Raw genomic sequence first — 144,179 nt, 5'->3', positions numbered from 1 at the left:
TATTGTGTAATAGTCAACGTCCAATTATGAGTTAGGAGAACAAAATTCATAAATAATTTTATAGAAGAAACAAAATCCAAAATTAAACATAAAATAAAAAATCAAATTTACAATTTTACCAAAGATTATTTTTGAAGTTTTATATTTTGAGAGACTATATACACTTTCGGATACTAAAATAGCCTTTTACCCTTATCTAGGGGATTTGTGTTTAATGGCATGGTATGGTCGTGGATTTTGGAGTTTTAATTGTGGGGGAGGGAGATTCGCATCTCGAGAAACACGTGGTGGCATATGATGGGTCTGCTGCAAAGGGACAAAATAGGAGGGTAGATTTGTGCAACGTGAGGCAGTTGTTGTTGGGTTTCGGGATATTCATTTCAGCCTTGACTTCAATAAAAAAGACACCCGTGAATTCAATTTCAAGCTATTGTTATTGTTATGTATGGAATAGGCCTTTGACATGATTTTTCGGTTTTAAACCTTCTGCTCATCAAGAAAAAAAGAAAAACAAATTCTAATTAATCTAGATCGGGAGGTGCATAAAAAAATAATTAAAGTTTGATTAATAAATATTTTTATCAAAGATTAAATTTAAATATTATTTAAATTATTTAATCTTAACTTTAAGATATTAATAATTTGTATTTAATCATTTGATTGGACATTGAAGATGATGAAAATAAAAATTTAATATTTACTTAAAAATAATAAATTATTCTTTCATGTCTCTCTTTACTTACTCATGGGTCATAATTACTTAATGAAAAAAATTGTTTATAGATTACTTTTGTATTATTTTGTATGCAATAAAAAAGGGATATAGATAAAAAAGAAAAATGTATATTAAAGATATTAATAATTTATAAAAAAATATTATATAGGTAATACAACTCATTTGATGATGACCGTAGACATTTATGTCGGTCTACTTCCCTTTGCGTATTATTTCATATTAATTACAATCACAATGCTTTTGATTAAAGTCAATGGGTTCTTGCCTATACAACTTTGTACTAGTTCGGATCGTTTGACAAAAATACAGCAAAGGTGGATCTTATCCAATTACTCTCTTCACGGAAATATTTTAAAAGCACAAGTAATTAGCTAGGTTATTGTCTTAGTTAATTCAAATTTGTTAGTTTGATTGTTGGAAATGTTTATTTTTTTTTACTGCTAACTACCTTTCAAATAAGTTGTATAAATAAAGTTTGTAGATATACTCTCATTTACGTCTTTTATTCATTCAATCAACATAATGATATACTTTTATGGAAATTTCTATTTTGATTGACCTTACCAAATTGAGATTAAATGCACGTTAAGCTTTTTGCCTACTGTCCACATTAACAACTTTGTTTCTTTCAGCTTGTGAGATCAAAATCAACATCTCCTTCTCAAGTTGAATATGAGTTTGGCCATTTTTAAAATGCAAAAACAAATCTACAAACCAACTTTAATTTCCCGTTTTATGCAATTCCTTATTTGGTGACTTAATTAACATGTGTAGAATGAATTGGATTAATATCTTCAATTCTTTATAATATCTTCATAAATTTCTAAAACTCAACTCACTTAAACTTTATTATAGAAAAAGTTCGTTGTCTATTTTGGTCCAAATTGCCATTTTCTTCATACATTTATTTGCACATGAACTTACGTATGAGGTTAGTGTCGGTCAGTGTATTGCTTTCTCCCATGCTTACAACGCGCTGTTAGTTGTCACAAAATTAGAATGCAAGTATAATACTAGCTACCTTTCTTGATGTTACTTTGCTTACCTTGTTATCGTAACATACATCCTAGTCAAACATGAAACATGGCCTTGCTATATTTAGTTTTGGCATATGCTAGATAGTATTTTTAGGATATTTATTAAGAAATTAAAAAGAGAAATATTTTTTTATTAGAATGTGTAAAATTGTACTTTATTGTTCTCTTATATTTTATACAATAAATAATTTTTTTTAGTTTTTTATCTAATATCCTAAGGGCATTGGTCTGCAAAACCCTTAATTAAGGATATTGGTTAAAAAATTTGAAGTAAAAATATTTTTATTGAAAAGCAAAAAATTATGTTACATATGATTTTTTTTTACATTCTTTTATGATTTATTTAATAAATATTTTTTCTTATAATTTTTTTAACTAATGTTCTTAGGACACTGGTTATTATCATGACCCTAATTATAATACTAGAACTTGGCTGGAGGAAGCAATGTAGGAATACCATGCAGGTATAAGTATTTATCTTCCACTTTGAAGGAAAACAAAATGAGTTGTTGGTATTTTAGGGATTGAGTGTGAAGGAAAAAAAAAAAACAGAATATATTTTAGTGATCATACTAAATACTTATGTGTTACAAAAGCCTAATCTAATACTTTCTATTTATACTAATATTATAGTTTAAGTATTGCTAAAGCAAAATCCACTAGGATATTTTACATCCTTTAAATTTTTGTGATCATTATAATATCCAGACTTGCATGAATAGAAGTTTTATGAGTAGCTATGCTAATGTCATTTAGTCCTTATTATTCTTTTTATATTTCTCCATTAGTAAATGAGGTTGTGATTTTTTTCATTTTCCTTTTTTTTTTTTTAACTTATTGTAAGTGTGACAGGGTGGCAAAGGTAATTGTTAGTCACACCTCCCTTTTTTATCAATGCACCTCTCTTATGCATTTTTTACAATTTTTTTTAAAAAATATACTCAATTTATAAATTACTTTCTATAAGTGTTAAAATTTTAATACATTTAAAAATATACTTGGAAATGATTTCGGAATGTGACAAAATTTTAATACTTCCAGAAGATATGTTTTGGAAGTGAATCTCAACGGACTCGAAAACCAATTGCCTCTACAATGCATAAAAACTATTAAAGATTCATACAAGATAAAGTTAAGATTTAGAAAATAGCAGAAAAACTGTCTGGCAATCCTAGTTCTAAGTGGAAGAAAATATGGGACTGGAAAGGGCCACATAGGGTAAAAACGCTTATGTGGATGATCCTTAAGAATTTCTAATGCAAGTTTTTCAAGTGGATTTCTTAACACATGAAATTATTTTTTTGGTTCCAATAATGACTTATCATTCATAATATATATATATATATATATATATATATATATATAATTTTACTCTAATAATAAAAAAGTTTCAAAAAAACTCATTTTCATATTTTCCCCCACCTAATTATGATTCAAATAAAATAATTAATTCAAACGTAACAATGGCGGACATGACCATTGTTAGACAACGCTTAAAAAAAAAGTCATAACCAATTTCTCTCTTCAATTGAGCTTTTGAGAGATTCAATTATTTTTAATAAAAAAAAAATTCCCTAAGAAACATATCTTATAGAAGAAACATATCTTGAGGTGAAGGAACGGAGTGTGTCACGTAGATTCTCTACCGTGATAAAAGTTTTCAAGAAACAGTTTCTTCATCTTAAGCAACTAGAAAGAAATCTCCATTGGAGATAGCTTTAACAATGGCTTAAAAACCAATGTCATGAGACAACAGTGCTGAGTATTGACTTCTTCTACAACGTGTACAATGGCCCTCTGCACAAGGTTTGGACAACTCCTACCTTGAATGAAAATTATTTTTTCTACAGATCTATGATTGCTTTGCCAAATGTTTTTTTTTTTAAAACGCTCCACACACTGATCTTTATGTGATCTAAGATTCAACATTCACGTAATTAACATACAATTGTTTTCATATATTGCATCATCACACTATTGTTATAATTGTGTTGTTGGTTTGAAATCTATAAGCCCTGAAATTCCATCAAGTGGAAAGGTATGTTGAAATTGACTTCAAGAAAGTTGTTTATGAAAACAAGGTAGTTTTGAAAAAAAAAATTACAAAAACTAAAAAGGACATGCATTAGTATAAAAATAATAGGTGCAAAAATAGCATTTGTTAATGACCAAAAGGGTTAACTCAACCTATTTTGCCTCATCTCACCTGCCAAAAATAGGCTAGGGCAAGCCCCGGTTAGTGGGTTGAAACTTGAAAGTTTTAGTCCACCATGTTTGTGAGTGATTGGTTGGCTTGCCAGTAATAATAAAAAAAGCTCAAGCCAAATCACTCGACCACAAGTAGGGTGTTTTTTTTTTTTTTTTGTACTTTTGGAATTGCTTCCTACATTTTGCATTTCTTATGTTACTTCCGAAATGATAATTTCGGAAGCAATTTAGGAAGTGAAGCAATTGCCCCACAAGTAAAGGCACAACACAAATGAGCCAAAGATTCAACAACCTTGAACCATGGATCCATTACAGGAACAACGACTCAAGACTAAAGTCACAGAGTTAAGAGATCCAATATTTGAGATGCTTTTATCGCTTTAATTTGTACTCCCCTACACTGTGCGCTTGCTAATGCTATACTTGCAAGGAATTGTGCGAACAATATAAAATCGCTTCTTTCTCTATGTTGTGCCTCTAATTCGCCCTTTTCTGTCCTCAACCACCTGATCATTACCCTTCCAAAAAAAAGGCACCCCTCTTATAATCATAGCAATACTAGAACTAAAAGTAATAACACATTTAAAAAACAATAATAGCTTAGTGGGCTAACCAGTCCCAAACGTCTGTGGCTCGCTAGGTTAGGTAGGGTGGCCTAGTAGGTTAAGCCACCATGCCACCCAAATATATGACAAGCATTTAGTTTTTTATATCCATAGATAATTTTTCATGTATTTTTATATATACTCATAAACTCATTTATTTTCTTATCTTATCCTTTGTGTATTATCTAGGTACTTATTATTTAAAAAGCCTCGGTGAAAAAAATAATTAAATTGTAGAGAAAGCTAATAATAATAAATAAAAAATTTATCGATAATGTTTATGATATTGTTTCTTTTTTATTTCCATTTGTAACAACAATAAAGAGCTTTTAGATGACTATTATTATTCGCTAAAAAAGATTATTTGGTACAGGCCTAAAGCCAGTGTAAATGAAAATTTGGCATTGACTTGGCGTCAACACTATTTTGGTCGAATCAAACTTAATAAATCTAATGTGTATCACCAATTAGACAAACATTGTAACTGCCGTTATTGTCTTGTTTGATAAGGCTGGCGTTACTTTAGGTTGGATGTAGTGTTGGTTTAGAGTTGTCATGACTTACGTTGCCTACTTTTTTTTTTTAAACAAAATTCAAGCATTTATTTTAAATTGATAAATAAAAATAGCAAATCTCTCTCTATATATATATAGAGGAGGAATCCACTTATTCTAGAAGAACTCTTTTAGAATTATTTCTAATTCTTATCATTTATTATCATAAGATATATTTAATGATTATAATAAGTAACTAATCTTAATCATTATAGCTTAAGAAAATAAATGATGACAATGAGAAATAACTCTAAAAGAGTCACACACATAGGCGGATTAACTTGAAGAAGGGGTTTGTTTCCTCAATTGGGTTCCTAGTCTATTCTAAAGAGTTTTCTAACACTCAATGAATTGAAGTTTTCATGCTAAGCTACTTGTAAAGGCAAATATCACAAGAAATAGGGTTAAATTGTGTTTTTTTTATTAAATTTAAAACTTTTTTTTCTCTAAAATAACAAAGTTATCGTATGATGAAGTAACACTTAAGAAAAACAAATAACAATTTTTCTCAAGATAGATTAGACGACAGTTTTAGATCTTTTGTAAAATTAATAGAGTTTTTCAAAAGTAAAGATCAAATTCAAAACCTAAGTTAGTTCAAATAACATAAAAAGAATAAATAGAATAAGACACAAAAGATTTATATTGGTTCCTCTCAACTACGAGACTATGTTTAGTTCTTGGCAAACCACCAAATTCATTAATTTCAACAAGTATTTATCACTGTCACTTCTAACTCCTTAACTCAAGCTTTACATTAAGCTTGTTACAACCGGTATTGCTTAATTTACCAAGCCATTGTTGGCTCTAACACAAATCAAAAGATTTGTTGGTTTGATTACACAATGACTAACAATCTATTGTCTTCCAGACAGATAAATAATTTCAACACTTAGTCTTTTCTCTCAAGATGAACAAAGTATTTTGAGTTTTTCTAAACTTTACAAGAATTAACTTAAAGAGCTTTTTACACAAAGAATGAAATAATGAGTGCTTCAAAGTCATGCTTCATGTCTTCAAAGCTTCTAGTATATATAGGCCTCATTCAATCAGGTATATGCTGTCTCTAAACAGACATATCTCCTCTTTTAAGATTGTATCTGAAGATTATGGTCGTTGGGATATTAAATGCATGCATTAAATACACGTACTTCTTCATGCTGAGAAATCACTCTTCGTCGCTAGCGTGTAGAATACTACAACAGGAAATCACTTCCTTTTATATCAAAGCAAGTATGTGTAGCAAAGCTCTTTTTTTTTATGGCAATTGAGGAATTTTAGAGCTTGAATTCATTTATTCTTCATAAGATTTGATAGATCCTAGGAGAATGTCTCTATAAAATAGATCTCTGACAAAGTATTAAATAAATTCTTAAATGTCATCTTTAATGTTGTATCAAATCATGATTCTATCTTGCTATCATTTGGAACATTAGACGCATACTTCGCAATGTTGGTGAGGTTGAGCTTTTCTAGCTCTAATTGTTGCATCTCTGGATGAAGAATGTAAGTCCCAATATCAACATTTTCCTTCTAAACTGTATTGCAAGTCTGCCACTTGAGAACTTTGTATCCTTTTAAACCATGATACACTCTGGTGTGAAGGTAGGGATGCACTTGAACATTTGGTTGTGTCTGATCATGTGGTCTTGAAGGTAAGATCCATGATGTGGCTTCTTGTTTTGTTGGCTTCATCAATTTGTAGTTGAGCCTGTGGAAGATTTTCAAAACCCGTAAGGGTTCTTCAAACATCATCATTTGTTTCCTTGCTTCTAGATGCTCCTTCATTATCGCTAAAGAAACAAATTCTAAACCTCCATAGATCTCTTTCTGTCATCTTATCTTGTCTTTATCAATTGTATTAGATTGATCAGCAAAAAGCTATTCATCAACATCAAATATCGACTTAAGAGGAACGAGAGCGGCACACAAATCTATCTCAATGATATCATCATTTACTTCCACAAGAGATGCTTCAATGACTGACTGAAGCATGACCGCCTCAAGAGCTTCCCTTTCAAGAGGGTCCATATCTTTAGGAATAGTGGCAGTGTCTATTTCAACTTGTAGTTGAGCAATAACTAGAGAGAGAATTTATGTTGCGAGTTCTACTGCAGATTAAACTCTCTCCAAGTCTTCCATCTGAGCATTCTTCATCTTTATTTCAAATTGTGCCTATATTGATTCAACAATGAAAACTTCTGGACATCTACTTCCATTATGGTAGCCTTCTCAGCACCATGCCTCACTCTTTCTCAACATACAATGTCTTCAAAGATTCTAGAATGACTTCGTCTAGAATTTCTTAAGATAGCTTGCCTGCTAAGGCAACAAGTTTGACATTTTCCTCTATCTTTTTCTTGTGTTCCTCTTCAAAGACTGTTTTAACTTACACAAACACTCCCTCTTCCGGCTTAAAAGACTTCTTTCTTCTCAAGTTGTTCATCTATCTTGGCCTTCTTACATGCTTCAACCAAGGATTGCTTCCTTGTCATGGCAAAGGTTGCAGTTGCCTTTTTGTTGACAAAGGATAAAGCAGGTTTGGGTTGAGATATAAGGTGAGGTTGTTATTGAGGTGGAAGGGCTTAGGAGAGGATTGAGGAGTAAAGGTTTTAAGAATTGCATCATCAAATTCTTGGTCTTTTGGAGGTGAGGCTAGTAAAGGTTTTAGAGGAGAAAAAAGTGTTGGCTAAGGATGTTTAATTTTGATGATTGGTCGTTTGTTGGATGTTTTAGATTCAGGTTCAGACATAGAGTCTAGAGCCTCCCTCTTTAGGGTGGCTCTAAGGTTTGAAGGTTTAATATCTAAGGGTGGTTGTCTTTTAGGCTTTTTGGTTAAGACAAAAGGGTTAGGTTTAGATGAAGGTGGATTGTCTTTTCTTTTGGTGAGAAGTTTGGGTCTAGGTTGGTTGGTTTGAAGGCTAGGCTTACTCCCCTCGTGTCTATAGAAATGCAACTTTAGATTTAAGGTCAACAAGTTTATCTTGTGTTCTTATTGTCTAACCTACCACAGATTGTGGTTCCTCATTGGGTTCCTTCTTGACTTTCTTCTTTATGTGTTTCTAGGTATATTCTGGGAATTTTTCAACAATGCTCATATTCACAAAGGTCACTCATTTTAACTAGGAAGCTCCAACAAACGCTTCCATGTCAAACACGTTCATTTTAGCGTTTCTCATAATCTGAGTAAACATCATTCCAAAAGGAACATGGTTCTTCTTCACTTTTGGGTTAAGGGCTTGCATCCAATAGAAGAAGATGATCTCAGGCATATTCATCTTTTATTCTACCATGACTTTATACATGCAAAATTTGACTCTGTCACTTACATAGTCTCGTGACCCCAGTCTAGGCATCACCAAGTTAAAAAGGAAACTATGGATCAATCTACATATATAGGTCAAATATGCAATTCTAAGAAAGTTTATCATCGCCTTCTTGTCATTTGTAACGAATCATGGGGTACCATAAAGCATGATATTCATAGTCTTCTAGGTTATTTCCTTCTCCCAGTCTTCATCAAAGACTCTTCTTTAGCGCAACCAGACACAACACCAATAGTTGATGAGGAGATCACCACTTCCTTCCCTCTAATAGTTCCTCTTATGCTTGCATGATTTTGTCTTGCAGTTCCCCATAACAAGGCATATGGACCATAATGCATTAAACTGAAGTTCTTAAGGATGTTGGTCCATACAACACGATCAAAAAGACCTTTGATGGGGAAACCTTCTTCTTCTAGGGTTTGGAAGTTCACCCGTCGTGTAGGGATGAAAGAGCCCAAGGGAAAGACATTCTTGGCCTCTTCTTCAAAGTTAATTCCTAGAATCACAACAACTTCACTTCTCTTTGGTGCCATTGTTTCACAAAGATGAAAATTTTGTAAGAGAAGGTTGAATTTTTTAAAGTTTGAGTTGTTGAATGCAAGAAAAACACGCATAAATAGTTTTGAGAATTGAAGATTTCAAAAGAACCTCTTGAATACTTGCCCTAGCCTTTTATATGTTTAAAAAGAGCAAAATAACGGTTCAAATCACATTTAATATTTTTCGAAAACAATTTTTCAATCATGGCAAAAAGGGTGATGCACATTTTTTAAGAGAATACACAATGTTTTGATCTTTATGAACACACTTCCTTTTTTGTATGTACGCTTGAACACATGTTAGAGCCAACAAGTTAAAGATTGAAACAATGTGATAAACTAACCATATTTAAATATTCTCTTATGCAGACAAAGAGATCTTCAGACAAAGACTTAGTACAAATATTTGCTTATTGATGATCTATATCGATAAACTTTATGTCAAAAATACCTTTTTGTGCATAATCACAAATGACATGATATATTATCTCTATATGTTTAATTTAGGTTTTAGATTTATAAATTTATAATATTATATTTATTTAATGTATTAAATTACTATTAATTATTATCTTTATATTTATTATTTTATTAATATCAATTTGATCATAGTTCAATTACAACTAAAATATTAAATCTTAAATCAATATCTTAACTGGTCCAATTTTAAAAACATTGAATTAGTTTGATTTTTTAGACAAGTGTTGGAGACATATATCTCGGGTGTTAGACTTTTATGGATTCGGGTCAAACTAATAAAGACCAAAAATCTATTCCAAAATGATTTAAAAGAAAGGCTTAATGCATTTTTAATCCTTAATTTTTTTCATGAATTTTACTTCTAAAAAATTAATTTGACGTATTTTATCCAAACTTTTAAAAAATTTATGAATTTTATCCTTCATCATTTATCTATTAATCAATACAAAAATTGGGAGTAAAATTTGTCAAAAATAAAAGTTAGTAGTAAAATTTGCCAAAAAGTTGGGTGCAAAATGTGACATAGAAATAAATAAAAAAAATTGAGGATAAAAAGTACAATTATGTTATGAGTAAAATGATAGAGGATATAATTTGCATGTTTCTAAAAGATTGGAGATAAAATACGCTAAATTAATTTATTAGAGATAAAACTCACCAAAAATTAAAAGGTTGAGGGTAAAAAGTGCAAAGAAGGAAAAAAAGGCAAATATTTTATTTTCGTCCTTGAATTTGTTAAGTGCTAATAGTTAGGTCATTGAAAGATAAAAAAAATTAAATTTTATCCCTGAATTGCAAAAAGTATAACAAATTAGTTATACCGTTAATTTTTTCCGTTAACTCAAATAGATGTATCTACTTGGCTCTTTTCATAATGACATGATGACTGACGGTTGTCACGTGTCATACACATTGTTACCACGTGTCTAAAAGTTGAATTGTGAATTTGATTTATGAACTTAAAAATTTGTTTTTCATTTTAGTCCCTAAACTTAATCATTTCCTAACACTTTGGTTCATGAACTTAACTATGTAATGCCATTTTGATTCCTGAAAATACTTTTAAATTTTTAATTAAGTGTCATACTACATATAAATTGTTAGTACAATGATAATAAATGACATTTGTTTATAGTGATAATAATTATTTACGAAGATGAAAATTGAATGAAAATAATTCTCAAGTATAGAAATCAGAAATATTATATTTTATATTTCAAATCACTATTAATTCATTTATCATATTTTATTGAGTGAAAATTCTAACAAATAATACTATAACGATGAAAAACAATAATATAACTAAATTGAAAATAATTAAACATCTGAAAATTAAATTATTTTTTCATAAGAATCAAATTAAAAATGTGTATTATGTAAATACCTAGATACCAACCAATGATTTATTTTTAAAAGTTATTATATTTATTTAATTAAGGAGACAATTAAAAAGCAAAGAGATACAAAATGGATCATTTTATTTTACCAAAATTTAGGATGAAATTAGATATTTTTATTTTATCTTTTATTGTATTTTCTTTTATTTTATATACTTCAACATGACTATGATAATGAATGAACTATATTTTATACTCAATTTTTTAGGTCACATATATTATATATTCTAATATGACAGGCTACAACTATTTTTTCCATTCAAAATATAAAAGGTGAACTATCAAATTGTGTTTCTGTCATCCATAGATATACTTTAAACCATGTTAGTGTTGGTTATAGATTCCATACGTTTATGTTCAATGAATCTATAACATAGTGTAAGGATCTTAGAATCTATGATTCCCTCATACAGTTTGAAAATAAGTAGAACTTACCTTGATCCATAAAAGACATAAGTTCTTCAATCTATCTTTTTTCTTTCTGTTATTTTCCTTTCACGTTCTTGATGGTAATTAGAGGAAAAATGCTTATGGCAGAGATAAAACCCTTTGCCTTTTATTAACCAACTTCCATCAAGTTAGTTATCGAAAGTTTACTAACTTCCCATAAGTTTAACAAACCTCCACAAGTTAGTTATCAGAAGTTTACTAACTTCCCATATTTGCCAATAGGTCCCTTTATTTTATTAAATCAAGTTTAGGCCCTTAATTCACATGAGTCACATTATTCTAACATTCTCTCACTTGACTCTTGTGATGCCATAACACTTCATGATTTAATAATTACATAAATCATAATGCGCATTAAAAGACTTTAGATTAATTGGCTCCATCATTAATCATAATTAAAGATAAGAACAATAAGAGTCATGGCGATTACATGTCATTTAATCAACATATTCCCTTCCATGTACTACTATATTATCATTCTCTTTAATATGATTGTAAAATGAGAAGTTCATAATGGGTTCAAACAAAAGTCATTCTTTAAAAAACATAATATGTTTTCCACATCATAATTTGCATGCATATACACATAAAGTGGAAAACACAAATTTCAGAAACTTACACAATAATGAGCTCAAAGTGTCAAATAGACATCACTAATAATAATAACATTCAACATTCACTAGCAGACATAATGCCCGTATTCACTACATGGCCAGTAAATACTTTGGGCAGTAACCCTTTTGTTAAATGGTCAACAATCATTACATTAGTGCTAATATGTTCTATTGACACTCTATGTTTTTCAACTTCTTCTTTAACGACAAAGTATTTCAATTTCATATGCTTAACACCTTTAGAATACTTATCGTTTTTAGAAAAGAAGACAATTGCGGTATTATCACAATAAATTTTCAGCGGCTTGGCAATACTGTTAACTACTCCAAGTCATGAAATAAAATTCCGCAACCAATTAGTCTAAATTGTGGCCTCAAAGCATGCCACAAATTCAGTCTCCATGTCTGAATCTGTATATCCAATCACCTCAAGATGACCAGATCTCCTATAAGTAAGCATGTGATCCTTTTTCCCTTGCAAGTATCTTAAAACTTTCTTTGTAGCTTTCCAACAATCAAATCATGGATTACTTTGGTATCTACCAAGTATACCAACTACAAAGCTAATATCTGGCCTTGTGCATGTTTGAGCATACATCAGACTCCCAACAATAGATGCATAAAGGATATTTTCCATCTGTTTCCGTTTCAGATCATTCTTTGGACATTGCATGAGACTAAATTTGTTTCCTTTCTGTATTGGAATTGGTGATGCTGAACATTTATGCATTCTGAATCTCTCTAAAACTTTATTAATATATGATTTCTAAGACAAGTCTAATAGTTCTTGTGATCTATCACAGAATATTTCTATTCCTATCACATAGCCTACCTCACCTGTATCTTTCATTTCAAAGTTGTTAGAGAGAAACTTCTTAGTCTCACTTAATAGACCAAGATCATTAGTTGCAAGCAAGATGTCATCAACATACATAACAAGAAATATAAATTTGATCCCACTGACCTTCAAATATATATCCCGATCAACAGTGTTTTCCTTAAATCCAATGGACGTAATAGTATCATTGAACTTAATATACCATTTTTGGGAAGTTGTTCAAGTCCATATATTGATTTCTTAAGTTTTGCTGTAATATTTGTCAACTCAATGGCATATTCATGCATAGTACGAGAACCATCAAACTTCATGGTGGTTAAAGTATTCATTAATGTCCTAGCAAGAGACTTATCAGCAGTTTGGGAGCACTCTTCCACAGATTTCATAAATTCTTTTGCACTTTTAGTTTTGGGAAGAGCAGACTTAATGTTATTTGCTATGCTCATGTGCATAAGCATCAAACAAATTATGTTTGACTTTTCTCAGGCCTTATAATGAGTTTTTCTCTTCATTGCTACTAGCATCAGTAATAGCAGCAGGTTTTTCAACTTGAAGAGTCAAATCAAGATCCAGCACACATAAGTGAAATTGGACTTATTCGCTCCAATCAGAGAAATTTAATCCATTAAAAACCGGAACAAACATACCAAGAGAATGCAAAGATACAAAAAGGGATACTGCAATTAACACATGCTTAACATTGATACTTTGAGTCATAAATTAAACATACAATACAGATTCAAACAACAAACAAACATTCTATGTATACTATTGTTCTCCTTTGGGTGATACATTAATACACAAAGAAACATACCGATGCTAATAACTTTAACATCATTTGGTAAGACACATGCATTAATAAGAAATACTTATTATATTTGGATATATAAATAAAACTAATAATGCATACATACTACCAACAGTCATATCCATAAATTATAAGAACAACTAATCAACCTTTGGGTGATCCATAAATGTCTTATAATAATGAACTTCAATTAACCCATAAACCAATAATCTATAATTTAGCATCTATTCTATGGGTAATTGAAATACAATCTTCACTAATTTGGAATTAAACAAAACATAAAGATTTGACCACTTTGGTGATTACAAATCTATCATACATTTAATCCAAATTACTTGATCCAATTTTGAATTGAAATTGACGTAAGAGAGAGATATTAAATTTCAATTCAAGACATTCAAAAATTGGATTCAGGGCATTCCATACTCGAAAACAATTATAATATGCACAACGGAAAATAAAATGGATTGAATAATTTTCCAATTAGAATCAGATTCATACAATGTATGGAAGAAACATCATTCATGGAGAATCATAAATTCAATAACCAAAGGCTCTGATACCACATGTTGGTTATAGATTCCATACGTTTATGTTCAATGAATCTATAACATACTGTAAGGATATGATTCCTTCATACAGTTTGAAAATAAGTAGAACTTACCTTGATTCATGAAAGACATAAGTTCTTCAATCTTCTTTGTCCCAATCTATCTCTTTCCTTTCTGTTATTTTCCTCTCACGTTCTTGATGGTAATTAGAGAAAAAATGCTTATAGTAGAGATAGAACCCTTTGCTTTTTATTAACCAACTCCCATCAAATTAGTTATCGGAAGTTTACTAACTTCCCATAAGTTTAACAAACCTCCACAAGTTAGTTATCAAAAGTTTACTAACTTTCCATATTTTCCAATAGGTTCCTTTATTTTATTAAATCAAGTTTAAACTCTTAATTCACATGAGTCATATTATTCTAATAGTTAGTAGTTGTTATCCTTTACCGAATCTTTTGGTTGTTGACAGAGACAATTTCAGTCATTACAAATGATGGACGGAATATATTGGTAAGCTTTTGTATGTGAACATAATTAGCTATTGACAATTTGTAGTGTGTTAGTTAGTGTCATTGCTCTAAGTTCTAATTACAATGTTTTTTTATTGAGTGAGTCTTGAAAGGTTTTGACCAGGCAACAAATATAATTCTTGATGAGTCCCATGAACGAGTTTATTCTACAAAGGTATGCTGAAATGGTGCAATTACATAAACATTCCTTCAAATATGAATGAGTCATGACTTAAATGAACTTAATATTTATATTTAGCTCTCAGACATGGCTCCTCTAAAATGGGCATTCTCACTTTTGAGGGTAAAGTCAGCACATCTTTACCACATAAAGCTTCAATTATTAAATACAAAACACATAAAACTTATTCCTCTTGCCCACTTGTTCTCTCTATAAGATGACAAGCAAGCTACCATGTAACATTAGATTCTGCATAAGGTGATGGGCAAAATCCATGTCGACTACGCTAGATGTTAGATATATTTGAGACTGAGAAGCATCTGTCCATGGTTAAGAAAGACCAGTTGTTGCAAAACTGGTTTTGTAATCCCAACAACAATAACCTTATGTTACTAGGAAAGGTCTATTACATGGATTACACTACAGTGAGTACACCATTAGGTTTGGTTAAAAACCCAATTCTCAAGGATATACTCATCATGAGACTCCTTTTAGTAGTTTCCTCCAATGTCCTTCTAGGTGTCCCTTTACCACTTTTCACATGGCTGTATATCATGCGGTACACTCTCTTCATCAGTGTCTCTAGTAGCCTTATTTTCACATGTCCAAACCACATTAGTCCTTAACTAATGTTTTGTCCTCTTTTCGTTAATAGGTGTCATACGAAACTTCTTTGTATATAATCATTTTGTGTCTTGTTCTTTTTTGTGTGACCACACATCCATTTTAGTATTTTCATTTTTGTTACAGTGTTATTCACTTTTTTCTCTTATTGTTCCTTTAAAGCCCCAATATTCTTTACCAGAGTATAGCTGGTTGTAAATTTCCATCCGTTTGATTCAAGGAAATTTATTGTCTTTGCATTAGATCAATGTTTGCAGTGATATTTTTGTTCATTTGATAGATAGATCGTTTTCTGTTATTATTGCTACTTCTATCTTGAAAATTATCTTTGCAATATTTGTCTCTACCTCAGTAGTGGTTGTAGCTATACTTCTCTATTTTGTATTATACATAGCTTCGATCTTATTCTTCATAAATGGATCCTTGAGTACAAGCGACTTTGTGTGTAAGGGAATTAAAGTGCAAGAAATGTGAAGAAAAATGAAATGGAAGAGGGATTGTTGGATTAACAATGAGAGTAAAATGAACAAAAGCCTTTTGGTTTTGGGGTCACAAAGTCTGTTGCTTGGTTGTCTCCTGACGCCCTAATCCTCATTGGGGATTTGCTAATCATGTAACAGGTGGAATATGGAATGGTTAGGGACTGGGGAGAGGGATAATCTTTATATATATGTTTTTTGAAAGAAAAAAAATTACAATGGCAAGTGTTAATCTTTGCCATTAAAACATCAGACTGTAAAGAGATGTTTACTTCCTCTAAAGTGAGAGTGCTCACTTTAGAAAAGTCAAATCCCTGGCTTCGAATTATAGATTGCTGTACCAGGAATGAATCAATTCTTTGTTAATTTTGCTATACCATCTCTCCCCACCATAATTGTGACTTTGAATCTTTGCTTCACTTGAATTTTGTTTTAACTACAGATTTTTTCTTGAAAATTCCTTTTAGCCTTTCACAATTTTTATGTCTTCCTAATGTCATCATCATTCTTGTTTATAACTACAGGAAGGTGTACAACTTGTTTTTGGTCTGTACATCAATAGGGGTGACAACATGTAAGTCCCTTACTCCATCCTTTTTCATTTTGTGTATCATTAAGATTTCATATCGTTGCACTATTTACATACCCTAAAATTTGTATGGTTTTCCTTTGGTCATTGCAGAAGTGTTGTTGGTGAACTAGATGAAGATCTGGATTCTAGTATGGATTTGTCAAAACTTAGAGCTCATCCCTTGAAACCTATAATCCATTGAGGTGAAATATTATGTATTGATTTTTAATGAATGCATGCCTGCCGGGTGGAAACAATTTGAGTTTTGCGGCATTATATACTAGAGTGCACTGTGGAACTCTCCAAGAATATGCAGACAACTTGATATGTCTAATATTCTGATTTTGATTCTGATTCTTTTAGCATGTAAGTATTGTCAAACAAATGAAGCAAGTACGCAACAAATTGTGCGACTATCTAAAACACATTTATTATTATACATGTAAATAATGATCTTCTATATATAAAAAAAACACATTTATTATTATACATGTAAATAATGATCTTTGCCCAAAGGGGTGGTTGGTTTTAATTGCAACGTTGTATGTATATACTCTTAATTGTCATATTTCCTCTATACGAGCCTCAATCTTGTGATACGATTTGAAAAGGTGATCTGCAAGCATGTTGTTCATTTCAACTTACCTTCCTGGTTAGGGCCCAATTCGATCATAACTTGATCACTCATGTCCGTTTGAAACTTAATAGGGACAATTGGATTTTAATATAAGATTGAGGTGATATTTGACTAATGGCTTGATCTGCACGAGAGCATCAATCTCCCAAGGACTTTATACAAGTTTGGATTTTTGTATTTTCATGTCAGTTTAAAATTTTTATCTTGATCAAATTTTTTTTAGTCCAATATAACCTATTCTACCCAATAAAATTAATCAGAACCAAGTTGAATACGTCAATTTTTATCCTAGCATACATATACAAAATATGTTTCTTTTTAAGAAGATCAAGATGTTTTTTATTTTTTAAAGGAAAGATCAAGATCTTAACTTAAAGAGAAAGGTTTCCTTTTAAAAAAATCATGTTAACTTAAAGTTTCACAAGACAAAAAATATCATACTATATATAAAAAAGATTGTTCTTCAAAACCTTGTTGAGTAAACAAATAATAGAAAACTTCTCAATTGTAATAGTAAAATATTGTTGAGTAAACAAATAATAGAAAACTTCTCAATTGTAATAGTAAAATATTCTTTAAGAGAATCATTTAAGTTACACCCACTATCATGTTTACTTAAAAAAATTAATTTTTAAAATAATATAAAAAACAATTTAAACATCTAAGAGGAAAGTATTTTTTTTATTCTAGCAATAACTCTTTTAAAAAAGTTTTAAAAAATGAAAAGTTGTTCTAGGTTAACGACTCATCTAACTAGCAAAATTAGAAAATATTTTTCAGAAAAAATGTTTTTCTTTTCAATTTTTTACTATTTTTTATATTTAAAATTTTCAGTTTTTCTGAAAATAAAAATTCTTAATCTTTGAAACAGTTCACAGTGTTTGTTCTTTAACTAAGGACTTGCAAGTTACTAGTAGGGGTTGTCATGAATTGGATTTTTAAGAATTCTATCCATAATCAATCCATATCTACTTAAATGAATTGGATCTTAAATTTATATCCACATATTTATTTTAAAATAATTTGGATTCAAGATCCAGTCCATTTAAGAGGATATGAATTTGGTTATATCTAATCTATATCCACTTAAATTTTATAAGGATTGTTTTTATAAATTTTAAAAATTAAATGCTAAAAGGGAAAACTTGGCACCTGCCTACTTGAACTTGATAAGAATTACTTCAAATACCAAATGCATTAATTTAAAGATCATTAAAAGGAATTAACCATATACTTCAAATACCAATTTGTATGGTTCTATCATAATCATACTCAAGTTACTAAAATAAAATGTAATATAAACACTCAAAACAATAAACAATTTAAAAGTTTGAAGGTTGAAGCACAATAACAACTACATATCCTTAAAGTAGTAAATCAAACCAAATGTGATTTAGAACAATTCATCCATCTAATCCTCGTTGTTTAGAGAATTATTCTATAAAAAATAACGAAACTATATTTTTTAAATTTTAAAAGCAACATCAAAATCCAAGAGTCCATCCATCCATCAAATGAGCCATTAGCTTCACTCGGATATATCCTATGCAACCAACAACATAATGCATACCTTTCACCAGCCTTAATGCTACCTATGCCCAAAACCAAAATCAACAATTTATACACAAAAATTCAAAACAAAACCAAAAGGAATTCACATGCAAAGTGTAACATTAAAGTACCTTGCTAGTTTCATTTTTCGGTCGACACCGATCAAGGATGTTTTTGATCAATCTCAGTTAGGGTTATTTATTGGTTGAGGTCGACTATGATTTTTAGTCAATGTTAGTTGGTGATACTTTTTTGCTGACATTGACTAGGGTTTTTGGTCAGCGTTGAATGTGACTATTTTTTAGTCGATGTTGGTTAGAGTTTTTGTGGATGACATCGATTAGGTTCTTTTTTATCGACGTCGGTCGTTGATATTTTTTGGCCAACATTAGCTGGGACTAGTTTTTGATCGACGTTGGCCAAGTTTTTTTGCTGACATTGGTTGAAACTATTTTTTTGTTGGTGCCGGCTAGGGTTTATTGACCAACATCAGCATGACTATTTCTTTTGGCCGGTGTCGACTTGGGATATTTTTTGTTGACATCAACTAAGATTTTTTTTATCAACATCAATTGGGAGAATATTTTGGCCGACATCATCTAGGTTTTGTTTGTCGATGTTGTTTGATGATGTTTCTTGGCCGATGTCGGACAAAAAAATCCTAATCAACATCGGCAAAAAAATAGTCTCGTCTGACATTGACAAAAAAAAACATAGTCGATGTCGGCCAAAAAACCTACTCGATATCGATCAAAAAATAATTTCGACAAACATTAGCAAAAAAAGCCCTTGCTAACATTGACCCAAAAATAGCCTAAACATATGTCGGCCGAAAAAACTTTTGACGACATCGACCAAAAAATAGTCTCGACCAACGTCAGCAAAAAAAAAAACCATTATCGACATTTAATCGAAAAACTGTCTCAACTAATGACACCTTAAAAACATCATCAGTTGACATCGACGAAAATAACTCTAGACGACATTGACCAAAAAATAGCTCCTACCGAAGTTGGCCAAAAAACCTAGCCTGAAAAATTGAATTGGATTTAAAATTCTAAAGAAATATCCAATCCATATCCAATTAATTGGATTGGATTTAAAATCTGAAAAATTGGATTGGGATATGAAACCAAACCATTTAAATGGATTTAAAGTGAATTACATTGGATTGGATATGGATTGGTTTTATACATTTAGAGTTTTTGCACTGCCCTAGTTACGAGTTGATTTTGGGATGATGATGTTAGCAGTTTCGGGTCAAACAAAAAACTCCAAAAATTTGATCCAAAACGATTTATTATTATTTTTATTATTATTATTATTATTATTATTATTATTATTATTATTATTATTATTATTATTATTTGTAGCCATGTTTATTTTTCAATTTGAGTTAAATAAAAACTGGGGAAGAAATAGACCCATTCGAGTTAGACATTGCTAGGCCTGAGTTTGATGTGGGTTCAAAGCTTGAGCTTGACCTATTTACATGTCAAAGACTTTATTAACAGTTTTAGTTTGACTTGATCTATAAGTCTATTTTAAAGAACGATTTTATGATAATTTAACACTAAAATAAAGATAAAAATATGTATGTAAAACTTTATAGGAATCAAATTTAACTTATTTATATGAGATAAATATATTTTTAAGGTTTAATATAACATTAACAATGTAATTTAAAAATATATCTTGCAATAAGATATTTAAATATGACATAAATTTATTTTTCAATAAACTTTAATTATAACTTTAACTTGACTTTTTACATAAATGAAAAAAACAAGTTAACTTTTTATTTAGATCAAATGATTAATATTTAAAAAGATAAATAAATGTAAGATTTTAATAAATTATAACAAATTTAATTTAATAATAATTATAATTTTTTAAATAGATAAGTCATATTAGGCTTAAAAGATTTTTTTAATAATATATAATCTGGCTTATTTAACTAAATAGATTTTATTAAAAGTCTTGGTCTAACTTATTTTCTCAAAAAGTCTTATCTAATTTGCACCTTATATAGGATAGACCATATGTTATTCTCAAACTTATTTCCCTCCCTACTTATTATTACTAGCGGAATTACTGGCATTATCGTGTCTGTCAGCTCGCATGCAATTGCATAAAAAAATAATATACTACAATAATTTTTAATTATAATTTTTTAATTTTGTTCAATAAATGACACACTCTAAATGAAAAAATTAAAAACAATCTGGATAACAAAACTAAATATAAAAATAATTAACTGTCATAGAAAAATCATAATAATTTTGACTTTGAAAAAATATTTTGTCTCCTTCTTTTTTCATAAACTGTCTCCTCATTGACAATGATAGTTTCCAATATTTCATGAAAAACCTATTAAATTAATTAAAACAATAATTAGTAACAAACTAAGAAAATAAATTATAAAAAGATGTGTAAGAATGAGTTGGAATAAAAAAATGAGAATAAATACATAAAGTGATGAGAAGGACCAAAGGAGAAGGATGCGAAAGAAAAAAAATGTCTTGCGTACAAAAATTCTTGTAATTGAGGAAAACGTCTTTAATCAAAATTATAAAAAAATGAAGAATGCAACAACATTGAAATAAAAAAAAAACACCAATATGACTCGGGGAGAGAAGAAAATTAGAAGCAATAATAATTGAATGAGAACTTTGAAGAGCAATTACAATTACAGTCGATTAACGTAAGATAAAGTGAAAAAAGAACTAAAAACTATTAACAAATCTATAACAATAGATAAAGTGATATAGACGGTTATCACCACTATTTGGTCTCCACTTTTATTTGTCCATTTTACCCTCAAATATCTTAGCATTTTTAAAACAAAAATAATAAGAAGCATGATAGGGAATGAAAAAAATGAAAAATCTTTGATCTCCTTTCATCTAATCAATTTGATCCCCTTTTTTCACTTCTACTCACCCAATTACCAACACAGGTTACCTAATCGTAACTGTTCACCACTTCCAACATACAAAACTACACACTCTTTTTTATGCACACTATCTATAAAAATAATTTCTAGGGCTTTTTAATTTCTGCTATTACTCGCACCGCTACTCTTTTTCTTCGTTCTAGGATTCCAATTTGCCATTCAATTCAGTTTTCCAGTGCGGACCATGTCTAAATTCTCGATCTGTTCCTTTCTGTTTTTCTTTCTCCTTAAAATTTGTTTTATGAGCGTCAGTTTATTTAATGCTATTTTTTTGAGAATTTTTTTCTTAAAATATCTTTTTTTCGAATAGTTGTGCGTTGAGATCATGGGGGGCTCGGAAGGGGTGGGAGCATCGTCGAAGCAAAATTCGGTGTCACAAAGCCCATATTAATGGCTGGCCCAACAGTTACTGATTTGTAGAGGACTCGTGAGTTAGAGAAGGTTAGTTTCCTTTATATAATAATAACACATTTTTTTAAGGGTTTGTTTATTTATTTCTCTGGAAAATTCTTTGCTTTGCGTGCAATTTTCTAGATGTTTTTGGACTTTACGAGAGCAAGGAGGAAGTTGCCAAAAGGGAAGAGGTTTTTCATCGACTTGGAGAGGTAAATGGAGAGATAGAGAGAGTTTTGTTTTGATGATTCTTCGTTGTAATGATTGTTTGCGATGTTGTTTTGTTGTAATTGATTGTTTGATAACAAGAACTTATGTGATGACTCCAACTTAGGAGTTGTAGGGATAAAATATGGAACTATGTGTTTGAATTGATTAGGGTGAGGTTAATACACACTTTTTATCATTTATCATTTGTTAATAGTTTTTTTTTTTTTACTTTGTCTTGCTGTCAATTGCTGTCAATATTAATCAATTGTAGTTTTAATTGTTCCTCAAAGTTCCCATTCAATCATGGTTGTTTCTAGTTTTCTTCTCTCTTGAGTCGTATTTATATTCTTTTTTCTTTTTAATATTGTTGCATTCTTCATTCTTTCTATAATTTTTTCTTTGAATGACAATTTTTTTTGATACATAACACATTTTTTCTTTCACAATTCGTCTTTCTTATCACTTTATATATTTATTTTTAATTTTTTTTATTTCAACTTACACATTTTTCTATATTTTATTTTTCTTTATTTATGACTAATTACTGTTTTAATTAATTTAACATATTTTTCATGAGATATGCAATTGAAAACAACCCTTATCAATGAGAAGATAATTTATGAAAAAAGGAAGAAAGAACATATTTTTTCAAAGTGTAGATTATTGTGATTTTTTTATGACAATTAATTATTTTGATTTTTAGTTGTGTTATTCAATTTGTTTTTAATTTTTTCATTTGGAATGTCATTCATTGAACAAAATTTAGAAATTGTAATTAACAATTATTATAGTATATTAATTTTTGACGCATTAGTATAATAAAAATGTAGACAAACAAATGTGACAACATTGTATTTCCGCTAATGATAAATAATAAGTGTGTATTAACCACTAAATTAGACTAATCTCCTCACAGGAGAAATAAACAACAACACGATCAATTCAAACACATAGTTCCATATTTTATCCCTATAACTCCTAGGTCGGCGTTATCACACAAGTTCTTTGTCATCAAACAATCAATTACAACAACTCAACATTGCAAGCAATCATTGCAACAAAGAACCATCAACACAAAACTGTATCTCTCCCTTTACCTCTCTAAGTCGGTGAAGAACCCCTAAACAGTGAGAAACATGCACACAAAGCAATTTTCCAGACAAATAAATAAACAGACCCTTAGAAAAACAAAAAAAAAGTGTGTTATTTTTATATAAACAAAACAATGAAAGTAACTTTTCTAACTCTGCAAATCAGTAACCGTTGGGCTAGCCATTGATATGGGCTTTGTGACACCGAATTGCTTCAATGATGCTCCCACCCCTTTCGAGCCCCCCAGATCTCAACTCAAAAATATCCGAAAAAAAGATATTTTAAAAAAAAATTCTCAAAAAAATAGCCTCAAACAAATCGATACCCAGAAAACAAATTTTAAGGAGAAAAGGAACGGAACAAGAATTCGGACAACAGAAAACCAAATGGAACGGCAGATCGGAACCCTAGAACGAAGAAAAGAGAAGCGGTGAGTGATTGCAGAAATTAAAAAGCCCTAAAAATTATTTTATATTATATGTGCATAAAAAAGAGAGTGAGTAGTTTTCCACGTTTGAAGGGATAGAAAATTACAATTTGGCTAATTGGGTAACCTCTATTGGTGAGAGAGTGGGTAAAAGTGAGAGAAAAAAATAAAATTAACTAGACAAAAATAGAAAGTGGATAAAAGTGAGAGAGAAAAATAAAATTAACTAGACAAAAATAGAAAACCCGTAAAAAAATTTCATTTTCTTATCTTCATTTCTACATGCATGTTGTTATTTTTGTTTTAAATATATAAAAATATTTCAGGATAGAGGGACAAATAAAACTGGTAATCAAGAAACAATTATAACAATGAAAAACTTTGGAATCATTTAAAGTGTGAGAACTCTAATTGATTTTATTTGAGACTATCACCAACGGTCTCAAATTAAGAAATACGGACATTTCAATCTTTTATTGTGTTTGTTACACGATCATCAATGTTCATGTCCAGATTAAGTTTAATGTGTTTTACAGGTGTTCAGGTATCCGTGTCGTGTTCGATGTCAGTGTTTCATATTCAAACAATGGAAATTGAAGCAAGTGCAAGCCCAGGTCGTGTTATTGACGTTGAGAAAAGGCATGGCCAAGAGCAAAGTCACGATTGACTTCAACTTGCGGCCACAAAGGCAATAACCAGCACCATCATCGTCAAATGCAAACACCATAGATTGAGAAATTAGGGAGCGTGGTCAACTGATGCTGTGCAAAGGGGTCATTTCGGAAAGAAAAATAAAAATTTAAAACGTTGACAGATGTCAATTTTTAATTGAGTCGCAGGTTTTTCCAGTCTCTTGCATATCGGAGGATATATAACAAAGCTCTTAATAAAAACACAAACCCTAAGAGCCAAACACGACGCTGTGCCTTGTGTAGTTGCCCAACCGCGTCACCACAGGTTTTCCATCTAAAGCTTTTTCTTCTTAGAATGTTTGCTTTTATACTTTCTGTGGTATGATATGTATCAATGTCGTTGTATGCTTTTTCAGTCTGTTTTTGTTTTGTCTTTCGATAGGATACGATATGATGTTTCTTCAACTGATTCCGCTCTAAGATTCACTGTCAATAACTTTCTTTCAATTAGGATCCAATTCATGCCCCTCTAGGCACATAAACAGTTTTTTTTTATTTTTTATTTTTAGGATTTTTTTCAATGAGATAAACCTAAGCATATGCAGAGCAGTAGTTCACCTGTGCATCTCCACAAAATATGCAAAGAATTTGATAATCATCCTTCTAGTGTTAATTGAAAACAAAGAATTATCAATTAACTAAAAACAAAGAATTTAAAATTTCTTGTTATTTAAAGTTCAGAAAAATTTAGTGAGAATTATCAATTAACTAAAAACAAAGAATTTAAAATTCTAAATAAAAAAAGGAGAGTTTGGACATTTTTCTCTGCTGGAGCTCTCAGGCATCTCACTCTTGTTCGTCTATTGTCTTCTCTAGTTCCTCTCTTGTTCAGCTCCCATTACTTATTCTCAAATCTCAGGTTCATCTCCCTCTCTGATGCTCTAATATTAATATTCTCTCATCCCCTTGTTAGATTTAGGATTTCTTCTCTTGATCTATTGCTAATAATTTGTTCTCTTGTTTGAATTTGTGGTTTCATAAGATTTTGTCGGTCTAATTTGTAGTTGGTTTCAATGTTTGTTTCTATCATTCTTGTGTTCAAAGAATTTTGAATGCTTTTGCCTATGCAATTGTTGTTTCACATGGATTTTATTTAAAAAAACAAATCAATTTTAGATTTGAACCGGGCTGGCATTCTCTTTGTTTTTTTTTTTTTTTTCTTTTTCTTCAGTCAAGTTTGCTTTCCATCACAGCAATATGAACCTTGCTGTGGTGTTTGAATTTTTTTAACTAATTGGTCTTGTTCACTTGTCCTACTATTGAAGTGATGTTCACAATATGTTTAGTGCAAAGACTAAACATGCAGTCCCCGTTTGAGTAGTCTTGATAATATTTATTTGTGACTTGTGCTTCTCACTTATTATTATTTTACTGGTCTGAAAAATGAGACTTGATAATATTAGTTTGTATTGATGGTCGAGTCTCCCTACAATACATCATGTTGAATGATTGTGGATGCCTTGTGTTGGGCTGGTTGTGAGGACTTTGGGGATTAAGTGTTTAACCAACTTGCATACTTGCCTATGACCTATTCGATGAAATGCCTGAGCTAACATGAAGTATAAATCGTTGATTATCATCTTATTTTTTATCTGTTCTGGTTTCTATGGCAAGGAGGTTCCTAATTGGCTGCTAATCTTTCCTTCACTATTTTATTTCCATTTGTTTTTGTAACTATTTAACTGGTCTCTTCAATGTGATTTATAGAAGGTAGTATCTTACCCAATTGTGTTTCTAAAGCATCAAGTAATTTCAAACGTGCAATTATCAATGCTGTTGTCCCTCAGATTTGTGTCCCCCAGATCCTTCTTTACCTCCCACAAACAGCTGTTGCATTTAAAGCCAGCACCAAAGCTTATCATCTGTAACTTGCCACCCTTCTTGAGCCTTTCTTGGCCTCCATGTATCATAGCACATACCACAGGCTGGTAGCTGATGTGTTATATCCAAAAAAAAAAAAGAATTTAAAGCACTAGGAATTTAAATTGCTTTACCTAAACTAAGTGTTTTAAAAATTCAAGGAATTTAATTGATGCATTTAAATTTCTATGCATTTGAGTTCTTTAGAATTTTAAAATTCTCTATCCAAATTCCAAACACAACCTTAGTTACTTTGTCCGAACAAGAAATTTTGTAAATGAGAGAAATCTAATTACTTTTTCTGAATGAATCAATGAATTTTTTTACAAAGGTAGGGTATTCAATTGTTAACAATTGAGTTCCATAGTATTTTAAATTCCTCAGATTTTTCATAAACATCACCTACAGAAATATCACATTTTTTTTATACAATCAACTTATAACCCATCCTTTTACTGTTCTGGGGATTCTTAACCTAATCCATCTGAATTGCCAGAACAGGGCAAAAATGTCCTAAACTTGATTACAATGCCAACTTAAATCAGAGCTAGTTTTATTGTTTAATACACTGGTTTGACAAACTCATTTTGTTTGAGTTTGACCTGTCCTTTGATTCTGTGACCTTACTCTTTGCTTGTCATTGCAAGTTTGTTGTTTGCCAAGAAACCCTTACACCGCCCATCAGTGTTGTCAATAGTGTGGATCATGGAAAATTGCGAAAAGCTGAAAATCTGCTATAGAATATAGTGGATAGCATTGCAGGCAAATAGCGGAAGCCGCATAGCGGTTGAAATAGAATATATATAACAATTGAAAATGTATAAAGAAGCATGCTATCAAATAAGAATAAGCTGGACAAAGATTAGCATAATATTATCTCAAAAGTTAAATTGGTCAAGACAAATATGTTCATTCTCCTCTGTCCCTTCCTCAATATAATTAAAAAAAAGCTAAAAACAGCTAAAAAGCTAATTACTAAACAAGTCCTATTGAGGCACATGATCAAAATAAGCTAAAAGTTAATTAGCTAAACAAGTCTCAGTAAGCCATATAATAATAAAAAGTTACATGAAGTAGAAGTGAAAATGCCAAGAGATTCTAAAATGATCCTGAAAACTGAAAATTTGCATGAAGTAGAAGTGAAAATTTTACTGTCGGGCCTATTAGAAGAGAGCCCAAGTCCATAAGTAAAAAGTAAAAAGAATAGAATAAAAACATAAAATTTGACTCTGATGTTTTAAAAACCAATAGAGTAAAATTTTAAAACCCCACAGGACTACTGCACATGAGTCTTAACAAAGCAAAAAAAAACATTGTACTCAAGCCCAAAACTACTATAAAGTGTCGTGAAGACGCGATCCAAATCCGCAGTCCGCACTTGACCTGGTTTCATTTCTTTCAGAATAATGAACCAAAGAACCGTAAATGCCGTCGACACAATTTCTCTTTAGATTCAAGCTTGTCGTAAACCAACGACGCAACATCCGCGACACAATATGATTCCGTGACGCGTAAGGCACCGCGATTGCGATTTTTGCAGAGTCCGCAATGCAACGCCATTGCAATTGCATTTTCACTAAAACCCGCTATGCTATTTGACAGCACTGCCGCCTTTGCCCATCTTTATTTGTGACACGTTCTTTCTTCAGATAGTTACACTTTTTTCTTCAACACAACAGAGGAGCTTCCATGGAGAATGCAGACATCCCTGAGAATGCCAACGAGCGTATGTATTCACTTTTGTTTTGTTTCTGGAATTTCACTTTGCTTCTATGGTTTTATATATACCAATGAATATGATTGTTTTGCTTTGCTGTGGCATTTACAGATTGCCCAGGTCCTCAGTCTGAATCTGCTGGAAAATCCGATGCATGTGAAGGGTGCCCGAATCAGCAAATTTGTGCCACTGCCCCCAAAGGCCCTGACCCTGGTACTCTTCATCTTTATCTTATTATTTTATGCTTCTTCCCAGAAACCATCAACTTCTTCAAAATGGCATTATTTATCTATGTGAAATATATGATTTGATATGTTTTAATTACAACAGTTTAGTATGGAATTATTTTCCTTATTACTCATTATTTAGTTTCCTTATTTTGTAAACCTCCTTCATTATAAATAAGAGTATTTCATGTGGTCTGATATGACAACACACAACAGTAAATAATCCTTACGATCTATATAAGCATGCTGTGATGCCACAGCTAATGATTCTAGAATTTGGGACTGTTTCTCAGTATGTTGTGACCCTAGCGTGCCTATTTAGTAGACAATGCTAGTAGTATGATTTCTCCCCAGCTTTGTTTATGTGGTTTGATTAGCCAGGGAAGTGAGCAAATCATTTCCTCCACAGTCAAGATGTTTGCAGCACTGCATTGAAGAGCATTCTGCAACTGCTCTGCATCCAAGTGTTTTCTGCCATAGCTCTTTATATGTTTTTCTGATTTCTGTTTGAATCAAACCTAGGTGTGGCTCAGTATGTTCCATTATTTCTTGAGTGTCTCAACAGTACTGGTTTATTCTTCATAGCCAAAACTAAGAAATAGGGAGTCATACAACAGCACAAAATTTATTTAATATACTAGATGAGATCAAGATATTCTTTTTGTTTTCCGAGTATTAATCAATACACATCATATGGTAATTAATCAAATCTGATCCCTTGGAGTTCACAAAATATTTTTTTTAGATATATATCGTATGGCACTGACAAGTAACAAGTATCAGTTGAATCGTATTTCACTGTTTGGTGTTCTTCTCATGCTCTCATTGACATAAGGCTTGTGCAATTAGCTAGCTTATGATGTAATTTCCGTACTGCCTTCTTTCTAGCTCCCCTTATTTTCCCTTTATTGGTTAACAATGATAAAAGATTTTTTGTTAATGGCAAAAACATTTGCTTTCTTGCTCTTTTATTTTTTTGTTTCCTGTAGTATTCTTGGGTTGGTAGGGCATGTTAAAGCATTTTAGAATTTAAAATGTTTTTCTAATTTGAATTGCCTTCATATATAAAATTTTTGGTGACCTTGTCTTCTACATTTTTTTCTGCAGATCTGGTTGCCATTGCAGAAAGAATGGCTACTGTGAAACATAAGATATTGGTCTTATCAGGAAAAGGGGGAGTTGGCAAGAGCACGTTCTCTGCCCAGCTGGCATTTGCTTTAGCAGCAAGGGATTTTCAGGTAGGTCTTCTTGACGTTGATATCTGTGGTCCAAGCATTCCAAAGATGCTTGGCCTAGAAGGTCAAGAGATACATCAGAGCAACCTTGGTTGGTCCCCTGTCTATGTGGAGTCCAACCTTGGGGTCATGTCAGTTGGGTTCATGCTTCCCAATCCAGATGAAGCTGTTATATGGAGAGGTCCTCGCAAAAATGGACTTATCAAGCAGTTTCTAAAAGATGTCTACTGGGGTGAACTTGATTTTCTAATTGTGGATGCTCCACCGGGAACCTCAGATGAACACATTTCCCTTGTTCAATGCCTTGATGCCACTGGAATAGATGGTGCAATCATAGTCACTACTCCTCAACAAATCTCTCTTATTGATGTGAGAAAAGAAGTGAATTTTTGCAAGAAAGTTGGCGTGAAAGTTCTTGGGGTTGTAGAGAATATGAGTGGCCTGTGCCTGCCCATCACAGATTTCAAGTTTATGAAGTTGACTGATAATGGTGAGCAGAAAGATGTTACACAGTGGGTTTGGGAATACATGAGAGAAAAAGCGCCAGAAATGCTGAATTTGCTTGCTTGCACTGAAGTATTTGATAGTAGTGGTGGTGGAGCAGTGAAAATGTGCAATGATATGGGGGTAACCTTTCTTGGTAAAGTTCCTTTAGATCCACAGCTTTGTAAGGCAGCTGAAGAGGGTTCATCCTGCTTTGCTAAAAAAGATTGCGTTGTTAGTGCTCCAGCGTTAAAGAAGATTATAGAGCAGCTGATTGAAACTAATGGGTGGTCAATGTTATTAAGCAATGGAGTGTAGCAGATATTGCTTTATGACGATTTTTGAAAATCAAAATCTAATTTTATCTATGAACGGTTTGCACAGAAATTTTCTTTAATACTTTAAGCCATGTAGGGTTGAGACATTTTGGGACCTCAGGTATTGGTTTTCTGGGCCTCTATGTTATACGTATTTGACGACGTAGTTACTAATAATGCTTATTTCTCTATGTTTTTGAGATTATATTTCTTCAATACATTGGAGTTTGTAGCCATATGAACATTTGCCGTTCGTTGAGTTGCATTCGAATCATGCTCTAAATTTTGATTTGGTCAAAGGACATTGAATCCTTTGCTTGGTAAAATATTCATGTTTCTGTGTAAAGAGTTACAAAGAAAAAAAAGTTTTCTATCAAACAAGTATAATTTCAGAGATTATTTTTTATTTATTGTTTTTCTATTAATCAATTTAAATATAAAATTAATTACAAAAAATAACTTCCATTTCCTTTTTATGATTTTACTATAAAGATTGTTGTTTTTACAATAAGTCAAATGAATTATCTTGAATCAAATAATTATAGCTAAGTTACGCATTAGCTCGAAGCTATCATTTGCAACTTTTTCATAAACACTTTAAGAGGAAAAAATAAAATAAAATAAAATTCTCTGTAAATTAAAATTAATTTATACATAAATTAATTACTTTTTTTAGAGAAACTAATATGAGATAATTTCTAGAAACTATTTTACGTATTAACTAATTTTTGTTTACAGATTTTTTTTTTCTCCCAGAAATACTTAGGGATAAGTTTATCCAAAAATAAATTGTATATTGTGTATAACATTGTGATGAGGCTAGCACATGCAAATAAAGTTGATTGTCTTAACTCAAAATAACTGGGTTTTGTGTGCGTTTGGATGAGTAGTTCTAAAATTATTTGGGTTTATTTCTACCATGAGACCGTCAAGTTTGACTGTAGACAAAATCAATTCTCATTATCAAGTTAAAAGTATTCTATAATGCAAAAGGCAAAGGAAATGATTTATAAATAAAACAAAGGAAAGTGTGTTGATGTTCTTTCATGTTATGAGATAACTATATGATAAGATGAAATAAGTGTAAATAAGTTAACAATATGCTGAATTTATGAAAGAAGACGTGAATTTGATTTTTTGTGAAATATCTTTAAAAAAGAATAATAAATTTTAAATATAACTAATACTAAACTACTCGACTCAAAACAAAAACTTCTAAAGATTATTCCAAGATCTCAACAAATTGCCAAAAATGCAAATTATGGTGTCTACAGAAAATTGAGATGTGCCATGAAACATTATTTTATTTGAGAAAAAGGGTCAGATATGAGATATCCCTATGTATAAATGCACAAATTTCTGGTCCATTGCTTTTATTGTATCAACCAAGATTGCCGAAAACGGTGGATTAGAGGCACATTCTGTGCGCCTGACATATTATAAAAAAAATTATCTTGATTTAATGCATCAGTTGATGGATTAGACCTTATTAAAGAAAATTAAAATCATACATAACCAATTCAATCTCCCTCTTTCAGACAAGTTATTTTTAATAATAATATTTTTCCGTCAAGTAAAAATTATACATATTAATTAAATATATAATTGAATGATTAAAAAAATAAATTATAGTATATTATTGTTAGTTGAATTTAAAATATTATTTTATTTATTTATAAAAAATTATTAAATATTATAACATATCACATCATATCAACACCTTTTTTTACCTTGTAACAAGTTGTAACCATTGAAGTGCACTTTGTGGGTAAAATGACCTCAGAGGGGTGGTTTTAGAAACTTTTTTTCTTAGAGGGTCTCTTTGCAAAAAATTTTCGGAGGGAGTCTTTTTTTTTTTAAGGGATCCCGCCAGTACCAATAGCGGGTTCAAGTATTCCGCCAACACCAAAAACGGCTTCTTCATGCATGGGGTTCCGCCACTCCCATTGGCGAGATATCCTATGCCCACATGCTTTTTTACCCATGCATCCATCAGTGCATCCATCATCATGTAGTTTCCGTCAGTCAAAGTGGTGGAATTGTTGCTGCTGATCCACGTGGATCCGCCAGTTGGTCTGGCGAGATTTGTGAAGGAAAAGAAAAAAAAACTGGTTCCGCCATTGAAACTGGCGGTATTGGTGCAAGCTACTCCAGTGTGCCATGAAGGTAGGTTTCAGTTCATGCATGGTCGTGTCTTTTTGTTAGGGTTCATAGGCTTTTCAGAAATAATGAAGAAAAAATTAAATAGGGTTTCAGAAATAACAGGCTTTAATTTATTTTTTTACGTTGTAAGGCTTTAAATACTACGAGTCTTTGCACCTATAATACCGCATTCTTCTCTTCTCTTCTGATTGTGTTTTGAGCTTTTGGAGTTAAAGTTTGTGATGTTTGAAACAAAATTTGACTGGTGGTCTGGTGGTGGTGTTATTCAAAGTTTCAATTAGGTATGACGTAAATTTTTATATTATTATTATTATTCAATTTTAGTTAGTAATTGCTTTAGTTAGTAATGAATTGAGTTAGTAATTATATTACTTAAATTTTCAATCAGGTAATATAATTATTATTGATATTTAATTATTTGTAATTATTTTAGTAAGTAATTATATTTAAAATAAAATATAAGTGAATTCAAGAAAATATTAGATAGTATTAGATAGATGTATTTAATTTTTCGAAGTATTTTATAGTGTAAAAATAATCTAATGTTATATTAGATAGTATTAGATAGATGTTAGATAGATGTTATTTGATACAGTCAAGAGTAGGTAGATGTGTTTAAAAAAAAGTAGATAATATTACATATGTGTGTTTAATTTGTCGTAGTTATGACTAGTGTAAAAATAAATTAATTTTATTTGTTATTAAAAAATTATAGATAGTATTAGATAAGTGCGTTTATAAAATAGTGTGTTTAAATTTTTATACATATATCTAGTGTTAAAAAAATAGTTGTAGTTTAAATTTTGGTAATGTTATTTGTTATAAAATAAATGATAGATAGTATTAGATAGGTGCATTAAAAAAATATTTGTGTTTAAACTTTGTTAATTATTTCTAGTGTAAAAATAAATTAATGTAATTTATTACAAAACAATTATAGATAATATTAGGTTATGTCCGTTTAAAAAATACAATCCGTTTTTAATTTTTTTTACTTATTTGTAGTGTAAAAAAAATTAATGTCATTTGTTATAAAAATAATTTTAGATAATATTAGGTTACGTTCATGTAAAAAATACTATTTGTTTTTAATTTTTTGTACTTTGTAAAAATAAATTAATGTCATTTGTTTTAAAAAAATAAATTATAGATAGTATTAGGTAGGTGCATTTAAAAAATATATGTGTATAATTTTTTTAGTTATTTCTAATATAAAAATAATTCAATGTCATTTGTTTTAATCTGTAGTATTTATTAGATATAGATAAATGATTTTAATTGAAGATTTGTTATTTTTTGGTATGTTTACCATTTTAATTGAAGATTATTTGATCTGTAGTATTTATTAGATTTATATATATTTTTTTAGAATTAACTTATAATCCGTAGTGTGTTATTTTTTAGATTTAGAGTATTTAATTTTGGAGTTAATAAAATTGATTCGGAGTTGAATTTTTGTTAGTATGATTAATTATTTGATTAATTATTTATAATTTTTTTTTGTAGGTATATTTTGGTATAAGATGAATTCTGTTATAGCAGTCTTGTATTTCAGGGTATATAAAGAGAATACCGGTATAACATTTGAAGGCAGTAAAAAAGACAATTCAAACTAATCGTGGAATGAGTTATAATGCGTTGAAAAAAAAATAGGAGAAAAGGTAAGGTTAACAAATAATGAAATTATTTCTTGTATAAGCAGCAGATTTTTAGTTTCAGGAAAATATATTGCATTACAAATTTGTGATGACGAAGATGTTGAAACTATGATCGAATGTTTTCGACAACAAGAACAAATGTCAGTTTTAGAATTATACATAGAAAATGATGTTGCTGGTGGTTCTGCGTTTCATTATGCAAATTCTGTTAGATATGTGGACATAATTTATCTAATAATGAGACGGAACCGCCAAGAAATGTAAGCAATTTACATGAGGATGAAGATGAAGATGATGATGATGATTATCTTGTGTCTAATTCATATGTTGAAGACTCTTTAGATGAAGATGATAGTGTTGATGACATATCTCATACAGACGATGAAGTCACAGACATGGTTCAACCTGTTACCATTGTTCAACCAAGACAAGATATATTTATTTCAATTTTAAAAAGAGTTAAATACATGAATCATTTTATAACATTTGTATTTAATGATAAATAAAATTTTTACTGAAATTGACATGAATTTTATTTTGTTACATATTTGGTGTAGATGGAATTCAAAATCCATTTTAGAATGATGTTTTCCATTATAACAATATCAATTGGAGTCATCCCGATGAGGAGGATATTTGCGATTTGGAGATGCCATCTACTTTTAATGTTGGGCAAGAATTATATGTTGGTATGGATTTTGATAGTAAAGATGCTTTCAAAATGAACTCAAACAATATGTTATGAAGGTGCATCAAAGTTTTAAAGTTCTTGAAACCAAATCACACAAATATATCGTTTGTTACCCAAATAAAAGCGTAGAGTGTCCATAGCCATTTTATATAAGGGCAATTTTATCTAAAAAAACCGATTCATGGAAAGTGACACAATGTCTGAATATGACTGTAACACAAGATCATGAGAAGTTTGATTCAGATTTCATTGTCACTTGTGTAGTAGGTACGTGTTTTATGTTCATATTATCCTACTTTTGCATTTTTTGGTTATTTAAATTTTGTTATTTTATTAATAGACATGATTAGAGAAGATCCATCAATAAAAGTTTCTTTGATTCAAGAAAGGATAAACAATGCATTTTCCTATAAGGTTTCATACAAAAAAGCATGGATGGTAAAACAAAAAGCGATTGCAATTGAATATGGCGATTGGGAAGAGTCATATGCGAAACTTTCGTCGTGACTAAAACACATGCAAAATCACTCTCCTGGATCCTATTTTCAAATATTGCATGACGATTTTATTGTTGGCAACACGGTGAGTTGTGAACACCATCAGTTTGATAGAGTATTTTGGACTTTCGGTCAATGTAAAAAGACTTTTAATTATTGTAAGCCAATCATACAAGTTGACAACACACATTTATACAGGAAATACCGTGGGACCCTGTTGATGGCCACATCACAAGATGGAAATGGTGGTGTTCTTCCTCTAGCATTCGCCATAGTCGAAGGTGAAACGTTAACAGCGTGATCATGGTTTTTGGCACACTTGCGTGAACACGTGACAAATAAAAATGGTATTTGTCTCATATCTGATTGTCACGCGAGTATAAAGTCTGTTGTTGCTAACGAACATCTTGGTTGGCAACCTCCCCACAGTTATCATGTTTACTGCATCCGACACATAGCAAGCAATTTCAATCGAAAATTCAATAATGCCAAATAAAAAGAAATGTTGAAGAAATTGGGTAAGATTTAATTTATAATATGATGTTAATTATGTTTGACATATACTTCAAATTGTTGTTGCTAACAAAACCTTTTGATGCAGCCTACACTCCTTGCAAACATACCTTTGACCATAATTTAGAAAAGTTTAGTCAATTGAGTCCAGCCATATGTACATGGATTGATCGCATTTCAAAGGAAAAATGGAGCATGACTTATGATAAAGAAGGATGTAGATATGGTCACATGACGACCAACCTCTCAGAATGTGTTGATAAGGTATTGAAGGATTGTCGCAACCTACCGATAACAGCTTTGGGAAAATCCACATATAGTAGGTGTCGAAAATACTTTGTTGATCGTGGTCGCCAAGCCCAAAGACAATTAAATGAAGGACAAGTATATTGTTCTAAGGTTTTTAAAGAACTTCAAAAAAATCAAGAACAAGCTTGTTCGCACATCGTCCGCGTTTATGATATTCACTCGACAAGGTTTGAAGTAGAGGAAACCTTCAATCCTAGAACGCAATGTGGCGGACAAAAGTGGCCAATTAACTTGAATGACCATTATTGTCAATGCAGAAAGTATTCTGCTTTTCACTATCCATGTTCACACATTATTGCTGTTCATGGTTACGTGAGCATGAATTATTTTCAATATGTAGACGTTGTTTACACAAATGAGCATATCCTAAAAGCTTATTCCGTGCAATGGCGGCCTCTTGGGAATGAAGCGGCTATTCCTCCTTCTGATGAGCCATGGACACTTATCCCATATCCAAGTACAATTCGTGCGAAAGGTGAGCCAAAATCAACAAGGATAAGGAATGAGATGGATTGGCTGGAAGCATCTGAGCACCGACAAAAAATGTAGTAGATATGGAAGAGAAGGACACAACAGACGTCGATGTCTAATGCAATCTGAATGTGGAAGTTCTTAAATTAATTGAATTATGTATTTTATTTGTCTACTTGAATGAAATGGAACCTATCGATGATAAGTTTGTTTTTTAAATTAGTTATTATTATAGTTCTGTGTGCGCCATAAACTTGATCAATTGGTTAACATTCATAAAACAAATGATAATACAAGTCTAAAATTTAAAATAAAAACACAAAAAAATTTAAATACTAAAATAGAAAATCAATCGTCTTGATGGCGGTGATGTCGTGAGGATGTGCCGCATGGACGATCTCATCTTCGTGCCTGTCTATCAGGATTTCTTCTGCCATGTTTGCATTTTTCGGGTCAACAAACATCTTTCTTTTACGCTTAAACCACACCATATAGTCAGAGTTAAAACTCAGACATTCTTGTCGTGGATAAACGTCGACCCTAAAATCAGCCCGATTGTTCCATTGATTGGTCATTGGGCCTAACAGTTGTCCCCAATTTTCCTCATATTTTCCTCTCAAAGATATGCCATGAATATTAAATGGTTGTGAAGGAGAACTTGGAATTGGTTGTTGCATGCCAAATTGTCTCAAAACTCTATCGGGTTGGTGCCACTCAATAACTTTGGAAACAAATTAGTGGCACCACCGCGCACCATGCAACACTTCCAACTAAACAAATTGGAGGCAACACTGACATAACATTTGCTGAGTATGGCTCCCAGAAAAACTGCACATAGTTCCAATTTTGATTAATTTCAATGAAATATGAAATGCCAAATTATTATTTAACCAATAAATTTAAATGTTTTTACCTCAAGTCGTTTCATAATATCTAGTTTGCGACGAAAAAGTATCAAATCATCATTAGCTCAAGTGGTTTGTTTTCTATTATGGGAGGAGTCCTTCTTGGAGTCAGAGTTGTACATCGTTCTCATGCCCACATTTGTAGTAAGATGCACATACCTCCAATTGATTTAGTTGTATAATTGGTGGCGCTACACATCTCTCTATATAAATAACCAAGTACGGCAGATCCCCAAGAATACGTGCTGCACTCTCTAAAGTCCCGTAAAAATTGGAGGTATCTTACCGAAACTTTGTTATTGCTTTTGTCAACAAATAAGACACCTCCAATGAATTGAAGGATCCATGCACGGGTAAACCTTTCTACCTGTTCTAAATTACCGCCATCGTTATTTAAATCTGGAAAATGGTGAGCCAACCAACTTAATTTAATCATACTCCTTGAATTTCACCTTCTTCTGGTCTGACTCCTAACAATTCTTCACATAAATCAGCCTAACTAAGGTTTGTTGGACCAATTAATGGCAACACATCAGCACAGAGACCTAATAAAACAGAGACATCTTGAAGAGTAATAGTACACTCTCCGCATCTCATGTGAAGGTTATATGTTTCCGGCTTCCATCTTTCTATCAAGGCATTGATTAATGCCGCATTTATTTTTAAATATCTCATCTTTATAATCCAGTAAAAACCAGATTAACGAAATAGAGGAATAATCTCTTATGGTATTTCTTCTTGACCTTGATATGTGGGGACAACTCTTCTAATATGCAGTTTTTTATCTTCTTCCTCATTCCAAATATGTTGTGAAACATGCTTATCTTGCATCCACAACAGGTCACCATCAACGCAGCCAGAATTAATTGACATATTTGACGAACATGACGAAGAAGAAACCATTAATACTGCACCACAAAAATTATGTGTTTAGTTTAAAAAATTAATATTGTCTTCTAAAGAAAAAAGTCTTCCTACTTATTCATTTTCAAATATATTTAAATAAAGATTATATTAATACCAAATTCTGGTCCTAAGGCTTGTCAAAATACACTCAGGATTGTAATTTCAACATCTCAATTAAAAAATCTAAAAAATTATATCATGACAAAAAATAATTACGAAAGATTAAACATAGATAATATTTTTTAAACGCACCTACATAATACTATCGATAATTTTTTTATAACAAATGACATTAATTTATTTTTACACTAGAAATAAATACAAAAAATTAAAAACATATACTATTTTTTAAATGCACATAACTTAGTACTATCTATAAATTTTTTATGACAAATAAGATTGAATTAATTTTATATTATAAATAACTAAAAAAAATTATACACATAATTTTTTTTTATAACAAATGACATTAATTTATTTTTACACTACAAATAACTACAAAAAATTAAAAACAAATACTCTTTTTTAAATGGATGTAACCTAATATTATCTATAATTTTTTTTAAAACAAATGACATTAATTTATTTTTACATTACAAATAATTATGAAAATTTTAACACAAATATTTTTTTAACGCACCTACGTTATACTATGTATAATTTCTTTTATAACAGATAACATTATGAAAATTTAAACTCAAATATTATTTTAACACTACAATGTATCAAAAATTAAATACCTATAATATTTTATAAACGCACTTATCTAATATTATCTACACTTTTTTATAACAAATAAAATTAATTTATTAAAACACTAGTCATACACAAATTAAACACGCCTCCCTAATATTATCTACTTTTTTTAAACACATCTACCTACTACTATCTATAACAAATAACATTACATCATTTTTACACTATAAAATACTTCGAAAAATTAAATGCATCTATCTAATAGTAACTAAAATAATTACTAAGTAAAACAATTACTATCTACAATTCAATAATAATAATATGAAAATTTACAATTCAATAATAATAATATGAAAATTTAAATTCAATGATAATAATATGAAAATTTAAGTGATACCTGATTGAAGCTCTCAATAACCTCAAGCAATGGTATGGTAGATAATGTAGGTGTAACCACTCCTATTTAAAGGCAAACTGCCTTCCCCTAAAAAAAAAAGCTTTTGAACCCCTCCAATTTTTTCTTCTACAGTAAAATAAATAAAAAGCATTCTGAGACCCTTGAACCATCTTCAATTTTTTTCTTCTACAACCATAACCCTATACCTGAAACCCTACAAAAACTACAAAGCATACAGCATGCATGAACCCCTGCTACACTGCGCTGAATCCCTATTTCCTCTACAATTTGGAACACGCCAGTCCTACTGGTGGTATCAATGAGCAAAAACGCCAGGCCCATTGGCAGAATCAGTGCAACCTGGATGCATGCTGCATGGGTCATTGGCTGGATGGATGACATGGATGGATGACATGAATGGATGACATGTGTATCCCGCCAGTGTCAGCAGCGGAATCTTTTGATTGGTAACCGCTTTTCCCAATGACAGAATTAGTACATGTATGTTCTACCAGTACCAATAGTGGAACACCTTTAAAAAAAGAACCCCCTTTAGAATAAATTTGCAAAGAGATCCTTGGAGGGAAAAAGTTTCTAAAACCGCCCCTTTTACGTCATTTTGCCCACTTTCTGATCTCTCTGCTTCCGTTCGTTCTTTCCTAACGACGACATTCTCATTTCTCATTTTATTCTTCTTCATTTCAGTGCCCACACAGTCTACATCTTCGTAATTCCCTTTTCCCGAAACTAAATTATAACTCAAAAAATAGAAAATAAGACAACAGATTTAATATTTCTATTTTGGTTCACCGTGTTCTCCATGTTTCTAATTGAGGTTTCTTCTCGCTCTATTTTTTTCCCGTTTTCCACTGCTTTCAACAATTATTTACATCTTCAATTGCAATTCTTATATTCTTCTTCAATTCTCAGGATCTCTGCTCCCTCCCGCGCGTCTTCTCGGGTTCGTTTGTCGTTAATCTTAGAGAATTGAAGTTCTAATTCAACTTTTACAATTCCAAAGCGATTTATATTTATCGGCAAACATGGTCTTAAAACGGAGTTGTATTATGGTGAGTGAAAAAACATGATTTTATATTACTTACAATTACAACAAAAAATGTGACTAATACGGTCACAATTGTAATTATGATACGGAAAGTTAAAATATTTTGTTTTGATGTTACAGACACAGTTATGATTGTAGACTGTTATTCAAAATCATGTAGATGCAAATATTGATTTGTTAATTTTTATTAGAAATATTAGTTGAAAAATTAGGAACTCTTTCTTCTCTCTTCATTTTTTTTTTCTGATACTAAATCAATCTTATATATCCACTTGAAAGGGATTCTAAAGTCTAAACAAATTAAATTCAGATCAGATCATTTCCCTGCATGAAGTTAACAACTCTAATTTTACTTTATTTTATTGAAACAGAATCGCTTAATTTGAAGTCTGTACGCGAATCCTTTACGAGCTCGAGCTGTGATAGAACGGAGTTGGAGCAATGCCGCGGTTCAGGGGAATCGCGATCCCACTGGTTGGAAAATCGCGGCGGTTTCTGCTGTCGGACGCCGACGTTTTCGCGGCGGCGAAGGCGTTCGCGGCGGGGGTGATTTTGGCGACGGGGTTCGTGCACATGCTGAGGGACTCGTGGGATGCGCTTAAGGATCCGTGCTTGGGGACAGACTCGCGCGCGTGGGCGAAGTTTCCCTTCACCGGTTTCTTCGCCATGGTGTCGACGTTGTTCACTCTTTTCGTTGACTTTGTGGCGACGGAATATTACGAGTACAGAGAGGCGCGTGGACGCGTGGAGCATGGGAAGGTTGTTGATTATGAGGGTAGTGACGAGGCGACGTTGTTGGAAACGTGAATCGTGGATGTTGGGCAAGAGGGAAGAGACTCCCACTCTCACCACCGCGATGATGTGGAAAATACTGTTGTTCGTCACGTCGTCGTTTCACAGGTAATATGATATCCCTTGTTTTGCTTATGTCATGTCATGGAGTGTTTGATTTGATATTAAAAAATTAATTTTTGAGTGTAAAATTAATTTTCGATATATTTTTATATATTTAATTATAGAAGAAAATTTCAAAAATGATTTTAGATTGAATCAATAACTTTGAATAGTTTTTCATATTAATCTAAAATTTTATACTAAATTTTATTTATAATCTAATTTTTTTAATAAAATATCTAAACATTAATCATATTATTTTAAAATTAATTTCAACTAAGATTAATTTTATTAATATCTACTCAAACAAACTTAATTTCTTACCATTAGTTTTTGGTTTTGATGAAATTGATGAAAAATATTTTTTTTTTACTATTTAATGTGAGTTTCATACTCTTTATAGTAAGATATTTAAGTCAATTTCTAATTTGATTGTTTGGTGATCAATTTTTTATAGTAATTTTAGTGTTTTTAATCATTCTAAAACATTAACTTTTTTATATTTAATCTTTTCTTAAATATTTATTAGATTTCTTTTATAATCTTTTTTATTTTTGGTGAATTTTATTATTTTATTATTTATTTAATTTTATATTTTTTAGCTACTTTAACATATAATATTATTAAATACTTATATACTTATGATTCAATTGACTAATTTTTAATTTTTCAACTAACTTTCTTAACTTTCAGTTAATTTTATCAAACATAATTTTTAATTCAAATAAATTTCTCAATTGTTCTTCTTTCATACCATACTGCGTAACCAAATCATACATTAATTTTAATAATTTTTGTGATTTTATGAAAACTGTTCAATAATGATTGGACTCGTTATAGTTTCTCTGAATATTTGTTGAAGTTGAGTGTGATTGGGTGATGAAGAGAGACTGTATGTTACGTCAGATTTTCTTATTGATATTTGGAAATTTATTTGCATATGTTTTTTTAGAATTATAAATAACCTACTTTCCATCACCAATTTACAATATCAACCAATATCTTGTTTCTACAAAATTGGTTTTTCAACCAAAATTTTAATGTGCAAACATATATTTAAGAATAATTAAGTTAATATGTTACAAAATTGAGTTTACTATTTAAATTAAGTTTGGAACACCCCAAACAGAAAAACCAAACATATTCATTGTCACCAATTATTCATTGGTCATTACGTGCAAGCATCGCTTGGTCTTTAAGGGGATCGAGTGCTAAAGTACGTCCACCCGTTTTTGTTTACTTTTTGAAAACAATGGAAAATGGATGGACAAAGCCGTGTCAAACAGAATCAATTATCGTTGGGCTGAACTAATTTTGTTTGAGGCTTCGAAAATGGACTCATTATTGTCGTTTTTAAATTTAAACCAAATAAAGATATATTCTTAGCACTTCTCATTTAGTATCTATTGCCCGTAAGACTTTTGAAATAAAAAGGAAGCGTGAAGATTGCTTAAAGTATTGTTGATTAATAATAGCACACAAATAAAAAATTATGCAAATTTCTGATATCCAACTTGTATGTAGGTATTGGAACTTGGGATTGTATCACATTCGATGATAATTGGGTTATCTCTAGGAGTTTCACAAAGCCCTTGTACCATGAAAGCCCTGATTGTGGCATTATCCTTCCATCAGTTCTTTGAGGGATTTGTACTAGGTGGTTGCATCTCCCAAACTCAATTCAAAACCTTATCAGCAACAATAATGTCATGTTTTTTTGCACTAACAACGCCACTTGGTGTTGCTTCAGTTTTTAACCCTTACAGTCCAGGAGCACTCATCACTGAAGGCATCTTGGACTCCTTATCAGCTGGGATTTTAGTGTATATGGCTTTAGTGGACTTAATAGCTGCAGATTTTCTTAGCAAGAAAATGCCTTGTAACTTTAGGCTTCAGATAATATGTTACTGTCTGCTTTTCCTTGGGGCTGGATTGATGTCTTCCCTCGCAATTTGGGCATGATCCTTTCCAATGTTCTTGTACATTAATTTCCAATGTTAGTATTAATTAGTATTACCTCCATTTGTTTTTATAAGATTAAACTATAACTTTTTTTTTTTTTTTATATACAAATAAGAATGGAGATAGTATATAACTTGATTGTTTTTAGCGTTGTCATATTCATTTCTGTAACTACTAGTAATTAACTCAAGAAAAATATAGAGGCTACTCGATCAAGATAGATTGCTACGAAGGGTGTGCTGTCAATTAAAGCATAATATCATATGTAGTTCCAATGGTACCCCTACTCAAAATGTCAATGCTCTCATTGTATAATTTTAAGCTTACAACTGCACAATTAATATGATACGAGGCCTCCCTCTAAATGAAACAGACTTAAATTTGCTTTTAGTTTCTTAAATTTGAGATATTTTTATTTCAGTTCTCCAAATAAAAATTTATTCTTTTTAATATGTCAAATTCAGAAAATATTACTTTTAGTCCCTAGAATGAATTTAAAAGACTAAAAAAAAAATTTAGTCTTTCGTAATTAAATTGATGGACTAAAAACAATATTTTTATAAATTTAGGATTAAAAGGAACCTATTTTTAATTGAGAAACCAAAATTTAAAATATTATAAATTTAAGGAATTAAAACATATTTAACTTAATAAAATATTATGATATTAAGCCCACTTACCTCAATAGTTAGTTAATAGAATGGTGTTCTCTCCTAGGTTAGCATCATCTTCATATCACCACATAGGTTGCAAAATAAATGTCAATGTAGCAACAGACATTCAGAAATGCAACTGGTAATTGGGGTGGTTGTTCATCATTGGAATGAACTGCATATATGTTATTAATGTTATTGCATAGATTTGCAATCGGTGTGGTTACTTTGGAACTGGCTCATGCATCAGCATATTTGATTTGATTAGCTAGTTTTTGCAGAGCAATTGCACATTACCATATTTTTCTAATTTATCGGTGGGTCGGCATGTTTTAAATTCATGTGTCTAATTTGGAATGATTTGAATTATTTTCTGAAGACACGTGTTATTTGCATTTCACTTGTTAAGTGAGTTCCATAAAATTCGTGTATTTTTCTCTCTCCCACCGCTGCGGCAGAAGGTCTATGTTCCGTTTTTCTTCAATCTGGGTTTTCTCTTATAGTTGTACGGTTCAACAGAAGAAAGAAAGACACGTGAGTTTTGAGTTTTGTGGATCCTACGAAATTCAAGCCTTAAATATTTTAATTAGTGGATAAATAAACAAAAAAAAATCGTTCTTAAAAACAAATTAAAAAAAGGAGATAGTTCTTAGCTGAAGCAAGTATTGTAAAAAAAATTGTATTTAAGATTGAAAAATTTACATGGTAGTTTATGTTTTAATTTTTGTTCAATTTGATTATTTATGCTTTAGAAACTTTATTTTAGTCTTTTATGATTTTAAAGTGAGTCAAAATAATTATTTTAAAATAATGATACTTTTCTATTTATGGGACATGATTTTTAATCTTTTTGACTAATTGGAGAGTAAAAATTATTTTATTATATTCACTTATAGAATTCAATTGAATTCTGAATGAAAAAAGTGATGAACATTATAAAAATCACATACAAAGTGAATCCAACGCGAAATTAAAAAATTAAAAAATTAAAAAATTTAATATTAATTTTTTTCAATTATTTATGAAATTTGTTTTTATGTTATTATCGTCATGTATTCCCTACTTGCCTCGGTGGCTTGTTGGTTTGAAATTTGAATTACCCTATTAGTCTATTCAGCCACAAGCACCCAGTGTCAAAACTGCACCACAAGTGAAGAGAGAATAATGAGGTATTCTAAAATACCTTTTCTAACACACTTTTTAATAATATAATATAATTAATAAATAATTTTTTTTTTTTTACAAAAGCATAGTCAAACTTCCATTTTTAAGTTTGTGTATTTATCACTTAGCATTTTGAAAAAGTTAATTCCTTAAATAAATTTTAATATTCGAAAGAATTAGTCTTTTAACACATACAATTTTGTTGACATTAATACTCAAGGTTTTTGTTTCATGGATTATTTTTTATTCTTGGGAATGTGAGATTGAGAAAATTTATTTTTAAGTTTGTTATGAGATAATAGAATAATCATTGTTAAATATACAATACATTTTTTAAAGTATTCGTGAATAACATTTTCATTACATTTTTGGGAAAAAATATTCTCAGAATTGAAAAAAATAAACCGTGAAGCAAATGGGGCCTTAGCATTCTACTTTCAGGTTTGTCGAGTACAAGTATATGTTTGAGGTATGTCAATTACTACAGTTGTTGGGTCTATAAGCCATGCCGTTTCATATTTGTAACATACTTATTTTTTTAGTTTACTATCTAATTTTTCATATAATTTTACTATATGATATTTTTAAATGTTTACTTTTTTTTACCTATTATTAATTTAAATCTCTTAAAAGAAGATATCATACACTATCATATCATTATTTAAGTGTGATGATTATTTAAGTGTGATGATGTAACATTTTATTTATTTATTATGTAATTATTTAATAGTCTAAAACTAATGATAAATATCAAAAGTAAAAATATCATATAATAAAATTAAATAAATATTTTCTAGATAATAAAGTGAAAAAAATACATTACACTAATAAAAAAACATACATAAGACTATTAATTATTTCACTTTTTTTATATAAAAAAAATCACTTCAGGAGTAAAAGAAACTGTTATCAAATGTGTGTATCTTACTTCAAGACTTCTAGTGACTAATTAATTACAAGCACGTGCATTATCATGAATCAAACAAAATCAAATTGCCTATATTCTCATTTTTGAATCAAATTAAAAGAACCAGTTTTTAAGGTCTCTTCCAACCCATTCACAATCCAAACGATCCTCGTCATTAAACCCATACAATGTATGTTTTGCTACTACCCTCTTTCTCAGCCATCACCGGAACTAACAATCTCAATCCCCGCCATCTTAAGTTGATTTTGAGCTCGAAAGCTCCCATTCTTTGCATCATCGATGAGGTGCTACATATATGGCAAGTAGAGAAGGTTTTCTCTTTGTACAAGTCTTGCATCATCTCTTCTACCTTTTCTTCTTGGCAATTAAAATTCTCAGTTTCTTCATTGTCTGATTCAGATAAAAGCTCCTGAAGCTTTTTGGTTAGAGCTTCTTCTTCTGTAGTTTCTGGACTCTTCTCCATTAAAAGCTTGGTGCCAAGGGAGAGAAAGAAGTTAATAATAATAAGTTAAAAACAAAGGAATAATAAACGAAGAAGAAATACTCCATAAGAAGCAATACATTTGTGAGATTTAGAGTTTAAGAAAGGATATTATTGGTTTCACACACAAGATAGAAACAAGAAGACAATGTATATAAAAAAAAATTCTCTATATTAACAATGATATGAAACAGGAATCTTTGAAGCCTACAATTTTTCTGTCGATGGGTACTAGTTTTACATTAGTGGTATTAATTTCCTTTTATAATCATTATTTCCATTAAATAACAATTACTTTTAAAAAAAATTTCTATTTAATCCAATTATAATTTAATTCTTAATTCTTAATTATTTATCTATTAGTTCCTACACAAGTTATATCTCTCACTTGAGACATTAATTTTAACAAGAAAAGTGATAAATCATGCATTAATCATGCAAGTGTCTTCACAAGTTATTTATCGAAAAGATTATAGGAGAGTTCTTAATTCAGAAATTTTCATTCAAAAGTTTGGAATTATATAAGGGCCCATGTACGGTCCATGAACCAAGTTCCTTATTTTTTTAGCATTTGGGCCTAAAGTTCCTCCAACAGCTCCGTTTTTCGACCCAAATAATGTTAAGGATGTCATTAGTGCTGAGGTCCTCTTTAAAGGAATTTATTTTTCCTAACTGTCTTGAAAAGTCCATTTAAAATATTTTCAAGTTTTCTAACTCGTATTATTGTAATTGATCTACTTGAATTAACTTGTTTACTATGTTACTGAAAGTTGTTTGATTCGTATCACATGACGTGAAGTATCCATAAGTGAGAAATGCAGGATGTTGAATAAATAGAAATAATAGTTTTTTTTTTGGAAAGAAAATAGAAATAATAGTTAAACTTTAAAAATATTAAATATAAGCAATTCGTACATTACATGGCAAGCCTAACTAGTTACCATAATAATTCGATTTATGAAATGTCATGCTAACTACATTCAGTCCATTGATAAGTGTAGAGGTAAACAATTGGTCATTCAATAACCTAAAAACATCAATTATTTTTTCTTCATTTATATTTGTTCTCTCAACATGTATAATTGGAAGGAGTCTAACTCTTCTCGAGTAAGATGCCTAAAGTGAAAAAAGGTAAAGGCATAACCGTTAATTTTTTTTTTTATCAGTTCAATTTAAAAACTATATATTTTAATTTAAATTAACGATCAATAAATATACTTTATATTTATCTTTCTTAAAAGAAATCAAATTATAAGATGACTAGATGAGTATTGGAAAAACATAAGAAACATGTTAGACTTATTTTATGTTTAATAACAGTTGTAATTAATTAGGTTTTTTTTTCCAATTTTTATTATTCAAAGTATTTATACAAGTTTTGATTTTTTGGTTGGCTAAAAGATTAATCTCAGCCTAGAGATTAGTCACACTTAAATTTTTTTTTTTTATTTCTCTTTAAAGAAGTATTATATGAGAATCAAATTCAAATTCATTCTAACAAATTACTATATAAACATAAGTTACAAATTGAACTATGCGATTGAGACTTAACATGTCAAAGCTTATGATAGAACTAATAACTGTTATCCAGAAAATAAATTCCCAAACATGTTGTACCATATAAGAATCTAGCTTAAGGATTAGATGTCTCCCTGCCTTAGCTTTTGTGGTAGCATGAAATACACTTGAAACCACACCGCCTTGGGAGCTATAAACATTGTCATTTTGCAGAATATGATGGCCCCTCGAAATTTAAGACTACCACTTGCACTATGACATACTCTATCACCTCTTATGTTTAGACAAACCCTTCACCATCAATTACAGATACATCTAATCTTCTCCCTAGATTCGAGACACAGGAGTGACTCTTATCACTCATACGTAGCTTCCTTCTTGATCATAAAATTTTCGTCTGGAGATTAGGCTTGGTGCTCGCTAGATTTATGCAAATTAATTTATATGGTCAAGCACTCAAACCTCAACATTATCAACAATGTTCAATTCCTAATTAGTGGAGCTAGCCAAAAATAACAGGATAGCTTTGCTAAGGTATCTCATGATAAAAGGGGATCATTATCTTTTCCCACCTGTGTCCTTGATTAATGATTTGTCAATCTTGATTGCGATTTTCTCCAGCAAAGATTGATGATATATATGATCTTCTCACAAGTCATGACATATACATCATATCATATAAGATGTTAAGCTAGCTTAGTTTGACTTTACACGGCTTGCTCTTTCTTCATTGGTTTAAAAGAGTGGAAGGGAGAATACCCAGTAGCGTGTTAGAACTATACACTTAATTAAGACTACAAATTTGTTGGAGGCTAGTAGATAAAAACCGAAAAATAAAAAATATACAACAAAAAATAGTAATAGAAACTAGAAGGAGCAAAATTTTGATTAGTATGTTGCCAAATTCGAACTGTATGTTCGATACGTTCACAAAAATTAACAAATGATCTTTAATTCTCAAATTAATTATAATAAAAATTAAATGATGTTATTTTATAAAATACAACTATAGAAATAGAAAATAATGACACTTAAATATTTTATCTAAAAAAATTATACTATAAAAAATAAATAAACGATACTTCAATATTTGGTCTAAAAAGAAGAAAAAAGACAAATAATAATTGAATGTCATTATTTTTACAATGAACTAAAAGCATCTCATTTATATTTTATAACGTTTTTTCAGACACATCATTAAAGAAAATATTTTTTTTCATGTTATGTCCTTTAATTACTAGGATATTTTTTTATCCATAAATATTAATTTTCTTAAATATATTAGAAGGGGATTTAAATTCCAACTTATTCTCTTGTTCTCCCTTCACTCTTAATTTTTACCTTTTTCAACGAGAAGATCAATCTTATATTTTTGAAATATTAATTAGAGATGTTAATGGATACGAATAATTAGTGTACTTAATTTGACTCAAATCAACTTGAATAATTTGAGTTGTGTTTTTTAAGGAATTGAGTCAAATTTAACTCAATCCAGTTAGACTTGTTCATATATAGGTTGAATAACATATTTTATTTTTAAATCTAATTCAATTCATAAAATGTAATTAAATTTTTTATTATATATAAATTAATTATTAAATATAAAATATATTAATATTTAGCTAATATAATTTATTAAAATATTAAATTAGACCACCCATTATTTTTTTAAATTATTTTTATATTTGTCTTAATTTTATTTAAGTTTTCTCATGAGAATAATCTAATATTTTATTTCTATCTAAAATAAAAATATTATATTAGAATTAAAATCATTAATTTTATGAGTCAAATATGGTTATATTTTAGTCTTTTTAGAGTATATCTAATCATTATATATTTATAAATTTTTTAAAAAACTAGACTATTATTTTAAAAAAATTAATATTTACAAAATAAAAAATATTTTTCAAATATTTATATCCAATTAATCCAACCTGGTCCATTTATAATTAGATTGATTTGTATCAGGTCTATTAATAAAATTGCACAAATATGATCTAATCTAATGGAAAATTTTTTTATTGAATTAAGTAATAGGTTAAACCCAAACTGACTCAATCCAATTCTTAAACTGCCAATGGAATATTATTTATTTTAAATGGAGCCGAAAAGAAATTGAAAATTAACCGTGATTGGAGTCTGCCATTATATATATATATATATATATATATATATATATATATATATATATATATCTTGGTATGAATCCTCATATATTCATGTAGCGACTAAACCCTACATTGAACGATTCGGAGAGATGACTTGGCCATAAGATTGAAGGTTGCAGGCAGGGTCATTTTCACTCTGTTATCGCAAGGAGAATGTAATCATTGCTTGCTCATGAGTCGCCTATCATATCTGATCAGGGAGTTGAGATATTCGAGAATTTTGTCCCAAAACCGAAATGCATGAAAATTTTACCAACTTATATCCTAATAAACTCAAACGTCGGTTTAATTTTAATCTAACTTATTTCGATTTTACCATCACAGAATAGTTGTCTAAAGCCAATAATCTATCTTCTAATATATGCCCTACATTAGTGTTTTTTTTTTAATTATCCAGAGAGACAGGATCTATTTCATGTCTTAAAAGGATTGTTTAACTTTTTTTAGATAACAGGATTGTTTAATTTTCAATTATTTGTTGAGAGATATCTTTCATATAAAATAATCATTATTCAAAATTAAACAGGTAACATTAAATCTAATAATACAGCTCTTATATTTATTCTTATATATAAAAAAGATGTAGGTAGTATTATTTAATTCAATTTCACTCAGGGTACAACTTTTGCTAAGGGGAAAGTTTTTAGCTTCCTGTCAGAATCTTAGATTATCAATTTAGTTTTTCGTGTTTAGTATCTATTATTAAAAAAATAACATTTTTCAAAAAGAGTGTTTCTTAAAAATGTTTTAATTAATTTCTCGTAAAAATTTTCTCATAAAAAAGGTAAAAAAATCTTAAGTTCTCGAGTTAAAATTTTGTTCTATTAAGTAAAAAATTACCATTTACTCTTATTAGATTAATTATTGTGATAAATAATAAAAATATTTTATAATTCTTTGATTATAAGAAAACTTATATAAATTATTATCAATAAAATAGATTTTATTTATTCTTTCGAGGAATCATGATGCATGATTTTCAGGTATTATAATTTTTCAGTATGAAAAACCTTTTTCCTACCAAACTCTCCCTTAGGTTCAGATTTAAAACTCCTTATCATATATATAATTATATATTTATAATAATTTTTATATATAATTAGGATATAAATAAGAAAAAATTGAGAGATATATAAAATAAATAATGTGACAAACAGAGTAAAAAAAGTCATAAAATAGTGTTATAAAAAGAATATTGTCAATAATTCATATAAATAAGAATAAGATTACTCTTTCATATTCAGCTTCATGCAAGTTGTAACCGAAGGGGGCTAAGAGAGACCAATTAACCAAAACCTACCTGATTTGTACGCAGGATTTCTGGAAAGGTGGGGGCTGAGGTAATTAAACATAGATCACAAGGTGTGGGGACTATAAGAAGGTGTCTCTGTCAGAGACGTGCCTGCAGTGGCAACGTTAGATGTTTTGTAGCAAAAACAAGGAGTCAAGGGAAGGCCCTCTTGTATATCAGTACCTATCTCTTCAGATCTGCGCAATCTTCATCCCTGCTATACCTCCAAAAACATCAAAGATGATTACTAAAGACGAAAAGAAAAACTGATCAGAATATAATAAATCAACATATTCTGGAAACCATAGAAAAAATAGTTTTCTCATGAATTGAAATTGGAGAAATAAATCATTATATATACCCAGAACGTACATAGGTTTATATTACATGACTATTTATCAGAATGTTAATTTATTTATTATGTTTTAAAATAATGAACTTGATCAATATTAGATACATGTCAACTTCTCATTGTTTCTATTATAACAAGTTGTTAGTTGGAGTATTAAACTTGAACTTTTTAAACAAAATCTTAAATTTGAGTTTTATGAATAAAATAATATAATTAATGAAAAATTTTCATTAAAAATGCTAATTTCACACACCTTTGTTCATGAACCTATGTACCCAAGAAAAAGAACCTAAGGTATTTACCAAGTTTACCAACAACTCTTCATCCCACACAAAGAGATCCTTCCTCCACCTCCATACCCAATACCAAATATTTTCATACCATTTTTCCATCTCTACCATATGGGCACTCTATTAAGAGATACTTGATACAAACGAGGAAAGGAATGTTTTAGGCTAGCATTACCATTAATCCAGATGTGATGCCAGAAAACTAGACTTGTTCCCCATTTCTAAACTTTCTTGCAATACTTTGGGCAAACCAAGTAGGTAGTACGTGATTAACATTCTCTAATGAACAAATTAAATATCGATCCCTCCACCATACTGAACTAGAAGAAGCTAACCGAGCAGGTTTTATGGACATACAACTTCTATTACCATTACCATACATAAAAGAAAAGAGAAGATGCTAAGCAACGCCAAAATCAACAAGGAAATGCCACCTCCATTTTTCTAATTAATATACACTCAAGTGAAAGGCCACCTCATTTACTGAAAAGTTAGAAATTTTTTAGGAAAAATAACATTAATTTGCCTTAATTTGATATTAAACGTTGACTATGTTTAGATTAATATTAGGTTCGACAGACACACATTATTATGCGCATTTTATAAAAGATAGAAATTCTCATACATATTTTGTAAAAGATAAAAATTTAGAGTTTTTGATTTAAGGGGTGTTGGGGGACTTTCCACCAGAAAAGCAAACACCTACTAATGAGTTACGTTTCTCTTGTCATGACGTGCTTTTAGGACTAACTTTAAAAGAATATTTTTGTGAAAAAATTAATATATGTGACATTTTATAATAGACCTTAGAATAAAAATTGATCAAATCACACTTTTAACTTAAACTTTAAAATAAGAATCAGATTAGTACTAAAAGGGAAAAAATATTCTACTGAGTATTTTATAACATATAGAGGAGGACCGAAAAACTGCAGCAGATAGGGTTTTATCCTACTAGGGGGAGTTCTCGAGTAGCAACACTCTCGTCCTTTTATCTTGTCTCTTGTTAATTTGTTTTGTTTTGTATCTGAAAGTAATCACGTGAATGTTTTGCAGACAACTCTTCTCTTTTCAACCTCTCCTTGTCCTTTTATAAGAACCCTACCACGGTATGATAACCCTCTTTCTCATTCATTCTTTCATAGGCTATAATATACACTTGTTATGATTCCCTTCCCCTAGCTACCCTATCCCTCGGTACTGTCCACTGTCCATTATTTTTGCCTAATTAACAACACATATACAGTTCTCTCTATCTCTCCATCCATGACTCCTTATTCTCTGAACCCACCAGGCCCTTCCATACAAGCTGGTCAAAACCAACTCTTCAATATTTCTCCTAATAATCAGGACTGCCGTACCTTTTTTAACATATTTGATCCAAGGCAAACCAGCATAGAAATTGGAGGGTTAAGAGAAAATTATCGACAGGCAAGATCATATATGTTCAATTCCTTTTTCTATATATTATTATTTGATCAAAGTTTATCATTAATTATATTCTACTTAATTTGATTTCTAGGTTATATTCATGATTATGAGACTTAGAATAATATATGCCCTCCACCCTTCCTTCCCCCCTTATTGGATGTTTTAACTTTTAATTATCAACCAGAGTAACAGTGGTTTGAACCAACTTTGGTGGTCATGATCATTGCATCCTGTGCATATATATTTCGATCTCTAATAATTAAGTTTTAACAGGAAAAGCCTTAATATTATTATTATTTTAAAAATTAAAGTAACATTCTGATCAAGTTTCCAAGCTTAATTTTATCATGTCTGCCTTAATTTCATCAACTTAATTAATTAATCACTTGTCTCTTTTATTCTTTCTTATAGCTAGGTCAAATTTATTCTTCTTGTTTATAATATACAGATCCTGTCAAAACAATAGGTAGGCTTTTGATTTTCCACATCTCTCATCATTCTCTTGAGTTCATTTTTCATTTTTTCTCTTCTTTTATCTTTTTTTCTTCTACTACATTTATCTATCACATCTCTTCTTTTTTTTTTTTCTCTTTCCATGTCTCTCTTCTTTCCACTCATTTCAAATTGCTTTATGAGATATGAAATAAACCTTATTAATTAAATAATAATATAAATTGTAATAACAATTTTTTGATAGCCTGAATATGCATCTAATATATGTTTTGTCTTGATCTACATTAGGATGACAAGATGATATTGCATGATGGATCATCAAGCAACTGCAACTCGTCCTTCAATATTTCACCTGAGACAGTAGTTATGGTTGATCCATTAAGCAGCGCATGTGATCGGCGTAATTTACCATCTGAGGAAGAGAGCAAAAATAACGATCACGGGTCTGGGAACAAATGGATGTCTTCAAAGATGAGGTTAATGAAAAAAATGATGAGACCGAGTATCAGTCCAACCACTGACAAAGCAATCAATTCAAGCCCAAGATTCCAAAATCATCAAGGGCTCGAAAGCAGAAGGTACAGCCAAAGAAGCCCTCGTAACAACAACGGCAGTAGCACCCCTAGGGTTTGTTCGGATTGCAATACAAGCACTACCCCACTTTGGAGGACTGGCCCTAAGGGTCCCAAGGTTAATCTCTTTTCCCTTTACCTTCTTTCGTTCATAATAAAACTAGCATTGTTAATAACTTCTTAATTATCTGGACACACGTATTATCACTATAAAAATCATATACTGATTAATAGGTAACAGTCTAGTAGATACACATGCACAATACTATTATACACTTTATTTAACAAAAATAAATTGTTAATTAGCATAGATATGTATTGTAAGTCTATTTATTTCTCAATGATAAAAGAAATATTGTAAGTCTATATTAAGTACTAATTAACACAATAATATTGAAATAATAAATTAATGCATATAGTAAATGGATCATACTGTGTAATTATTTAGTATGATACATACATCATACTACTGACATATATCTACTGTTAACAACATATTTTTTAATATATATTTTTTATTGGTTAAAATTTATTCAAATTATAATATGATTGAAATTTATTAAATAAGAAGTATTCATGTGTTTTAAAGATTGTTAAAGAATGATTGAAAAAAGAGAGTGTTAATTCAAAGTATGTTTCTAATATTTTTTTATAAAGATTTCCAATAAATTGAAACACGTGTTCAAAAGATTGTGATAATTAGAAAGTATTGCTAATACTTCTTTTATATTAATAGTTTTACTACTATTGGACAAAGTTTATATTATCATGAATAAGTAACTGAATAATCATATAAACATATAATTAGTTTGAGTAAAATTAAATTAAGATCCTTTTAAGTAAGGTTTGGGCCGACTTGAACCTTGGGAATAGAAAAACTTTTGTTAAAACAAAGATTTTACTAAAAATGATTAATGAAGTTTTTTTTTAGAAATTAGTCATCACCAGTTATAAACAAAGCCCTTAAATACTTTGCATCAATATAGTTATTGTGACAAAAAAAAAAGAAGAAAATGAATAATATTTGTATTGTTAATTTAGAAAACCAACTACTACTTAATTAATAAGCATTTAGTTGCTTGTTAACATGCAACGTGTTTCTGGTGCAGTCTCTTTGCAATGCCTGTGGCATTAGACAGAGGAAGGCAAGAAGGGCAATGGCGGAAGCTGCAAATGGTTTGGTCACTCCCATAGCATGTGAAAAGACCAGACTACACAACAAGGAAAAGAAGTCTCGTATGAACCATTTTGCACAGTTCAAGAACAAGTACAAGTCCACTACTACTACTACTACTACTACTGTAGGCTCATCTGAGGGAGTGAGGAAGCTTGAATATTTCAACAACTTCGCCATAAGTTTGAGGAGTAACAACTCTGATTTTGAACAAATGTTTCCACGGGATGAAGTAGCTGAGGCGGCATTGCTTCTGATGGACTTATCTTGTGGTTTTGTCCACTTATAATATTAGCTAGCTAGAAGAAATCTAGATACTTTTTCCCTTTGTTCTTGCTTTTGTTTTTGTTTTAGTTTTGGTTTTAGTTTTTCATATAAAAGTATTTCGTAATTATATTATTTGTTTGGTTGTGACTTGCATGTGAGTTGTGAAGTTTAGCTGATGCATGTGTCTGCAGCAGAACCAAAATATTGTCGGCAACGTTATAGCTAGCTACATTTGTGTTGATTGATCAGTAAAAGTTTATGTTAGCGATATGATCATACATAACTTTATGAGAAATGTTATTTATATGATACAATTTTATGATATTTTCTATACAAAGGAGAAGATAAGAAGAGAAGATAGAAAAGTATATGATAAGATTGGGATGTAATGCACAGAAATAAAAGACAAAAAATGAAAAAAATTGCTGTGTAAAATATATTACTCTATCTTTAATCAGCTTGATATTCTAGCTTGAATTTATATGTCAAAGAAACGAACCTCAGATATACTGCTATTTGCAGCATATATTAACTGATCGGATTGAACTTGAGCTTTCAATTTTCATATATGAAAGAGTGGTTATGAACTGATCTAATTATATATAGTTTTGGAGGAGAAGTGTTTTCTTCTTCATTAATCAGTTTAATTTTTATATATTTTTAATCCCTTGTAAGTATAATATTTTTAGGTTTGATCTCTATTTAATTTTTTTAGTTAATTAGTCCCTCATTTTCTAAAATTACTCACTTTTAGTTATTAAGTGGGTGACAAAAAAGCCCACTTTGGAGCGATGCTAACTAGACAAAGTTCTTGCTATTTTGTATGCATATGTATGTATATATACGTACCAAGTGGGGTATTTTCCAATTTAATATTATTTTTTTATAATCAATTATATCAAACATGATAGTCACATGTTAGAAGAATAAAAAAAAGAAACTAATTTTACACCATCCGTGGCTAGCTTCAATGTCGCCGACAGTTACCACTGCACTAGTGATCAGGGTTATGTTCGTAATAGTGAGGAAACCGAGAGCTTTGGCATCAAAGAGGATGGTGCAATTTGAGGTTGTTGGTTTTGAACAAAAACCGGGGTGTGGCTCGATCGCGATTATGTCTTGCATCGGGTCTATGAAGTGATGCTAAAGGTCACTACTCAGATATGATAGTTTAATTTTTTGGTTCAAATTAAAGGGTGGGTGGCCAATACTAGGTTTATCGTGAGATGGCTGGATTTGGGTATTACTACTATTAATTTTCTGGGTTAGATAGACGTGCCAATTATTTGATGTTTTAAGAAATAGTTGGTGATTGAGATGGAAACTTGTATATATATACGACTATTGAGTTAATTAGGTGAATATATTGCAACTCATGCTTCATTTTGGTTTGAGTAAATTATGGTTCGGGACAATGGAAAGAGAATACAATTCCATTAATTAAGATAGTGTTTGGGCAAAAAAATTCAAATTTTTTGATGCATTATCTTTTTAGAACTTAGGGCTGGATTGGATTAAGATTTTGAAGAATTTTTAAAAAAATTATAAAAAAAATCATTGTGATATTCAATTATGATTATAAATATTTTATAAAGAATAAAACAAAATTTAATAATATTTAATTAAAATTTTATATGCTGCCAGTAATTAAAAATCATCGACTGTTATTAATTTGCTGTTGGTCTTCAACTATTAATCTTTTTAAATTTATACTAGGTCAATAATTTTTTGTATTGAAGGAAAACTAGGGGAGAAAAGAGAAACTAGTCAAACCCCTGAATCAATTAACCCATGATTCTTTGCCACACGGTTGGTGTGGTACCAATACACTGATAAATTAAATACATACCTAACCTTTGATTCCATTTAACACATTCCTGTTGTTTTTGCTTTAATTAAGCACAATAATGTACGTACTGATAAAGTGTGTATCTCTTTTCCCTGACCTACCTGTCTTTGGCTGAAAGTTACCAATTGAGAATCAATAAATCTAATAAGTTGCTCAAGCCAAAAAGAAAAAAACACCTCCCAATCAACATTAGATTAAGGTCCCCAGTAATTGACTAAAATACTGGCGCAGATATTAATCACACTGCTAAAACTTGCTAAGATAATACTACTAGTAGTATTTATATTAATATTTATGGTATAAAAAATTCACATTATCAATAAACAAAAATTAACCTATAGTATAATTTTTTAAATAGTTATTATAAAAATTAATACTTATCATATATAATAATATGTAATTTCTTTTTTGACACATATATAATAATATGTGATTAAATAAATATAAAATATTTTTACATTTTCATAACATTTTAATTAAATTCTTAATATTCTGCATTACATTACAATCATACTACTAAAACTAATATTGCATCGGTTAGAATGAGACTCACTTCAAATCTCTTCAGTAAAATCTCATAATAAAGTTTTATGAATGAATTAGTCATTAAAAGTAACTCATCAAGTTTTACAATAAAAAATTAATCATCTATAAAATTATAAAATTAATGTATATTTCACACTTATTATGTGCTAATCCAACAATCACACTGCTAAAACTTGCTAAAAAAAACTTGGGAGGATTAGATTTGTATCAATATTTTGCATTACAATACAATCATTTTTATTGGCAAGACTTTCTAAATTTACCCAAAAACTGCACAAGACTTATTTCATTGCACAACCTTAGATTCATCGTACTAATGAATCCACACTGCATTTGTCAGTCAGACATACTAGTTGTAGATCCTTAAATATTGCCTCAACTGCCCCATTTACCAAATTTTTTGAGTTTCATACACAGTGGAGTCCCACGAATTAAAGGAAGAGCCAACCTGAATCAAATATATCACGTTCAGATTGTGATGGTTCCATTAAGCATCTTAGGTGTGATCTCATTTCACACCAATGACACCCTTCTCTAGCATCTGAGTCACGCAAAGTCACTAATACATTGCCCTTGCTCAAAAAAATCCCAACCCCAATTCCCCAAAATACCCTTTTGTTTATTTTGTCCTGTGAGACACAAAGGATAAGCCTGCTGTGATTCTGTGAAAGAGGATCTGCCACAAACAACCCATCAGGATCTTACAATTTTCAAACCTCAAAAATAAAAATAAAAAACAAAGCATTTTTTTTCCTTCCCCAAAATATAACACCCTTAAATGCCTTCCATTGAAACTCAATCTCCACAGCTTCAATGCCTTCCATCCATTTTCCCTTCCACACTTTGTGGTGTTTTCTTCTGAGACAATGATAACCTTGAATCTGTCCTTTTCCTTCATAGGTGGACACTCAGTCACCAACCACCTACTCTTTCCACCAGATCTCAAAACCATACTTTATCCCTCCCACAAAAAAACTTCACCCATATTTTACCCATTCATTTCCACAAAATCAAAGCTTCCATATTATCATATTATTTTTGGGTGATGAAAGTATCTATCAATTGAAAGGTAAAGAATAATTCTTACATATACAAAAATTTATTTAAGGAACCAACGCACACAAACATAATAGTTAAATTCTAAACCACATAATTATCTATCAACTTGCTTATATTATTATTTTATATATATTGTTAATATACATATTTTTGTTTTTTTTAATATGAATACATTAACAAGTTATATCAGTGATATATTTTAAGATATTTTTTAATTATATTTTCTTAATGTAATCTTTTTTTAGTATGAGTACTTTAATAAAATTACATATTTTAAGATATTTTCTAATTATAATTTATTAATGCACTTATATTAAAAAATAAGGATGAGTATATATATATATATATATATAAAAGATATGTTAATATTTTATTATTTTATATAATAATATAACCTTCAAAGGACTATATTATCGTGAGCCACACTTTACAGTCCATCCTCAATTCCTCACTCACACACACCAATGGAATCATAACAAGAAAAAGATAAACACTCCCCAGAGTTCAAAGAGCAAGCACTATTTCCTCTGTTGTGTCTTTTTTCAATTTGTTTTCCCTCTCTGTAGCAGCAGCAGCAGTGATGGAACGTGCTCGCAGGCTAGCAAACCGCGCCATTCTGAGGCGTCTGGTTTCAGAGGCAAAGCAGCATCAGAAGAATGAATCCGTGCTGCACTCTTCCACCACCCCCATGCTGCTCTATTCTTCCTCCAGGTGCATGTCCTCTGTTCTGCGAAGCAGGGGATCCAAAACAGAGACCCTTCTGGGAAGGAACATCAACATGTCACGCGGCGTTGTTGTTGCTGCTGCTGGTGGTTTTCTCGGCGTTGGCTCGGCCCGGTCCATCTCGGTCGAAGCGCTTCGACCGAGCGACACCTTCCCCCGGCGGCACAACTCTGCCACCCCGGAGGAGCAGAGCAAGATGGCAGAGTCGTGTGGCTTCGGTAGCCTCGACTCCCTCGTGGACGCCACCGTGCCTAAGTCGATACGCCTTAAGGATATGAAGTTCGGGAAATTCGATGCAGGGCTTACAGAGAACCAGATGATAGAGCACATGAAGGACTTGGCCTCAAAGAACAAGGTTTTCAAGTCCTACATTGGAATGGGGTACTACAACACTCATGTTCCACCAGTGATCCTGAGGAACATTATGGAGAACCCTGCTTGGTACACTCAGTACACACCTTACCAGGCTGAGATATCTCAGGGGAGGCTTGAGTCACTGCTGAATTACCAAACCATGATCACTGACCTCACCGGCTTGCCTATGTCCAATGCTTCATTGCTTGATGAGGGAACTGCTGCTGCTGAAGCAATGTCCATGTGCAACAACATTCAGAAAGGGAAGAAGAAGACCTTCATCATTGCAAGTAACTGCCACCCTCAAACCATTGATATTTGCAAGACAAGGGCTGATGGTTTTGATCTGAAGGTTGTTACTGCAGATCTTAAGGACATTGATTACAAGTCTGGGGATGTTTGTGGTGTGCTTGTGCAGTACCCTGGCACTGAGGGAGAGGTTTTGGACTATGGGGAGTTTGTGAAGAAGGCTCATGCTCATGAGGTGAAGGTTGTTATGGCAAGTGATTTGTTGGCACTGACTGTGTTGAAGCCTCCTGGTGAGTTCGGGGCAGATATTGTTGTTGGATCAGCTCAGAGGTTTGGGGTGCCAATGGGGTATGGAGGGCCTCATGCAGCTTTCTTGGCCACTTCACAAGAGTACAAGAGGATGATGCCTGGGAGAATCATTGGGGTCAGTGTCGATTCTTCCGGAAAGACTGCTTTGAGGATGGCGATGCAAACTAGGGAGCAGCATATCAGGAGGGACAAGGCCACCAGCAACATTTGCACTGCTCAGGTAACTACTTGATTTGATTGTTTTTCAATCGTTTTTTAGTCATTGGCTTTGGTGTGCAAATTGCTAAAGCTATTAAGAACTTAAGTATTTCGAATATTTTTAGAATTTAAGTAGAATGTACTGATAATATACAATGGTTTTTTTTACACATTCGTCTAATCTTGGATTGTTATACATGGTAAGATTGTTGACTTCTATATTAATTAGAATGCACTGATAATATATAAAGGTTTGTTACACCGTTATCTAAGCATGGATTGTTATGTATGGTGAGATTGTTGACTTTTGTAGTAATTAGTATTACAATCCACAGACGGTAGAAAGGTTTTTTTACATTGTTGTCTAATTATGGATTGCTATGTATAGTAAGATTGCTGACTTTTGTAATAATTGCTTTGGAAGTTATACTCAGGGTGATTTTTCACTGACTGAGTATATCAAAATTTTATTCCGACAGTATCAAAATTAAACTCTAATTTTTTCAACTGTGTATTCATGTTTCAAATCATAATTTTTTGTTTTGGAACTTTCTGTTAAGGATGGATTAGCATGAACCCTTGTGTTAGTGTGTTCCTGGAGCTAGGTTTTTTATTTTGTTTGACTTGGTTGAGGATTTTATTAATGCTGGTTGGTTTTGTTTAGGCACTGCTTGCAAACATGGCTGCCATGTATGCTGTGTATCATGGACCTGAAGGCCTCAAGAACATTGCACACCGTGTTCATGGTCTTGCTGGGGCATTTGCTCTTGGAATAAAGAAACTTGGAACTGTGGAAATTCAGGACCTTCCCTTCTTTGACACTGTGAAGGTTAAGACTTCCAATGCACACGCAATTGCTGATGCTGCTCTCAAAAGTGGAATAAATTTGCGAGTTGTTGATGGAAACACTGTGAGTGTTGCTTTTTGTTTCACCAAATCAGTTAATTGTGTTTGCATGTCTTTGGATGATGGAGCTTGGTTGCTTTTCAGATCACTGTTGCTTTTGATGAAACAACCACATTAGAGGATGTTGATAATCTTTTCAAAGTTTTTGCTGGTGGAAAGCCCGTAAGTATGATAACATACTATATATTCATTTCACAATTATCAGTTATGTCATTACTCATGACTCTGATGTTAATCTATATACAGGTCTCCTTCACAGCTGCATCTCTTGCACCAGAAGTTCAGAGTGCGATTCCTTCTGGATTAGTTAGGAAGAGCCCTTATCTGACGCACCCTATCTTTAACACGTATATCCCTTTTCACAAACTTTGAATTCATGTGATTATGCTATGGAAACTTACTCAATTTTATTTTTGTCTTCATAGGTACCAAACTGAGCATGAGTTGCTTAGGTACTTGTATAGGCTACAATCAAAAGATCTCTCACTATGCCACAGTATGATCCCACTTGGATCTTGTACAATGAAGCTGAATGCAACAACTGAAATGATGCCTGTGACATGGCCCAGCTTTAGTGATATTCACCCTTTTGCACCAGTTGACCAGGCTCAAGGTTATCAGGTAATTCCGGGTTTAAATAATCTTACAACAATAAAGATTCAAAGAAATTCATAGATATACTGTTCTGTGCCTGAAAGTATGGGATAGAAGTTGTGTTTTCTTTGTCTAAAACAAGCAAATCTGGTATCAGGAAATGTTCAACAATTTGGGTGAACTGTTGTGCACCATCACTGGGTTCGACTCCTTCTCTTTGCAACCAAATGCTGGTGCTGCTGGAGAATATGCTGGACTTATGGTTATTCGTGCATATCATTTGGTATGGACCATACTTGGATCTTTATGATGAATTGATAATATATTAGGAAATTTATGGTTCTTGTGATTTACTCTTAGGATATAAAAGTTTTTCTGTGATTATTTAATGTAACATTGTATTTTCATTTCAGCCTATTGTACATAGCCTTAGTTGTTTCATTTTCTACTGCTACATATCTAGAAGAGATGCAATGATTTTCCTACATTACTATCTCTGATTAAATTCTTGTGATGCTTCTTACTTCTTTTGGCCATGGGAAACTGTAGGCAAGGGGAGACCACCACCGCAATGTTTGCATTATACCTGTCTCAGCACACGGAACAAATCCTGCTAGTGCAGCTATGTGTGGAATGAAAATTGTCTCTGTTGGAACTGATGCCAAGGGAAACATTAATATAGAAGAGCTGAGGAAGGCTGCTGAAACACACAAGGATAACTTATCTGCACTTATGGTACAACTTGCTTCCTATAGAATTCTACTCATATTACAGACTTTATACCAACTAATTGAGAGTATTGTCAAACCTAGGCATTTTGTTACAATAGCTTGGTTTCGATTAAATTGCAGGTAACATATCCTTCAACCCACGGTGTTTATGAGGAAGGTATTGACGAAATTTGCAATATTATTCATGATAATGGAGGCCAAGTATATATGGATGGTGCCAACATGAATGCTCAGGTTTGTTTTTCCATACATATCTTTACATTCATGTAGGCCTTTTTTTTTATCCGTAGGAATCGAAGACAGGTACCAAGGGGTTTACAACAACTCACACACCCAGCTTAACCAACTTTGCTAGACCCCATTGGTTACATTCATGCAGTTAGTGTTGGGCCATGTGTCTGTCAGGGATAGTTCTTGGGGTAGATAGTTCAGGTTGATATTATATTACCAAAGACATTTAGTTCATGGAATTGATTTTTATTTTCTTTTAAGTCTTCTCCAATTTGTGAATTTATCCAACATCTTCAGTCAGGTCATTCAAAACTCTTATCAACTGATTATTTTGTTGGCACATTCTTCATATCATGTTTGTCCAGAATTTATCTATTTGTGCCTAATTTTCAAAACATGTATTCAATCATAAAATTATACTTGAACCCTTGGTTCATGTTTGCAGGTGGGACTCACAAGCCCGGGTTGGATAGGAGCAGATGTTTGCCATCTCAATCTCCACAAGACATTTTGCATCCCTCATGGAGGAGGTGGCCCTGGCATGGGACCTATTGGTGTAAAGAAACACTTGGCACCATTTTTACCTTCACACCCTGTGGTAAGCCTCTTTTCATTGTTATGGATGACATTATGTATAACCATACATGTTTTTAATTATATTCATTAGAAAGTGCATTGCTTTCACAGCTAAAATCAATAAGTCTTTAGTTTAATTTCTCCAGATTGGATAGCATTGTTCCCTTTTATCAAATACATAGAACTTATATTTTTGTATCTATAAATCATTTGTGTGACTTTGTTTAATAACGCCTTTGTCTTTGTGATCTTTTTTTTTTTTTCCATAATGAAGATAGAAACTGGTGGAATTCCTGCCCCTGACAAACCTCAACCACTTGGTACCATCGCTGCTGCACCATGGGGCTCAGCACTCATATTGCCAATCTCTTACACTTACATAGCCATGATGGGTTCTAAAGGACTCACCGATGCATCAAAGATAGCCATTTTGAATGCAAACTACATGGCAAAACGATTGGAGGTTTGTCCCATTTTATAGATTACATGTATCTCTTTCAACCTTTTTTTCTAGTTAGTATCATAATACTGTGAATCTGTGTATGATCCTTGGTTTTACTTTGACTCCTACAGAATTATTACCCGGTTCTTTTCCGTGGAGTCAATGGAACAGTTGCTCATGAATTCATCATTGACTTGAGAGGCTTTAAGGTAAGTCCATTCCATGATTGCAATTGTTCTTCAATTAATTAGAATTATTCTTGTTCTGATTACTTGTAAGCTATTCCCGTTGTAGAATACTGCTGGAATTGAGCCTGAAGATGTTGCAAAGCGCCTCATGGACTACGGTTTTCATGCACCAACAATGTCATGGCCTGTGCCTGGCACACTCATGATTGAGCCTACTGAGAGTGAAAGCAAGGTACCTTACTGGGAAATTATTGTCCTTATGATGCCCCTTTTTCTTTGTAACTTTTTGTGTGACTAATTTCTTCTTAATTCAACTAAACATCATTGCAGGCCGAGTTAGACAGGTTCTGTGATGCTCTTATTTCCATTAGACAAGAAATTGCTGAGATTGAGAAAGGAAAGGTTGACATTAACAACAATGTACTTAAGGTAAAAAAAAACACGGTTCTTCATTTGTACGATGCTACTAAGAGAAATACTTGTTTTTGGTTTAATTGTTTAATAGTATACACCATTGGCTGCATATTTCATTCACAATTTCAACCTAGTTCATGCACTTATATTGATTATCTATAATGTTCTACAGGGCGCCCCTCATCCACCATCACTGCTCATGGCTGATGCATGGACAAAACCATACTCCAGGGAATATGCAGCCTTCCCAGCTCCTTGGCTCCGTACTGCAAAGTTCTGGCCTACCACAGGTAATCATGTAGTTGTTTATATAACTATATCTTTCTCATTTCAAGAAATTATTATTATCCTGACCAATCTTCATGAGACACAACCATAATTTAAAAAATATGGTTACATGTCACATGAAGATTTGTCGATTTGTCAGGATCATATGATCTTTAGACCATACAATAATTTCTTTTTCTTATGACACCCTTCTCATAATTAACCTATTCCATTATCTCCTGTTTGATATAGTTTACGAGGAATGCTAGCAACATATTTTCTGATATTCTCTTTCTAACACTCTTGTATTGGTTTAAAATCATGCGTCCCACTAATTTGGGAATAGAACTTACCAAATGAGGAAGGAGACTCAGATTTAATGGGACCTATATAAATTTCACCCAAATAGTGTGTGTGGTACTAACATTTATTATAGTCTATTGAAGGTGTGCTATGTTGTATGTAGTGACTGCATAGTTTAGTTTGAGAAATAAATGCATAGACTAATTAATGAATGAAACATGTGTATCAGGACGTGTTGATAATGTGTACGGTGACCGCAACCTCATTTGCACCCTTCTCCCAGCATCACAGGCTGTTGAAGAACAAGCAGCTGCCACAGCATAATGTGTTCAAATGACAACTATTTTCATTTCCCGTTGTACATAAACTCTTATTCCTATTCATACAGTTCTTGCACTTGTTGAATATTGCTTCATCATATGTGACAATGATGATAATCCACTGCTCTTAAGTTTCATCCAATCACAGGAAAAAAAAAAAAAGTAATTCGTATAATTGCTGCTGCTATTGGATTTTAGGAATGTATTTTAGGCCTATCTGTTACAGTAATGTGAAAAAATGGATTTGATTCATGTAAAAAATACTCAGCATTAGTTTCTTTTAGTAAAGAATGCATTTGCCATAACTCTGAATTTCGTTAAAATTTTATAAGTTTGGTATTACTAAAATGACGGTTCTGTTATCATGTTTGTCCCTCGTCACCAACTGTGCCAAGGTTGTGCCAAAAGTCTAAATACTTTTCTTATACTAAACTTTGAAAATAAAAAATAAAATAAAAATAAGATAAGTGAACTGAACGGGTATTGGGAAGTCGCTATTGAAGGTAACTTTAAAGACTTAAAAAGTTTATACGACAAAAAATAATTATTAATAAAATTAATAAATATTTCATATTAATATTATGAGTGCAAAATAAAATAATTATTAAATTAATCATACTTGACACATTGTATGATTAATATAATATAATAAAAGGATAACCTTACTGTTTGGGTTTTGACTTTATCATGTGAAATTTAAGTTTATTATTTTTCTTTATACAGTAATTTAACTTTATTATTTAGCAATAATTGAAACACTTTTTAATTATATTACTAATAATTTTAAAGTTATTATCTATCATATTTGTTTTTTCTTTTTTCAAATACTTTTAAAAGTTTATCTCTTTCTTTCATTTCATTACATTAGTTACTTTTCTTTCTTTTTATTTTTATCCTTTTAAAGTCTATCTTTTTATAATTGATTATGAATTATATTATTGGACATTTAATAAAAATAACTAGAAAATGTTCATATTTGAATAAAATTTATTTAAACAATATATTCATAAATATTAAGTTTAGTTAATTATTAATATGTAAAATAAATATTCATAAGATATTACTTAGAAGATAATTAAGTGAGATAAATTGTGAAATAAAATCATATACATTGCTTAAATTGAAAATCATGTATGAGTATTTTCGTTATAAAAATTGAGTAACATTAATCGAAAAATAATTTCGACTGCACGTATACTATTTTTAATTTTAAATATTACACATAATTGAATACATGAATAGCAAAGGAATATTTGTAAATTATTTAAATTTAGATAACACAACTTTAATATAATTTAATAATAAGTTTTTTTAAATAAGGGATTTAGTTTAATTTATTGAACATTGTGAGTTATTCTAAATCTCTCAATGCTTATTTTCAAGTTTAACGAAAAAATATAAGTTTTTCTTATATTGTGTATTTAGTGTATAAGCTAAAGGATACTTATTAAGTTTGACTAGTAATAAGTTGAACCTTAATGTTTTTTTTTTAATATTGTATTGGTATGAAATAATTTCATCGAGAGTCATGACTAATATTGAACCAACACGTTGGATAGTGTGAGCGTACATAAAATTAATATTTTTTTAATATATTTTATTTCATAGATCAATGGTCAAACCACCAAATTAAGAGATATAATACTAATTAAAAAGGATAAAAAAATAACAAATACACATCTTGGAACACTTTTAATTACTTAAACAATAGTAATTAAATATTTTTATTTTAAATTTAATAAATATTTGTTTTAATATTAATTTTTTTTATTTCTCTAACATATACACTTGATATATAAGATAAAAAAGTTTTTTTTTGTTTTTGAAGGATCCGGATTGCCTGCAGTTGCTCAGCAGGGTTCTTTAGTCACAATTCGTCCAAATTTTTTCACTTATATTTTGTTTAATTATTTAATTTGTATATTTTATTTTTAATGTTGAAAATTTCATGCTGTTGTGACTACAGTAAATCTATGTTCGTCTTTCAACGAAAACTTTTTAAATATTTATCTTAACATCTTATCTCTTCCAAGGTAGTAACATTTTTATTTTTATTTTTACATTAGATTTTCATATTTTTTTATAATAATTAAAATAATCTTATATCACAAAATAAATTATTTATCATAAAACTAAAATGTTAACTTATATAATTAAAAATGTTTATTATTAATTTTAACTATATATAATTTATATATTAAAAAATATTTATTATCAATACTAGTTATATAAAATAAATATTTTTTAATACATTGCACATGTTAAAATATTATTTATCGATAAATATTAGTAATGTTTTTTTTTATTAAATTTTAAAGAAATAATATACTATGTGAATTTTGACGTTAGCCACCAAACCCCCCGTTGGTAACAAAACCTAATTTAGTTTCCCTGAGACAGAGACGTGGCGGCAAACTCGATTCTGGGAAGCACAATTCAACATCCCATACCCTAGGCAACGGTTCAAGGTATTAGGGTTTTTTTTTTTCTGTTTCTTCTCAATTCAGTTTCATAATATTAGTTCAATTGGGGTTAGCAAATGAAACATTTAAGTGATTTTTTATTGGTTTCACATTCTGTATGCCAAATGTATTTTAGTGGCTTCAGGTGGGTATTACTTGTACTTAGCTTAAGCATCCACAATGATAAAATTAAAATCTTCGCTTATAAAAGAAAAAAAAAAGATTGATTTTTAATAAGATTAGAGGCTTTGGGCTTTTTTCAAAGCTTAGGGTTTGTAGCTTTCCCAAATCCATGCATCTTTCGTATCAGCTGTTACTTATCTCTATGTGTAGCCATTTTGGGGTTTCAACTTAATAGTGGGTGATATCTGAATCTCGTATCGTTTTTGTGCCAAAATTGGCTTGGTTGTTATTTTGAATTTGAAGTTGTTTGGTTGTTAGTGTTAATCATTGGTCATTACAGTGAAAATGTGAACTCAGATCCTGCAGTTTCATGTTCTTTTGAGCAACCTATTGGTCTTAGTAAATGTGTGTTAGGAATTTGAATCTCTGATTTTGTGTTTTGATTTAGTTATGTGAATGCAATGAATTAATTTTTTGTTGTAGATGGAGTGCTTTGTGTTAAGTTTTGCCAAATGCTGCATTGTAAAGTTGTGAGTTTGAGTTGTTTTTTGGAAACAGTGGAATGCACCTTGTTAACCTTCTCTTTCTCTCCTTTTAAAATTAAGGTATACTTGTGAGGGCCAAAGGGGAGGAAGATGAAGACAATCTCTGGACATTGTGTTTCGGTGAAAGACATATCAGTTTCGAAAGCGGCTAAAATTCTCTCAAAGTTTGTCTCTGCTGACAATGGTGCTTCACATGTCTTCAATGCATATCTCCACCGGGCCTCTGCATCTTTCAACGAGCTCAACCAGCTCCACAAGGAGCTTGGGTCATCGCACTCTCATAAGAAGCACAAAAGGCACAAAACAGAGACTGGTAATGACAGTGGGAAGGTAGTGGAAAATTCTGTTCGGAGTGTTGATATTAACGAGGAGCTCAAGCTTGGGCATGTGAAATCTAATGGGTTCAAAAGGCAACAAACTGGCAGTGGGAGTGCTGGTCAAGATGATGAAAAATTTATTCGAGAAGTTGATGGTTCTATTGGGTATCAAACAGAAAATGTGGGTGGGAGTCAGATGCACAAGAAGAAGAAAAAGAAGAAGCAGGAAGTTGAGTCCTTGCATGACAGAGATAGCACTGTTAAATTTGGAGAGAGGGAATCTGATGGAAAGCTACCTAATGGGGCACAAAATGAAATTGACTCATCCAGAGAACAGGGCAATGAAGGTGACATCAACGCAGGGATGGAAGAGGGAAGGAAACAGAAAAATGCAAAGAAGAAGCACAAGGTAAGTACCAGTAGTGTTTCCAGTTATAAGGATGAGGCTGTGAATGGAAAAGGTCTAGGACAACAAAAAGAGATGGAAAAAACGTTATGCAAAGGTGTGGAGGGTGGAAACGGAGGGCTTGGTGGTTCCCTGGATTTACAAATCAGGAAGAAAAAGAAATATGAGAAAGGAAGCAATAATAAATTACATGCTGAAGAGGTAAAGTTGGAGCAGAGCAAGGATAGGAAAAGTGATGATGCAGAAGATCGAACTGGGGATTTTTCTTAGAAGAAAAGGAAAAAGAAACACAACGATGATATTTAAATTTAGGTGTTTTATAAACTCACTTGATTGTTGTTTAATCCTTTTTCAAATTGTTGAGGAATTTGCACTTGTATGATTGTTTACATTGTGACATCAGTTTTTTATGTATCAAACATCCATGTAGTCTTACAAATGTTGCTGCATTCAAAATATTGATTGCAATCATCAGCTGTTGGTGATACTAAATTAATTATGTAGACTGTGTAGAGCAATCACCACTCACCCGGGATTATTGGCTATTGGAGTTTACATATTTTTAAGGCAACTACATTTGATTTATTGAAAAAAAAAATAGTTACCGTGTCATCTGAAACCCAGCAGGTTCTTTGACATTAGTAGACTAGATCTGGAGCAATTTGCTGCCACTGCCACAGAATTTTGGCTAGGTACAATGGAAAAGCCATTCAGAGACTTGATATTTAATGATTGTATGGTATATGTTTTGTTTATAAATTTATTCTGGCCATAGTTACAGATGTGGCTAGATATACACTAAAATTAATTGCATTGGGTAGAGAACATATCCAATTTCAGAATCTTGAGTTCTTGGTGTGGGAAGAAATTTATTTTTTTAGATGCTTGACATTATTTTCTTCGTTCAGATGTTGAAGTTATATAACTCCTGTGTTTCTGAAAAGTATGGTTAAATGTAGCTTTGACGGGATATTTTCAGGATTGTGAGCATAAAAATGTAAGAGATTGGCTATTACCATAATGTTTGGAGCTTGTTCAATGAAGTATCTCTCCCACGGTTACTTCTTTGTATGGCCTGTGGAGCTTGTGTGATTAATTCTTGTTATTTGGTGCAGTGTACAAAAATAAGGCTATTCCAATGTTTGTGTGTCATAGCAATTTACTTAGTATAAAAAAAAGGAAACTGAAGATAGTACGGGTAGATAATGGAATTTATGTTTGACTATGAGGTTCCATCATAGCTGATCAAATTATACCTAAGTTTAAAGTTTTTTTTTCTTTAATGTTATGAACCACAATGGAAGTCAGATGGATAAACAGTTCTGGTCTTTAGTTTTTGATGATGTATCAATGCTATCCGAAATGAATACAAACTGAAATGCAACTTTGGAAAATATCGAAAATTTGTGCCCGTGAATCTCACCATTTTCCTACACGTGACTTTCAGCTCAATCGAACGAAAGAAAATGGGCTTTTTTTTTCCTTTTTCTTCACTGCTGTAACTTTCTCCGTTTCTCTTTCCTGCCAAACAAACACAGCCTAAAAGAATGCACTCAAAATAAATTCAAAACTTATTTCTTCAACAATAATCATAATTAACGTATACTTAAGCCATAACCCATTCATAATTTTTTGTGGTAACTTTCTTTTAAAAGAAAGTCAACTTTTATAGCGTAGGCAAAAGGCCAAAAAATGTGGGGCCCAAGACGCCAAAAATCGACCGTTGCATTTCCTCTGTTCCCAGGCTCCGTCCTCGTAGTTCTCAAACTCTTCAGTGTTTCTCTCTCTTACGAATTTCAAAATTCAAACTTTCAAAATCACAAAACAAAGCTTCCACAGTTCCACGTTCTTTATCCATCATTGCATTACATCCTCAAACAACACAAAACCTCATTGTGTTATGCCACATCCTATCATACTATGCCATTGCAATGTCTTTCATTTTCTATTTTCTATTTAGCTTCCCTTCAAAACTGAACTCTCATTTTTCATAAACCGAGTCGAGTCATTCATTCACTCATTTCATTTCATTTGTTCGTTCTCTCTAGCTTTCAGCTACAAGGGTTTTTCTTGTTCTGTGCCACACGATGAGGGAAGAAAACCCATCAGAAAACAGGTCCAAAGCTTCAAAATTTTCTGACCAAAACCAAGCCCCAAAGCCTCAAAACACCAAAGGAGCCAACCCCAACAACAACTCCAGAACGAGGTTGTGGGGTGCTCACATTGTGAAAGGCTTTTCCGCTGACAAAAAAACCAAACCACTTGCCAGCAAAAAACTAACATCTTCAACAACAACAACAATCTCGGAGAATGTTGTTACAAACCAGAACAACAACAAACCTTTTGTGCCTTCTTCCAACTCCCGAGTGAAAAGGTCCCTCATAGGCGACTTATCATGTTCTATCAACCCTGCTCAGGTTCATCCACACGCTTTCCCAACTCATAGAAGACAATCTTCCACTGATTTGTTCACTGAGTTGGATCACATGAGAGGGTTGCTGCAAGAGTCAAAGGAGAGGGAAAGCAAGCTGAATGCTGAGCTTGCAGAGTGTAGGAAGAAAGTGAGTGAGGTGGATGAGGTTATGAAGAGGGTTGATTTGTTGGAGCAAGAGAAGGCCATTCTCACTGAGCAATTGGGTGCATTGACTTGTGAGGAAGTGAAAGGGGAAGAAGAACAACACAAGGAGGTGAAAGTGCAGAATCTTGAGCTGGAGGTTGTGGAGTTGAGGAGGTTGAATAAGGAGCTGCAGATGCAGAAGAGGAACCTCTCTTGCAGGCTCTCTTCTCTTGATGCTCAGCTGGCTTGTCCTAACAAATCTTCTGAGGTTTTTTTTTCTTCTTAATTTTGGTTCATGCATTTTCACGATAACATAAACATATATGTTACTTGCTTTGTTTGGTTGTTTGTTGGGTTGGAATAGATTTTAAATGTAAGTGTTGTATGTGTTTGAGTTCACATTGAATTGATTTTGAGGTTAAGAAAATTTTCAAAAATTGATTCGGAATGGAAAATTGATTTTGAGATTAATCAAATTTGAGTATTTTTGGGTTGGATAAAAAAAATTATATTGAATTTTACTACTAACTTTCTTTTAGAATAAAAAATAATTTCATTTGAAATCAATTTTGCAAATGCTACTCTAAACATACAGTTAATGTGATGTGAACAAAGTCACATAATAGTTTTATTTTTTTGGCGAGTGGAGATTCATGCCGTTTGTCAGAGGAGCTGAGAGAATCTTGACTCTCTTCATGCTGAGACATAGTTTTTTAGTTTAGAAACAGTCCCAATGTGTGGGGTTCAGAGTTTGGTGCAGCTGTGGTTTTTGTGTTGGTAGCTGATTCGTGTGGACTGGTATGGTGTTATGCTTTTTGGAAGTTAGACTCGTGGTGGAGATTTCAGCATCAGAGTTCTTTAGTCGTATATTTTCCTTGTAACGATGTTAAGTGCTCTTATGTACTTTTGTTTCTTGTCATTCTGGTCATTCCTTGTGGCAAAGAATGATCCTTCCTTAATAAAATTCTTTGGCTGTTTCCAAAAAAAATGTGATGTGAACATGGTGAATATACAAATTAGAAGAAGAGATGCTTGATTACTAGAGGCACTTTGTTTGAGTTAATTAATTAATACGAATTTAAATTATTTAAGCAATACTTCATTACTTAATGCACTCTGACTCATTACTTAACATTTCATATTCCAAATTTCTTTTGCTCATTGATTTGTTTTGGTAGCATATGTGTGTGAGCATTTGCAAAATTGATTTTAGTCAGAATTGATTTTAAAGTAAAAGATTTATGTTTGGATGTTGTTACTTTAATTTATAAAAGCAAGTTAGCAGTTTGTATAAAATTTCGGATCTTAGGCAAAAACCACCCAAGGATGTTTCAACTCATAGAAATTTGAACTCAGTATCAATTCTTCAACCTGAAACCAAACATATGCTTTTGTAAATAAAATCTTGTTAGCTGATATTTCAACATGATGTTGGATCATCCAATGTGAATTCAAACATGTGGTGGATGATTTGCTATTTGGCTAGTTGTTACTTTAATTTATAAAAGCAAGTTAGCAGTTTGTATAAAATTTTGGATCTTAGGCAAAAACCACCCAAGGATGTTTCAACTCAATGAAATTTGAACTCAGTATCAATTCTTCAACGTGAAACCAAACATATGCTTTTGTAAATAAAATCTTGTTAGCTGATATTTCAACATGATGTTGGATCATCCAATGTGAATTCAAACATGTGGTGGATGATTTGCTATTTGGCTAGTTGCTTATACTTGTCATTTTTGTATTTTAGTTTCAGGAATAATTTTCTAAAATTATAAGGGTGAACTTTGCTTGAGTTTGGCTGATTTACCTTTTCTTTTTGTGATCAGAGTGACGTTGTTGCCAAAATTAAAGCCGAGGCATCATTGCTGAGGCTCACTAATGAAGACCTGTGCAAACAAGTAGAAGGTTTGCAGATAAGCAGATTGAATGAGGTTGAGGAGCTTGCCTACTTGAGGTGGGTGAATTCATGTTTAAGAAACGAGTTGAAGAACACATGCTCAGCATTGAATTCAGATAAGCCATCTAGCCCTCATTCAGTAGTGAGCAGTAGTGGAGATTGTGTTAGTTCTTTCTCTGATCAAGCCACTAGGTATTCAAATTGTGGAAGTGAAAATAGGTTCAATATGGTGAAGAAGCCAAAAAAGTGGCCTATAACTAGTGATCATTTATCACAAGTAGAGTTCCAAGGTAGTCTCATAAGGAAGAATTGGATTGAATCAGATGTAGGGGGAAGCCCCAGAAGAAGACACTCTATCAGTGGATCAAACTACTCAGAGGAAGAGGTTGTTTTGAGTAAGAGAAGACAGTCTGATTGTTTTGTGTGTTCAAAAGAAATGGAAAAGGAATCAGTGCCATTGTCTGTTCAACAATCTGGTTTGGAGATTGTCCAAAGACCACAACATTTTGGCAATTTCCAAGAAGCTAACAAGCTTTTGGTTTCTTCAGATGTGGAGAAAAGAGCCCTACGCATTCCTAATCCCCCTCCAAGGCCTTCATGTTCTATATCTAGCAAGACAAAACAAGAAACTTCAGCTCAAGTTCCACCTCCTCCACCTCCACCTCCCCCACCACCTCCTATGAATTCTGCATCAAGAAGTAACACGACAATGGTGAAACGAGAGCCACAAGTGGTGGAATTGTACCATTCACTTATGAAGAGAGACTCAAGGAAGGATTCTTCAAATGGAGGACTCTCTGATGCACCAGATGTTGCTGATGTTCGTAGCAGCATGATTGGAGAAATTGAAAACCGTTCATCACATTTGCTTGCCGTGAGTACTTTTCCACTTTATGCACATAAGTTCAGTCTCTTTTTTTCATGAGAAATTCTTTTATGATATAAAATTATTGATGGTTTAAGCTACCTGGTCTTGTTATATTATTCGTGATTTTATTTTATTTTTAAGCATACATAGAGGTGGCTTACTTAGTAAATTTATTGAATTTATGATTTGCCTCACATCTCTGTAGCTAATAACTGTCCCTTGATATGTATGTAGATAAAGGCAGATATTGAGACTCAGGGAGAATTTGTGAATTCATTGATTAGAGAGGTGAACAATGCAGTTTATCAGAACATAGATGATGTAGTGGCATTTGTGAAGTGGCTGGATGATGAACTTTGCTTCCTTGTAAGTTACTTTTTTCTTATGACTGTGTGGCTTGAAATTATGCTATATTGACATATACAAATTACGGTATAAACTTTGCTACTTTCAGCTTAAGTAAATAGGTCCAAATTATCCATCATGGAATTAAAATATGTGGTTGTTATTGTTCATAGTATCTGTAGGAGACTAGGAGATTCATTTCTATTATTCATATGTAAAGTTATGAATGTTACGCTTATATTTGGCATCTGATAGAACCATGATTTGTGTGTGCATTCAAAGGTGGATGAGAGGGCTGTCCTTAAGCATTTTGATTGGCCAGAGAAGAAAGCTGACACATTAAGAGAAGCAGCATTTGGCTATCAAGATTTGAAAAAATTAGAATCTGAAGTTTCCTCCTACAAGGATGATCCCAGGCTACCTTGTGACATTGTTCTAAAGAAAATGGTTGCATTGTCAGAAAAGTAAGCTACTCAAATATCTAAAAGAGTGTTCTGTGTCACCACTGAATGAAGAAGAAAAAACAAAGTCTTTTGAGGCCCTAAATTAATTATGTCTTGCAAGACTCTTACGTTTGCGTTTCATTGTTAGGATGGAGCGTACAGTATATAACCTTCTTCGCACAAGAGATTTATTAATGCGTCACTGCAAGGAGTTTAAAATTCCAATAGAATGGATGCTTGATAATGGAATTATTGGCAAGGTACACCATACTGTGCATCAATTCTCACATAATGTAAATGATAAGTTTATAAAAGGAAATTATGGTATTTGCCATAACAATACTATGAGATCATAACATATAACATTAGTACTTGTTTCAATCCTAGAATACTTTAGCACTTGGTGTGAGCAATGGATTCTACAAAACGGAAAAAAAAATAGTATATATTGGATTGTGTTCAACTGTTTCCTAGAGCACTGATATAAAATTAAGCAGCTTATTAGTTATTGATATGATAGCCCATAAATTGTGGATTAGGAAGGCTAGAAAATAGGTCTTTTTTAACCATCATCCATCTAGCAAGATATTTATGCAAGTCCACGTGCAACATTTGATTCAACAATTATTTTTTGCAGATAAAGCTAAGCTCAGTTAAATTGGCTAAAAAGTATATGAAAAGGGTTGCTGTGGAACTTCAAGCAAAGTCAGCATTAGAAAAAGATCCTGCAATGGATTACATGCTTCTCCAAGGAGTGAGATTTGCTTTTAGAATCCATCAGGTTTGTCCTGGAATATTCTTCAGTATCCTAGTCCATGCTTTTTAAGTTGTGCCTCCAATGCATATTGAACTTCAGGTTGCTTCACTCTAATTATCAAAAGTTTATTTTATATACATTGTCAGTGTAAAACATTTTCATGTTGCTTCACTCCAATGCATATTGATCATTCTACCATGTCATCTTATTCATTAATATGATGTGGTGATAAGGTAAATTCTTATTGAATGTTATACTAATAGTGTATATAGATTAAACTGTTGTTAGCAGTAAACACTAAACAGTAAGTGAAAGGGCTTCAATGCATTTTTTCTTAGACAACTATATGTTGTAACTATTCTAAAGATATTTTTTCTAGGATCATTCTTCTCTTCTAAATAAAAAAAAAAAAAAAACTGCTAGTAATCTTTATTTATTTGTCAATGCAGTTTGCAGGAGGATTTGATGCAGAAACAATGCATGCATTTGAGGAGCTTCGCAATCTAGCTTCTCTACTTAACAAAACATGAGTGAATGGTGATGATGGATTTCAGCTTACCATCTCAGTAAGCCATATACTAACTTGTTCATAGTTGCAATCAGATTGGTTTGGTCAGTGATTGCATTACATTTTGGTAGTGAAATATAGGCAAGATTTTGTTTTATATGTACAAACCAGGTCTTTTTTGGAGAGATCAGTTGTGGTTAAAAATAGCATAGCAACTTTAAAATCAAATTATGTTGTGTAACTCAGTACAGCTGAGAAAATATATTATTATTTGGTAGATTGAGATCCCTATGCACTAGATTTGATTTAATTATAGAACTGTTTAATTACTTTGACAGGCAGATAACAGTTTTCACTTTTCAAAGGTTGGCAAAACCCCAACTTATAATAATAGAGATCTTAACCTTTAAAATATTCTTTATGTTAAAATATTAAATGAAAAACAACCCTTTAAAAATTGCCAACCAATCGCAGTTCAAAAATCCCCAAACCCATTAAATTCATGAATGTAATTTTGTTGCATTAGCAATAAATGTACATTGTACAGTCCTGCATGAAGCATGCAGCACTACCAAAAATCAAGTAAACTGAAATTTTGCTTTAAACGATGATAAATGAAAAATTATAATTAGACAGATCAATCATCTTTGAAAATAATTTGCTAAAATAATAAATGAAAAAATGCTTTAAAAGTTGGTAATGCGCAAAAGAATAAAATTATTCCTAAGTCACATAAGAAAATTCTAGTAAAGAAGATATCATAGCACGCATTTCTCTCACGGTCAAAACATTTGCCGTTAAGATAAGAAATCAGGGTACAAATTTAGTGTCTTTGAAGTATTCATGCTCCACAGCAAACAAAACTGGAATACAATAAACACGCATACCTTAATTTTAGGTACATTGTTTTTGGGTATTTGAAGATAAAACAATGCTTCTAGAATGAAGAAAATTCGCCAAAGAAATATGCAGCGGATTATTACGGGAAATATCTCATTATGTGAGCAAATGAAACCAACAACAATCCTATTGATAAGAATTGGATTCGTATTTCTTAAGGATGCCAATTTAAATCTTAATATCAACTTGAAGATTTTGTTGATGAACAACCTTGAGGCATGCCTTTATTTGGATGAATTCTCAAAATTCAACTTACTCAAACTTTTCACAATAAAGAAATAATCACTAATATGCATTTATAACACAATGAAGTGTGATTATTGAATCCAAGTGTAAATATGAAGATTTACATTGGATAAAAATAAAAAAGTTAAAAATCATATAAGTAAAAAAAAAATCCATAAACTTTAATCTTAAGATTTTGAATTAAAATATAATATTATTTAATTTATATGATTATTCATGATTTAATGATAAAAAATTTCCTAACATTTACCTCTTTACCTCTTTGAATAAAACACAAACTTCCTTGTTTGTACTTTACTGCGATGAAAGAAACAACTAGTATCCAAAGAGGATCGTTCTCTAACTTCTCATCTCTTCAAAATAAGGACAAATTACAATTCATTGTCTGATAGTTTCACACTTTCCTTTAGTTTCCTAACTAACCTTCCAAACTTTTTATATCACTGAATAAATAAATTAAAAATATTACAGTAATGGGTTTTTCTTACAAGTAGGAAATAAAAAAACAAAGAAAGCTAACAAGAAACACATACTTACGTTTAAAAATAATGACAAAATAAACGTTGTTGAGGCCGTAGGAGTTCACAGTGACGATTCCAACGTAGGGTTCGTAGGAGTTCTAATATTTTCATGTGAACTAATAAATAACTCCAATCATTTGACTTAGCACCTCATTAATTAGAGTTGATCATCATTAGTCTAAATTTAATAAAGTGTACTTAACTTAGTTACCGTAATTGGATGATGCTTAGGTATTTAGTAAAATATTTAGTAACGTTTGTAAAAATTAAAAATAAAGTAGCCTCCTTACCATATATTTAATGTTATTATAATAAATTGTTGAAGTTATTTTAGACAATCTTTTTATCGCGTAAGATATCACATATGTTCTCAAGCCTATTAGATTAGAGAAATAAATCTTATTTAAGGTGTGTCACTGTTATTCACTTAACAAAATTTTATACACAAATATTAAAAAAAGATTATCTCACAAAATAGATGTTTAGTGAGATCTTACACTTATTTTAGACATTTTATGCTCCTAACATTTATTTTGCAGAAGCTTTTATGCTCCTAACATACATACTATAATATATTATTTTAGACTTTTGATATCAACTGTACAATTTAACTTAATTCCTTATTTATTTCAATCAATCTTCTAACTTAAATTTAAATATTTTTTAAAAAGAAGTTATTAATAATTAAAATTAAAAATATATTACAATGTACATAAATAATCATAATTTTAAAATATAATTAATATGTCAATTTTTTTTTACAGAAATATTTATTGTGTACAATGCTAACTACTAACTTATTCTACAAAAAGAAGTACCAAAATTAATATATTTGCGTCTAAGAATTTGTTCACGCGAGCTCATGCTATGCGTACAGAGAAGGATAAGACGATTGGAATTCTCATTCTCAAATCTCATTCGTGGCTGTGGTTTCTGACGGGGATCACACGCTTTGACTTTTTTCTCTCCAACAGCCGTACGATGTCAAACTATTGGTAGGTCAATGAATCCAACGGCCAAGATCAAACGCTGCCCATCACACCTCTTGCTCTCTGCTGTCCTTCCTCACCTGTTTCTGTATTATTTATGTAATTGAGTTAATATTTAATTTTATGATTCAATTTTAAGATTGTATGATTTTTAAGAGATAACAGAGAGACGACTTGAAGAAAGAACAACAGCAACAACAACCAACTGTAATAATAAAATCATAAAATCAAATGTTGTTGGAATGGCCAAAATTTATTTATTTTAGAGAACTTTTTTTATTGTATGTAAAAAAATCTTCATCAACAAAAGTTATAAATTTAGAGTAAAATTAATAGTTGACAAATAAATTAAGGAATATTCGTGATTTTTTTATTAATAATTAATTATTTATTATAATAATTAATTTCAAAATAAAAAGAAAAAGAAGAGAGAGTAGAAGAGGAAGAGGAAGAGAAGAGAAAGTGGAGGGAATGAAATGAAACACTGAAGAAGGAACGGTTTAAGGCAAAAAAACGGAAAACGCGAGACGCAAGCGCAAAAGCACGGAATAGGAGCGATTAAGCGAATCTCAATCTTGATTATCGATTAACAGTGGTCGATGATCGATGCCAAAGATGAAGCACCTGCTGAGAAAGCTTCACATCGGTGGTGGCGCTGCCACCATCAACCCCAGTCCCAATCACAACGCATTGTCGTCGCACGCTCACAATCACACTCCCCCTCCCTCCACTTCCACGCTCCCTTCTCCCTCCGTCGTTTCGGATCGGAGCCCCGTCGTCGTCGAGGCGCAAAACGAGGTCGCCGATTTCAATTTGTTGCAGGAGGAGGAGTTTCAGATGCAACTCGCGCTCGCAATCAGCGCCTCCGATTCCGATCGCCGCGACACCGCCGAATCGGCCCAGATCGACGCCGCCAAACAGATCAGCCTCGGTTACTCTGCTTCCCTCACTGACACTCATGCCCTCGTTCAGTTTCAATCCCTTCGATATTGGGTAATGTTTTAATTATTATTTAGGGTAACGTTTCTATATAAAGCATTTTCTCGTTTTCTATCTCTCGTAACTGAAATTAGCCAATTAGTTTACTGTAAATGATATTTAATGGCAGTTTTGTTTTGTTTTTGTAGTTTTTCATTTATTTATCTGTTTTGGATACTGGATTAAGTTTGGATTGGTGCTATTTATAGATAATAGATAATTCTTGAAATTGAAAAGGGAAATAAAATGAAACTGTTAAGTAGAATTATTTTTGGAAATGTGGTTTTTGAGAGTTTGTGGTTTTGTTAATTTGGCAGAACTACAATGTGATTGGCTATGATGAGAAAGTGATGGATGGGTTTTATGATGTTTATGGAGTTACCTCGAATTTGGTTGAGCGGGGGAAGATGCCGTTGTTGGTGGATCTGCAGACGGCTTCTGTCTCGGGAGATGTTGATTGTGAGGTGATTTTGGTGAACCATGTGGTTGATCTTGAGCTCAATCATCTTGAGAGGAAGGCGTGTAGTTTGGTTGAGGAGTGTTGTGTTTCTGAACTGGGACTGGTTTTGAGTGGCTTGCTTCAGAAGCTTGCAGATGTTGTTGTTAATAGAATGGGTGGACCGGTTGTTAATGCTGAGAAACTTACAAAGATGTGGGCTATGAGGGGTCGTGAGTTACGGGATTCTATGCAGACCATTGTCCTTCCCCTTGGCTGTCTTGATGTCGGACTTTCACGTCACCGAGCCCTACTTTTTAAGGTAAGATTTGCCTCAATTTATTGATTAGAGATTTGCATGGGAGATTCAAATTTGAACAATTGAGTTAAGATGACTAACTGCTTTTTTGCAATTTTAAATCATCATCTAATTGTATGTGGAAAGGCTTTTTTTTCTTCTTTATTGTGGACTGGTATGGGCCATGTTATTTGTTCTGTTTGACATGTGTTGTCATTAAAATCAATCATTCAAATGCTATGACTACATTTTTTTATGCTTATCATCTGTTTTAACAGAAAAATTTACATTTTATTAAACAATTAATATGTGCAAGACTAAAATGAACTTCTTTTATCTCTTTTTAGCAGAAAGCATTTAGTTCTATGTTACCTTCAATTTCAAAGTTGGTCAGGTTCATGCAATTTATTTGATTTCAACTAAAGCTAACTTCAGTCTTCTGGTGCTTAGGTACTTGCTGATAGGATTAACATTCCCTGCATGCTGGTAAAAGGGAGCTATTATACTGGAACTGACGATGGTGCTGTGAATTTGATTAAAGCAGATGATGGAAGGTATTTATCTTACGGTAGAATGTTATTTCCCTTTTTATTATTGCTTTTAAGGTAGTTTAATTCAATAGACACTTTTAGTCAGCCTATGATGTAATTGGCGACAGTTGGTATATATGTTCTATTGAGTTAGAAACTCTGCATTGCACGTTTACACTTCATCATCATGGTGATCCAGACTTCAGAGGCAGGGTTTCCAAAATCAATTTTACTTCACTCTTTCCATTTTTTTACTTCTGCTGCTTTGTAAAACTCTGCGTCTCCTATGTGATGAGGAAGCTGGTCCACCTTTGTGTAATTAACAAGTATATAACATTGTTGAATGAACCAATGAACCAGAGGATATTGTGATGTCTGTGATTTAGGTTGTAAGGGAATGATTTTTTAATTCGTTGGATTACATTAACTGCAGTTAATCATATTTTGATATTTAAAATTACTTTAAGTTACTCCACATGAACTTACTTTTTTGAAAGGAATTGAACCACAAACTGTTTATCTTGTACTACCTTTGTTCCTAAATATAAGACTCTTTTAACTAATTCACACCCTTTAAGAAAGTAGCATTAAAATTGTTAGCAATTTGTATTATTTTTCCAAAATTATCCTTAATTGTTTTGGAACTCACCATCTCTCTTTCAACTTAATTACTCTCTACCTAATTAATTAATGCATGTTAATCTTCTTCTCCAATCCTTATAAGAGAGAGAATGCATTTAAATTTTTAATTCATAGCATTTATTGTTAAGTAACAGAGGATATTTTGGTCAAAAAATAATTAATGCAAAAGACAACTTGAAAAGAGTCTTATAAAAAGGGACAAGCAAATCTGAAAAAAGAGTCTTATATTTAGGGACGGAGGTAGTATCATTTAGCATTATTCTCTGCATATTTGGCTAATGGCCTTTTGATAACCCAAACAGTACAGGTCTTACTTTATGTTGGAACAATTTCAAGTATTGTTATTAATTCGTTGTACTGATGCAGCGAATACATTATTGATATGATGGGTGCTCCTGGCACTCTAATTCCTGCTGAGGTACCCAGCAGCCAGCTTGGAAACAACAGTTTTGCTGTTAGGGGTTGCTCAGAGATTGTAGGACTACCAAGCAAGACACATTCAATGGTAGATGATGGAACTGGTGTGCTGGGAGTCTTTTCTGATTGTAGTAGAATTTCAACAATGGAAAGGGTCCAGACAGAAGAATTATTAATTATGGGCAGTCAAACAAAGCCAGATGAAAATAATCTTGTTAAAGTAAATGAGACAAGGAGATTTGAACATACAGAAGCATATGAATGCTCATCTCATACAGAACCATCACCTGCAGAGAATATGCGTGTAAAAAATGTCTCTAAGTATGTTCTCAGTGCAGCAAAGGACCCAGAATTTGCCCAAAAACTGCATAATGTTCTAGTAGAGAGTGGTGCCTTACCTCCTCCTGATCTTTTTTCAGATATAAATCCCCAAGATAGGGGTGTAGATAAAGTAAATGAAAACATTGTTGATTCTGTTCAAGCTGACAACTCTCTCATACCCTCACATGGGGTGGGCTCTGCCAGTGATACTAAGTTATGTCAATCAGCTGACTGGTTAGCGGAACAGCAAAAAGAATTGCATAGGAATGTTGAATTTTACAATTTTTCACAGGGTAGTAATACAAGGAATGGGTTTGTAAATGTTTATGATAGAGATAATGACATAGAGCAATCTAACACAATCAATGTTGTTTTGGCTTCTATCCATTCACATAAGATATGTAAAGAAAAGCGTCCTGAATCTTCCTTGCCCAAGGCAGCTCTTTCCTGCAAAATGCATAATGGGGTTGACTGTTTCTGTGAAGATGAAGAAAATGGCTTTAGAAACAATGTTGAAGCTTCTTTAAATAACAGTGAATTACGGAAAGATTCAGCCATTCTAATAAATGAGATGGGGGTCAATGGAGATTGTTATGATGGTAGAAACAAGGAAGTTAACCCAGTTCTTGGCGAAAGCTCAGAATGGGAAATTCAATGGGAGGATCTTGATATTGGTGAGCGTATTGGTATTGGTAAGTGTATTTCCTGGATTTAAATGTTATATTTTAGATATAAAAGTTATATAAAAACATAAGGCTTTACATGTATAAATATCTTTTAGGGCTCCTTTTTTGCACTTTTTTTATTTAAATAAAAAATTGCTTTTTTAGTTAAAGCATATGTTTTGAAAAAGGGTCTAGCTGACCTGTGCCCTAGCATTTGCTTTTAAAATATTTATAATAATTCTGTAAATTTTTCCATAAAAAAATGTAAAGGCCTCTTGAAAAAAGTTGTTTTAGTGCTTTTGTCATAAGCTAAAAGTAGTAGTTTCTGAAAAGAGGTCTAAAACACATTGCATCATAGAACACTTTTTTTAAGCTTAAACAAAATGGCCATTAAAAAGATAATTGGGAACTTATAATATCTTAATTGTTTCTTTACACAGAATTGGAATTTTAGATATTGCTATTTAATATAATAATATATTTCATTTATAGAGATCTAGTACAAGCTGGTTGGAAATATGCTATGCGCCATGTATTTTTTTATTCTAACCTTGTAAACACATGTCATTGTAGGTTCTTATGGTGAAGTTTATCGTGCTGATTGCAATGGCACTGTAAGTCCACTCACATTTTTCTTGTCTTCAGTACATCAACAGTTTCCTTTCTAATGTTGTGATTTCGTTCTATTTAATAAGTTCCTGGAATTATGTAATCTGAAAATTTTCAGATAACCCCTTAATGACTTCATCATTTTGGTTTGTGCTTAAGTTTTAAAATGCACATTAATATTTGTTGCCCCCATGTCTTGTTTCATGTCATATTATGATTGTGAATTTGTGATCACAGTTTAACTTACAATGTTTTTACTTACTCAATTAAGTCTATTCCTTGAGTAATTTTGTGAAGAAAGAACCCAGAATGTCCATGAAATTCTCACTTATGCAGAAATTTGTAATTCCATGCTATTGAGGACACTAATTAATGTTCAGGCTTGACCTAGTCTACATCTACATGCTCATTAAAACAATTAAAAAGTGTAAAATGCAATAGTACTTTATGAAGTGAAATTGCTTGTCTCAGGAGCTGGTAAATTACCAATTATTTTTTCTGTTAACCATTCTTGAAATCAAGATCAATCATTATTCAGATTCCAATAGAGTTAGGGGTGACAATGGGTCTAGCATTAATCTTATTTTTGATAACTTGGCTTCATGCAGGTCTTTGAACTTGCTCCTTCTTTCTATATGACTGTCAAATATTTAATAAATTGCTTTTATTTGACTGTGAAATATGGACGAATATGCACACTGTTTTTTTTCCTTATGCAAATAGACACATGTGGCCATATGTCTCTTCCTGGTTCCATTTATGTCATGTTGATTTGGTGTTGGAACTTGTTGCTTGTATCCATATATGAAGATCTTCTTATACAAGAGTTGCTTTGATTGTGAAAGTACTTAGTAGTTTTTTTGTGTGCTGATTTTGGTAATTTGGCATGAATGGGTTGGCATGACAGGAAGTTGCTGTAAAGAAGTTTCTGGACCAAGATTTCTCTGGTGATGCGCTAGCTCAGTTCAAATCTGAAGTAAGCTATTGTCTCTATATGCACATGTATAAGGCAGTCATATGCGCATATAATATTCATGCCCATTTATTGCTTTTTGCAGGTTGAGATCATGATAAGGCTGCGGCATCCTAATGTCGTGCTCTTCATGGGAGCTATTACTCGCTCCCCACATTTCTCTATCTTGACAGAGTTTCTTCCAAGGTCAGTTTTGTTTTATGCATTAAGTTACGTAGTATTGGTTGGGAGATTGCAGGAAGGATGCAATTGTATGGACTTTTTTTTTGTGTGATTTTCTTGAAAAGTCTATTATATATTGATATGAAATGTTCCTTTATTGATACTGTACAGTGTATTTTGTTTTATTGATGTTGTGTTTTGGCATATAGCCAACTTGCAACTTCGGTCCTTGGTCACCAAATCAATTAGTTGATTTTCTATATTATTGTTTTGCTTGTTAAAGTGTATTTGTCTTTGGCATACAGAGGCAGTTTATATAGGCTATTGCATCGTCCCAATCTTCGACTTGATGAGAAGAAACGGTTGCGCATGGCTCTAGATGTGGTATGAAGTTGTTAATACTTACCCATTCTTTTTGTAGTAGAAATAAGAAATATCTTAGAAAGAAGAGAGGAGAAATACAACTAGCCATAGGGTGAACACCAAATAGAGGCCATGAATATAATTCTATCCCAAAGTAAGTGTAGGGGCTCAGAGACTTCCTTATAAATATGAGCATTCCTCTCCAACCAAATAACTGTATAAACAACACATTGCCACACAACCTTAGCTTCAATATTCTTATCAAACCCTTCATACTGAACCATAAGGATTTCCAATGTTGAGGGTCACCCTATTCTCACCAAGAACCCCACAAATAATCCTCATTTTAACTTTATATATTATTTCTCTCTTTCCTTATTGTGAATTTACCGTGCACTTGTCAGGCTAAGGGAATGAATTACTTGCACACGAGCCATCCTCCCATTGTCCACCGAGATTTAAAGTCTCCAAATCTTCTTGTTGACAGGCATTGGGTTGTTAAGGTATTCTACTTGAAGTCTTTGTCTTGGGAGTTTAATTCACAATGTTGAAAATAAAAGGAATATCAATTGATTGCTTGAAGAGAGAAATAAAACCATTGAGAGTGAAAATAGACAATTATGCTTGCTTGTTAGAGTTTACCAAAGGTAAAAAAGAGTAATAAATATGTTTTTTCCCCATTATTAACAAACTTATTCTGCTGACCAATTTGAAAATTGAAGAAATATCAATTTATTTATTATAGTTTCAATAAATTGGTGGTTGGATTTTATTGATGTAGTTGTTGTATTATTTGAATGATTTATTTTTAAGTTTATTAGACGCACGTGCTTTAAAAGGTCTTGGACTGAGAGGTAAGGAACTTTTGTTGTGGAATGGAAGTATTCAAGACAAGGTAAGAAACAAAAGAGAATGTTTTAAAGCCTTACATGGGTCCAACATTGCTGAAAATTGGGCAAGGTATCGAAATGCTAGAAATGAGGCAAGGAATACTGTGAGTGAAACATGATCTAAAGCGTTTGAAGAATTTTACAAAGATCTTGGGACAAAGAATGAAGAACATACAATATATAAGCTTTGCTAGAAATAGAGAAAGGAAAACCACATATTTGGGTCATGAAGAAGGATGTATTAAGGATGAAGAAGGGAAAGTTTTGGTCCCAGATCTAGATATTGGGGGAAAATTTTGGTTATAGATCAAGATATCAAAGAGAGATGGGAGAATTACTTTTATCAAGGAGAGTAGTTAGCTTTAAACTTGGGCTTTGGAGATAGACTTTGGAAACAAAATGGGTTTCTGTTTAAGTAGGAGTAAGACAAAGTATATGCATCACCATTTTAGCAAGAGACAAGGAAATCATACCACAAGTTTCTAGGTTTAAATACCTAAGATGAATATTACAAAAAAAAACTTCGTACCCCATTGCCCAGAGGCTCTTCGCTATGCGAAGGTATGGGGGAGGGATATTGTACGCAGCCTTACCCTTGCATATGCAAAGAGGCTGTTTCCGGATTCGAACCCATGACCAACAAGTCACCAAGGCACAACTTTACCGCTGCACCAGGGCTCGCCCTCAATTAAGATGAATATTACAAAATGATGGGAAAATTAATGAGGATGGTCATACACAGGATATGAGCAGGATGGATAAAATGAAGAAAGGCGTTAGGGATCACTTACGATCATAAAGTATCTACCAAACTTAAAGGCAAGTTTTATTGTATAGTTATATGTCTGACTATACACTATGGTAGTGAATATTGGGCTTTAAAGGGACAAGAGAAAAAGGTGGGAGTAGCAAAAATGAGAATGTTAAGATCAATATCTGGTTACACAACAAAGTACAAGATACATAATTGTTTTATATGGGGAGGTATTAGCATGACATTGATTGAGGAAAAGATGACAAAATTTGGTTTAAGTGGTTTGGACTTGTACAAAGAAGGCCATTGGAAGCATCAATGAGAGGAGTGGATTGTATGTTTTCTAGTGCTGTGAATAGGGGGAGAGGGAGACTAAGAAGGACATTGGAGGAAGTTGTTAAGAGAGATCTCATAGTGAATAAAATCTTTGAAGTTTTGTTCTTTAACAGAGTCAAATGCGTCCTATTCCAGAAATTTCTGGTATGTGATCATGTGACAGTTGCCTAAGCTATGTTTGGCACATGTTAAAACGTTTTCAAGTAGTTCTTAATTAATATGGCATTAGACTGGTGTCCAACACTATGTCTTACATAGCAAGTATGTTACTGGATTTGTTATAAATGACTCTTATGCTTTTGGTGCATCAAAATCTTTAAAGAATTGTCTGTAAATAATTTATTTTCACTTTTAACTCCAGCAAGTGATACACATAGAACTGTTGTACAGTTTATTAACTTAACCATTCATTCTAATTAAAGCTTGATGAAAAACAGAGCTTTTCTCTTTGCCTTGTGATGCCTTCACCTTTTTGTGACATAATTGAAAAGCCTTATCATTATTATTATTATTATTATTTATTGTTTGTTTGTCTTTTCACAGGTCTGTGATTTTGGTCTGTCACGAATGAAGCACCATACATATTTGTCATCCAAATCCTGTGCTGGAACGGTAACTTTTCAGAACTTGGATAAAATCTTTTGGAAATTCTGTTATTACTCCTTATTCACCATTGATATAAATTATCGCCGTAGTTGGTTTCATTGTAGGATATATAATTTTTACAATTAAAAAAACTAAATATATCTTTTGCCTGCAGCCTGAGTGGATGGCACCAGAAGTCTTGAGAAATGAGCCAGCCAATGAGAAGTAAGTTAATTCTGCATCAGTGTCAGCTTCATGGAAATATGATTTTGAAGTTCGTGATGTGATGGTTAAAGTTTGCAGGTGTGATGTGTATAGTTTTGGTGTGATCTTGTGGGAGTTGACTACCACAAGAATTCCCTGGCAAGGTTTGAACCCAATGCAGGTTGTTGGAGCTGTTGGATTCCAAAATAAACGGCTTGAAATTCCAGAAGATGTCAATCCAGTAGTGGCACAAATAATACGTGATTGCTGGCAAACGTAAGTTCTATTTCTCTACTTGGGATTTCTGATTGTTATTTTAATATCTAGCACTCTGAATGTCAAATGAAGATATGAAATATGTTTAGTAACCATGTTCCATCTCTTTATGACATTAGAATCTGGACTAAGATTCACAATTCTTGGAAAGAGGCCCTTTTCAAAGTTTGCTGTCTAGAAATTTGAGGGCAGATTGCCACTGCTGTAATTATCAAAGTTTTGCTATCTTCCTGCTTTTTTAAAGTTATGATTTTGATAATAATTTAATGACAAGTTAATATGCATCAGAATAAACCTTGGTCTTTAATTATATATTGATGGTTTAAATAAAATTTTGTTCCTTGTAGTTTTCATCCATTTGGGATTTGGTCGATATGTTCATTTTAGATATTGGTCCCTATGGGAACCAAAACCAGAATAAGTTGAACCTATAGGGACCATAGCTTCACGAAAAAGTGGTCATTAAGAACTAGAACCCAAATAAGTAAAGACTAGAAATTTATAAGGAAAACCTAAATGAGTGAAAAAATCTTATTGATATAGTTACATTGATAATACTGGTTTGTTCTATTTGTTTGATTGCTTTTAGTTGGGATGGTTTTGATTTGATGCAGGGAGCCACACTTGCGGCCATCATTCTCACAACTGATGTCTCGTCTTTACCGACTTCAACATTTGATTGTCCCAAAAACAAGCTCAACACATTAAACGAAGTTGTCTATAACATAGCTATTGTAATAATACTTAAAGCTGTTCCTTGGTTCAAAGAACCAGAACAGCTAAAGTTTTTCTTTTCTTTTCTTTTTTTCGTCCATCTTGACATATCAAGATATTGCTGAACTGGTAAGTGTCAGGTACATTCTAAGTTGGGACTGGACACAACCCATTCAGAAAAGAGCAGGGTCCCTCCCCAATATCTGCATAAGTGCAGTGGAGGTTTAGTTGGAGTAGGTACAAATGAAGAATCCCCAGAGGGAAGAAAGGCAAGAAACATAAAGGAAAAAAAAAAAGTACAAAATTATTCTTTGTCTGTAGAGGTCTTATTTGGAATTGTAACATGCGATCTCTCAGGTTCTCATGCAAATGTAAAAAAGAAAAAGAACAAAAAAAAAACAGAAAAAAAGAACATTATGTATTTCCCGTTACTCAGCTTGAGTTTTTCTTGAGCAAGTGTACTTCCTAGTTGTTATGATCATTATCTCTTGAAGGCTAATTTTATATTTGGCATGGACTGCAATATCCAAATTGCCAAAAATTTTATGGGAATATTAGTAATGTTTTGAATTTTTAGTTTTCAAAATAGTCGTTACTATGCTATTCGCTTAATGTCATAGAATATATAAAAGGACTACTGTCGTTTTATGCAATTAAATTAATAGATAACATGACAGATTCCTGATCTTCAATTACTGTCGTTTTATTGTGAATAACAATATATAAATGGATTCCATAAAAAATATATATATTAATAGATAACATGTAAAAAAACTTAATATTTTCAACATATTTAAATTAAGAATATAATATATTTTGCCCCTCATTATTTGAAAAATTAGTTTTAATTTTGGCTTTAATTCACTTTTGCTCCGTATAATTTTGTGATGATTATGCAATTTTGGTTCTAAAAAATTATTGTATATTTGATTTCAACTTTTTTTAAATTTAATAATTTTGGTCTAGCAAGATTGTATTATTAATTTTTAACAAAAATGATTAACGTGAGAGTCCAATCATGATGTGATAGTCCTTAGTATTATGATAACATAATGTTAGTGTCACATAAGCATATGTCTTAGTATCATGTCAAAATTGACTCATCTAGTGTCTGGTCATCATTAGTTTGCTAATTTTCATAAAAAAAAAATTGATTGCAGACTAATTAGTGACCAAATGTGAAATAAATATTTTGAGGAACCAAAGTTGCATAATCTTGAAAATGGACCAAAAGTAATCTTTTAATTTTTATAAGAAAATAATATATTTTTAATCTCAATATTTATTAAGAATAGCATGTTTTTAGTGTCTCTAAAGACTTTTAATGGAAATTTTTTATAATAAACTAAAAAACGTATTAAAATTTTTATAATAAACTAATATCAAATTTCAAGACAGTTTTTTCATGCATCATAAAGATATTTTAGTATTAACTTAAATTGTTATTATAAGAGAAGAAGAAAAATGAAATCCTGAGTGGATAATGGAAGCTAGTCTTAGGAGGGCGAGGCAGAGGAAGCGATAATGGCAATAAGAGGCATAGGAATGTCGTTCTCTGCTCCATCAACAACAAGACCCATACTTTCCCTCAACCCACGATTCCTTTCAGCGTCATCCACAATCCCATTATTTCTCGTTCCCAGCAGAAGCAGTTATCTGTTATTATCGTTCTCTTTCAGCAGGCCCGAAACAGAGTGCCCTGTTCCGCACGAGCAGCAGCCCATCAACGAGTACCAGTCCCTCTCGACTTCGTTCCCGTTCTCGTGGGCCGCCGGCGACGTGGTGGAGTACGCCTCGCGCCTCTTCGTGACGGGGGCGTCCTTCGCGCTGCTGCTGGGCCTCCCCGTGGCCTGGTTCGGGTCCGCCGGGGCCCAGGCCGAGCCCGCCAAGCGCCTCCTCTGCGCCGCCTCCAGCGGCCTCTTTGCTGTCACGCTCGCTGTCGTTAGGATGTATCTTGGCTGGGCTTATGTCGGGAATCGCTTGCTCAGTGCCACCGTTGAATGTATCTACCTTTTTTCTTCTTTACCCTCACTCTGTCGATCTACTTTCCACTTTATTTCTCAACAGTTTAATGACAACTTTGTGGAATAACTATTTTTCAACCGTGAATTCTGATAAGTTTGTTTGAATTTTGTAAGGCTTAATTATCTATTTGATCTTCAAATTATTTTAAATAGTTTAATTTTATCTTAAAATTTTTAAAAGTTTGAAGATCAAATTGATTTTTTTTAAGAATTTCAGGACCAAATTGAATTATTTAAATATTTAGAAATCAAATTAATAATTGAGTCAAATTTAATAACTACGTATGGGTTATGCACTAAAAATTATTATACTCACAATCTAATCACATAGCATCACCTGCTAAGTTCGTTGCTTTTTAGAATAATCATAATAAGAGTCATACCAAATGGTTATAGACTTACTGCGTCATCCAATTACAAACCATATTAAAATTGATTTTTAATCGATTGATAGTGTAAATTATTAATGTATGCCTATTATCATTAGAGTTTAATAAATATGTAGTGTGTATGTAAAATATTTTCGACCACCAATTGATTAAAAATTATCTTTTGTATGATTTTTAGGGTGATTATTATCAAAGTGAATAAACTTTTCAAATGATTTATGATTGTATGACAAAACTTATACTAATATTACATATTATTCCTTCTCTTGTTAGAGTTTAACAAATGGTTAGTGTAAATAATTTTATATTATTTATCAATTCAAAATCATTCTTAGAATAGTCTTTAAGGTAATTATTTCAAAACCAACTAACTTTTCATCCTTGCTGGTTTGTAAAATGTAAAAAGATGAGTTGAATACCTTTACCTTATTATTAGTACATTGTCATTTACTATTTTCTATGATTATTATAAAAGCTATCAAACTTACCATAATTATTGAATAACAATATAAATTTAATTAGAATACATTAATGCTATAATTGATAAACTATATAAAGCCATAATTGATAAACTATATAAAGCTATTTAACCATTCTTCTCTTGATTTTGCAGATGAGGAGACTGGGTGGTATGATGGTCAGGTATGCTCTCCCCCCCCACCCCCCCCCCCACCCCCCACATACTCACATTTAAAATCTGGGCACAGTGTAAGTTGTTATATAAAATATGCCAAATATCATTTCTTGCTTGAGGGTTCTACTGTATCCTTTATTTTTTCCGTTGTTATTTGGGTTCAAGATTACTTGTTTGTTTAGAGGTTTTATTTCTCCAAGTCGTAGTGAAGAATTCCAACATAATAAAATATATCACTCTTAGCTCCGAATCAATTTTCGTAGAATATTACTAGTGTAAATTGGTGTAGTCTGCCACAATAACAAAGTCTTATCCTATTAGGTGAGTGGGGTTGACTACATAGATCACAAAACATTATTCGCCATGATTAAAAATTAAAGTTTCAAAAATACTATTAAATCTAAGATCTCCTTTGATGATTTTTTCTAATGTCTTTTTCGGTTTTCCTCTTCTCCTTTTCCCTAAACTAAAAATCATGCAATCTATTCGTCTAACTTATGTTTCTTGTGACCTTCTTTGGACATGCCCAAACCACCTTAATCGATTCTGTCATTTTTTCTTCAATGGGTGCTACACTAATTTTCTCTTGTATAATGTCATTTTGTATTTTTTTTTTTGTATGATCACACATTCATCTTAATATTCTCATTTATGCTACTCTCACTTTTCTTTCATGTTGTCCCTTTAAAGCCTATCATTCACTGCCATATACTATCTTTTCTTGCAGTGCACCACAATCGTAAAGAAAATAAAGTCTAATATCTTATAGATAAGTGTTATATAACAGAGTAAATTACACTAATCACCGCTGAAGTTCCATGAAATTACACAAATATCTCTTGCTTTTTTAATATTACAGTGAACTCCTTTGTAGGGGATATCAATGTAATGTTTTCGAATATTAAGGACGTGTTAGTGTAATAAATAAGGAGGTGCCACTGTAATGTTTTCAAACATAAACGGTTGTTAGTGTAGGAATAGAAAAAAAGTGGTATTATATATAATTTGAAAAAAGCTCAGAGGGTGTGAGTATAATTGCTCTATAACTTTTGATATGGAATGGCTTATGAGATCATGATGTTGCTTGAAAAAATCATAGATGAATAATTTGATGGCATGGATGATGTGTGCCATGTCATTTGGACTGGTAAAATTACCCAGGCAAATATGGTCAATAAAATCTTTTGTGGTGTTCTTTGTTGTGCCCCTTTTGTATACCTTACAAAAATGCCTCTGCATGAGTTCTCTTTGTTTTGTTTTTGGGTGGTATGAACAAATATTGTATTCTACTACTTAAGCCTAAATATTTCTCAACAGATTTGGGTGAAGACTGCTGAAGTTTTGGCCCGCGATAGACTCCTTGGATCATTTTTTGTGAGTATTCTATTAAACTACTTCCACTTTTACACGTAACTTAACTGTTGCTGCCTGAGACTCCTGTGAACCAAGCCATTAGCATTATATTTTCTTGTTTTCTTTTGGACCTATATAACATAATTGTTTTTTAAGATTTAAGATTATGTGGGTTGTGAACTAGCTAGGATCACTATTGTAACTGAAACAGATATGCATATCAAATAGTGATATTGTGTCATCAAGTTTCAGGAATTATTTCCCACTTAAAACTGCAGATAGATATGCTTTTAGAAAATGGGAAGACAAGACACAATTATATTAAATTTTGTGCGTTTTGCAAATAGACACCTTGAACTTTCATCTGAACTTGAGTAATCTGCATAATGAATTGACTTAACCAATAATCTTTTCTTCTTTCTTTTTTTATGTTTAAGGTCAAGCCTGTACTGGGCAGATTGAAAATTACTCTAGTGAGTCTTGCAACTTCATTACTTGTATGTGCACTTATCCTCATTAACATTGATGGGGACCAAAACCTGACATCAAAAGAACCTAGAGTTCGAGTTGTACCTGGAGTTTACAATGATGATTCTGCAAGATTATTTGAACCAGATGCCTTTCGTGATGAACTTGATCTTCAATAATACATGTTGACCGCTTATACTAAAGAATTATCAACGCTGGACCCTCCATTCAATGACAGCATGTAGTTATTTGGGAGGAACGGGTGCTCCATATGTTCAGTATCAAATTCTATAATGTACATATCTTATATTTGCCTTTTTACACACCATATGTTTACTGTAAAGTTGAAAATAAAATGAACATATGTACATTTTCAGTTTGCTGTGTAATCCCTTTTTTTCCTTTTGGTCAATGGGACTAACTACTTAACATAGAAGATTTAGGGCCTCTTTTGGATAATTTTTTTCATGAACACTTCTAGGAAAATAAAAGAAGGAAAAATGAAATGAATTTTTACATAAGCTAAAATTAACTTATGGATAAACTAATTTTTAGAAATTCCCTTATTATCTTCTATTAAATATGATTTTAAGTTGTGTATAAACTAATTTTAGTTTATAAAGAAACTTATTTCTTTTAGAAGTGCTTATGAAAAAAATTATCCAAATATATCTCTGCACTATTATTATCTGTTAGGTTCTATCAAGAAAAATTATTAACTGTTAGGTGGTGGTGGAAACAGAATAACGACAAGAAAATAATGTTACTTTTCACTGCAGGCTAGAAGTATTTTCTTCTTATGGGGAGGAAAGGGTGTATACTTGCTATACCAAATGGTCTTTATGTCAGCCTCAAATTTTATTTTATTTTATTTTAAGGAAAATGCTGTTTGGTAAAAAAAAAAAAAAGTTTATCAAAGTATTATGAAAGAATGTAATTGGTCAAGATCTTAAAAGTGGACTATGTAGTTACATAAAGAAACATCTTTTTAAATGTACTCCACTGTGAATGATTATTGATTCTTACTTTTGTACTCTTCTTAAGAATTCGTTCCTACTAAATATCATTACCGTAATTCTAATAATGATTTTGTCCGTGCATAAAGCTTGAATTTGAAAGTTTGTTTAAGGAGAACTTGACATGTATCACTTTAATCAGTTAATGGAATCGGTAAGTTGAACTTGTAACAACTTCCAAATATTTGAGAGAAAGATATTCACAATAAAGTCCTAACTCCTAACCACATGTTGCATCTTCCTTCAAATTAGTACATGCACCAAAGCAAGAAAGAAAATATTTAATTGAAATTTGAAAAATACATTAGGGTAAGAAAGGAAAGGGTAGCATGAGAAACTCAAGATTCCCCCAGGATTCTACTCTTGAAGGTATTGGCAACCATTCAGCCCCTCCAAAGCTGCCCAAGAAAGTTAGAACAAGAGCAAATAGCAGTGTGCCCCATAAATAATAAACTAAAGAAAGGGGAAAAATATTGAAACCTTCTTCTACCTTTGGTTTATTTTTTGAAATAATAACTCTATATTCTCATGTATTTTCATACTTCTTTAATATTTTCTTTCACATCTCATTACTTTATTAGTTTCTCTAATTTTTTTAATCGCATCTCTCAATTCTCATTGTATTTCACATATTCTTGTCTCTTCTTTGTATCTATCTCATTTTTATTGGAGTGTATACACCTCAAAACGGTTTTAAACAATATTTTTTCCTCTTTGAAAGTGTCCTAATGGGAGGTTTACCTCTTTTTAGTAAAACTCTGATTATTTAGTGTAGTAAGTCATCTATTGACTCATATAATTGTCCATCTTGTCGCACAAAATTCAAGTTTATTTTAAATTTACTTTACCACACAAAATACAATACAGTTAGATTTGGTATATATGGCAAGATATATGATTATTTACTTATATAAACTAATAGATGATTTATCACATCAAATAATACAATATTTTACTATAGATGAGTCAAACTCTTGATTCCATGAAATTGGTTTCAGTCAAATGGTGTGTAAGACAGTTATATACGGATAAATAAATCAAACATTTACACCTAAAAGTTTTTCACATAACCCATAACGTTATCACTATATTATCTATCATTCTTTCTTTTAATCTCTCTCTTTTATTCATTCATAACTTTTAATTTGAGGGGACGTTATTTAAAGATAACATAGTACTTGGATTGTGGCCAGAGCTTCATTCCTCCTCTTGCAAAACCAAAGTGTAAACTCTTTTTATGTGATAGTTTTATATTTGCTTCAAAAATTAGAGAAATTAACTTAAGTTGGTGTTTTTATTTACCGACAAACACATTAATTACTTGCATGTTTTTTTTTATATATATGTATAGAACACAACACTTTGGGCCACAAAGTTTGGACCGTCTGTAAGTCATTGGTTCACAGCGGATTTTACAGTGAACTTTTAGGCTATTGTAATAGAGAAAATTCTTTTAATATGTTTCCTTTGAATATTTATCTTAACTGCATATCTAAAATTTAAATTCGAACTTGAGACTTCTATTTAAATTAAAACAATGTCACGCCAATTAATGTACATGTTCTACGGCACTTGTATGCTTGACCTAATTGTGTGGTGAAATAGTTAATAATTTAATTATTCAAGAAAAATGAAGTGGTTAATAATTTACAATTTCATGATCAACATATGAATGAAAAAATCATTTGTTAAATAATAAAATATACATGATGAAGTCTATGATAAAATATAGGGAAAAAAAACTCAGTAAAAATGGTTAGCTAAATGTTTTTAACAAAAATAGTCATCAATAATAAAACTGATGTTTTACACTTATAATTTAGAAAATAAATTATTAGCCTTAGTATAAGTTCTTTTCTTATATGAGATCTTTATCATAGTAGTATATCTTAATAATAAAAAAAAGAAAAAGAAAAAATGAGATATGATATTTTGGTCAACTTAGATATAGATTGTGTTGGGGTCAAATACTCAATTGTGGATTATTGAAACCTGTGGCTGAGCTGCCTGAACATATTAAGGTGAAGGAGGCCCATCTCTTTCCAGTCCACACCGACTCACTCCACCATTCACCCACCACCAAATCAATTGAAATTGATTTTTTTTTTTTTGTCAATTAAAAATTATGGAACTTAACTAGTACAAATAATCATTAAGGAGTTGACGATAATTTTCTCCGAAAAAAATTTCAAAAATATATTTAATTATATAATAAAAAAATATTGTTTTAAAAACATAATTCAATTATTCATCTAATATTTTATTTGCAATGTTTTTTACAAGAAAATATTATAAAAAAAAATTATTGAATTATTAAAAATATTTAGTAATATTTTTAATTTAATAAATAATAAATTTAGGAGGAAAACGATTTAAGCTAATTCGAATTTTTATTCTATTAGTAGCATCACAAGAATGAAATGAAACTTACAGAAAATATATATATTTTAATACCATTAGATTGGATAAAGGGAAAAAAAGTGACTGGGTGTATGCATACCCACCAGGTCACCACAGTTCCACGTGTACGACTGAGAGATTGCCAGCGATGACCATTTTGCATGACGTGTCAAGCTCACTCATGATGCAATTTTTTTTTCAAAGATTTCAATTTTTTTTTATTACAAAACGCATAAAGCAAATTAAAAGGTTAAAACAAGAATAAAATAATATCGTAGCAGGTATTTTTTCAGTTAAAACTGATATTTTATTTCAATAATTATTATCAGATAGGATATTAATTGTTTATTAAATACAAATACCAATAACATCCATAATTGATGATACTATACATTTATGTTTCATAAAAAAATAAATGTATTTTTGTTTATAAATATAATTTCATTTAATTTTAATTTAATAAATTTTAAACTTTTTGAAATATTTGATAGACCACACATATTTAATTAGACTGCGTTAATAATATTAAGAATCATATAATATAATATAATTAAATACATGTCTCATAACCAAAAGTTATTAATATAAGTAATAGTGAATTTGATCTGTTTAAGTAAGATATTGGATAGTAAAAAATTTCGATATAAGAATAATCATAGACATTAATTTTAAAAATATACATGATTAAAAAAATAAATATCACGTAAATATTAAATTAAAGGATGACACTAATTTAAGTAAATCAAAATCATTAATATTTTAGTGAATATAATGTAAAAAGTAAATAAATATATGTATTCATAATATAATTTTTTATATTATCTTTTAATTATAAAATTATAATAATTTTGTTGATTTTATGATAATTATTTATAAATTATACTAACAATATATTTTATTATTTGACCGTGGAAAACATTTTAATTAACCCATATAAAAACTTGCAAACATCAAAATTAATAATTTATATAAAAATATAAAATCAAATTAACCATATTTTCACATATGAAAAGGCAGATTTAATAAAAAAAAAAAAAAGAAATGCAACAACTCCACAGACATGATAGGGGCCCACCATGAAAGATAAAAATGAAAAATCAGGGAAGGGTTCATGCACCTTTCCCATTTCCCGTCTCTTGCTTCTGTTTCAAAACAATCAGAAAGCCATTTTTCCAAATGAAACAAACAATAATTAAAATCAACATAAAAAATAAAATAAAAAATCCATTGCATTTAATTATTATATTTCCAAAAAGAGAATTGGTTGTAGACTTTGTGAAGCAATATTATTATGATTTGTATTTTTCCTAAGTGGCTTCATCCCCAGAATAAATCACACCCCCCATTGCAATGACCCCCAGCAACAACTCTTCTGCATCTTCAAACTCCCTTTTGGCTTTTCTAAGTGCTGTGATTCTTTCTTTCATCTTTTTCTTCAGGTAAGGATTGGGGGCACCTCAGTTCTGTTCAGACAATGATGTGTCCTTGGTTTTTCTGACTTGTTATGCATATTGATGAACTGCTGTATATGTTTTTTGATATCTCCAATGCGAGTATTCATACAAATATAATTAATGGGGACATTAGAATACCACCCCTTTATCCGAAAATACTTTTTTTTTTCTCTTTTTTGTTTCATCTTTTTCTTGTAGTTAATTTTGGGGGCCTAAAGTTAATTGCTTGCATGGTATACAGGATTCTGTGACAAAGTAGTGTGTAATTGCCCGCTTAGGTTATTTTTATAATTGTTTCCTTATTTAAGTTGCTATATATCAAATGTGGGAAGGGAAACAACAACCTATTCAAGTAAAGATTGTTATGAAAAAACCTAATAATTAATTTTTTTACAGCGTCTTAGATATAAATTTGTTGCAGTAATATATGCAAATAAGCTCAAAATATATGAAGCAAGAGAATTGTTTAGTTTATTAATGTAAAATAATTACAGAATTGATAATATGGATTATGGAAAAGTAGATTTGTATTTTCAAAAGATCTTTGTTTTTGTCTTTTCACTTGGTTGTTGGTCCATCAAAAGAAGGATGCAATCCTCAGCTGTTTATTTGGGGTTTGCTCCATGTGAGCTGTTTTGTAAGAATGTACTTTATCTCCAACCTTGACTCTTGCAGATTTGATTCATAAAGCAATTGGCAATGTTGTAGTACCTTAAAATGTTGCTATTAGGTAAATAGGTTGGTGACATGGATGAAGGTAGGTAGTTAAAATGATTGAAACTACATCTACCACTGTGAGTTGTACGATGAGGTGGTATGAAGAGTCAGGTAAGGAAGAATTAATGTGGCACTCTTTGAGAGTCCAATGTAGTTGATGTGTCAAAGTTACAAATCAGTAGCCAAAATTTCTTTATATTTGTCCTTGTGAATTCTCCTGACTAAACATTTATACTGTGCAAGGATAGATTTGGTTGATGTTTGTGCTCTGAGCTTATCTTATATCTGATGCTGCCTTATTTTATGTGCTACAGGTCCTAAAGCATACTTGTGATTTCCTCCATTATTTCCTTTGAGATTTGGACAGTAGTTGGTCATACACCCAATTCTAAATTAGGTATTTGTGCCATAAAGTCTGTCATTGCTGAATTAATTTTATCAAATTGATGAAGGAATAACTGTCTCACTTGATCTTTTCATTGTACAGAGTTGGGATGTCTGGAGGAGTAGTTTGATACAGTGATGCATCTCCACAGATACTTGAGTAAAGCTATATGCTGTGGTGTAGATTTTTACTATGGAGTTAAATGCAAGTTATGACGTCGAGCATTCACATTCTACACAAAGAATACAGCATGAGCTGTGGCCTCTAGATCCAATTGATCCAAAGAAGGCAAAGTTTCCATGTTGTTTGGTTTGGAATCCACTTCCTGTGGTCTCATGGTTGGCTCCCTTCATTGGTCATGTTGGCATTTGCAGGGAGGATGGAGTTGTTTTAGATTTTTCAGGATCATATCTTGTGAATGTTGATGATTTTGCATTTGGTCCAGTGGCAAGATACTTGCAACTTGATCGTAGACAGGTACTGTTTCTCAGGTTCATTATCTAAATCTCTTGTTGCCTTCTTTCTTACAGATTGTTCTCTTTCATGCTAGCATATCATCCATAAATGCATGCATGCTTTGCAATTTGCAAAACAGTTTTATGCCAAATTCAACTAACTTTAGTTTTTGGTTGGTGATGGGGTTTTAGGGGACTACAGAACTTCTATGGCCAAAACGTAGTTACATGTGAAACTATTAGGTGAAACATTGATGTATTAGGAAAACACCATAACTAACTGCGATATTGACGATTATGTCCTTGTTGGAAATGAGTTGCATTTGCACCTAGAGGGCTCTCTGAAGTCAAAACCTACAAGTCATGTCCCATTTGAATCTTATAGGTTTCATCTTGAGATATATAAATCTTTTAGTTTGAAATAAGAAACTCCTTACCTTTTACTTTTCCATATATCAAATTGAATCTGAATTTGAAATAAGAAACTCCTTACCTTTTACTTTTCCATATATCAAATTGAATCTGAAATTTTTGTTATTTTACCCTTTTCCCCTCATAGGGCCTCACACTTATATTTGAAATTGCCATTTCTAAATAGATAGATTTCTAAAGATGCTTAATTCAAATCAGCCCACTAAGTTTGCAATTGGTTTTTATACAGTTATTGGTGCTTGATCCCCTCATATGGTGCTTATGATTGTTTGTGATACCAGCTGTTAGATAATGGGGCATGCATGCTAAATTTGAATAGTTATGTTTGTTACCACCCAACAATTTCAGATTATTGACACCCAATTTGGGCCCTCATTTAGTACGGTGATTTGACCTTGATTTTGGAAAAGTAATTCAGTTATAGATGTGTTGACTTTTTTATCCATAGAAGTTAGAACAATCCATTTGCCAAGCTCTCCCCTTTCCCTGTACCCCTTAAAATTTTGGTTGGTGTCAATTTTAATTCTTTAAAAGTATAAACTCTAATTTGGCATTCTGTGTAACCTGAGATGTTGCAGTGTTGCTTCCCCCCTAACCTATCTGCACATACATGCAAGCACGGTTACCTGCATGCCGAGTATGGTACTGCAATCGCATGGGACGATGCGTTACAGACAAGTTTGCGGTATTTTGAGAACAAAACTCACAACCTTTTCACTTGCAACTGCCACTCGTTTGTTGCCAACTGTCTGAATCGGCTGTGTTATGGTGGATCAATGAATTGGAACATGGTGAATGTAGGAGCTTTGGTAATATTTAAGGGGCACTGGGTTGATTTCAGGTCAATTGTAAGGTCTTTTCTGCCTTTTGTTGTGGTTGTTTGCTTAGGTGTTTTTATGGTTGGATGGCCCTTCTTACTTGGGTTACTATCCTTCTCTCTACTCTTAATAGGGTGGTTTCTATTGGGTACTTGCCTATTTAGAAACCTATTAGAGTGCTAGATGGTCTCTTGAATTGAAAGATGGTCATGATTTGTGTTCCCTCTTCTCCAAATAACAGGTTTAAATGTTGATATTGGAACAAGAAATAGTTATCTCTTATGGAAAGTTAATGGAATAGCTTTTGAAAGTGTACTTGATGCTTCGTTAGACCGTGAATTATGCAATTGTATTGACTAATTGGTGGAACTGTTCTGCAACCTGAATCCAATGAGGAAGCTGTTCTAGTTGCATATTCTCACGTTTCTTAATTATGTTTTTAATAATGTTTTTAGTCCCTCAAATTAAAATTTGCATTTGATTTAGCCTTTCAAATTCGCGAAATGTTTTTTTTTAGTCCCTCGTGACTGATTTATGGTAGTTTGGATGCATAATTTGTGGTAGTTTTTTACCTTAAGACGGACTAGAATAAGCATTTTGCAAATTTGAAGACTAAAATATACAAATATTAATTTGAGACCCTAAAAAGGCGTATCTCAAAGTATCCAATGTTTGAAGGACTAAAAATATATTTAAGTTAAAAAAATAATTTTAAGAATTCGAAAGCAATGAGTACACATTGAACTTGTTAGAAATTGTTCTTTTATTTTATTATTTCCAGACAATTAGTTGAAATCAAACCATTCAAGATGGTTAAGCTAAAATAAATTGTCAGTTGATCTATATGTACAGTGGTAGAAAGAAATAAATTATTTGTATAAACATCTATAGATTTATATATTATAAGTTTAAATATGTTTTTAATCTTTTATAAAATAAGATATTTTTTATTTTAGTCCTTTAAAAAAAATTGTTATAGTAAATATTTAAATTTTTTTATTTTAATCCTATTGTCATGTAACTTTTTTTAGTAAATTATGTTTTTAAATTTTTCATCAACTAATTTAATGTCATTAATTTTTTTTTAACAAACGAGAATTAAAAACAGCCTACAAAACAAAACTTACATTTTTATTTTGTTGATGACACAAGTCAAGATCTCACTTATGTCATTGTTACTGGATAAAAAAATCTTAAAAGGATTAAAGTCAAAATAAAATCTTTAAAGGATTAAAATCAAAACAAAAACCTTTAAAAAAATTATAAAAAAAAATTCTTTAAAGAACTAAAAAGAAAATCTCGTATTTTATAAGGATAAAAAAACAATATTTGAGCTTATATTATAATTACATGTTATGAACATAATATAACGCGAGAAACTTAATTTTGACTATTGTAAATGTACAATACAAGGAAAAATCAGTTTATACCGTTTTATGTTAAAGCTTAATGTTAAGATTTTCATACTGGTAATCAATAAGAAATTTTTAGAGGTAATTTTTAAAATAACAGTATGAAAAAAATTTATACTACCGTGCATTCTTTTTTTTTTTTTTTGGTATTTTACTACCGTGCATTCCAATTAAATGTTTTTGTTATACTTATATCATTTAATATTTTATTAAATAATTTTATCGTAAAATTCATCGTAAGAGTAGAAGTTCACATTATAATATTGTATAGATTATATTTATAAAATTTAAAATTGTCTAATATCATTAAAATGCATTAAGGTTAACATAATATATATTTTTAAAACAAAAATAAAAAATTTATTAAATTTTTTGCATTTATTTAATTTTGATTAAAAAAATAACAAGCAATTAGGGCTATTTATAATTATAAAAAGGAATTAAAAATGAATATGATTTTTATATTTTTCATCAATATAAAACGATGTCCAATAGTAGTTTTACTTTAATTTCAACCATCCATTACAAGTGTATACTAAAAATTAGTTCCTCTTAATTATACATTTCTTTATAAGATGTGCACTAACAACCTATGGAACCAAAAAGAAATTTGGCTTGTGTGGGAGATAATGTACCTAAAAAAATTGCTACCGAGGAGCCTTCTACTTGTACTCGTGGCATGTCTTGATATTGAAATGATACAACAACAACAACAACAACGCCTTATCCCACTAGGTGGGGTCGGCTACATGGATCAACTTCCGCCATAATGTTCTATCAAGTACCATACTTCTATCCAAATCATTAAGTTCGAGATCCTTTTTGATAACCTCTCTTATAGTCTTTTTGGGTCTTCCTCTGCTTCGAATTGTTTGTCTTCTCTCCATCTGGTTTGCTCTCCTCACTACAGAGTCTACCGGTCTTCTCTCTACATGCCCAAACCACCTAAGTCTATTTTCCACCATCTTCTCTACAATAGGCGCTACTTCAACCCTCTCTCTAATAGCTTCGTTTCTAATTTTATCCTGTCGAGTCTTACCACACATCCACCGCAACATCCTCATCTCCGCTACACCTACTTTATTCTCATGTTGGCTCTTGACCGCCCAACATTCTGTTCCGTACAAAATCGCCGGTCTTACCGCAGTCCGATAAAACTTTCCCTTTAGCTTGATCGGTACCTTTGCATCACATAACACCCCCGATGCTTTTCTCCATTTCATCCATCCTGCTTGAATGCGATGATTCACATCCCCTTCAATTTCCCCATCATCCTATATTACAGACCCAAGATATTTAAACCGTGTGACTTAAGGGATAATATGGTCTCCTATTTTCACCTCTGAGTTAGAAACCCTCCTTCTTTTGTTGAACTTACATTCCATATACTCCGATTTGCTTCTGCTTAGGCGAAAGCCATGTGTTTCTAGAGCTCGTCTCCAAGTTTCCAACCTCTCATTCAACTCCTCCCTCGACTCTCCAAGGAGGACTATGTCATCTGCAAAAAAGCATGCATCTCGGCGCTATCTCTTGGATTTGTTCCGTGAGGACATCCAGAATTAAGGTAAAAAGGTAGGGGCTAAGGGTTGACCCTTGATGCAAACCAATTGTGATGGGAAAATCGTCTGACTCTCCACCCTGTGTCCTAACACTAGTCGATACCCTATCATACATATCTTGGATAGCTCGAATATATGCAACCCTAACCCTTTTCTTCTCTAGAGCTTTTCACAAAATCTCTCTAGGCACTCTATCATACGCTTTCTCCAAGTCAATAAAAATCAAGTGCAAGTCTTGTTGGGCCATGCGATATTGCTCCATCACCCGCCGTAATAAATAAATCGCTTCCATGGTCGACCTTCCCGGCATGAAACCAAATTGATTCTCAGTAACTTAAGTCTCCTTTTTTAATCTCCGTTCGATCACTCTTTCCCATAATTTCATGGTATGACTCATGAGCTTGATTCCCCTATAATTTGCACAATTTTGTATATCCCCCTTGTTCTTATAGATTGGCACTAACGTGCTTCTCCTCCATTCCTCCGGCATGCGTTTTGACCTCATAATTTCATTAAAGAGTTCGGTGAGCCACTCAAGACTTCTATCTCCAAGAGTTTTCCACACTTCAATAGGTATGTTGTCTGGCCCCACCGTCTTACCGTTACTCATTCTTTTCAACACTTCCTTTACTTCCTGTTTCTGAATCCGACGATAGTACTTATAGTTCCGGTCCTCTTCTCTTGTGTCTAGACTGCTAGAGTCATATCCATATCCATCATTAAATAAGTTGTGGAAATACGCCTTCCACCTTTCCTTGATATCTTTTTCATGCACTAAGACTTTGCCTTCTTCATCCTTAACACACTTTATTTGATCCAAATCTCTAGTCTTCCTCTCTCTACCCTTAGCAAGCCTATATATAGATCTTTCTCCGTCCCTGGTTCCTAGAGCTTGGTATAGTCCGTCAAAAGCTTGGGCTCTTGCCTCACTCACCGCCTTTTTGGTTTCATTTCTAGCTATCTTATACTTATCCCAAGTTTCAGAATTTCTACACCTAGACCACTCCTTGAAACACTCCTTTTTTACTCTAACTTTGCTCTGAACATTTTCATTCCACCACCACGATTCTTTACCCCTAGGTCCAAAACCTCTAGATTCACCCAACGTCTCTTTAGCCACTTTAATAATCTCTTGGGACATCTTGTTCCACATATCATTTGCACTTCCTTGTGATTGTCCACACCATCCCTCCCATATCTTTTGTTGGAAGATTCCTTGTTTCTCACCCTTCAAGTGCCACCATTTGATCCTTGGTGCTACCATAGGACTTCTTCTCTTTGCCCTATCTCTAATTCTTACATCCATAACCAAAACTCTATGTTGGGTAGTCAAGCTCTCTCCCGGGATAACTTTACAGTTCAAGCAATACTTCCTATCAGACTTCCTGATAAGGAATAAATCTATCTGAGAACATGTCCCTCCACTTTTGTAAGTTATAAGATGTTCCTCTCTTTTCTTAAACCATGTATTGGCTATAGAAAGATCCAAAGCCTCCGAAAACTCCAAGATGGATTTACCCTCCCCATTCATCTCCCCTAGACCAAAACCCCCATGCACCCCCTCAAAACCTCTAGCCACGCTACCTACATGTCCATTGAGATCCCCTCCTAGGAAAACTTTCTCTCCTTGGGGTATATCCTGAAGTACCCCTTCTAGATCCTCCCAAAATTTTACCTTAAAGTGTTCTGCTAACCCAACCTGAGGTGCGTACCCACTAATAATATTAAAGGTGTCCTGTCCCACTACCAATTTTAAGGCTATGATACGATCTCCTACTCTTCTTACATCCACGACATCCTTCTTCCACTCCTTGTCCACAATAATCCCTACCCCATTTCTTGATCTGATTTTTCCCGTATACCACAGCTTAAATCCCAAGTTGTCTAATTCTTTCGTTTTTTCACTTGTCCACTTAGTTTCTTGTAGGCACATAAAATTGATCTTCCTCCTCACCATAACATCCACTATTTTCATAGATTTTCCAGTAAGTGTGCCTATATTCCATGTACTAAAGCGAATCCTTCTGTCATGAACTAGCTTCTTTACCCACACCCGTTCACGAAAATGTGGGAACACTTGCTTACTTTTCACTACATCCGGACGGCGATGCAGCGGCCCTTGCTCTTTTGACACTGTACTCAAGCCATACAGCGCGTTGCTTCCGGGCAACGACCTAGCATTCACATTATTACGTAATTGATCCATGTCATAGAGATTCGACAAAGTTTTACGTTGGCTGTCGAAAGCCTAACACAACCCTCTCCTTTTATCCGGGCTTGGGACCGGCTAAGAATAGCAAAGCTAACCTAGGCAGGATTCTTGATATTGAAATGATATAGTAAAAAATTTGAAGAGACATTTTATTACATAAAAAAAGGTTAACAAATATAGATTTCTTATATATGCTTACAAGAAACATTGCCAAGAAAAGAATGAGTGGATTGGTGTACCGTTCTCATCAAAATCTTATTAGCTATTACATGATGGAATAGAGTTTAGAGTCTTTAGACTTTAGATTACGAAGTAAACATGTTCATCAGAGAATTTTTAAATAGCTCTGCTGCTATAACAAGAAGCCAACAAGAAGTTGAAAAGAAAACCAAAAAGTGAAATCAGGCTCCATACTTGGGAGCTTTCCAAAGCTTAAAGGCTATCTCATGCAAGAACCTATCTGCCGGTATTGTAAGATTTCCACCATGCTGCATTACAAGAAAACAAAAAACTACAGTGAAGCAAAGGTTATACAGTAACCAAGAATTATAGCTTAAACAAATAACAAGCTTAGGAAAATTCATTAATAGCTAGCACTCAAACCATGATACTTTACAAAAACTGCAAACACTTGCAATCACAGAATCAAATATGTTTATGGTATACTACTAGAAGAAACACTCAAATACACATGTTGATCAATAACATGAAAGTTTTAAAGATTGAAGTATGTAAAGTTGTGCACTGAACATCATTAAGAACAACAAATAGAGAGCATGATCAGACTAATAAGTCATGAAACAAAGCAAAAATAGAAACACTAATTGGAATAAATCATTACTAAATTGTGAATAAAACCTAAAGTAAAATCTAGAAACAAACCTCCATAAAATCTTCAAAAGAAAATCTCTCTGCATTATCCTTGCGAGTCACCGCAGATTGCCATTGCGCAATTAACATGGGAGAATAATGCCTGTATCATTTGATATGGAGATAAATATTCAAGACAATCCAAAGAGAAAGCAAGGATTACTAATCTTCAATTACTATAACTTAGGAAGTGTTTGGTGGACGTGTGCATATCAAAACACGAGTTCTATTTATGTTTGGCATATTTAAAAATATAAAAGAACATGGCAGGGGGTCAAAAAATTCTCCATTTTGGTTTCACTTAAAAGGATAGAACCAAGGAAAACAAACAAAAAATGAATTTTCTATTTCATTCTGTCCATGCGCTAAATGCTACTTTAATTACCTTACATCCTTTCGAGGAATTCCTCCTTTCATAGCATAACTTTGTAGAGGATAAAGCACTGAAAGATGGGAGTTCTTCTCATCTACCCTCTTTGACACAGAAAACTTAGAATCATCACCCTCCAAGATATTGCCATAGCTCACGACAACGGACAAGTGCAGACGTGAACTGATGTCAGATCCAGGTTGCATTTGACTCATTACCCCTCCAACCAAGGCATCCATATATCCCATATCAGCAGCAACCACTTTTTGTTCACCAGCTCCATTGTGAAAGAAAACCAGATCAAAGTGGTCACTGTCCAGCACCTTCCCTTCTTGAAAGCCAAGCAACTTGAGCAGCTCAAGGGCCACGACCTCGGCAGAACCTCCTACCACTAACTCATCCAATTTAAGAACACTAAATCCAAGTTTGGCACTAAAAGACTTCAAGCTTGAATTGTTGGTCAAAATAGCAGCTTTCATTCCCATAAACCTGTATTTCAAAAACGAAATCCTTTATTTGATCCATTTAAATCAATCCTTTGGTCCTTACAGGTGACACTCATTTAAGAACCAGTCCCTACGTTAAAAAACTTAAGTACCTGTAAGTCCTTATTTTGTACACATTGGTCCTTGGTGTTCCTATGTTTCTAAGTATTATTAGTCCCTTAAAAACTTAATTTTTAGTCCTTAAAAGTAAAACTTACTCTTTTTTTTGCTATACTTGAATGATTGTCACCTATAAAGATCAAGACCCTGTTTGGATAACTTGCTCAATAAGCACTTATAAAAGAAGAAAATAAAAAGGTAAAATAAGTTAAGTTTCTTTTACAAGTTAGATAAATTCAACTTATTCACTTCAACTTTTATAGAAAATCTCTCATTTACTTTTCCACGAGCTCAGTTTAACTTATTCATAAGCTAATTTTAACTCACAGGAAAAACTTAATTCATATTACCTTCTTACATTCTTCTCCTATAAATGCAATACAGAAGTTTATCCATACATGGCCCAAATAATTAAAAATGCTACAGAGAAGTTTATCCAAACATGTCAAATAATTAATTTAATCTCTACAAACAACAAACTGGAAAATGGAAAACAAACAAATAAAAGAGAATACCTATCAGGCAAGGTTTGTTTTGGTGAATCCTCTTGGTTGTCACTATCACTGATTTTCCCCTTTTAACAAGGAATAAAAAAAAACACCAATTATAAGATAACAAAAAAAAAATCAAAACTTGACTAAATGGGTCTCACCATATTTAAATAAATGGGACATGCATCCAACAGCACTGCAACTTCTCGAACTGTCCTCTCATCCTCGCTTTCTGGAAACTACATATTCAAGTGAATTTGAATGTGGCAGGGGCATAAATAGGAAAAATAATAATTGAGAAGCGTGTGCTAGGCATTATTACAAACACAAAGAGGATGTGGATTGAGAAGAAGGGAACCTGAGGGGGGAGAGTTTGGGAGACTCAAAAAACCGCAGGAAGATAGAGAAGCGAGAGAGTGAAAGTGAGAGTGCGATGAATCGATGAAACGAGCTAACCCATCACCGAATAAAACCAGGGATCGACTTGGCTTATCTGCCATTGCTCCTTCTGCTTCTGGGTTTTTCACAATTTTGGAATTAGATGCAGAGAGTCCGGATATTGATTTAGCGAATATGATGGTACGTTGTAACGTAGACGTTTGTTTATAAAGAGGAATTCTCTGACACGTTCTTTTGCGGTTTAATTATTTATTTTTCTAATGTTCAATTAGTTTTCTCGTTATTAAATGGTTAAATCACAATAAAAAAAAAGCTTCAATCAAGACCAACAACAGTTATCACAGTGAAAAAACTTGGGTCACTATATTTAAATAAGATTTCAAAACCAACAAGTCCTTCTTTGAGTGGTTTTGAATTCAATTTCTTTAAGTAACATTTTAAGTTTGGATTTAAGTTTTATAAATAAAAAAATATGATTGAAAAAATATATTTTATTAAAGATGATCAATTAGGTGTGTGATAAATATTAATCATTAATAAAATGATTAGATATTCTACATCGATATTATAATAAAAAAAATAAGATTTCAAATTGAAGCGGTCAAAATGAAAAAATAAAATAAAATTAAAGTGTGTTATTTTTCTTTTGTCAAAATAAAATTTAGATATTCAAACTCATGTGTATAACTTTTTTCATTGGCTATAAGTATAATTGATATAGAAAATATACTAAAATTTTTACACATAATTATAGGTTATATAGATCAATCGAGATGATTGAATGTAAAATAATTATAATTGTAAATTTAGAGTTATCTGAATTCTGAACCAAAATTTGACATATTTTAATTTTTTTTTAAATGAAAAACTTACTAAAAGATTTTCACAAATACAATCTAAACATTTTCAAACCTATTTTAAATTATTTAAAACTATTAGATTTTTAAAATTTTAGGAGCAAATGAAAGAAAAATAAAATTAAATTGAACTTATTTTTAAAAAAATAAAAAAATCTAATTAAATCTTTTAAAGATAAAGGGATCTAATTGAATTAAAGGATCTAATTTGACTTTCAAAATTAAGAGAACTACATTAAATCTTAAAAGTAAATTAGATAACAAAAATAATGATGAAATCTTCTTTTGCCTGCTTTCTTTATTTTTTTTGGGTGAATACCTTCTTTATTTATTATTATCTCATCTCATTTTTTTTTTGTTATTAAAAACATGTGTTTAACTTTATGGTTAGGACAAAATATGTATTTAGTTACTTAGGATTTTTTTTTTTATGACTAGTTAGGGGTTTATTTGGTGAAAGATAAAACAAAAATAAAGTTTAGTTAAGTTTATAGTTTCTAAACTTTTTCAATTTTTAATCCCTAACAAACTTTATCCGATCAAGGTTAGTAAATTTTTAAAAATTTTAATTTTTAGTTCTGAACAAAAGTTTGGATTTCATTTTTTTTATTTATGTATTTAATGAGGCTTCACGCATTAAAAATCGAATTTTTAAAAAGTTTAATGTCCTTGATTGGTTAAACTTTTGATAAAGGACTAAAAAATTTAACGAAAAATTGTTGAGAAATCTTGAGTAATCAAACTTTTGTTTAATAATTAAAATACAAATTTAAAAAAATTAGGAACTAAAAACTTAATTAACCTAAAAAAATAAGGTGAACAAAATATGAAAAAGAATTTTTTTTAGTGTAAATTTAATATTTTTTTATATTTATTATATATATAATTGATACAAACAAGTAATACACGTAGATTTTCAGATTTTTGAATATTATTTTTGGCCTAAAAATTACATATTTTAATTTTTGGAGGGTGAAACACACATTCAAAATTTTATAAAAACAAATTTCAAACGTTTTCATATTCAAGAAGAAGAAAATTATATTTTAGTTCATTCCTAATAATTTACAGCCTAATCTATTCATGTATCCTTTCCTTCCTAACTAACTTGGGTCTCAATTCCCACAAAAAATACCTTGCTTGTACGTTCACAAAACACTTCTGTTTTGCAATAAGGCATGATAATTATTCACCTTAAACAAAAAGCATCTTGATTCTAAAATAACAAAAACTTTCTCAAAGTTTTTGCCTCTGCTTTGAAAACAAAACTCGGAATTGAGTTCAACTGCACAAAGAATAATTGATCATAATGGTTTTTTTTATCGGTAAATATTAACTTTTAGAATGTTAATTTTATAAGTAAAGGAAATTAAATTTGTGATTTTTTTTTCACCATGTATCTCTAAGGTTGATGTAAAATTTCAATTGCATGGAATATTCGATGGTTGGGTTTAGATGAAGTCTTTATGTCATTGAATGAGCTATCCAAAGGGCTGCATGCCAATCTTAAATATTAAGGCAGCATACACTTTTTGTTAAGCAATCCAAAAATTAATTTTATTTATTTGGATGTGATGCAGCACCTTATTTTTAATTTGATAAAATAGGATATTTTGTAAAACGTACTTCTTTCAGATTTAAATATAAAAAAAATATTTCAGTTTATTTACTTTTTTTATTTCATATAAAAAAATCTACACTTCCTAAACTACATTTGTTGGTGATAGTAAAAATTTGAAGGGAGCAGGATCGAGAGGTACTATGTTGTGAACGGAATCGTTAATCAATCTTACTATTATTAATTTATTGACTACTAGTAGTCTTTGGAGAAATAAAAAACTAACAGTTATTTAATTACATCTATAATTCATTACCACTTCAGCTTGGCAACAAAATTATTGAATACACTTTAGAATTTTAAATATAAAATGATAACAGTTACTCAATAACAAATGTTAATAAGTGATTTTAGTATATTAATTAAGAAATTAAAAGAATTTTTTTTTATTGAAATGTATAAAATTACACTGTTTATTTTTTTTTATGTTGTTTTATAATTTTCATAATAAATATTTATATTTTTTTAAATTTTTTAATTAATGTCCCAAAAATATTATTTTGCAACACCCTTAATTAATATAGTGAAATATTTGTTTTATTTTATAATTACAAAGTTGAGAAATGTTAACAGTGTATTCAACATTCAACAATCATTTTCCTTTATTACAGTCTCATATCTCCATCGACAAATCCAACTAAAAGTTGGCAACTTGTAAGGGCGGCACGTGTAAGCCAGGTGGTGACAAAAGTACATTGCCCTCTATTGTTTGTATAAATAACAGAATTTTTTATGAAATTGCAATGTAATTCTAATTTCTTTAAATGTTTAAGTAAAATATCAATAAATAAAATAAAAATATTTATTGAGAATTATTTATACTATATTTTTTATTTTTTAAAATTACAAATATATCATGAAACAAATAAATATACTTAAAGAAACATATGATGAGAAATATATAAATTATAGATTAAAAATATAAGACGAACAGTACAACGTGTAGGCTAATTAAAAAAGTCCCTAATTATGATGATTTATTTTTATAGGAATATTTTTAAAATAAGTAAATCAATGTCATAGTATTTAATTTTATGATCTTATTAGCCAGATTCCTTAAATAGAGAATTAATAAATAAATAGAAAGTTTTGATTTCTTAACCAATTACTTTAAATGCACTTATTGTGTAAGATCATAAATTAGTGTTAAAAAGATTTTTAAAGTTAGTTATGAAAACGCTTATTGGCAGTAAAAAAAAACGCTTATTGAGTAAGTAAAAACATTTAAAATAAAATCTGCAAAGATTATTTTACTTTAAATTGATGTATTTAGCCTAAAAGTCAACAAAATAAAGATGTATTTACCCTAAAAAAATAAAATGCAAGTATTGAACGCTATAATTCGTAAAATAATAAACAAACATAAGATCCTTTCTTTATTCAGATTAAATTAATTACTTGATTATACTAGAGTCATGAAATGATTTTTTCCTTTAATTCATTAGATTACAAAATATAAAAGGAAATATTTACAAAAATAAAATACCTTCAGGTACGCCTTATAAAGCATACATAGGATCCTTTCTATATTGAGATTAAATTACTAGATTTATTTTGAAGAATAATTTACAAGATTACATTTCGATTTCTTTACACCAGAATCAAGAATTTTTTTTTTGTTTTCATGTATTTTTTTAATTTAGATTTTTTCATCTAATTTTTAAAATTGAAAGATATAAAAGGAAATGTTTGCATAGATAAAGTACCTTAAAGCACGCCGAATTTATTGGGTTGTGGTAAATTTACAAAACTTTATTTAGTATATTTATACTAATTAACTTAAAAATTTTATTTATCAGAATTTAAGAAAAAATGTAAGAAAATATTTTTATGATAAGTTTTATATTTTTTTTAATGAAATCTCACATTATTTTTATAATATAAATGAATTAAATTTATTTAATAAAATCAACACAAATTTAATTTAACAACAAAGAATAATATGAAAAGATAAATATCTGTAATACATTTTTAACACACTCTTTAAATATAAAGTATTACTTTTTATAAATAAAAAATATGTCTGACTTACTTTTTATTTAAAAACTCACTTATTATAGCTTTTTAATGAGTTTTAATTAATATATTATATAACATATAATCGTTGATTGCAATGGTCAACGCATTGTCAAACTTTGATAAAAAGATATCTCACTTTTTTTAAAGTTAAAAAAAGGTAAAATATTGTTTATTTATGCCTATTATATTGATATATCATTTATGTAATTAAAAATAATAACAAAAATTAGATATATATTTATGATATCAACCAATCAATATATTATATAAAATATAAGCATTGACTATATATCTGTCAGCACCCATATCAAGCACGGGTTAAAATAGATATTGCCTTTTTTTCATATCAAGTTTATCACATATTAATTGTGTAATTAATTTTTTTACCAGTGAAGTCAATCAAAATTATAATCAATTAAAATTTAATTTTTGTTTATATAATTGTTATCAACTTTTGATTGATTTCACTTTATCGATTAAATCAATTGATTTGTGGTCATAAATAAATATCAATCCGTGAAACACTGTATTTTTTTTCAATTTTAATTGATTGTCTCATAAAAGAATTGAATTTTAAATTTAAGTCAATCAATAATTTATTATTTTATAAACTAATTTTATTTATTATCCCTGAAAACATTTTTTATTATAATGTAGTAATTATATTGGATATTATTCTCGTAAAAAGTTTGCAAATTTTAATAACACATCTAAACTTTCGGTTTTAATTATATTAAAAAAGTTTGAAAAACTATATTATTTTACTTATTATTCTAAGTAAATAAATACAATAAAGATTTATTTTTAAAAATTAACATATGACCAATATTGTTAATTTTAATATTCTCAAATAAAATCATACGTAATTATATGATTTGAAAAGTTCCTTTTTTTAATTGACACATATATTAATTAAAATTCTTTAACTGAAGTTAAAATCATTTAAAAATGACTCCTTATCTATGGAAATTAATACATGATTTGAAATTAATGAAATCTTTTTCCATTAAAATAACACATTTTCCTTTAAAAAAAAATCTTCAAAGAATTGGCTTTGAAGAACTTACCTCTACAACAAATGATTATCCCTCTTCATCTGGTGAGTATTATTTATGGACTGTTTTTCTTCCTAAGAATTGACTTAAATTTATTAAATTATCTTTGTGTTCTTATTCTTAGATCATACTAATTTCGTTGTTCTCCCCATTAGGTGATCTTCAAATTGGGAGATACTTGAATAATTTATTTGTCCAAATATTTTGCAGATTTATATGATTTGAAGAGAAAAAGAAAAAAGATAGTCAAACGAGATGAAGATACTATAAAAGATTATCAAGGTTGACAAAGATTAAATTTATTTTTGTAATCTCTCATGATTTAATGTTTCGTTTTCATTTTTGAATTTGTTCAAATGAAATTTCATTTGCATCAAACTTGAATGTATTATGTCTCTAATTTTAAATTAGTTCAAATTATATTTTAATAAATTTAAGTTTTCAATGAATTTACTTTTAATTATTTATATTTTTTATCCGTATAGTAACACTGATTTAAGTAAAACAAAGAATTAAATTTCAAAACGTTATGGTGGTTAATAAAAATATTTTATTTAAAATGATTTGCATGATAGAAAATTTCACTTAATGTTCATTAAAACATATTTAAAGAGTGATTCACCTATAATAAAAAATTATATAATTTAATATATTAAATTATGTTAATACATTTCAGACATACTAAATTTTTTTCTTCTTCTGAAAAACACTTATTAAAAAAGTGACTTGACTTATAATTTAAAACATATGATAAGATTACAACATATTAAAAAAACATATAACTTTATAAATTAAATTATGGTAAAATGTTTGAAACATATTAAAAAATATTTTTCATTTATTTATTATAGGTGAAAAACCATTATTCCAAACATTAACATTAGTATTCAAAACATACGTAAATTTTGGTAAAACATATTAAACATATAATTTCAAATGTTTTATTAAATATTAGTATTTAATTATAATATTAAATACTTCATATTTCCAACAAATAAAAAACATACTGACATAAATTCACCTATATTTAAATTTTAATTTCAAAACATTACCAAACTCAATTAATTTATTGTCTTGATTATTTTGTATTTGCAATAGAATAATAAAAACTCCTCTTTCATTAATTTAACTATATCTATATTTGTGTTTTTTCCAAAATATTTTTTCGGCATATTAATTAATTTAGGTAGTAGTATAAAAGTGAGTTTTTTAAAACATAAATGAGTAAATAAGTTACAAAAATTATTGCAAGAAATTGTATTGAATCAAAATTTAATTAAACAATTAAAAAATTAAAATAGTAAATTGAAGCCATTTTAAAGTACTAAAAATGTAAAATTAGTCCAAATAAGTAAAAATTGTACTCATTAAATTTAATTAGGTGGAGATATCAAAATTTTAATTACCTGAATATTTGAATGATCTTCCTTTTCCACTACTAAAAAAGAAAATGTTCGTAAAACATATAAAAAAAACGAAATTAAATGTGTTCAACTGAATATTGATAAATTTTCATATTTTTCAAAATATTTTTTAATATATCAAATCATGTTACTTGAATTTTTTAATATTTTTATGAGATGTCAAATTAATGATCTCAATAAAAGTCATCATAATAAAATAATCTGTGTCATTTTTTATAAAAAAAAATAATTTCATTATTTTTTTATTTGAGTTTTATTTGTTTATACATTTTTTTTACCTCAGGAGAATAATATTTTCAAAATTAATTTTATAATTGCAATGAAAACTAATCAAATCTAACTATCTTCTATTATTTCTTATTACTAAATAGGTTATATATTGTAGACATTTGAATTGATTTTAGATTTTTTTCAATAAGCAATTAATAAAATTATTAATATAATTTTTTTTATATATTTTAAAAAAATTCACCTTCAAATTTACCTCTGCATGGCACCGACATAATCTAATTAATAATAAAATTTAGAATCAAATCCCTATTAAAAATTTAAAATGTTAATAAAAATTAACTATTTTCAATTCTACCAACTATGCTGAATCTTGATTGTTTGGAGAATGAATTTTTTTTCCTTTTAAAAAATACCACCTTCATTATTTTTAATTAGTCATTTAAGGTTATTTTGCAGAAATCTAAAAATATAATATTTTTTCTTGATTCTATTAAAATAGTTGTGCGATTTCTTATTTTATTTATTTTCTTATTTCATGTGTAAATTAATTAAAGATTAAAAGATAAAGTAAAGATATAATTAATAAAATAATAATTAATATGATTCTAAACTTTATCAACAACAAATAAATAAAAATATTTTTTTTCAAAAATCTATCAGTTAAAAAAAAAAACGGAGAGTGGAGATTAAAAAGTGTTATCCCTCCTAAAAAAAAGGTGTTATGCCGAAGGATGTAAGAAAAGTTGCCGAGAAAAACGTTGGAAGAAAGCGAAGACAAGGGTACCATCGTCAAAACGACAAGTCCCACGGTAATTAATCACTAATAACTAATAGTAAATAATAATGAAAAAAATAATTAACGAACGACCTCAAATTGACCCTTCACCAACAATTACCACTTTCAACTCCCTCTCATTCTCTCTTGTCTTCTTCTTCTCTGCTCCTCGTTTTTCTCACTTCTCAACTTCCTTCCTCTCTCTCTCTGCAACGCCGGCGAACACGCAGCACCGCCACCTGCTAACGTGCGCCGGCGGAGCAATGTCGCGAGCAAGATCACGCTCACGCTCACCCTCACCGTCACCGTGCTGCGGTGACAGTCACTTAGTGCTGCTGCTGCCTGTGATGCTCGCTGTTTTCTTCAACTCACTCCTTCTGCTTCCTCGTTCCTCGCTCGCTATTCGACCTACCGAGTCGGATCGGATCGAACTCGCCAATGCGACCGAGTCCAGCAGCAACGTCTCCCTCTCGCGCCCTCGCGAAGGAACCTTCGCCGACATGATTGATCGCGCGCTCGAGCACGAGTTCACCGAGAACGACCAGAACGAAGGTGACGGATTCCTAGATTCCGTTTCAATTTCAACGATTCTCGCTTCCTTCTTTTTTTGCTTCACTTACTTAGAAACTCAAATTGCGGTTTCCGTTTGCTGCACGTGCTCGCTCGTAGGGTTTTGGTTCCTGATCTGTGAACTTAAACCGTTTTTTGAATGCCGGATTCATTCAAATTCGTGTCACTTGGACTGTGTTGCTGCATTTTATGATTCTAGTGCTTCTTTTTTCGGCGTTTCTGTTAGGGATTAGTTTGTGCTTTTGCATGTGCTTAAATTTTGGATTTCGCGCGTGAAATTTAGAAATGAAGAGTTTCAGAAGCTGTTTTAACGCTTTGTTTGTTCTTCGTGTTTTAGCAACGGCTGATCCGGGAAGCTTCAACAACAGTGTAGCAGAACAACAGGTTGGTCTTGTACCTTGAGCCTTGATTTGATATAATGATGTAGTAGTTTGATTTGAAACTAGTCGCTCAATGGTCATTATGCTTGTAGCAATAATAATAATAATAGTAGTAGTATTTAATTAATAATAATAGTAATAGTAATAATAATAACAATAAAACTTAATCCCATTAAGTGAGGTTGACTACATGGATCACACTATCATCCAGCTCGGTGGAAGACCAGAGTGTCAGAGATGTTATTTACCCTTCTTGACAACTTCCTCCAAAGTTCTTTTTGGTGGTTCCCTCTCCTCAATGGTGCCTTTTTTGTCCATGTAAAAACCACCTTAACCAATTTTGTTGCCATTTTTTCCTCAATCGGGGCTACATCAATCTCTCCTATACAGTCATTAGGTGTTTTGTCTTTTTTTGGGTGGCTACATACATCTTAACAATCTCATTTATGCTACTCCCATTTTTTCTCTTGCTGTCTCTTAAAAGTCCAATATTCATTTATGAATAGCTGGCCATATAGCAGTATGATAAAACTTGTATCCTATGTGTGTTGTTCACATTAATTTTCCTATTGTTTTGTAGTATTGATCCCAGATATTTAAACCTAGAAACTTGTGGTATGACATCTTCTCTCATTTTTACTTCCAAGTCATATTCCTCTTGTCTCTTGCTAAAATTGCAATGCATATATTCTGTCTTACTCTTGTTTAAGTGTAAACCCGTTGTTGTTGAAGTCTGTTCTAAAGTATAAAATAGAATTATCAATTATGATAATAAAAATAACATAACCGCAATATCAGGGAAGTCAACAAAAAAGTCTGAGCAAATGAGAAAAAACAAAATCGATGAAGAGCTGACACATGTTCAGGTTGAGTCATTGTTTTAACATATAGTAAATAGATAGATAGATAGATTAGAGGTCTTTAGTTTAATGTCACTATTGAATTACCACTTTTTATTGTAATATGTTGAGTTTATAGACTTGTAGCTTTTAGTTAGTGATGAATCTAGCTTTGTTCTTCTCCCAAGATGCATTCATGGTACCGGTATATTATGGCTTCTCTGAGCTTCATGATATGCTGTTAGGATATAAGGAGAAGGGAAAGTTAGTTAACATAGTTAGACTATTAATAAGTTAGTTACTACAGTTAGGATATTGATTAGTTAGTTAAGGTATTAGTTAGATAGAGGGGTTTGTTAGATATAAATAGGGGAAGAAGGATAGGAGAGAGGGAGATCTTATTATTTGTAGATTGAGCATTAGCTCTTTGTGAAAGGAGAAATCCTTTGTGAAGGGGAAACCCTTGGAGGAGAGTTTTCTCTCCTATTTTCTGTTCTTTTCTTACTAGTCAGTAAAATCCTTTCTTTTCTTTCTCATTTCAATTCTTGGTTCCTAACATATGCTGAGTTACTCTTCTTCCCTTGTTTATGGATCAGGCTGTTCTGGAAACTGTGGCCAGAGTCACACCAAACAAGAATGACACGAAAGATGAAAAGTACTTAATTTATTACTTCATTGGTTGTCCAATATGCTGCATTTAATGCATGATTTTATTTAAGTATGTTTTTCTAAATTTACAGATCATTTCAACTACATCATGTATTCAATAGAGCTGAGGAAACCCCGATGTTGATAGATCGAAAGGTGAGATAGCTCAATTTTGGGTTTGTTATTTTTGTTGACATTCAATTAAGTTTTGCAAATTTAAGTGTATGAATTATGCATCTTCTTTCAGGACAATGTCTTCATCATTTCTAACTTTAAATCCAAGTACCCGGTGCTCCAGCTAGATTTACGGTAAATTTGTTTTGCTTATGTTTTTTTTTTTTTGGCACAAAATGGATTTTATCACTTACATTAACTTTTATTATTGCCATATAGATTGATTTCAGACCTGGTAGTTGCTATTGTTTCAGCAACTTGTGGTGGCGTTGCATTTGCTTTTGCTGGACAACCGGTCTGAACATTCTTGTTCTAACTTCATTCTTGACAAATGCAATCTTAGAATCTATTGTACTATAATTTCTGTTAACTCTCTCTAACATTAACTCAGTATAAATTTGCAGGTCATTACCGGATATCTTTTAGCTGGCTCCATAGTTGGACCTGGTGGCTTTAACTTCATCAGCGAAATGGTGCAGGTATTGGGAAACAGTAATTAATTGCTTTTGTGATAGCTTCTTTATTATCAAAACATAGTCATCTTTTTTTTTGGTGGTATACTTTTACAGTTTGGTTCTGTAGGATTTCATTTTCATATTTTTTAAGGTATGTGCAAGCCTGAAGTTAGGTTGTAAACGTAATCTTATCAAATGATAAAGGTGTTGAAAAACATATATAAGTAAGAAAGTTGTGTCCTATACTTAACACTGAAAATTAATGGGGTACCTTATATGCTCTTTGCAAGGTATTGCAGAAGAGAAATGTTAATAGTTAATATGTTATTTGTACAACAATTCATACAACAACTTGTACAACAATTTTTTTTGTGTCTATCTCTCTCCTGTGCATCATTTGTTACCTGTCATAATAATGGAGATAGACACAAAAATTAACATTGTACAAATAATATTATGAATTGTTGTACATGTATCACATGTCATTATAGAATGCTAGAATGACACTACTCAATTTCCCAACTATAAATACACATTACTCTGCTTGACCAACTTGACTATCAGCATATTAGTATTACTTTATGCTAACAAATATTCCTTCAAACCTTGCATCTAAATATGGTTAATATTGTAGGATCCCCAAATTTTTTGGAATATTACTACCCTTCAGCCCCGGAGATCCACCCTATGTGGTCTCCGCCTTTCCAACGAGGAAGTTCAACCATTACATGCTAGTAAGCTTAGTTGTAATCTCCTTCTTGTCCAAGAATTGCCTTCGTCGTGTAGAGTTCGAGTCACCCTTTTGTTATTTGTGGCTTATAGAATCACTTGATCGCAAATAATGTGAAATTAGCAACTTTTACACTGTCATCTTGTTAAGCTGTGTGCTACTTTAATGGCACCAAGTTGATTGTCTGAAGCCTTATCAAAAGCCATCTGTTGAACTTTCTTCCTTAGGGACATCCAATATCACCATTCACAACTTTGATATCAATTGATAAACCTGAGGCTTTTATAGGGTGATCTCTTTAAGGGGATTGTCTCCTCCAATCAAAAGGTCCTTTGGCGACTAATTTTATTCCTTACGAATTACGATATAACTGTACAGCATATGCAATACAAAGTCCTCATCCCTAATTAACTTTGGGAACAACATAGTCAAAGGAAAATACAAATGTACAATAATTAAAAAAAAAATCCTAGTTAAAATATGAAACTACTTCAATATTTAATCAAAAGAAACTTTTTTCAAATATGTAGGTGGAAACAGTTGCACAATTTGGTGTAATATTCCTTTTGTTTGCATTGGGCTTGGAGTTCTCCGCAACAAAGGTTGGCTTATTTTCCTGTTCTCTTATATTTTGCCCTCTTATTCCTGTTTATGTTTTAATTAGCTCTGATTACCCTGCTCTTTACCTATATGATTGCAGCTTCGAGTTGTTCGAGCTGTTGCTGTTATTGGAGGCCTACTTCAGATTTTTCTGTTTATGTGCATGTGTGGACTTACTGTATCAGTATGTTTTATAATTGTGATTCATCCTATTTCTAATTTTCTTGTTTGTTATTATTCTTATATCATTTTATAGATTAATGTGGTATGCAAATCACTAACAAAACAAGTAACCCTCGGATCATGTAGTTGTCCTTTATGGAAATTCATGTCATGCAAGATCAATATGACTTGATTCCTACCTTATCTATTAATTGCATAATCTAGCTCTCTTGAGAATTGAGTTGTCATTTTTAGATACAAAAAGTACTGATTTTCAAACCTAATAGTAAGTTTCATCCTTTAATCTTAAAGTTAGTAAGTAGATTTTGGGAAAACCAAATTCCAATTGAAGTCCCCAGGGATGACAAATTTGGTAGGTTGAAACTGCTACAATGTACTTGTATAGTGAAAATGGTTCATGGGTATACTAACCAAGAAAAGTTTCTACAATCTAATTCGTCTCATCTGTCTTTCTGAATTTATTATCTTCCTTTGGGGATATGTTCTCTTTCTTATTTTACAAAATCTATAATGTTTGATGCTAGTAAAATAAAATTGTATAATTTGACTTCAATAGCCAGTGACAAAGATGGGAAAAAAAGTAGCAGCATTATAATATTATGTATTCATATTTCTAAACTCCAAAGCTTAAATGGAAGGAGATGACGAACATAATTATTTAATAAAACAGGAAGTTGTGTTCTTTTTGTCTCCTTATCTTGATCTAATATCTCCTTTATAATTAAGTTGTTCGGTGCTCTAGTTTTAGTGGATGTTTAAGGGCAGGCAATGTTTTATTTTAATTATCTTTTACATCAGTAAATTTTGGCATATGACATTCTGAATGCCGAAGCTCTGATTGGATGCTATTTTGCAGCTATGTGGTGGTAAAGCCTCAGAAGGGGTTTTTGTTGGTGCTTTCCTTTCCATGTCTTCAACAGCAGTGGTATATTAACATAACCAATCTGATTCTGTCTCATTTTTAAAATGCAGATGCTTTGTTTTTGAACTGCTGGTTGTATACTAATAATAATACATATCCACGCTTATTTGGTTTAGGTCTTGAAGTTTTTGATGGAAAAGAACACCACTAATGCTCTTCATGGACAAGTCACTATTGGGACCCTGATTTTGCAGGTACTTAGTCAGTGGTTGCTTGTGTATCTAACTTTTTCTTCTGCTTTGTCATGCCCTTGTATTATTATTTGCTCACTATTTCGTTGATATAGACAATAAATGTCAGTAGAATGTTCTATTAAGTCTTGTCAATTTATTTTTGCTTAAAGGACTGTGCTGTTGGATTGCTCTTTGCATTGCTTCCAGTTCTGGGTGGCACCTCAGGTGTTTTTCAAGGAGTGTTATCAATGACCAAGCTGTAAGTGTAGAAATTCTGGAGTGCTTGAACTGATATTTCCATTTCGTGTTCATTTTTTGTAGTTTTTTCTTCTCGCTCTCACTTGCCCAAAGGAAAATTAAGACAAATTCATGCAATTTTGTCTTTTGAAATGATATGATTATATATGTTTCATAAATTAATTCAAATTAAAAATAGAAAAAGTGGGAAATCTGAAAAAAGAAAATGAAGGAAAAAGGTGAAATTACATGTCAAGGTGCGCTCAAACCAGAAAGAACACAAGTTGATGTTCTCGAGAAGGACAGAGGGAAATATGTGGTACTGCAACAGTCAAACAATAAAGTTACAGTAAATAAATCTGTCATCTAAAGCTAGAAAAATGGTACTCTTAGCATTTGGGCTTTGGGCAGAACTCAACCCTACAAAAAATTATAAGCTTCATTTAAGCCATATCTCTAGTTGATGTGGGACTAAACACCACCAATTGCAGTCCCCAAAGAGGCTGCAATTAAGGTGGCTTTCCCACACTGTCACTGAAGACTTTATTAGCATTCGCTGACTTTTTATTTTGAGCCATTTTTCCTAAAAATCATAATTTGGCTCAACTCTAATTCTCTGAATGGTGTTTTAGTTAGTTTTTTCAGCTTGGCACTGGGCTGATATATTTAAATGCACTTTGTCTGTTTTGCATTCTATGGAAGATTTTATTTAACCTGTAACCTAGAGTTTTATCCAGCATAACATTATACTCCTTTCTGAATCCAGGTTGGTGACATTGATTGCATTCCTCTCTGTTCTGTCAATATTGTCTCGCACTTGCCTTCCATGGTTGCTTAAACTGATGATAAGCCTCTCATCACAGGTTCATACTACTATCCCAGTTTAATAATAAAACCTTACCTGCGGAAGTGGTTACTTCTTTTTTTTCTTAACAATATTGGCAGGGATGGTGGAATCAAATTTGAAATTTGTAATTTGGTTCTTTAGCTATTTCCATATTATGGCTAATTAGCTATAAATTTTTGTCTCACTGTCTTAGTTGTTCGATGATAATTGATTGCCTTGTTTGTGCAGACAAATGAACTCTATCAATTGGCGTCAGTTGCATTCTGCTTGCTAGTAGCCTGGGTTTGTTCTCTTCCAAATTTCTGTGTTTCTATATGAAATGCTTTGTTTTGCATTTGCTTTTATAAGCATAAAAATGTATCATTACTTGTTTATTTCCTGTACTTTACCTTGTTTTCATAGGGTATGATAACAAGCCCTAAATCAAAATCTTGCTGCATATCATTTAATGTGTATTCACTGAAAGTATCTGTTTTCTGGGCCTCCTTTTTCTACATGCTTGATTACAACAATTTATCTTCTTTTTTTATTTTTTTTTTATTTTGAACCATTGGAAAGGATTTAGCTGGCTTGCTAGATCCTAGGAATCAGATCATCAGCTAAAAGGAATCTTCGAATATGTAGAAAATAAATTTAGTAAGAAACTGATGAAATGGTCATTAGAATGACAAAATAGAGGAAATGATTATCTCATGAGAAGGCCTCCTGCTTCATGTGTGGGAATTACCATCTCATAATTAATGTTTCTTTGGAAGATGGAGATGCATGATGCCAAAGGTAAACTGGATTCTTGTGTCTCATCAGAAACTTCCGTAGTCATTGTGTTTTTGACGGATGTGTGTTTTTTTTGCTTTTTCGTTTAAAGGACTCCAGTACTTCTCTGTTGGCCTGAACTATGCAACTAGATATCTTTTTAATTGTCCTCGAATTATATATGCTTGTTTGGTTGATTCATCACCTTACTGTTACTTGTGCACAATTTTTGTATCTCATTAGTAATTACTTTTATATTTGCAGTGTAGCGATAAGCTGGGACTAAGTCTAGAACTAGGTTCCTTTGCTGCTGGAGTGATGATTGCAACCACTGATCTGGCTCAACATACACTAGAGCAAGTAAGACTTACAAAATGTGGAAATTACTCGTGTGAATACAATGACACTGATATCGACTGACTGTTGACATGCATTGGTGTTGTCAGATGTCCTATGTCAGCTAAAAATATGGCTAATGTAGTCCTCTTATAAGACTAGGGTGATTTTCCCCCCTTCCCTTTTAAGCTAGTTTTTTTGGATTCAGTTTGGCCTGGTCTAATTTTTACATGGTATTAGAGCCTATCGAATCCTGATGTTGGGCCGCACATAAATGTCTAGTTCTGCAAACTACACCTTCCAAATGTCTAGACTTGGGCATGAGGTGTTTGTGTTAAGATGTACACATCTGTTAGGAATATGACCAATCTTCCTCCCTTAAGTTATCTTTTGGGGTTGAGTTAAGATTGATCTGTTTCAATAGATGTAGCTTTGTGTATTCAAGCAAATGCATGTTGATTCTAATATTGGTATTGAGAAATGCATTAGTTTGTATATTTTTGTCACCCACCTAGTGAAGGGAGTACAAGGTAATGGGTGAAAATGCAATAATATTGTTTTTCTTAGTAGTAATATGTAATTTGGATGAATTTTGATGAGATCCATGCACATTTGTTGGTCATTTTGATCTGTATTTTTTATATGTGGCTGTTAATTTTTTGTACTTTTATTAACTAAAGATTATTTGTGGCATATTTGTATAATTTCCTTCTGAACAATCTGGTTCCCATTTGTCGATGAACATTGACAAATTTGCTGATTATTTCATGAAACTAGACTCTGAATTTTCAAATCTGGAGTGTTTGGTGGTATGATACATTTATGGAAGAAGTTTGACCTCTTATTCATTTACTTTGCAGATTGAACCTATTCGCAATCTTTTTGCTGCTCTTTTTCTAGCCAGCATTGGAATGCTGATTCATGTTCATTTTCTCTGGAACCATGTTGATATTTTGGTAGCATCTGTAATATTGGTGATTGTTATAAAAACAATCATAATTGCATCTGTTGTGAAAGGATTTGGTTACAATAACAAGACTTCAATACATGTAAGCTTTGTTTCAGAATTCGTAGGTTAGATACTGTTCTTTCCTCTTTACTGATTGAGGTACCTGAAATCATGCATGTGTAGGTTGGAATGTCGATGGCACAGATAGGAGAATTTGCTTTTGTTCTTCTCAGTCGTGCTTCAAACCTTCATCTAGTTGAGGTTAGTGGCAAAAGCATTTATCTAACTACGGTAATTAAGTGTTAATTTGTTTGAAGATTTCTAAAGTTGACTATAAAGATAAAAAAGACAGTGATATTGCTAAATTCGTTGAACTTAGACTTGGTGATAGGGCTAGAACTTGAAGTGAATCAAGCTATACTCTTCAGCCTGCTTGTAGCTCGGTTCATTGAACAACTCAATGAGTTAAAAAATTTGTCAAATGAACCCTAACTTAAGCTTTTGCTTGTTTGATTCATGAGCTCAAGAGCCAGCACAATATATAATTATATAAATATAAATATATACACACATTTTAAATAATTGTAAAATTATTATTATACTTTAATTTATTATATACTAGCATCTAATTTAATTTTTGGTTTGACAATTATATTTTAACTAAATATATTAAAATAAAACCTTTGTATTAAGTTACAAATTTGGCTTAGATTATTCAATTTATATTAATATTTTATACAAAGCTCCATATTGACTCGTTAAGCTTGAGTAACTCGTGAGCTTTAGGTAGACTAATATAATAGGCTTAATTTTTATTGAGACAGGCTTGAGCTGAGACTGGTTCAGTTCAATTCATTTCCCCTCCTACTCATAATATAACTTGAAAGTTGAAGCTTAAATTTGAAAGTATTACTGGCTAATATAGATTCTAATATTTGATTAATTTCAGGGTAAATTATATTTGTTGCTTCTTGGGACCACAGCTCTTAGTCTGGTATGAAATTGTTTTTATTTGTTTACTAGGTTCCATAACTGAACCATGGTCTCCTAGCTTTATTGTATTTTATCCATGATGGATTTTCAAGAACCAAATCTACGTGAACTTTATTCTGAATGGATGTACTGACCTTTCCCTTCAGCATTTAGTTTTGGCTTGTTGGGATTTTAAATATTCTTTATCTTGCTGACTCCTATATGTAAAAAGGCTCAAGGTTATTCTTTATCTTGAAATAAATGATCTTGCTAATACACACATTTAGTGATAAACTTAAGACTGCAAATAAATAGCTGGAGGCCAATAATTTTTGTTCAACCATTTCATCTCTCTAAATGAATGTTCATTTATCCAAGAAAAGAAAAAATGAAGTAATAATAAATAGTCCCATTTATAATTTGGCTAACTTTTGTAATCTGCGTTAAGTTACTCCTACAAGTTTGCCATGTTACCATAAATAACTTGAAATCTAAGGATCATAAACTGCAACCAGTTTCCATGATTTAAAGTCAGTGGTACAACTATCGTTATGAAGTAATAATAAATAGTCCCATTTATAATTTGGCTCATTTCTGCAGGTGACAACTCCTTTACTTTTCAAGCTAATTCCTGCTGTAGTGCATCTTGGTGTGCTACTGAGGTGGTTCTCTACTGACAGTTCAATGGAGGTAATCACCTGTCTGTCATGGAATTGTTTGACTTCTGTATGCCAGAAACTCTCTCTCTCTCTCTCTCTCTATATATATATATATATATATATGTTTTCTTTATTCTGAAGATATTTTGTGTTTGTTGTCTGAATGTAGATTGGATATAAGCTAGATAACCTCCGCTCAGATAGTGGTAAGCAGCGGATAATTTTAATGGACCAAGAATCTCATGATTCTTAATCACTGCACTGCACAAAGGGATTTCCATTTTTGCACGACCATAGTTTTGACAAGGTTTTCCAAGTGTTGTTGAAAAGAATTTGATCTAACTGCAATTTTTTCCTGAATCATGCAAACCCATTCCATGATGGATATTGCATACCAAACTGACCAAATACTAACCAAGGCAACTCATCTGAACCCCCAAAATGGAAAGAACAGGGGAGAGGAACGATAAAGCCTGAAAGAAAACTGACAAGACGTACAGAAGAAGGTATGTAGAAGATATTTTCCAGATCGTCAATTTACTTTCGTTTTTTAAAAAAATTTTGGTTGGGGTTGCTCATAAATGTATGATATGGTTTGTAATTTGAATAGTCACTGTCGTTATTTCTGCAAGCGTAGTTTTAATGTATCAAAAGTTTTCCTTTCTAGCATCTATGCCATCAGTTGTGGCTGGGCTTTGTATATCTTAGGCAAGTTTGCATTTGTGTTTTGGACAAAATCAATTGATACGTTTAAGTGTGTATAAATTATAATAGATGTCATGTATTCACTTTTCTATGGGTTATGGGAGTATGCTGATCATGCTGCTTCCATGTTTACTTTTCTAAATTCTATCCACTTCGAAAATCTGCCAACAAAACATTTGACATGCTTCTTTATCTAAATCCATCTCCTATAATCATTTCGTTTATCTAGAATTAACGCCCCTAGTTTTGCTTGCAATGTTTTCAAATTTCAGAAACTATGTTTTGAAGTTGAAATCTTCGTTCAAAGCAAACAGTATTCTCTGCTCTAAGATATGTGACTGGTTATGTCTTTGTATAAAATACCTTATTAGCTTCAATATCGATACATTTTGAACGCCCTGTTAGGAATTTGTGGTTGTGCTACTCATGAAACGATTGTTTGAAAATGGCAAATGGATAGGTGTTGGAGGCGAGTACCACGTGTTATAGAAGAGCACGGTGCTTCTTCGTGATGCTTATCCATTGAACCCTTAGATGTTTACAAGTAAAACAATTTATATTCAGGAAGCAATTGGAAGTTTTTAATTTTTTTTAAATATATAAAGAAAAAAAGTTTTGCACTTACAATTTTATAAAGTTATCTAATTACAATTCACCATATAATTACAAATCATGTATCATGTTTGTTGAATCTTAAAATAATTATTTTTAAGTAATTTAAATAATGATTTGTGATTGGATGATTGTAAAATTATTTTTTTATATATCATCCGTATGTAAGCATTAAATTTGTAAATTGTTTATACTTTTTTTTGGAGTGCTAGCAATTTATTTTCTGATACTCTTTCTAGCACTCTACCAATGATCTAAATTGATTGGAGACTATGGGTGAAGTTATTAAATGAAAGAAAAAATGTTTTTAATCTCTCAAAGTTGGGATAAGTATTTTTTTGTCCTCTAAATTAAATATTGACATTTTAAGTCCTGTAATTTTTTCTCACAAAAAAATTGTTATGAGTGGTAAGGTGTTTGAGAATAAGAATGTAAAATCAAAATGAGTTATGTAAGCAATTAGTCATGAACTAAGTATCTAAGGACGTTAGGATAGTGTGACTAAGTTTTTTTCTCTTTATATTACAAGAATTAAAAATATTAATTTTAAATCTGAAGGATTAAAATATATTTAAGCCTAAATGAAAAGTGAGATTCAATTTTTTAATAGTGTTCAAAAGTGTGTTTGAGAGCTTATTATTATTTTTTAAGTTTTTTCAGTTTATTTACGTTTTATAACTAAGTATATTAAGTTCTTGTTCGATAAAAGTTTAGTTGATAGTTATATTTAATTAATTTCTTATTGTGATACATACCTGTGAATGAGGTGATATTCTTTTGAGTAAATTATTCTAATCTTCTCTGTATTTTGTATTTCAAGCACAATTTTCTCTATTTGTAAAACTTAGAAGAAGAAAAAAACTCCTATTTTATAAATGTTATATTTAAATTTAGGTTTAATTGTACTTTTATTCATTTTCTAGTTCTCAATATGTGATTTTAGTCTCTATTTCTTAATTTCTTGTATTTAACCTCTCAACTTTTAAAATCATGCAATTTTATTCTTGTTGTTAAAAGACCATCCATTAATCGTTTAAAGTTGATCATTACTTGGCATGACTAAGGTGATGGGACAAGTGGTTGTTGGATGTTTTCTATTCTTTTAATTGACTGACATTTAATTTATTTTAATTAAAAATGTAAGAGTAAAATGTTATTGTTATTTTTTATTTAAATTATTTGACTTGTAAAATTTGAAAGACTTTTTGAATGGTTTAAAAAATATTGATCTAATTGATTTTTCTAAAAAAATTGACCAGAACTGTATCCCACATAAGAGACTTTAGATTCATCTCAAACAGCTTGACCAATCTCAACCCCATATATGTTATGCATGGAATTTGATTTTAAATTTTTAATATAAATAAATTTTTTCCTTATTTAATTTTGACACTGATGAATGATTACGATACTTCATCATTTGGCAGTTAAAAATGTCATGATAATTGGATTGTCCTCCAAATAACTCCTAAGGTCGTGAAGGGACAACTTAACTTTTGCGAAATAACCACAAAATCAAGCAAATAACCGACCTAGTCTAGGTAAACACGAAACATCATCTAAAGTTCACGAAACTACGGATGAGTTTGTTTTAAATTTTAGCAAAATTAGTTTTTTAAAAAATAATTTATATTTGAAAGTAGATTTACAAAGTTAAAATAATTAATTTTATTTAGACATTAAAAAAATAAATTTTATAGAATAAATATATAATATATAAATTTTGTATTTAAAGTAAATTCTCGTCATTAAAAAATAACGTTTTACCTGTTGAAATCAATTCTTCTAAACACAATTTATGACACAAGTACTTTCACACTTTAATTAATAAACTGCTTACTCTTTTTATTACTCTTTTTTTACAGCATTACTCTTTTAAAGATTCAATAATCAGAATACATGCACTTAACTTTTTTCTGAATGCCCAATTTACATAAACTAATAAGCACATTTATTGGAATGGAAGCTACAATATGTCAAATACCACACGTACTTATAATTCTGTTCTGCCGCATGGCTCTGTTAGAATGGGAACAGCTAGTTTGAGTTCTAGGTCTGGGGAAGCACTTTGATGAGTGTAGTTTGTTGAAGTGGTTGCCCAATTCAGCACTGAATGATTGCAAGAAACCCACTGAGGACAAGTAATTATAGTCCCTGATGGGGACCCAAATTGACCACTTGCCTTGAAACAAGTATTAAACTGTTCAAGTGTAGTGGTTTCATCTCTTTCCATCTGAAATTAATCGATAAATACTATTTACTCATACTAATTGTTAACTGAATTAACGAACTTTCTTTAAAAATATGAATTAGTTAATATAGATATATATATATTTAAAGACGAAGATATTAAATGACGGTATAATATAATAGAAAAAAATAAAAATAAAACCAAGTTATAGGCATTGATGGAATATATAACATGTGAATATATTCACCTATCATCATTCTAATTAAATTTACTCACATCAAAGAGGCTACGACGGCGCTTTCTTTGATTGAAGCTAGTTTGACGCAAAAAAAATTTTTGTGCATGACTAGCCACTTGAGATGGTGTTCTTGTTATAACAAATTTTTTAGAAATGCCTCTCCAATCACCCTTCCCCAGCTTCTCCAGTCCTTCAAGAAATTTCCGGTGCTCCTCTTCACTCCATGGCACACCTGATCATAAACAAATATTAATAGTACTTTGTTTAACCAAAAATACTAATAGAGCTCAAAAATATATAAGTCTCTCCCGAAAAATTGTTACATAACCTCAAATCATTATATAGTCATGATTCCGATTAATCTCTACATAATATGTAATTAAATTTGTCAATTTACCGCCAAAAAATTAATAACACTAAATTATGTTGTATAAATATTGATTAATTAAACCCATAATATTATTAATTGCAAACCGTTTACTAATTTATTTCCTCTCCCAATGTCTATATATAGCTAGCATAAGTGTTCATGAGACATTTTTTAATTCAAAAGCCCCAATTCCTTTATTTTTGTTTGATTTTAGTACGCAATTACTACAATAATTTATAAATATTTGTTTATCTACCTTAATACATATATTAGCCATCTCATCATACCCTTACCTCTTTTCTTGTATTTCTCTCCTTGCTTAGAAGTAATGCAAAATTTATTATTAGAACCATACATCATAACAAACGCAAGTAAAGTTTGGAGAGAACCTTTTTTCCTTTCTTGATGATGAGTTGTTGAAGTGAGTCCACCACCGCCGACACTGGCTATGTACCCATCAGTTATTGTTTTATCTGATGAATTTTCATCCGCACCACCACCAAGCAGAAAATTATAAGAGGGTGAGATGATTCGTGAAGATACAAGGTAATCCATGCTCAAACTTCTTTTCATGATATCAAAGGGTGTTGATGAAGAAGAAGAGGTGCATGGAGATGTTAAAGGCAATGATGATGAAGAAGAAGAAGAACAAAGGTCAAGTTGCACTCCAAAAAGCTTTAGTCCCCTTTTGTGAGTGTTGCAAGTCCTTGAATTGTGACCAAAGTTTCCACAATAGGAACATTTTCTTCCCATCCTCATTTCTCAATGACCATAACAATAATGATATAATTAATATTTCTACTATACTATATAGTAATTATATTATATATATAGTACAATTGTACAAACTGCATGGACTCATCACATGAATCCTAGCTAATTGACACTCAAAAGAAATTAAGATAGGGTATATACATGTGTGTGTGACTCAGAAATCAGAAGGAAAAGGTAACTGAGGAATCACCAATCCCCATTAACCTTTTGTCGTCTCTGGTGGCGGATATTAGTAATGACCAAAGTGGGAGCAGAAAGGTGCAGTTAGGGAAGGGAAGTGTACAGAAAAAAGAAAAAAAAAGAAAGAACAGAAGTACACAGTTTTCATTTTGGACCTTTCCCCCACCCAATGTTTTGCAATTGCAAACTGAGGATGGAAATTGTAAGGTCAAGTCCTCTCAGTTTCATTTCATTGCATAAATTAACTTTTATATATATATATATATATACACACACACACACAAAAGCCATATCCATAGTGGCACAGTACGTAGGCATGCGAGGAAAGGACACAAGATATTATTCTTCATTAAATTGTACCTACTAAAATTAATCACACATTATGATTACTGAATAATATGTATACATCCTTGAGAAGAAGGGGGTGAGAAGTTTTGGTTAAGCCCCCAATCGAGAATTTAATTTATCTCATGATTGATTTAAGGGACCGAAATTTATAAATACCTTAATTTTCTCGGAGAGCCAAAAGCCTTATAAAAAAAATATCTATAAATTGATAATACATAAGAAATTAAATTTATGTTTCAAAAGGTTTAGTGACACCTTAATTATTAATTATTTCTTAAGAAATATATTTAAAAATATATAATATTAAATATTAAATATAAATTATAAAAACAATCGTATTAATATGAAATTTATCTGGTCATCGAATGTTTAAAATTAATCTAAATATTCATTATTTAAGAGAATTTAATATTTATTTGAATATTTAAAATATGAACACAATTAAGATTAAGTTAAAATTATGACTAAAATTATAAAATTAAAAGACAAATATTAAAAGTGATAATTTTATGTCACCTAAAAGTATAGATACAATATAAGACAGAGCTATGATTATGACAAAATTTTAAAATTATGGGCATATAAGATTAATTTCGAAGTGGCATAAGTTTAATTTCAATAAAAAAATTAATTTTAAAAAAATTCTGAGGCATTATATAGATAAAAAATTATAAAATATAGAAAAAAAAAATTCAAAGTGCGTAAGCGCATTCTATCGCGATCAAGTAAGCAAATTTGTGTATGGTGGTTAAATTTTTCCTGACAGCTAGATTTATGAATATAATATTAAACAACTAGATTTTTTTTTTCAGTAAATCTTGTGTAGTAGTTAATTCAATGTATTTTAATAGTTGTTAGGTTTTTTACTTGTTTGCCTCTTTGTTATTATTATTATTTATTTAATTATAAATTATTTACGTAATTGTGTTTGCAAATTTTTCCTTTCGTTAAGAATTTTTTTTTTTAATTTATATGAATAAGATTTGTGGAGTGTTGGTTGCCGATTAAGGGGTGACAATGTAGTTGCCCTAGGCATTATTTTAGGTGGAAAACTAATTTTAGAGAGTCTTTTTACTGATTTCGTTTTGTTGATGGTGAACGGCGATTGTTCACATAGATGCTGCAAACGCAACTTTCTCTTCTTTCATCATATGCATTTTTAATAGTTTGTCTCATGTTACTGTTCTTTTTTTAAAATTCATTAATATCTAATGACACAATTGTCATTGTATGTTAAATTGAATAAAAGATTCAGAATATTAAATAATTACAAACACTGATCATATTCGGTTATTTTTCTCTGTGCACCAAAGACAAAGAAATTATCTGGTCCCCCGTAGTATGCGTAATGCGCCCATATATACATGTTTAAGAACTTGAAGTTAACAATAAGGATTATGTTTCTTCTAATTTAATTCCTGGGAATTAAAATAATTAGAATCAAAAAATAAGATGATATGTCTATTCTTACGTCGCCATTTGCTCTTTCATCCTTTAATCAAATCTGTGGATTATTTTGTTTATTTTCTTATCCATATCAAATCTTGTTGAACGCAGCATTCGCGTCAAGACAGGAAACTTTACGTAAATAGCATCAGAATATCGAAATAGAAAAAGAAAATAATTTCTTTTGTACCAAGAATATTCTTCAAATCATAGTTTAAAATCTCAATTTGACCTAGCCTATCGGATCAGTCCAATCCAGACCAGACATTACTAGGCCGGTTTGATAATTTGACCGATTATGCATTTGGTCCGGTTAGATCCGGCCAGTTAGAGATAAATCCGACAACTTGGACCAGTTTTTAAAATCCATTTCAGGTAAAACAGAAAACAAAAAAACACTCCAAAATGGTCCAAAATAATCAAGACTTGTGTAATTGTGTTATTGAATTATTATTTGTGGACTTGTGTTATCAATTTTAATACTTCAATTGTTATTTTAAATTTTGAGTATGAATAAATTTTTCTTAATCAAATAATGTTAGTTATATATATATATATATATATATATATATATATATATAATTTTAAATTTTTTAATATATACAAGGTCAAATGGACCAATTACTGACCCACTACCTCAACCAGTTGGACCGACGGTTTGATAACTTTGCTTCTAAGTGATAGTCAGGTACAAATCTATTTTTAATGCTTTCAGATTATTGAAAGAAACTTTTTCATTCTTAACAAAACTTGATAGATCAACCTGCTTAAAAAATTTAGATATTAGTTTATTAGGTAAAATTTTCAAATGATATAATTAAACATAATAAATTCAAATATAAATATTATGAAACAATTATTAATAAAGAATAATATATATATATATATATATTAAAATTACTTTTATTAGTATAACTTTTATCTATCAACATATTGTAGGTTTAAGTAAAACTAACTTAGATCTTTAAGGTAAGGTTTTAGGCTTTAGCTTTGTGAACAGAAAAAAAAAGTATAATTGAAAGAAAAAAAATTCACTAAAAATAACAAATTAAAATACATTTGAAAACCCATTCAAATCACATTAAATAAAAGTTTTTCACTCTCCCAAGTAAGACCGAAGAATGAAGGAGCGAAGAATGAAGGAGAGACTTGGATTGGTGTTCAATCCAACTGAACAACATACATACAAACACACATTTTTATTCTTTTAAATAAAGATTAGTCATCGATAAAATAATTCTTACCTATAACATTGTGACTTCCTAAAAAATAAATATAACTTTGATCTAATAGAAATTAACGTATTAGTATAGATTTAGTCGGTCACTAAATATAAGACACATTTAATTAATTGATATTTATTAAGAAAATTAATTTAATTAATAACATTAAATTTATAATAATTTGTAACTAAATTTATTAATCATTTATATTATTTTTTTAAAAAGTATCCTGAAAATTATAACAACTCGTCATTTCACTTAATTATTTTTCACTCAATTAATTATGTTAATCATATTTCAATCTTCTTAAGAGAGAATAAATTTATCTCACTAATTTATAGCATTTAAGTAACTTTTTAATTCATTATAGCATTTAACTATTATAAAGCAATTAAGAATATTTTGATAAAAATAATTAATATAAGAGATAACTTGAGAAAAAATCTTATAAAAAAACATTTTTTTGAAAGAATATATAAGAATGAATATAATGTATATATATTATATTAAAATTTAATATAATGATAATATATTATTTTATATACTAATAATTCAATTTTTATTGATAAATCTTGTATTAATCATTGGCGTTTATATCCCATTGATAACAGTAATAGAAAAAAAACATTATATCCACTGACACTTTTTAAATGTCATACTATTAATATATGGCTTTTTCTCATTGACGTAATAACAAATGTATATGTCCTTTGTCTCCATGATTACATTTAATATACACGTGGTTGTTGAGGAGCCGCAGAGTTCAGCAATGCTTGAAAAGTGGGTAACTGAAATGTCTCATTTGGAATCTGTAAGAGGAATTAAGAGTAAGATGGTGATAAACCAACCTCATTGTAGTTGGAGATTTGTTAATTTTGAACCAGTTATTGGTTGCAAGTTTTGGAAGCTGGGAAAATGTTTGTTGCCTAAGATCTCACATTTATTGTTTGTCTGACCTCACAAGATTTAACGTACAACTGACCAATGGTTCTGAGTTGAGTATGGTCCTCCAAACAGGGAAAGACCACCTTATAATTCAATTGAATCCTGTTACTCTTGTTCAGGGATTTTCCATAATGAATTGACAAAACAAGTGTCAAAATTCCCCCCCTAGTACAATGTATATGATGCTACATGTGTTAAGGAAGAGGGTTAAAAAGAGAAAAAGAGACAAGGAAGAATGGAAAAGATAGAAATTAAATATGCTTCTTTCTTTTATTTGGTATTTTAAAATATTGAATGAAAGATTAGAATTCATGTAGAACTCATACTTGTCGGGTTCTTTTCAATTTGAAAAGAAGAAAAAAATAGAGAAAGTGTCTTATTAGTTATTACATTTAAAAGATCAAATTATTCTTGTTTTTATATATTTCTTTATTTATCAGAGATATTTATGTCTATGTATATATACATACTAATTTCTTATACAACCAAACAAAAGGGAAAAAATAATAATTTTGATGTAAATTCATTTTGATTCTTATAGTTTTGTTACCGTGTAATTTGATCTGAATTTTTTATTGCAAATTTTATTTTCATATTTTTTAACATGATCAATTAATGATAATATGACATTGATATACTGATGTAACTTATGATGCGAAAATTCAATATATATATTGTGATATTAATAATGTACCAACGATATTACACGTGTTTTTCTGTCTATGTATAACATATTATTAGTATCATATGAGCATATGTGTTATACTATCACATCTTTTATCATATATTAGTATCATGTCATTATTAATATGTCACATTAATTTTTGTAAAAAATTGATGATGCACTAATAATGAATCAAAATTACTAAAATTTGAAAATGTGAGACTAATTAAATGTGCAATAAAAATTTTGAGAGAACAAAATTGCATGATCATAAATTATAAGGATAAAATGTGGATTTAAACTTACAATTTTCTTTTCTTTTAATTTCTTTCTTTAAGAGTTAAATATAACTTAAGACTCTTATTTGAAAACAATGTATATGGACATAAAAAGCTGGAAGGATAGAAAACAATATTCATTTTAATGTTTTAGTGGTCTGGTATTTGGCAACAAGTGGAAGGATGGATGAAAAAACATGTAAGACCCACTCTTACCACAACCCTTTCATTTTGGGAGGAAAAGAACAAAGATAATGTATTGTTGTACTAAAAAGATTAAAATATTCTTATTTTTACATATTTCTTTTTTTATCAGACATTTATGGCATTTTATATATACACTTTTTTTTTTTACTTTCTAAAAACAAACAAAAAAAAATCTTTAAGCAATTTACAAAATTATCTCACTTTTTACTCTTTTTCTTTCTGTTCTCTTCATTTATTTTCACTTTCTTTTCTTTTCTTTTCTTTTTTCTCTTCCCCCTTTCTTTCAAATCAAGCAGCCTTAAAATATCTATTTTTTTCTCACCTGTTTCTCTTTTCTCCATTCATATTCACCCTAATTCTCTCATTTGTGCAAAATACTGAAAATAGAGCTATAGAAGCATTAGTGTGAGGAGTGTACAATCAAGTCATCAGCATTTAATGAACGAAAAAACAATTTAAAAGCCAACTTTGTTTCTTAAATTGTAGGAGAAGAAAAATAATACTCCAATTAGGTAGCTGGAACACAAGGAGGACTAAGCTATATTTGACTAGGTTGTCCATATCCAAGAGGACCACAACAACTAGTCTCACTTTCGCTGGCTAGTGGCCCTCGTGATTTCCCTTTTACAAAACCGCTGATTTTAACAACTCGTGTTCTTTTAATTTTTTGTAACTCATTTTTTGTTTTTGTTTTTATTTTTTTATTAGTCAATATTAATTATTAATTGTTAATTTTTTTGTTTGAGATATTGGAATCTACAATCCCCCTCCCTTATATCTCCTCTCATTTTCCGTAGATCCTTACAATTTGTATTTGATTACGAAATTAAATATTTTAAAGGTTTTTTAATGAAAAAATAGCCTTAAATCTTAAAGTCCCCGTTTGATATATATCCTTACAATTTTTATTTGGCTAAAAAATATTTTAAGATTTCATAAATGTGAAAGTTTAAATCTTATGTGCAAATGTAGAAATTTTACTTTCTCAAGCACGGGATATCTAGAGATAGGGATGTTTTGATAATAGACAAAGGAAGCCACCTAACATCACCGTGTCGCACCTTCACACAACCACCCAACACCACTGTTACACACAAACACCATTATCCAACATGTCATCAACAACTGTGGTGCAAGAAGAAGGCATTCATAGCATCAGAGACACGAGAGAGGTGTAAAACACAACAACATTTGTTACGAGTAATACTAGGGGTCTGCAACTAGCAAAGGAGCAACAGGGAGAGAGTGAAGTTAGGCCCAAGAGAAAGAAGGTGATACCCATCTATTAGGAGGACTACGTACGAAATGGATAGATAGTCATGCATGCTGCTATGCATGGCGCGTAAAGCTCTGAATCCATTATGTTAGGATTCGTAGAATATTCTCGATGCGGTTAGGATATTCGTTGTAAGAGAACTCATTCTGTTAGGATTGTTGGGCCATGTTCCCTAGTCATATAAAAACCTTGTAATAACTCGTTGAAGGCAATGAAAAAATGCATAAGTTCCATCATTCTCCCCCTCTGCATTCTGGAGGCTTCTTGGTCCTCGAAAACCAAGTGTAACATTGATGCTTTCATTGCACAATAATGGCAGACGCAACTCATTCTAAGGTTTCCTCAGATCGCCTGGAAGACGCAATTGCGAAACTCACAACCTCTCAGCTCGCCATGAATTCGAAAATTGATGATCTTCTTCATCGTATGTTGCAACTCGAAGTGAACCAGCAACCGCCGCAAATGCCACCGTCTTCGTCGGCAGGACAGACGCCATCGTCATATAGTCCAGTGCATCGTATGAAGCTCGACGTATCGAGGTTCGACGACTTCAATCCAACTGGTTGGACCTTCAAGATCACACAATTTTTCGAGTATCACTCCACGCCTGATCAAGAATGCTTGACAATTGCTTCGTTCTATATGGAAGGGTCAGCTCTCGCGTGGTTCCAATGGATGCACTGCAATGCGCAGCTTTCTTTGTGGTCAACATTTCTTCATGCTTTGCACTCTCATTTTGCTTCGTCTACATATGAGGATCCTACAGGTTTGTTGTGTAAACTTCAGCAGCGTTCTTCGGTAAGCGCTTATTTGTCCGAATTTGAGTCTCTGACGAATTGTATAATGGGACTACCAACACCATTTGTGTTGAGTTGCTTTATTTCGGGGTTGAGTCCCGCCATTCGCCAGGAGGTGCAAGTCCTACAACCCGTCTCCTTGGCTCAAGCATTTGCCTATGCTCGCTTACAGGAGGAGAAACTCCTCGATGCACGCAGGCCACCTGCACATCGTTTTCAACCGGCCACCGTAACAACCAGAGCTACATGATCAACTTTAGTCAACCCCACACCACCACTGTTACCTACTCCTCAAAGAACCTCAACTTCCTCCATTCCTTTTAAGCGTCTCACACCAGAAGAGCTCGCGATCTGCCGCGAGAAAGGGTTATGCTTCCACTGTGATGAGAAGTTTTCTCGAGGTCACAAGTGCTCACCCTCGTTGTTTCTATTGGTGATGGAGGATGAAGAGCTCGCATCGGAGGTGGTTCCACCATGATCACCATCGCCAACCTCTGATTTACTCCCTGAACCTCCTTCGGCACAGCTCAGTTTGCATGCCTTGTCAGGCCACTCAGCACCTGAAACTTTACGTATGAAGGGGCTTATTGACGAGCTTCACGTCAGTATCCTGATTGATGGAGGCAGTACGCATAACTTCCTCCATCACCGTGTCGTAACGACATTAGGCCTCTCACCACAAGAGATAGCTCCGCTTTGAGTTACGGTGGATAACGGAGACGAGATTCGTTGTCATCAACTTTGTACAGCCGTTACAATACAAATTCAAAGGCACTCTTTCACTGTTGACTTTCATATCCTACCTTTGTGTGGCGCTGACATCGTGCTAGGGGTACAATGGCTTAAAACCTTGGGACCGGTGCTCACAGATTACACTTCATTGAACATGAAGTTCATTACAGGCGGTAAGCTAGTCGAATTGCATAGTGACCGCGAGAAAGACATGGAACCTGTTTCCCATTCCCAGTTACGTCATTTCCTTCATACGAACCCTTCTAGCACCTTCTTTCATATTCGCGTGGAAGCATGCCCTCAATCGCCTTCCTCGACACAAACCTTACTAGAAATCACCTCTTTAACCACCAAATACTCTTCATTATTCCAGTCACTCACAACCCTACCACCCTCACGGCCAACAGATCACTCCATTACCCTTCTACCCAACTCGACTCTAGTGAATGTGAAACCCTATAGATATCCCTACTATTAGAAACAAGAGATCGAAGATCAGGTGACTGCCTTGCTTGCGAAAGGTTTCATTCAACCAAGTTCAAGCCCATTTTCTTCGCCAATTTTGTTAGTGAAGAAGAAGGATGGAGCATGGCAGTTCTGTGTAGACTATCGGGCTCTTAATGCAATCACAGTGCGAGATCGTTTTCCGATTCCCACGGTGGATGAGTTGATGGACAAACTTGGAGGGGCACGTTGGTTCTTTAAGTTAGATTTGATGCAGGGATACCATCATATCTGGATGCGCGAGGCTGATATCAGTAAGACTGCATTTCGTACTCATCACGAGCATTATGAGTTTAGAGTAATGCCTTTCGGGCTTTGCAATGCGCCTTCTTCCTTCCAAGCTACGATGAATCAATTGTTTCAACCATATTTACACAAATATATCATCGTTTTCTTTGATGATATTCTGATATATAGCAAAACGATAGCTGATCATCTCTTTCATTTGGAAAGCGCTTTTCAGATTCTGGTAGCAGGTCAGTTCTCGTTAAAGCTTTCTAAATGTATGTTTTTGCAACAACAGTTGGAATATTTAGGTCATATCGTGGCGGGTGAAGGAGTACGACCCGTGCCGGAAAAGGTGCAGACTATACAGACTTGGCCAACTCTGCATTCACCTTGGGCTTTAAGGGGTGTTCTCGGCCTCGTCTGGTTTTATCGGCGGTTCATTAGAGGGTATGCAGCTTTGGCAACACCTCTCACCAAGCTCTTGTGCCATGCTCAGTTTCATTGGTCCTCCGAAGCTAACGTGGCTTTTCAGAACCTCAAGGACGCTATCACAACAGCCCCTGTTCTTGCCTTACCTGACTTCAAGGTTCCCTTTGTCGTGGAGACGGACGCGTCGGGTGCCGGCATGGGGGCAGTGTTGACGCAAGGAGACCACCCCATCGCCTTCTTCAGCAAACAGCTTTGTCCCAAGTTAATAAACTCTTCAACATATGTTTGCGAATTAGCAGCCATCACCGCCGCCGTCAAGAAGTGGCGGCAGTATTTGCTAGGGCATCACTTCATCATTCTGACAGATCACCGGAGCTTGAGAGAACTCATGAACCAGGCAATGCATACCCCGAAACAGCACCGTTACTTAGCTCATTTGTTGGGTTTCAATTATACAATCCAGTATCGCTCAGGTCGAGCCAACGTGGTGGCTGATGCATTATCCTGAGTGATGGAAGATCTACCTGCATCCCTTTGCCTATTGTCAATGCCTCAGTTTGTCTTTCTAGAAGACCTCCATAAGGAACTGGCGTCCTTACCAGCATTCGTTGAATTGCGCGATCAAATTCAAGTTGATCCCACGACTTACCCAAAATATACCTTGACCTCGAAACTCATCTTGCA

The 144,179-nt window shown here is 31.5% G+C and overlaps 11 protein-coding genes and 2 pseudogenes across 13 annotated transcripts; 11 read left to right on the top strand and 2 right to left on the bottom strand.

Moving 5' to 3' along the window:
* Positions 1–13,054: 13,054 nt before the first annotated feature.
* Positions 13,055–16,747, top strand: LOC114383778 (annotated as a pseudogene).
* Positions 16,748–24,151: 7,404 nt separating this feature from the next.
* Positions 24,152–30,543, top strand: LOC114384967 (cytosolic Fe-S cluster assembly factor NBP35-like). 2 transcript variants are annotated; one of them, XM_028344835.1, is made up of 4 exons: positions 24,152–24,733; positions 28,008–28,054; positions 28,157–28,258; positions 29,380–30,543. In XM_028344835.1, the coding sequence occupies exons 2-4, from the start codon at positions 28,018–28,020 to the stop codon at positions 30,306–30,308; spliced, it is 1,068 nt and encodes a 355-aa protein (XP_028200636.1). In that variant the 5' UTR covers positions 24,152–24,733; positions 28,008–28,017; the 3' UTR covers positions 30,309–30,543. The 2 variants fall into 2 exon arrangements, with proteins under 2 accessions (XP_028200636.1, XP_028200635.1); XM_028344834.1 differs by having other exon boundaries at positions 27,978–28,054.
* Positions 30,544–40,132: 9,589 nt separating this feature from the next.
* LOC114384610 lies at positions 40,133–43,508 on the top strand (annotated as a pseudogene).
* A 9,835-nt stretch (positions 43,509–53,343) lies between these two features.
* Positions 53,344–56,450, top strand: LOC114383675 (putative GATA transcription factor 22). The gene is made up of 3 exons (XM_028343399.1): positions 53,344–53,714; positions 54,456–54,857; positions 55,849–56,450. The coding sequence occupies exons 1-3, from the start codon at positions 53,550–53,552 to the stop codon at positions 56,200–56,202; spliced, it is 921 nt and encodes a 306-aa protein (XP_028199200.1). The 5' UTR covers positions 53,344–53,549; the 3' UTR covers positions 56,203–56,450.
* A 3,620-nt stretch (positions 56,451–60,070) lies between these two features.
* On the top strand, positions 60,071–66,744 carry LOC114384869 (glycine dehydrogenase (decarboxylating), mitochondrial-like). Its single transcript, XM_028344687.1, has 15 exons — positions 60,071–61,489; positions 62,132–62,377; positions 62,458–62,535; positions 62,620–62,720; positions 62,799–62,994; positions 63,125–63,250; positions 63,517–63,702; positions 63,819–63,932; positions 64,375–64,527; positions 64,780–64,968; positions 65,079–65,156; positions 65,242–65,367; positions 65,466–65,564; positions 65,722–65,839; positions 66,349–66,744. The coding sequence occupies exons 1-15, from the start codon at positions 60,215–60,217 to the stop codon at positions 66,441–66,443; spliced, it is 3,180 nt and encodes a 1,059-aa protein (XP_028200488.1). The 5' UTR covers positions 60,071–60,214; the 3' UTR covers positions 66,444–66,744.
* Positions 66,745–68,776: 2,032 nt separating this feature from the next.
* LOC114383090 (spore wall protein 2-like) lies at positions 68,777–71,009 on the top strand. The gene is made up of 2 exons (XM_028342685.1): positions 68,777–68,907; positions 69,630–71,009. The coding sequence occupies exon 2, from the start codon at positions 69,660–69,662 to the stop codon at positions 70,560–70,562; it is 903 nt and encodes a 300-aa protein (XP_028198486.1). The 5' UTR covers positions 68,777–68,907; positions 69,630–69,659; the 3' UTR covers positions 70,563–71,009.
* A 1,114-nt stretch (positions 71,010–72,123) lies between these two features.
* LOC114383664 (protein CHUP1, chloroplastic-like) lies at positions 72,124–77,961 on the top strand. Its single transcript, XM_028343388.1, has 7 exons — positions 72,124–73,117; positions 74,679–75,623; positions 75,852–75,983; positions 76,245–76,426; positions 76,554–76,665; positions 77,043–77,186; positions 77,612–77,961. The coding sequence occupies exons 1-7, from the start codon at positions 72,380–72,382 to the stop codon at positions 77,690–77,692; spliced, it is 2,334 nt and encodes a 777-aa protein (XP_028199189.1). The 5' UTR covers positions 72,124–72,379; the 3' UTR covers positions 77,693–77,961.
* Positions 77,962–80,773: 2,812 nt separating this feature from the next.
* LOC114384609 (probable serine/threonine-protein kinase SIS8) lies at positions 80,774–91,031 on the top strand. 2 transcript variants are annotated; one of them, XR_003660738.1, is made up of 13 exons: positions 80,774–81,319; positions 81,622–82,062; positions 82,489–82,592; positions 83,577–84,640; positions 85,187–85,227; positions 86,130–86,198; positions 86,281–86,381; positions 86,663–86,741; positions 87,125–87,223; positions 89,244–89,312; positions 89,461–89,510; positions 89,582–89,765; positions 90,380–91,031. XR_003660738.1 is itself a non-coding variant. In XM_028344315.1 (13 exons), the coding sequence occupies exons 1-13, from the start codon at positions 80,933–80,935 to the stop codon at positions 90,471–90,473; spliced, it is 2,775 nt and encodes a 924-aa protein (XP_028200116.1). In that variant the 5' UTR covers positions 80,774–80,932; the 3' UTR covers positions 90,474–91,031. The 2 variants fall into 2 exon arrangements, 1 of the variants encoding a protein (XP_028200116.1); XM_028344315.1 differs by having other exon boundaries at positions 89,589–89,765.
* A 903-nt stretch (positions 91,032–91,934) lies between these two features.
* On the top strand, positions 91,935–95,759 carry LOC114385503 (uncharacterized protein ycf36). Its single transcript, XM_028345616.1, has 4 exons — positions 91,935–92,481; positions 93,506–93,534; positions 94,844–94,900; positions 95,317–95,759. The coding sequence occupies exons 1-4, from the start codon at positions 92,004–92,006 to the stop codon at positions 95,524–95,526; spliced, it is 774 nt and encodes a 257-aa protein (XP_028201417.1). The 5' UTR covers positions 91,935–92,003; the 3' UTR covers positions 95,527–95,759.
* A 4,176-nt stretch (positions 95,760–99,935) lies between these two features.
* On the top strand, positions 99,936–103,437 carry LOC114385366 (protein REVERSION-TO-ETHYLENE SENSITIVITY1-like). Its single transcript, XM_028345413.1, has 4 exons — positions 99,936–100,202; positions 101,249–101,331; positions 101,422–101,796; positions 102,785–103,437. Exons 3-4 carry the CDS (start codon positions 101,512–101,514, stop codon positions 103,205–103,207), a joined length of 708 nt encoding a protein of 235 aa, XP_028201214.1. The 5' UTR covers positions 99,936–100,202; positions 101,249–101,331; positions 101,422–101,511; the 3' UTR covers positions 103,208–103,437.
* A 4,932-nt stretch (positions 103,438–108,369) lies between these two features.
* On the bottom strand, positions 108,370–111,134 carry LOC114383661. Its single transcript, XM_028343384.1, has 6 exons — positions 110,902–111,134; positions 110,705–110,775; positions 110,568–110,626; positions 109,463–109,936; positions 109,090–109,180; positions 108,370–108,695 (listed from the first exon to the last, which is right to left on the bottom strand). The coding sequence occupies exons 1-6, from the start codon at positions 111,041–111,043 to the stop codon at positions 108,609–108,611; spliced, it is 924 nt and encodes a 307-aa protein (XP_028199185.1). The 5' UTR covers positions 111,044–111,134; the 3' UTR covers positions 108,370–108,608.
* A 7,886-nt stretch (positions 111,135–119,020) lies between these two features.
* Positions 119,021–130,195, top strand: LOC114384902 (K(+) efflux antiporter 6-like). The gene is made up of 20 exons (XM_028344731.1): positions 119,021–119,473; positions 119,829–119,875; positions 121,307–121,365; positions 121,451–121,514; positions 121,606–121,667; positions 121,752–121,827; positions 121,937–122,011; positions 123,248–123,319; positions 123,418–123,501; positions 124,357–124,425; positions 124,539–124,616; positions 124,766–124,854; positions 125,599–125,695; positions 125,908–125,961; positions 126,697–126,792; positions 127,629–127,817; positions 127,901–127,978; positions 128,667–128,711; positions 129,290–129,379; positions 129,518–130,195. Exons 1-20 carry the CDS (start codon positions 119,185–119,187, stop codon positions 129,599–129,601), a joined length of 1,797 nt encoding a protein of 598 aa, XP_028200532.1. The 5' UTR covers positions 119,021–119,184; the 3' UTR covers positions 129,602–130,195.
* A 2,398-nt stretch (positions 130,196–132,593) lies between these two features.
* LOC114384903 (transcription factor MYBS3-like) lies at positions 132,594–134,650 on the bottom strand. The gene is made up of 3 exons (XM_028344732.1): positions 133,854–134,650; positions 133,133–133,326; positions 132,594–132,898 (listed from the first exon to the last, which is right to left on the bottom strand). Exons 1-3 carry the CDS (start codon positions 134,221–134,223, stop codon positions 132,659–132,661), a joined length of 804 nt encoding a protein of 267 aa, XP_028200533.1. The 5' UTR covers positions 134,224–134,650; the 3' UTR covers positions 132,594–132,658.
* Between the last annotated feature and the right edge of the window lie 9,529 nt (positions 134,651–144,179).

The sequence above is a fragment of the Glycine soja genome, chromosome 14 (assembly GCF_004193775.1).
Source record: "Glycine soja cultivar W05 chromosome 14, ASM419377v2, whole genome shotgun sequence".
NCBI classification, from domain to species: domain Eukaryota; kingdom Viridiplantae; phylum Streptophyta; class Magnoliopsida; order Fabales; family Fabaceae; genus Glycine; species Glycine soja.
The sequence above is the reverse complement of the archived record's forward strand: the minus strand, read 5'-3'. Positions and strand labels throughout refer to the sequence as shown.

Excerpts from the sequence above, each read along its gene's own strand:
- LOC114383664 (XM_028343388.1), top strand. The coding sequence starts at position 72,380 with ATGAGGGAAGAAAACCCATCAGAAAACAGGTCCAAAGCTTCAAAATTT. Across the intron at positions 73,118-74,678 it reads GTCCTAACAAATCTTCTGAG|AGTGACGTTGTTGCCAAAAT; the intron begins GTTTTTTTTTCT and ends TTTTGTGATCAG. Across the intron at positions 77,187-77,611 it reads TTGCTTTTAGAATCCATCAG|TTTGCAGGAGGATTTGATGC; the intron begins GTTTGTCCTGGA and ends TTGTCAATGCAG.
- LOC114385503 (XM_028345616.1), top strand. The coding sequence starts at position 92,004 with ATGGCAATAAGAGGCATAGGAATGTCGTTCTCTGCTCCATCAACAACA. Across the intron at positions 92,482-93,505 it reads GCTCAGTGCCACCGTTGAAT|ATGAGGAGACTGGGTGGTAT; the intron begins GTATCTACCTTT and ends TTGATTTTGCAG. Across the intron at positions 94,901-95,316 it reads GACTCCTTGGATCATTTTTT|GTCAAGCCTGTACTGGGCAG; the intron begins GTGAGTATTCTA and ends TTTATGTTTAAG.
- LOC114384967 (XM_028344835.1), top strand. The coding sequence starts at position 28,018 with ATGGAGAATGCAGACATCCCTGAGAATGCCAACGAGC. Across the intron at positions 28,055-28,156 it reads CCCTGAGAATGCCAACGAGC|ATTGCCCAGGTCCTCAGTCT; the intron begins GTATGTATTCAC and ends TGGCATTTACAG. Across the intron at positions 28,259-29,379 it reads CCCCAAAGGCCCTGACCCTG|ATCTGGTTGCCATTGCAGAA; the intron begins GTACTCTTCATC and ends TTTTTTCTGCAG.
- LOC114383090 (XM_028342685.1), top strand. The coding sequence starts at position 69,660 with ATGAAGACAATCTCTGGACATTGTGTTTCGGTGAAAGACATATCAGTT.
- LOC114383675 (XM_028343399.1), top strand. The coding sequence starts at position 53,550 with ATGACTCCTTATTCTCTGAACCCACCAGGCCCTTCCATACAAGCTGGT. Across the intron at positions 53,715-54,455 it reads TAAGAGAAAATTATCGACAG|GATGACAAGATGATATTGCA; the intron begins GCAAGATCATAT and ends GATCTACATTAG. Across the intron at positions 54,858-55,848 it reads CTGGCCCTAAGGGTCCCAAG|TCTCTTTGCAATGCCTGTGG; the intron begins GTTAATCTCTTT and ends TTTCTGGTGCAG.
- LOC114385366 (XM_028345413.1), top strand. The coding sequence starts at position 101,512 with ATGGAGTTAAATGCAAGTTATGACGTCGAGCATTCACATTCTACACAA. Across the intron at positions 101,797-102,784 it reads TGCAACTTGATCGTAGACAG|TGTTGCTTCCCCCCTAACCT; the intron begins GTACTGTTTCTC and ends GAGATGTTGCAG.
- LOC114384609 (XM_028344315.1), top strand. The coding sequence starts at position 80,933 with ATGCCAAAGATGAAGCACCTGCTGAGAAAGCTTCACATCGGTGGTGGC. Across the intron at positions 84,641-85,186 it reads TGGTGAGCGTATTGGTATTG|GTTCTTATGGTGAAGTTTAT; the intron begins GTAAGTGTATTT and ends ATGTCATTGTAG. Across the intron at positions 89,313-89,460 it reads CCAAATCCTGTGCTGGAACG|CCTGAGTGGATGGCACCAGA; the intron begins GTAACTTTTCAG and ends TTTTGCCTGCAG.
- LOC114384869 (XM_028344687.1), top strand. The coding sequence starts at position 60,215 with ATGGAACGTGCTCGCAGGCTAGCAAACCGCGCCATTCTGAGGCGTCTG. Across the intron at positions 64,969-65,078 it reads ACATGGCAAAACGATTGGAG|AATTATTACCCGGTTCTTTT; the intron begins GTTTGTCCCATT and ends TGACTCCTACAG. Across the intron at positions 65,368-65,465 it reads CTACTGAGAGTGAAAGCAAG|GCCGAGTTAGACAGGTTCTG; the intron begins GTACCTTACTGG and ends ACATCATTGCAG.
- LOC114384902 (XM_028344731.1), top strand. The coding sequence starts at position 119,185 with ATGTCGCGAGCAAGATCACGCTCACGCTCACCCTCACCGTCACCGTGC. Across the intron at positions 121,828-121,936 it reads TTGCTTTTGCTGGACAACCG|GTCATTACCGGATATCTTTT; the intron begins GTCTGAACATTC and ends ATAAATTTGCAG. Across the intron at positions 124,426-124,538 it reads CCATGTCTTCAACAGCAGTG|GTCTTGAAGTTTTTGATGGA; the intron begins GTATATTAACAT and ends TATTTGGTTTAG.
- LOC114384903 (XM_028344732.1), bottom strand. The coding sequence starts at position 134,223 with ATGAGGATGGGAAGAAAATGTTCCTATTGTGGAAACTTTGGTCACAAT. Across the intron at positions 133,327-133,853 it reads TCATCAAGAAAGGAAAAAAG|GTGTGCCATGGAGTGAAGAG; the intron begins GTTCTCTCCAAA and ends GTTTATGATCAG. Across the intron at positions 132,899-133,132 it reads GCCGTCGTAGCCTCTTTGAT|ATGGAAAGAGATGAAACCAC; the intron begins GTGAGTAAATTT and ends GATTAATTTCAG.
- LOC114383661 (XM_028343384.1), bottom strand. The coding sequence starts at position 111,043 with ATGGCAGATAAGCCAAGTCGATCCCTGGTTTTATTCGGTGATGGGTTA. Across the intron at positions 110,627-110,704 it reads GTCCCATTTATTTAAATATG|GGGAAAATCAGTGATAGTGA; the intron begins GTGAGACCCATT and ends CCTTGTTAAAAG. Across the intron at positions 108,696-109,089 it reads CTTTTGAAGATTTTATGGAG|CATGGTGGAAATCTTACAAT; the intron begins GTTTGTTTCTAG and ends CTTGTAATGCAG.